Raw genomic sequence first — 113,569 nt, 5'->3', positions numbered from 1 at the left:
TGACTCATGGCTGCTGAATAACCCCCCTGCCGTCTCTCTGCCGTGGGGAAGGTCTCCTATTGCTGGGAGAACTCCTCCAGCAGCTGTATATCACCTGCCAGGCAACAAAAATGTCCTGAAATTGGCTCCAAGGTAGCTGGTAGCCAAGTGCAGTGTTAATTAAACAGCCTCACTAGCTGCTCCAGACAGCTGCTCCAGAACTGCTCTACTTCCCCCCCAACCCCTGATCATTTTCAGTTCAAATGAATTCTTTTCCCTGAAGCATTTCTGAAGGGCTGTGGAGAAAGGATAACATATCAGGCATTCCCTCCCATCCCTCCTGCTTCCCTGTCCCATTCTTCTCTCGGCCAAATTTATTTGGCCTGAAAAACCAAGTTGAAATAGGTACTGACAGAGAACACATCTACTGAAATGTGGAAGGGCTCCCTCCACTCCTCCCACACTTCCCCAGAGGGTCTGGCAGCAATGAACCCCTCAGGGAGAGGGGAAGGCGGCCGGGGATGTGGAAAGGAGGAGAAGGACAAACCACAGCCAGGCTGGGCAGCCTCCATGGCACTGACATGGTGTGTGGGCAAATTGCCTGGCACAACCACGGTCCTGATGGGCCAGCACGGTGTCACCAGTCCAGAACTGTCACAGCACCAGGCCAGAACTGTCCCAGCACCAGGCCAGCCGGAGAAGGAGCTTGTTTACCTTCCCCTCTTACCCCTGCTTTTATTCCTTATGTCCCTGTCAAATCCAGCTGTCCCTCTGGGCACCATCTCCCCGGGTCTGCCTCACCCTCTCCCCTCCCTGCCTCTCTGTCAATTTATTCTGACTGGCTCATTAATTCATTTTGGTCGTTAACCAAAAGAAACCTCACAAATGATAACGAGTTTTAATACAAATTAATTCTTCAGGGCCAGCACCATGTCACCAGGCCAGCCCCATCCTGTCACCCTCACACCGTGGCCACCATCAAAACAAAGTCACCCTCAGCAGATCTCAGCGGGTGCAGCTCTTAGAAAGCCCCAGCACGTCCATCCTTATTTACACACCAAACTCCCCCTTTCCTTTTTTAATTAGAGCGGGATAATTAACGCAGCACCGCGCTGTTCCCTCCTTTTCCCGCCCCCATCCACACCAGCGGTGTGAGGGCGTTTCTCCCGCTCGCCATAATCAACACCCGCCCTGCTGAGGGCACCGCGGGCCCCTCTCCTCAGCGCTGGGGCTGAGCATCCAGAGAGCACAAAATCCACCATTTCCCTCCTTCTCCCTGCCAACACCAACTGCTCTGGCCCTTGCCCGGCAGCATCATCTAGTGGCCATGGCCTCCACACATGGAATTGTAGGATCGGGAATATCCCGAGCTGGATCATCCCAGCCCGTCCTGGGATCCCGCCCGGCTCCAACCACCCCAAACCTCCGCCCTGTGCATCCCTGAAAGCGCTGTCCCTATAGTCCGGCAGCTTTGGGGTCGTGCCCATCCCCTGGGCAGGACGAATCCTCGGTTGGGGTTGCTTCAGGCTGATATTAAATTATTATAATGATAAAAAAAGTTCTGGACACGTGGCGGTGCGGGCATAACGGGGCAGCGCCGGGCGGGCTCAGCGGCTGAGGGGAGCGGGTAGGATCCGCACGGAGACAGCTGTGCCGGGGGTGCTGGGGGTTCCAGAGGTGGGGTGGCCACGTTTTGGGGCGATTTTAGGGCGATTTTGGGGCGTTTTGCGGACCGGGAGCCCCGCGAAGAGAAGCGAAGCGCGGCGCCGGGGAAGTTTGGCCACTGCGCCGCCCCGTCCGTCGCCACGACAACCAGCGCGCCCGCCATGGCGGCGCCCAGCGTGTTCCTGCTGGCCGTGAGCGGCGAGATCGAGAGCGGGGAGGTGCGGGAGAGCCGGGGACACCGCGGGACACACGCCGGGACAGCGCGGAGGGAGGGGGGGATCGCCCTGGCCCGGTCTCGGTGCTGCGGCCGCCCGCGCAGGATGGGAATCTGCTCACCCTGAACCTGGCTGGCCTCAGCCCCAAACCCAACCCATCCTCATCCTGCCCAACCCTGCACAACCTCAGCCCCCAAATTCAACCCATCCTCATCCCACTCAACCCTGCACATCATCAGCGCCCTCATAACCCTGCCTGGATTCATCTCCCTTAACCCATCCGTGTCTTAGACCCTCCCAAACCCATCCCAGCCTCATTCCCCAAACCCATCCCAGCCTCATCCCCCAAACCCATCCCAGCCTCATCCCCCAAACCCATCCCAGCCTCATCCCCCAAACCCAGCCCAGCCTCATTCCCCAAACCCATCCCAGCCTCATTCCCCAAACCCATCCCAGCCTCAGCCCCCAAACCCATCCCAGCCTCATTCCCCAATCCCATCCCAGCCTCATTCCCCAATCCCATCCCGTCTGTCCCAATCTCGCTGGCACATCTGCCCTCAGCACCCTGACTCGGGCAGATCTCACCCCCAGAAATTCCCAGTGAATTCCCAGTAATCCCTCCCTCTCTCTCCCTCCCGCAGTTCCCGGGATTCGATGACCTCTACTGCAAGTTCTCCTTTGTCTACGGCCAGGACTGGGTCCCCACGGCGGTACCGCCCCTGTCCCCACCCCGTGTCCCGCTGTCCCCACCCCGGGCTCGGCCCCAGGCTCACCCCCTGCTCCCCGCAGGGCCTGGAGGAGGGAATCTCGCAGATCACCTCCAAGAGCAGCGTCTCGCCCACCACGCTGGTCTGGAACTTCCCCATCGACATCACCTTCAAGAGCACCAACCCCTTCGGCTGTGAGTGCTGGGGGGGGTCTGGCCCTGGTGCCAAAGCCCCCCCTCACCCCCATTTCCTTGCAGGGCCCCAGATTGTGCTCAGTGTCTACGGGCCTGACTTCTTTGGCCACGATGTGGTCCGGGGTTATGGAGCTGTGCATGTGCCCTTCGTGCCAGGCAGGTGAGTGCCAGCCTGACCTGCAGGGCTCAGACACTTTCCTGAAACAAAAAAATTCCCAAAAATCTCCTCACCGTGCCCTGTCGGTTCACAGAGATTTTCTAGCAGAATTCTTCCATCATTAAATAAGTTTTGGTCATCCTGTAAAGCTCAAACTGGCCTGGAAAAAGGCCAGATATGAAGGTCAGTTCCTCACACAATAAATTCTCATTTATTGGAGGATGGAACAGAGGAAGATCTGTGGTTCCTGTGCAAACAAAGCCTTTCTGTGTGAAGGGAAAATTCCTGGTTTGTCAGGAATTCTGTGCCTTCATAAATATAAAAATCCTGGGTTTTATTAATTCCTAAGGTTCTGGGCTCTCCTCTTTGTTTCAGGCACAAAAGAACCATTGCCATGTTTGTCCCTGAGTCCACCTCGAGGCTGCAGCAGCTCACCAGGTAACAATTAATGACTTTCATTCATTAAGGAATTAATTTCTCTCCTGTTCTCAGCCACAGAGGCATTTGCAGCCACTCAGTGGTGCAGAGGTGTCACTGCTCTGTGCCATAACCAGCTTTGTGTTCTGTGGGTAAAAATCACATTTTCAGGTGATTTGAAAAGCTTTCATAAAGCTATTAACAACAATTAATATAATATAATATAATATAATATAATATAATATAATATAATATAATATAATATAATATAATATAATATAATATAATATAATATAATATATTTCTGTTATACACTATATTATAAATAATATAAATATTATATATTCTATTATCTATATTATATAATATTATACAATGATATATAATATAATATAACAGACATATTAATTACCTGCTAACTGCACTAAATTACTGCCTGAATCTTCTTGGGCCTCTTTTGGAAGGACAGCCACAGGAAGAGCAAACCCATGAAAAAACAATTCCCAATCCAATTTTTTTTTAAGAAATTCAAGAAGAATTTTTCAACAATATCTTTGCCACAGAAAGATTCTTCTAACCCAGAAAAAAAATTATTTAACAAAATCTATATGAGACCAGTTGCATTTTTTTTCCTTAAGGCAAAACTGACCTTTGATTGAATTAAATCAATAAAGAGAATCAGGTTTCAAAACCCTCCTGGCAGTCTCACTAACATCCATCTCATAGCCTGGTTCAATCTCAGCCACCCAATTCATTATTTTGTAGTTTGCATTCATTATTTTGCAGTTTGTATTCAATGATTTTATTTTGCATTCATAATTTTGTATTTTGCATTCAATTCATATTTCAAATTAATTACTTTGTACTCAATAATTTGTATTTTGAATTCAATAATTTTGTATTCAATTATTAGTATTTTGAATTCAATAATTGTATTTTGTATTCATAATTTTGGTTTTTTGTATTCATTATTTTGTATTTTGAATTCATTCATTTGTATTTTGAATTCAATAATTTTGTATTTTGTATTCAACGATTTGTTTTCTGTATTCATTATTTTGTTTTTGTATTCTTTGTTTCGTATCCATTAATTTGAATTCATTAATTTGAATTTTGTATTCAATATTTTGTGTTTTGTATTCATTAATTTCTATTTTGCATTCATTAATTTGTATTTTTCTCCAAGCTGGTTCACAGGGAGGCGCCCGGAATTCACCGACCCCAAGGTGGTGGCGCAGGGAGAGGGAAGGGAAGGTGAGTCCTGGCAGCTCCTGCCTGCTGCCAGAGAGCTCCACGTGAATCCCTTTCATTAATCTCTAATTAATCTTTAATTAATCCCATCCCCTCCCCTGTGTGCAGTGACCAGGGTGCGCTCCCAGGGCTTTGTCACCATTTCCTTCAACGTGATCACCAAGGACCTGCACAAGCTGGGCTACGACGTGGGCCAGGGCCAGAGCAGCGGGCCCCAGGGGCTGCAGGGCCTGTGAGCCCCCCAGAGCCCCCCAAACCCCAGGGCCTGCACAGCTTCTGAGCCCCCCAAACCCCAGGGGCTGCAGGGCCTGTGAGCCCCCAAACCCCAGGGGCTGCAGGGCCTGTGAGCCCCCCAAACCCCAGGGGCTGCAGGGCCTCTGAGCCCCCAAACCCCAGGGGCTGCAGGGCCTGTGAGCCCCCAAACCCCAGGGGCTGCAGGGCCTGTGAGCCCCCAAACCCCAGGGGCTGCAGGGCCTGTGAGCCCCCAAACCCCAGGGGCTGCAGGGCCTCTGAGCCCCCCAAAACCCCAGGGGCTGCAGGGCCTCTGAGACCCCCAAAACCCAGGGGCTGCAGGGCCTCTGAGCCCCCCAAAACCCCAGGGGCTGCAGGGCCTGTGAGCCCCCCAAACCCCAGGGGCTGCAGGGCCTGTGAGCCCCCAAACCCCAGGGGCTGCAGGGCCTCTGAGCCCCCCAAACCCCAGGGGCTGCAGGGCCTGTGAGCCCCCCAAAACCCCAGGGGCTGCAGGGCCTGTGAGCCCCCAAAACCCCAGGGGCTGCAGGGCCTGTGAGCCCCCCGAGATCCCCCCAAATCTCCAGGGCCTGCACAGCTTCTGAGCCCCCCAAACCCCAGGGGCTGCAGGGCCTGTGAGCCCCCAAACCCCAGGGGCTGCAGGGCCTGTGAGACCCCAAATCCCAGGGGCTGCAGGGCCTGTGAGCCCCCCAAACCCCCAGGGGCTGCAGGGCCTCTGAGCCCCCCAAAACCCCAGGGGCTGCAGGGCCTCTGAGCCCCCCAGAGCCCCCCAAACCCCAGGGGCTGCAGGGCCTGTGAGCCCCCCAAACCCCAGGGGCTGCAGGGCCTGTGAGCCCCCCAAATCCCCAGGGCCTGCACAGCTTCTGAGCCCCCCAAACCCCAGGAGCTGCAGGGCCTCTGAGACCTCCAAAGCCCTGGGGCAGCACAGGGTCTGCAGGGCTTCTGAACCCCCCCAAATCCCCTGGACCCCAGGGGCTGCACGGCCTCTGAGCCCCCCAGAGGGGCTACAGGACTCCTGAGACCCCAAAACCCCAGGGGCTGCACAGTCCCTGAGCCCCCCAAATCAAATCCCCTGTACAGCCCCTGAGCCCCCCAAATCCCTTCTGAGGAAAAGGAGGAGCTGCTCCAACTCAGTCACTCCAAAAAACACCAGCCTGGGAGGATCTTGGGTAACAACCAAGCCTGATCCTCCCAGCAAGGCTGAAGTGTTGTGGGAATTGATGTTATTGGTAACATTCAGTGTTTTATTGATGATTATTGTATTTTATTCAGTGTTTTTAGGGGTCAGGCTGTCTCAGAGGAAGGCCTGTAACAAAATATTTTTATAGCAGCCTTTTGTACACCTTTTTATAGAATTAATGACACAGAAAGTTTCCAGCTGTAGCAGTTTCCCTGCAGTTAAAACTTTGCAAACCCAGTTTCTCTTTAGTGATTTTTTTTTTGCAAAGGAGGAATTGAAATTATTGCACCTTGCAAAAATGATCCTGTGAAATGCATCCCCCTCTAAGCTTATTTAGGCTGAATAAATAAACTCTGTTGTATCAATGGATTCATTTGTTTTTCTGCTGATAAAGGAGTTTCTTTGTTTGTGCCAGGATGTTTTTAAGCCCTAAATCATCCGAGCTCTGCTAAACTTAAAGGTAGAAGAGAAAAAGGAGTGTTTCAATGCAGTGACTAATTGCTGAGTCATTTTCCTGTTTAATTTTGGGCATGTAACCTCTTGTGTTTGACTGCAAATCCCAGGAGAACGACACCATCTCCCTAAAAGGGAACTACCAAGACCTCCAAGTGTAGAAATCCCAGGAAAAACACCCAGGCATGAACCACAAATCCTCCAGGCCACAGCTCAACAAAACACCCGGGCAGAGATTGTTCTGATCCACAGTGGGATGGAATAAATTTAATTTCTGAGATCATAAGGTAGCCACTAGAACATTGCTAGGAGCAGCAGCACCTTTAATAGGACATAAAAATACTTTTCCAAACGTTTTTAAGGATAATTTTTTATTATCCTTGAAACGTTGACTTGTTTTTGTTGACTCCACACTTCAGTGGAGTTGTTTTGGTCATTTGTAATCTCTGAACTGAGTCACGTTGGAATCCAAATCCAGAAGCATTTCCTGTTGGCTCAGAGGAGATCTGAGGAATTTTGTTTCCTTTTCAGCAGTTTGGGAAGCAGGATAAATACCAGAGTTTGAAAGGCTTGGGAGGCAAACACTGAACCTCCTGCTGCTGCTGAGGGGAGGTTAAAAACAATGAAAAGCAAAAATCCTGAACTCCGTGACAGGATTAAAGAACCTTGAGGTGTTTAAGCTGCTCTCTAAGCAGATCCCACACTCCTACCTGCATTATTAGGATTTTTGCCTTATTTTCTCTGGGTTTAGCTGGATTTTGGGGTGGTTTGGTGCTCCTCGGTGGCTTGAGCACATCTGAGAGCTTCACTTACCTTCCTCAAGGGCTGGGCAAGTTTCCTGTGAGTGTTTCCCTCAGGGCATCACCCAGGGGCTGATGTTTGCAGTTTGCCAAGCTCAGTGCCATTGATATCCCTCAGAAACTTCTCCCAGAAATGGCCCTGCTGCTGCTTTCATCATTTCCTAGTTGAAATCTTTGCACCTGGGGACAACCTGTGAATAAAGATGGACACGACACCGTGAGCAGGGAGCAGTGACAAGGAAGGGATTTAGGATCCCTCACGGTTCATGGCAGTTAAACCCTGGAAGCAGCAGTGCTTTAAGGACAGCCAAATCCCAGTAAAACCCAGCAGCAGAGGCTCACCCAGCTGGAACACCCTGCTCCTTTCCTGGTTAATCATTCTCCCTTCTCTTCAAACCTGCTCTGAAATTCCCAACCCCACAAGAGCAGCACGAGGCTCTCAGTTGGAACTCTGCTTCCTGCCCCTGAAATCTCTCCCAGATGCTGAAATTGGTCATTATCCTCTGAATTCCAGATGGGCAGGGGGGAAAAAAAGATAAAAATCTTCCTGGAGAGCGAGTCCTGGCACAGGAGGGGCTCAAGGCCATCACAAACCAGGGCCTGGGAGATGTTTGGGGTCTCTGCAGCTCTCCTGGCCTGGAGAGGCTTTGGGTTCACTCCGTGGGAGTTTTCCTGCTGTTCCCCAGGGAGGGAGGCAGCCAAGGACAGGGACTGAGCAACAGCTGGGGATCAAACCCTCCAGGAAAAGGAGAATCACTCGGGCAATCCTCAGGAATTGGTATTTACCGCGTTCCTCCCGAACAGCAGCAGCAGCTCCTGCCCTCTCGTGGCTGCTCCCAGCCCTCAGGAAAGCGCTGGAAGTGATTAATAACGATTAACTCCGAGGCTGATGAAGAATTCCGAGTTTTTGCCGTTCCTCCGTGGAAGTGGCTCCGTGCTGGCTGCCCTGGCAGTCAGGGGGCAAACACATCCGGGGCTGAGCCGGGATCTGAGCATCCACAGAGGCTGCCAGGCTGCCTCACACCAGCAGCTCTGGGGCAGCTGGGAGTGATCTCCATCTGAAAATGAGATGGATTCAAGCTGACAGCAGCTTCTCCCCAGCACCAGTGTCGGGCTGGGAGCAGGAGATCTGTGAAATGCTCCAAAGGAAAAAAAAAATAGGGAAAAAAATCAAACAAGCACAGAGCAGAAAAGAAGAAAATTGGGGATTTAGCTCCAATTTTTGACAGGTTTGTAGTGTTGTGTCCCATTTGTGCCACTGGAGATCTGGGGGGGTGAAGGCCCTGGAGCCGTGCTGGGCACAGATCTGGGGGTCACAGGACAGGACAGCTGTGGGGGAGCAGTGGCACAGCCAGGCTGGCACCACAGCTGGCACATTCCCCATCCCGGGGAACAGCAGGAACCCACCCTGGGCCTGGAGAACCCACCCAGGACACCTCCAGGGTGTCCCTCACACCTGAGCCCCCCAGCTCCAGTTTGGGCTGTTTTCCAGGCCATTTTTGGGATGTTTTCCATCTGAGCAGCCACCAGCTCCACTCTGGGATGTTTTCCAGGCCACACAAGCAGAGCTGGGCAAAGGCCACCCCAATCCCACCCTGTCCCCTCCCAACATCACCCTCAGGATGCACAGGGGATCCCTGAGGGCTTTTTCCATCAGCTGAGTCCTCTGGGACCCAAACATGGGGGAGCAAAACCCCCAAGTTCTGAGACACTCGTGGATATTTGCAAACTCAGGAGGCACCTCCACTTTTGGAAGCAAAAACTCCCAAACCTGCAGCTCCCACCCAACTCCAGTGCAGCCCCAGTGGGTTTGGGAGCACAGGACAGCACAAATCCCTCAGAACCCATCCTTGGGGCATGGAAAGCAGGGCTGGGCCCGGGAGGGAACAACAGGAGCTGCATTCCCAGCAGGATCTGAGGGATCCAGCCTCGTCCTTCAGAGGGAAGAGCAGCAGACACATGGAACTGCTGAAGGTGCCTATTTTTGGCTCCCTATTCAGGCCAGGATATTTAAGTACCCAAATTCACCTCAGAGAATATCATCACTCCATTTAGTGCCAGACTTGCTGATGAAGATATTAAAAAAGCAGAAAAAAAAACCTCCTCCACCATCACCCAACACAACCCCAGGCAGCCCACGGACTCCAGGGCTGCTCCAGCACAGCAGAGCTGGCTCCTGGAGCTTGGAAAATCCATGGATTTCATTCCATGGCCACAAAAACCCTTTAGGAAGAAGGCAGAGCTGATTTTCACATCTTCTAGGGGAAGAAGGACATGAAGATGTCTGATGATTTTATATGGCAGGAATTACTCAAGGTGGTTCAGCTGCGGTGCTGTGGAGAATTCCAGGAGGGCTGGGGATGGATGGGTGGGGTTGGGAGGAAAGTTTGGGAGTTTTGAACATGAGGGTTCATAAATCCCACTGGTTCCCTGAAATGCAGCCTGCAGGGTGTTGCAGTGCCAAAGCCAGAGCACGAGATGGGCCCAGCCCTTCCCCACAGCTCCATGAAAAGCAGCAGAAAGGGCAGAGCTGCACCCTCAGCCCAGCACAAAGAGGCAACACAAACCTCAGCAAAATCTTAAAGCAGTGTGGGCGAGGGGAAGCCAAAAGATAAATCCTTATCTTCCTCTGCAGAGCAGGCAAATCCTCCTCGCTCCTCTGGAGAGGAAGAGGAAGAGGAAATGTGGGATGGGGGAGCAGCTCTGCAAGGTCAGCAGAAAGCTCAACCACGGGCACAGCTCTGCTCACCACGGGCTGGGGCAGCTCAGGCTCCCCTCGCTCACTCTGCCAGCAGAATTGACCAGAACCCACCAGAATTGACCAGAACCCACCAGAATCCAGTTCCTCTGGACAAGATCAGAGTCCCCACAGCTTCCAGCCTGAGCCATTCCATCTTCCACACAGTGAGCAGATTCAGCTGAAACTGTGCAATTCCAAGAGGCAGGAGCAGAATCAGAGTCCCAGAATGGTTTGAACCTTAAAGCCCATCCACTTCCAACCCCTTCCCCTGTCCCAGGGTGCTCCAGGCCCTGCCCAGCCTGGCCCTGGACACTCCAGGGCAGCCCCAGCTCCTGCAGGGACACTGGAACCTTCCTGGGGCAGCAGAAACCAAAGCAGAGATTTTCTCCCCAAAGCTGCCTTTGCCACAGTCACATCCCCAGCATTAATTAGTGACCATTGATTAGTGATCAGCCTGATTGGCTGCAAACGAACCTGGAGGGGCTCTGGAGAGGCAGCTCCTGCTGCTGCCTGCTAATGAAGTGCCCTTCAATTAACACAGCCGGGATTAGAGCCTGGATCTCCTCCAGGCTGGAAGCAGCCCCGTGATCCACGCACAGCCCAGGCTGAGCTACCAAAGTGGGGAGTGAGGAGTCCCCAGGTGCTGTCCCAGCTCCCCAGCCCTCCTTCCACAGCACCTTCCCCACATTCCTGCCTGCACACAAAGCCAGAGCCCCCAGCGAGGCACTGCTGCCTCCACGGGGCTGTTCCAGGGCTGAAAGGAGGAATTCAGTCACCTGCAACACAACAAATCTCCATTTTTATTGAGTGGGTGAGGTCTCAGCTGAGCCTGAGTTCAGTGAGCCATAGAAACCCCTCCTCTCTCCTGTCCTGGGAAAAGTCCTGGATGCATCCAAGGAATCCACAGCACCCTCACTCCTCCTGCCACAAACCTTCCACCAGCTCACCCCAAACCCATCCCCTTCCTGCCAACCTCCACCGAGCAGGGCCTGGGCGGCAATGGGAGAACAAACACCATGGAGAAGCTTGGAAAAAGCAACACAGCTGGAATAGAAGCAATACAATTTTAATTCTGACCAGTCACCTCCAAACCCCTCGTCTTTCCACTGTTCTGATGGCATCGTTTAAATATCACATCTGTGACATTGCTGGGGGGGGGGAGAAAAAAAAAATGACACAAAGATACAGACATTATGATACAATAGTACAAATGATAAATTATTTATACAGTAAATAATGGCAATAGTCAGCACAAATCCAGAAAAAGCAGCTGGCTCCCGGGGTTATGAGCAGTTTGGGAAATATTGGAACACTTGGAGAGGAAGAGTTGGGTGAGATTCTGGTGGGAAAAGGAAATCTCCTGTTTCTCCCCACCTGTGCAATGTTCAGGCACAGAGCACACCTCCCAAGGGGCACAAGGGGAACAAGAGCTGTCCTGGCTATGGGACTTCCCAAAAACTGAAAACACCACAACCCACCAGGGCTTCCCTTCCCTGCCCCCTCCACAGAGCTGAGTTTCTCTAGAGCATAAAACTGAATAAATAACTGAGCTTATTTAGGGGGAAATGATGCCAAGGAGTGTGTGTTAATTTATTTTTTTTAACAAGATATTTAACACTTTTCTCTTTGGTCAATTTGACCAGTAAGGCTATTTTTGGGCTACTAACATTTTAAAAATCAAAAAAGAAAAAAAAAAAAGCACTTTGAATATTTGCAAAGTGAGAAAAAAAAGGAGAAGAGGGGAAAAATGAAGAAATGGGGCAGAGGGGACACACAAACACCCTCCAGAAATGTGGGAGGATTATCCTGGAGAGCAGGAAAATCATCACAAAGTGAGCTGGACCATTGAGAGCATCCCCAGGCAGGACAGTGACCCCCCTGTGTCACATTTCCCAAAGCAGCTCCTTCTCCTGCTAAACTCAGCTCCTGCCACAGCCCTGTGCCAGGCTGGCATCTGGCCTTGCTCAGTCTCAGCCTAAAATTTCCAGCACCAGAATTTGGGCTGTGGCTGCTCAGGGAGCCTCCTTGGGGTTGGTTGTGCCATAAATGTCTTTATTTCATATAAAAGGGATAAAGTTCTGGGGGCAGTGACAACGATTTGCCATTCAACAGCTTCATTAAGCCAGGGCTCCCTCCCAGAGCAAATTTACAGCGACAGCTCCAACTGCAGAATATTTCAGCACTTTAAATATTTCTTATCAACCTCATCTTGCCTCTAAAAAGTTCCCCAGGACGTGGCCAGGACTCTTGGCTGGACAGACAATGCCCCATCCCACTGCAGTTCAGGGGACAAAGGGACAAACCCCGAGTGCCCTCGATTCCAGAGCTGGTCAAATCCAACTGGGAAAACAACCCAGGAGGAACCTTGGATCAGCTGGGAAAAAGCACTGCAGATCCCCCCATCTGCAGGAATCACACCCTTCCTGCTCTGCACTTCTCAATAGCTTCAACAACAGCAGAAAAAAATCTTTTGCTGTGCTCTGAAAGGCAACATGGATGGGGGTTTGTTTTGTTTTGTTTTGTTTTGAAAGACAGGCTGGGTGTGGACAGCAATCCTCTTCCCTCCTCTATACAAACAAGGATTGGGAATGCTCCTTGGCAATTCCAGAGGATCCCACACCTGCACAGGAACATCCGAGCATTCCACCCCCTGCCAGAGCTCCCCTGACTGCACAGCTCCAGGCTGGGGCTGTGTCCCTAAATCTGAGCATCCCTCAGCCTCCCCTTCCCACCAGGAGGTGAATCCCAGCCCTCCCATGGGATCCTCTCCTTCCATGGAATCCCTTCCTTCCATGGGATCCTCTCCTTCCATGGAATCCTCTCCTTAATGGGATCCTCTCCTTCCATGGAATCCACTCCTTCCATGGGATCCTCTCCTTCCATGGAATCCTCTCCTTAATGGGATCCTCTCCTTCCATGGAATCCTCTCCTTCCTTGGGAACCTCTCCTTCCATGGAATCCTCTCCTTAATGGAATCCTCTCCTTCCATGGGAACCTCTCCTTAATGGAATCCTCTCCTTAATGGAATCCACTCCTTCCATGGAATCCTCTCCTTCATGGAATCCTCTCCTTCCATGGGATCCTCTCCTTCCATGGAATCCTCTCCTTCCTTGGGATCCTCTCCTTCCATGGGAATCCTCTCCTTCCATGGAATCCTCTCTTTCCATGGAATCCTCTCCTTCCATGGAATCCCTTCCTTCCATGGGATCCTCTCCTTCCATGGAAACCCCTCCTTAATGGGATCCTCTCCTTAATGGGATCCTCTCCTTCCATGGAATCCTCTCCTTCCTTGGGAACCTCTCCTTCCATGGAATCCTCTCCTTCCATGGAATCCCCTCCTTAATGGGATTCTCTCCTTCCTTGGGATCCTCCCCTTAATGGGATCCTCTCCTTAATGGGATCCTCTCCTTAATGGAATCCTCTCCTTCCATGGAATCCTCTCCTTCCATGGAATCCTCTCCTTAATGGAATCCTCTCCTTCCATGGAATCCCCTCCTTCCATGGAATCCTCTCCTTAATGGAATCCTCTCCTTCCATGGAATCCTCTCCTTAATGGGATCCTCTCCTTAATGGAATCCTCTCCTTCCATGGGATCCTCTCCTTCCATGGAATCCTCTCCTTCCATGGAATCCTCTCCTTAATGGGATCCTCTCCTTAATGGGATCCTCTCCTTCCATGGAATCCTCTCCTTCCATGGAATCCTCTCCTTCCATGGGATCCTCTCCTTCCATGGAATCCCCTCCTTCCATGGAATCCTCTCCTTCCATGGGATCCAGCCCCTCTCCAGCCCCACAGGGAATTGTTCCACCTCAACACAACTCCAGGAAATTCTCTTTTCCCCCTCTTAAATTAAGGAAAGGCCACCAAGTCTGTTCAGAGGTGCCCTGCAGGCAGGAAAATTCCCTTTCCATGGATTTTTGGGAGAGGCTGGAGCTCCAGCAGAACCCCTGAGCGTGGTGAGGAGTCCAGACATGAGAATTCATCTAAAAGGGATAACTCCCTTGGAAGCAGCCATCCAACAGAGTGCACCTTCCAACAGGAAAAATCAGGGCATAAAACCAAACAAGTTCTGTTTGTACATCAGGATTTTAAACAGCTCCACAAGTTTTACAAGGAAAATAAAACCAAACAGCCTCTCCTGGGATCTTCATCAAGGCTAAAAGTCTGTCCAGTCTGGGGATTGGGAAATGGGAACAAATCAAGGGAAAGGCGACTTTAGTGTTTTTTCTTTTTAATGTAGTCTTAAATCATGTTATGCTCAAATTCAATTCATCTAAAAATAATTAGTCACGAGGATTTGTTTTTTGATTTGCATTATGAATACTTCATTTAAAAGTAAATATTTTAGTGTTAATCTTCCCTTTTAAACTCTCTTTACAGAAACAAAGAGCGAAAACCATAAATAAGAGGGCATTAAAACCATAAAAATGACATTTGCCAATATCTTAATTTTTCAGCCAGACTTGATAAATCTATCAAAACCAGACAGTTAAATAAGAACCACATTATAAAAATTAGCAAAAAAAGGACTATTAGGTAACTCTGCAAACTCAAAATATGAAACTGTACTAAACAAAATATGTGCAAAAGTATACAAGAGTAACTGCATATAGCAAGGTTAAGCCTGAATTAGTTTTAAAGCTTGCCCCGGTGAAACTGAATTCAAAGTTGTCCCACTGTATCTCCTTTTTTTTTTTGCTTTTCTTTGTTTTTTCCATTTTTTTTTCTTTCAACTCACATTGTAAGTCAAATAAAAACAAAATACACATGAAAAAACTTCCAAACGAAGCTGGTACTGGACAAGCACAGAGCAGGACACTCACTCAGCACGAGTGCAGCCACTCACAGAGAGTTCCAGGAGTCCTTAGAGTAGTGTAGGAATTCAACACTGCACACGACAGCACAACTCGAGCATGGTCTTGGGTGTTTTGTCTGGGGTTTTGTGTTATTTTTCCTTTCGAGACAAGCTTGCTGTTGTCAGTCACACCTCAGAGATACCAAAGCAGTGCGAGTTTGCAATGTTTAATGCATAAAAACCAAGCCCCCCTGGGCCCTCCGGGTCGGTCTCTTCTAAGAGTAAGGACTATGGGTGAACCAACAGTCTAGAACTGTGTGTAGTTATGTGCAAAACATTCACTAGCACTCGGAATCTCAGGTCTACCTGACGGGCAGAGGAAGTGACAGATGCAGGGCAAGAGTAACTTCAGGAATCCAGCACATGATCTGACATCTACAAAACAGCCAAGGGAGTTTTCCGGTGGCAGGTTCTCTCTCTCCCTAGAAAGTGTGTTTGAAATGATTAACAAAGTAACAAAAATGGGCAGAATCTAACTTTGGTGAAAAGTCTGAACATTTCACATGATGCTCAACAAGCCAAAGTAAGGTACCATCTGTAGCAAAGACTAGATTTAGATTAACTGGTAAGTAGAGACAACTCTTCAAAGATCATAACTGTAAACTGCAAATCTACTTCCAAGTCTCTCACACACCGTTCAGTCCACACAGGCCACGTTCGTTTCGCTGGAAAGACTTCAGCCTGGAAACACTAAGAAAAGAAAAGTTCCTTTAATTGGGTCTTTATAGGAGGAAAGGGTTAGTTGTATTTGCAGCCTGGGAGGCTGCTGGCGGCATTCCTGTACTGTGCAGAGCTTGGGGCATTGATCCTGCAATGCTCAGCCCCTGGCCCATGCGCATGGTGCCCATGGCCGGCAGCGGGGCCATGCCCACGGGCACGGGGGCCATGGAAGACAGAGGTATTGGCTCCATGCTCAGAGGGGGCACGGTGCTGAACGAGGGGCTGCTGCCCATCACGGGGCTCGCTCGCATCTGGTTCAGGGTCAGAGGCTGAGGCTGGTTCACCTGGAAGGGGTTGATTGGAGTCGCTGCCGTGGCGGCGCCTGCGGGGAGAGAGGGGACAGTGAGGCACTGCCATCCATCAGCACCAGGGGCTGCACTCGTCTGTCCTGGCAAAGAACGCTCCCTGTGTGCATCCCCATGCCCAGAACACCCTGGGGAGCATCTGATCCCCAGTGTGCTCCCTGGAAGCAGCCAGTGCCTCCAGCACCCCTCAGCTCCCACCTCGGACAGCCCTGACTGCAGTCCCAGGCCCCAAATCTGGTTCTCTGCAAAAGCCCTAACCACGACATCCACATCACTCATTTAATGCTTTATATGCTCCTTTACTGCAGAGAGTGAGTTCACATCAGACATTGGGAAGGAATCCTTCCCTGTGAGGGTGGGCAGGCCCTGGCACAGATCCCCAGAGCAGCTGTGGCTGCCCTGGATCCAAAGCCAGCTCGGACAGGGCTTGGAGCAGCCTGGGACAGTGGAAGGTGTCCCTGCCATGGCAGGGTTGCTTTTAAGGTCCCTTTCCTCCCAACCATCCTGGGGTTCTGTGATTTGTGTGCTTGCTCCAAGCTCCCAGCAGCCACCTCCATTTTCGTGTTTCTGGCACCGAGCTGGGACAAGAATTCCCAAAGTAAACAACTTGTTTCCGAATTGCAGCGGTGCTCAAAAAAGCAGAGCACAACTTTCCCAGCCTCTGAGGTTCCCTGGACTGCTGCCAGCCTTGCAAATTCCTTTTAGTGTACAAACCCAGGATTATTTGGATGGCCCAGTGACCCCTCACAAACTTTTTGTAGTACCCGGGAAGGGCAGATACACAGATTTCCTCTCTCTCCCTGCTCGCTGCCAAGGCTGCTCAGAATCACTGCTTTTTTTCCTACTCAGGGATTTTAATAAATTGACTTTTTCTTCCATTGGAAGAGTGATGAAAATAAATACTGAAAGAGCATTTCCTAAGTTTCACCCTAAGAACAACACAGGAAAACATCAGTGCAAATTCAGCTTTTAAAAAACACATGTGCCACATGTTTGGTGTCATCATTTCAGTCTGCTCCAAGCAAGGGCTCACTTCTAACAGGCCCAGCTCACAGGAGAAGTGCAACAGGCAATTTTTCTTCCAAAATACACTGAGAATGTGTTTTCAGATCAGAACTGGCTCACTGTGGCAGCCTAACACAGACTAACCAGCAGCTCACTGAATTACTCAGTGAGTAATTCAGTCAGAGATCTCCTGTGGCTGCTGCAGCTCCAGGGAAAGGGCAACTCCAACCTTCTTCCACAGCAAACTCCCACCTGTTACCTTCCCAAGGCAACCTTACCTGTTTTGACAAAATCCAGCTGAAGTTCAGCCATTTTTAACAACCCCAAACTTTCTAACACGGACAATTCTGAGTGAGGGGAACTGCTGGAAAGAAGTTCAGACCAAGAGCAGAGACTTTGTGTTTTCAGGGACTGTCACTGTGCTGGGTGAGCCCAGGATGCCTCTCTGAGACATTCCTGTATCCAAGTATCCAACAAAACCAAGCCCAGAGCACCCATCTTTAACCCCAGCAGCACCCAGCTGGGCAGAATTCCCCTGCAGGAAGGGAAAGCTCAAACACAAACATGAAGGAGTGTGCAGAAACCAACCTGGTGCCAAGAACGGGTTCAGAGAAGTAACAGGTTGTGGTGGCTTGGACACCAGGGAGTCCAGGTTGACCAGGGCAGCGTTGGGGCCCAGGAAGGACTCCGGGGTTTTGCGGGCCGTGCTCTGCTTGCCTGATGTCCCACTCGAGTGCTGGGACTCAAAGAGATCAGGACTCGTGGTGCCACTGTGCTGAGAGGGCAGAGTGGAACCTGATTCAGCTGCAACAACACAAAGGGACAAACACAACTGCAGGTTAGTGCCCAGAGGCAGGCAGAGAGCAGGCTGCAGGGGGAGAGAGCAGAGATGCTCCATGCTAAGGCAGTGTTAGTCAGGCTGCTACACCCTCTCAGCATGCAAGCAGGTCAATGTCCTCTAGCAGAGCATGAAGAAGCTACAGTCAGAGTTGCAGTGCTCTCCTGCTGGAATTCCCACAGCTCTGCTGCTCCAGGTGGGACTCAGGCTCCAAGGAACACACACTGCAAAGCCTTGGCCCTACACCACTGCTGTGCCCTTCCTAGCTGGATTCCCCCAGGGTTTTCTCCTCAAAAAGCCCAGCTGTGCTTCAGGCAGAACCATCCTGAGAGCAATGGCACCACAGCACTGACAGGGTCTGGCAGTTTTGATTCACTGATCATTGACCACAATAAAAAATAGAATATTCATAGAAGGTATTTTGTTATCTTCCTAGTGGAATTTACACATTTGAGAGATTCAGTCAGTATGGTTCTGGTTGAGTCTCTGAGCATAAGCCCAGCTCCAAACATGCTGGACACTGGAAATTAGGAAGTCCAACAAATTTCTGGGTCAATGCAGCAGAAGGTCACACAGTGCAATTCCATGGATTACAAAAGGCCCATTCCCCACGAGTTCATGCACAGGCCAAAATGGGAACAAGGAGCTTTTACTGCTGCATCATCACTTCCTTTGTAAAACTGATTTTTTGTTCAATAAAATTTAAGAACAGAGACATTTGTTGCCATGACTGTCACCCAACCTGTCCACATGCTAAGAACTTGATTCGTACCTGGCTTTTTGGAAGTTCGAAGTGTGTCAAATTCAGAAAAATCATCTTTAACTGTACCATTCAAATTACTGAAGAGGTCAAAAGATGTACTTCCTGTTCAAAACAACAAGACAGCCCTGTCATTAACACATCTTCGGTTTCATCACACAGCTGATTCCTCCTGGAAGCAATTCCTGACCCATTCCTGTTATTACCAAGAAGCCACCAGAGGCTCCAGGGCAGCAGCTGGGAGTGCTCCTACTCTGAGCTGGGAGGAGCAGAATGTCACAGATCTGTCCTTTCTGCCAGCATGGAACAACTACACCAGAGCAGTTTGCTTTGGGATCAGTGCAGGGCACACCTGAGCATGCTGGGGGTTGGTTGGTTGAGTGTCTGCATTAGAGACAAGCAGATCTTGCTGTGGAAGGAGAGAACAGAAATGGATTTACAGCCTCTACTATCGAGTGTTAATCAGCCCTCAAGGAAAACACCACCAGTGATGATTTCAATTCTGTTTCCCAAGTGGAAAGGAGGAGGAATGCAGAGCAGAGGGTGTGGAGATGGCAAAGCCCCGTTAGCTGAAGCACCAGCACTCACCCAGAGCTTGCAATCAATGAAACATCACCACTTCCAAACGTGGACACAACTCTTACCTCAGATTGGAGGCACAAAAACAACACCTAAGGGATCAGCAATCACACTCCTGAACAGCTTTAAGGTTTGTGGGGGTATTTTTAATTAGCTGAAATGTTTTCTTAGTTTATTTTTAACCTTCAGGACATTTCAAGCAAGAAGAGCACAAGATGACAAAGCCCAAGAGAAGATGAAAATTGAACATAAAAACAATATTTATCAAGAACAAAGAGCCACCACAGCTAAAGGCTCATTTCAGTTTTTGCCCTTTGCCCAGGAAAAGCTGCTTAGAGAAGTTTTTGCAGCACTCAGATTCCTCTGTCTGTTGTATTGTGGGATGAATGATGAGCAGAAAATGCATTTTGGATGCTTTTAGCCACGGTGCCAATATGAAAATGCCAGGTATTAACACTCATCAAGGCTGCATTAGTTACAGAGCATGGAAAAACAATTACAGCAGCACCTTGTGCATCTCTGCCAGGGCTCAGGGAGGGTTTCACACCCTCAGTCTGAAGGAACAAACCTTCATTTGCACCTCTAAAAGTCTCCTCGAGCTGCTCAACCTGTCAATCTACATCTGCAGAGCTATTTATCATGAGGAAAGGTGAAATTACAGTATCATTCATTGCCAAAAATGAAGTCCTTGTCTAATTAAAGATAAAACCCAAGAGCAGCAGCAGTCCCAAGTGCTCAGCAGGCAGCCACAAATACCATGAGGAGACACAGAAGGGACAGAGCAGGAAGCAGCACCTCAAATTCAGAGCTGCAAGTCTGAATAATCACACTGAAATTTCTTTTTCCTGCTGGTTATTACAAGTCCCTTTTATTTTGAAGATAAATTCTGCCATTGTCCAGCTTCTTTGAACCACACAATGCAAGAAAACCACTTGGACTTCTCCTCATGACTCAAATGAGATGGACATGGGATTGCTCACCAGAAGTAGAGAGAGGTTTGTTTGCAGGTGCTGATCCCCAGGGATCCACAGAAGATTTTGCTGCAGTAGAAGATGGCTGAGCAGGAGCCCAAGGGTCCACATTCTTGGCCAGAGGCTGAGCTGTGGATCCTGCTGGTGCTGCCCAAGGGTCAACAGAAGCAGCTGGTTTGGCACCTGCAAGAAGGATCAGCAGGAGAGAAGTGAGGGCAGCTTCCCTTGGAAAGCTTTTCTTGGTGACTGATCCCTCCAGGAGCCTTTCCTTGGGACTGACCCCTCCAGGAGCCTTTCCTTGGACACTGACCCCTCCCAGGAGCCTTTCCTTGGACACTGACCCCTCCCAGGAGCCTTTCCTTGGACACTGACCCCTCCCAAAGCCTTTCCTTGGACACTGACCCCTCCAGGAGCCCTTCCTTGGACACTGACCCCTCCCAAAGCCTTTCCTTGGGATTGATCCCTCCCAGGAGCCTTTCCTTGGACACTGACCCCTCCCAGGAGCCTTTCCTTGGGATTGACCCCTCCAGGAGCCTTTCCTTGAAGTCTGACCCTTCCCAAAGCCTTTCCTTGGGATTGATCCCTCTCAGGAGCCTTTCCTTGGACACTGACCCCTCCAGGAACCTTTCCTTAGTGTCTGACCCCTCCCAAAGCCTTTCCTTGGACACTGACCCCTCCAGGAGCCTTTCCTTGGGATTGGTCCATCCCAGGAGCCTTTCCTTGGACACTGACCCCTCCAGGAGCCTTTCCTTGGACACTGACCCCTCCAGGAGCCTTTCCTTGGGATTGACCCCTCCAGGAGCCTTTCCTTGGGATTGACCCCTCCCAGGAGCCTTTCCTTGGGACTGACCCCTCCCAAAGCCTTTCCTTGGGATTGATCCCTCCCAAAGCCTTTCCTTGGGATTGATCCCTCTCAGGAGCCTTTCCTGGATGATTGACCCATCCCAGGAGCCCTTCCTTGGACACTGACCCCTTCAGGAACCTTTCCTGGATGACTGACCCCTCCATGAGCCTTTCCTTGGACACTGACCCCTCTCAAGAGCCTTTCCTTAGTGACTGACCCCTCCCAAAGCCTTTCCTTGGACACTGACCCCTCCAGGAGCCTTTCCTTGAAGTCTGACCCTTCCCAAAGCCTTTCCTTGGACACTGACCCCTTCAGGAACCTTTCCTTGGGACTGACCCCTCCAGGAGCCTTTCCTTAGAGTCTGATCCTTCCCAAAGCCCTTCCTTAGTGACTGATCCCTCCCAAAGCCTTTCTTTGGGACTGACCCCTCTCAAGAGCCTTTCCTTGGAGTCTGACCCCTCCCAAAGCCTTTCCTTGGAGTCTGACCCCTCCCAAAGCCTTTCCTCTTCCCAATTACCACTGAGCATTAATGGCAGCAGCTCAGCACCAGCCACTCCCAGCATTTGTCACACTGTGACCAACAACAGCACCAGGAAATTCTGGGCAAGGCAGAGGAATAAACAATTCCCCTCTCTGAAGCTGGATCCAATACCTGCAGTTCCAACCAGGAAATAAACGTGCCATTGTTGCTGACATTGCCACCACCAGTGACAGTCCCTGGCTGGAGGTGACCTAAATCACAGGGTCTATTTATGAGCTCAGGGGAAAGTGAGTTTATAAAAAGCCCAAAGGTAAAAGGTGTGACACACACAACATTAACCCTTGGACAAAGGAAGCTGTAAGATTCAGAGGGAATGTTTTCCAAGCCTTTTAACCCCACTGCTATTTTATAAAGATATAATCAGCTCCCCTGAGCCTGCTGTGCTTTTTTATTCCCATTTCTAAGCACTCCTGACACACATCTAAGCTTCCCACCGATGCCCCTTTATTATTTTTAACCCAATGTCTGTATGCTCAGGGTTCTCATTTCCACTGGAAGATGCTGAGAACTCTTCACTCCTACAAATTCAATCACCAAAGGTTTGATTCCCACATGAGGATTTTATAACCCAAGAGAGCAGGACAGAACCAGCCACGTGCAACAACTCTGACCTTCAATGTCCTGCAGCTTTCAAATTACAACTGAAAATTATTTTAGCTTTTAAAACTCCATTCAACACCCCCTGGCATCCCAATATTCCTGTAAATCAGGAATGCTGCACAAATTCCAGCTGGAATTTTGGGTTTTGTTTCATCGGCAGCCACGTGGTCACTACAGCTCCAGAGCAGGAAATGCCAAAAGTCTCCAAGGAAGCCCCATAATTCCCACCCCAGTACTCCCATTTCCTTGATCTGTCCCCAGTGCTGAGTTAGGAGCAGTGCCACACTAATGACAGCATTTCCCATCACCAGCAGCTTCCCAAAACCTCCTTTCTTCCCTAAAAGGAGCACTCAGAATGAGAGCACTCAGGAAAATCCCTTCCTGGAGCTTCCATCAGCTCCAGTGGAACACCACAGCACTGGCAGGACTGGGAAATGCAGATTCATGAGTCATTTTTTACCAGCAAATTCACAAACTGGCATCCTTGAGACTATTGCTGGGAGAATCCAGCAGGCTGCAAGCAGGGATTGTGCTGTGGTGAAAGAAAGCTGGGAAGCACTGAGGAGATGCTACAGCTGGAACTGGTGCAAGGAAAATCCTGTCCCAGGGTGACACATCAGGCTGCACATTTGAGGAAAGTGGATTTGGGTTTATTTAAGCCGTGGAAAAAGAAACTGAATGGCCTCAGGGCCCAAAATCTGGGATTTTTCTCAGTTCCTATCATCAAAATAAACCAGGTGACACTTGGAATGATGACCTGGCAGTTGGCCCAGGAGATTTGCAGGTGCCTTTAATGCCATCATGAGCAGGAGAAAAATCCCCAAACAAGGCATTTCATCATTAAACTTCCAATTTCTCATCAGCAATATGATGATGGTGTGTAGACTGCAAATCCCTTTGAAGCATTTTAGAGTAGAGGTTGTAGAACCACCAGCCCAAAGCAGAACTGACAGAACAAAGCTCTCAATCTTCATGGAAAAGCTTCATCAAGATTTGCACAGAAAATCCCTGCCCTTTAAAAAAGTCAAAAATCCCAACAAAAAAATAGATCCAGCTCCAGTTCCAAGTGTTACACTGTGAGAAACCATCTGCTTTCTTATCAAAGGAGTAATTCCTTGGACAGGCTGTGGCTGACCCAGACACCAGCCCACCACACACACAAAAAACAAAATACCACACAAAAATTTGGTTTAATTGCTCTTTAAAATGTGAAACACTGCACCTTTCCCTTCAGGAATATTCCATGGATTTAGCATTGAAATCCTATGGAACACCAACTATTTTAAGTGGCAACCTGAATTTTTTTGTCTGCTATAAAAATCTTCATTTAAGTAATTTAATCCTTTTGGTTCTGACCATACACAAACACATTACAATTCTCTAGGAGCAGCTAAGGACATGACAATTCAGACTGATGGCTTTCCTAAGCTTGTCTAAATATCAGATTAAATTCTGGGAACAGTTTAAACCCAAGGCACTGACACAACCAGCAGTGAGACACGAGCTGGACAAGTTGGTTTTGTAAAGACAACACAAGTGCCACTCTTTTCTTCCTTAGGATTCAAACTGCACACACAAAAACCCAACTGCTTTTAAAAAAAACCAACTGCCATTGGTGTCTGCTTGGAAATGAGGAATTGGGTGAAATGAATAAAAATGGACTCATACACGAGTACAACACTGAGGAACTCTGAACTGCAAGGTTAAAAAGCAAAACCTTTGAGATCCCTAGGATTCAAACTGCACACACAAAAACCCAACTGCTTTAAAAAAAAAGCAACTGCCATTGGTGTCTGCTTGGAAATGAGGAATTGAGTGAAATGAATAAAAATGGACTCCTACACGAGTACAACACTGAGGAACTCTGAACTGCAAGGTTAAAAAGCAAAACCTTTGAGATCGCAGCGCTGCTGGCAGCTGGCTCTTACCAAATGATTGCCAGGGGTCGGAGGCAGGGGCTGCAGCTGAGGATCCTCCCCAGGGGTCTGTCTGGTTGGCAGCAGCAGCAGCAGCAGCAGCAGCAGCAGGAGGGCCCCAGGGCTCGCTCTTGGCCGGGGCCGGGCCCGAGGAGGGCAGGGCATCCATCAGGTCCAGCAGGGTGGTGTGCTGAGGGCAGCAAGAAGCTGAGCTTTACTCAAGAGCCTTGCCAGGCTGGAGTACAAACCCACGAGAGTGAAGAAGCAATTATTATTATTATTATTATTAGCATTATTATTATTTTTCCTTTCACACGCCTGCATTGACTAGCTCCAAATTTAACCCACACGGAAGAAGCTTTAAGCTACACAACAAAGCAAACCCAGAAGCACAAAAGAGCTCAGTATTAAGCTAAGTTTGTGTTACTGTCATTCAGCTTTTTGGCAGCGTAACAGGGAATTTCTTAGGCCGAGGCACTACCTCCTTCTTTTTGGGAATTTTAATTGTGTCTCTGCGACTCTCCTCCAGAGCCATCTGTAATCTCAGATCGTCCCCGCGTCTGAGGCGCTCCTCCTGCAAAGGAAACCAACACTGGTGACACCGAGCACGAGCTGCTCTGAGCTGCTGCTGCTGCTCCCTGCAGGCTCCAGCCCTGCCCCTCTGCTCCACAGGCTCCATTTCCCCTCAGCACACACAGGCACACCAGTTCTCCTGGGGTTCGTGCCTCAGGAGCACCCCGACCCTGCTGTGCCCATGGCTGGTTGGGATTTACCCCAGTGGTGTTCCATTCTTTCCAAAATTCTGTTAGAAACACCACAGAACTTCAAGTGAACAAGCCATTTTTAAATTTACTCTGGTGTTGTTCCATTCTTTCCAAAATTCTGTTAGCAACACCACAGAACTTCAGGTGAACAAGCCATTTTTAAATTTACCCTGGTGTTGTTCCATTCTTTCCAACATTCTCTTAGAAACACCACAGAACTTCAGGTGAACAAGCCATTTTTAAATTTACCCTGGTGTTGTTCCATTCTTTCCAAAATTCTCTTAGAAACACCACAGAACTTCAAGTGAACAAGCCATTTTTAAATTTACCCTGGTGTTGTTCCATTCTTTCCAAAATTCTGTTAGAAACACCACAGAACTTCAGGTGAACAAGCCATTTTTAAATTTACCCTGGTGTTGTTCCATTCTTTCCAAAATTCTCTTAGAAACACCACAGAACTTCAAGTGAAAAAGTCATTTTTAAATTTATCCTGGTGTTGTTCCATTCTTTCCAACATTCTGTTAGCAACACCACAGAACTTTAGGTGAACAAGCCATTTTTAAATTTACCCTGCTGTTGTTCCATTCTTTCCAAAATTCTGTTAGAAACACCACAGAACAAGGGAACAAGTAATTTTTGAATTTACCCTGGTGTTGTTCCATTCTTTCCAAAATTCTCTTAGAAACACCACAGAACTTCAAGTGAAAAAGTAATTTTTAAATTTACCCTGGTGTTGTTCCATTCTTTCCAAAATTCTGTTAGAAACACCACAGAACTTCAAGGGAACAAGCCATTTTTAAATTTACCCTGGTGTTGTTCCATTCTTTCCAAAATTCTCTTAGAAACACCACAGAACTTCAGGTGAACAAGTAATTTTTGAATTTACCCTGGTGTTCCATTCTTTCCAACATTCTCTTAGAAACACCACAGAACTTCAGGTGAACAAGCCATTTTTAAATTTACCCTGGTGTTGTTCCATTCTTTCCAAAATTCTCTTAGAAACACCACAGAACTTCAAGTGAACAAGTAATTTTTAAATTTACCCTGGTGTTGTTCCATTCTTTCCAAAATTCTCTTAGAAACACCACAGAACTTGAAGTGAACAAGTAATTTTTGAATTTACCCCAGTGGTGTTCCATTCTTTCCAAAATTCTCTTAGAAACACCACAGAACTTGAAGTGAACAAGCCATTTTTAAATTTACCCTGGTGTTGTTCCATTCTTTCCAAAATTCTGTTAGAAACACCACAGAACTTCAAGTGAACAAGCCATTTTTAAATTTATCCTGCTGTTGTTCTATTCTTTCCAAAATTCTGTTAGAAACACCACAGAACTTCAGGTGAACAAGCCATTTTTAAATTTACCCTGGTGTTGTTCCATTCTTTCCAAAATTCTCTTAGAAACACCACAGAACTTTAGGTGAACAAGTAATTTTTAAATTTACCCTGGTGTTGTTCCATTCTTTCCAAAATTCTCTTAGAAACACCACAGAACTTCAGGTGAACAAGCCATTTTTAAATTGGCATGAGGGTTTTTCAGCATTCAGGTCACCACTGAGGGTTCCAGAGAACTAAATTGGAATTTCCCTTGCTTTTGTTCACTTCCTTCCATGCTGGTGCAAGAAGCACCAAGGGAATCGAGTCTTGCCAAGTCCAGGTGTAATTTGAAGGTTTAAACATCTGTAACTACAATGTTTATGCCACATTTGACTCCTTTAAATAACTCTGCTTGCATCATGTCTCTCAGAAGTTGACTAATCCCCAGCTTGTCATTTCTGAAGCTACTTCAAGTGCTTAATTCTGATTTATATTTTAGTTCCCTTTATTGCTCAATAATGACAAAGTTTACTGGGTGACAGTTTCCCCTTCCAAGCTTAACATAGAGCTGTAAACTAAATTGTTACAGGGATCCTCTAAAATATTACAGGCATTCAGCATGGCTGACTTGAATTTTCACTCAGAGCTGAGATTTGACTTTGTTATGTATTAAAATGCAGGAATTTTATCCAAATTTACTCCAAATGCAGAATGAAGCTAAGAATTAGCACAGTAACATAACTCAGGTGATAGATCAGGAGTTAATTTCTTTAAAACAATTTTTTAAGATATTCTGGTACTTTGTGTCAGGTCACCCTCCTGTTCCAGGAACTCCCACCAAACGAACAGACTGTTCCAAATTCCACTGGAATCACAATTCACTGACATTAATGAAGATTTCAGGACCAGTCATGCTTTCAGCTCGTCCTAACTGAAAACATCTTCAGTAAGTGATGATTAACATCCTCCCACACAAAGTCTTCTCTCAAAGTGACTGTCATCTTCCACTAGTCTCAACAGCTCGGAGGCTGCAGTTACTTTAAAAAGAGATTTTAAGAATAATAATAATAAAAAAGAAACCAACCCACACACAGGATTCTACCTGGAGCAAAGCCAAGCTGCCATAAATAAGATAAAATAAATGAAATTAAATGGGATGGGATGAAGGGGAAGGAAAGGAAAAAAGGGAAAAGGGAAAAGGAGAAGGGAAGGGAAGGGAAGGGAAGGGAAGGGAAGGGAAGGAGGAAGGGAAGGGAAGGGAAGGGAAGGGAAGGGAAGGGAAGGGAAGGGAAGGAAGGGAAGGGAAGGGAAGGGAAGGGAAGGGAAGGGAAGGGAAGGGAAGGGAAGGGAAAGGAAAAGGAAGGGAAAAGAAAAGGAAGGGAAAGGAAAAGGAAGGGAAAGGAAAAGGAAAGGGAAAAGGAAAAGGAAAAAGAAAGGAAAAAGGAAAGGAAAAAGGAAAGGAAATAAAAATAAAAAATAAAATAAGATAAAAATAAGAGAAAGTAAAATAAAATTAAATAAAAATTAAAATAAAAAAATAAAACAAGATTAAACAAAAATAAATAAAATAAAATAAAATTAAATTAAAAGAAAAGAAAATAAAACAAAATAAAATTTACAAAATAAAATATTTTTTAAAAATAAAATAGAATAAAAATAAGATCAAATCCAAATCCAACCAAGCAAACCAGGTTGCACAGTGAGCTCTCCAAGCACGGACACTTTGGAAAACCTGCAGGGGCACCGACCTGCTCGGCCACCTCGCGGCTCATGGCCAGCGCCAGCTGCAGCTGCAGCTCCTCCTCCCCGCTCGTCTGCGGCCGCGCCTGCTCCAGCTCCGAGGAGACCCGCGGGGACGTGGCTGTGGGGACACAAAGGCAACACCGGCACCGTCAGCACAGGGCAGGGATGGGCACAGCACAGGGATGGGCACAGCACAGGGATGGGCACAGCACAGTGCAGGGATGGGCACAGCACAGGGCAGAGATGGGCACAGCACAGGGCAGAGATGGGCACAGCACAGGGCAGAGATGGGCACAGCACAGGGCAGGGATGGGCACAGCACAGTGATGGGCACAGCACAGCACAGAGATGGGCACAGCACACTCAGAGATGGGCACAGCACAGCACAGAGATGGGCACAGCACAGGGCAGGGATGGGCACAGCACAGTGCAGTGATGGGCACCAGCACAGGCAGAGATGGGCACAGCACAGTGAGGATGGGCCACAGCACAGAGATGGGCACAGCACAGAGATGGGCACAGCACAGAGAGAGATGGGCACCACGCACAGAGATGGGCACAGCACAGTGAGAGATGGGCACAGCACAGCACAGGGCAGAGATGGGCACAGCACAGTTCAGGGATGGGCACAGGATCCTGCAGAGATGGGCACAGCACAGTGCAGGGATGGGCCACAGCAACAGGCAGAGATGGGTACAGCACAGTGATGGGCACAGCACAGTGATGGGCACAGCACAGCACAGAGATGGGCACAGCACAGGGCAGAGATGGGCACAGCACACTGCAGAGATGGGCACAGCACAGTGCAGAGATGGGCACAGCACAGTGATGGGCACAGCACAGCACAGAGATGGGCACAGCACACTGCAGAGATGGGCACAGCACAGAGATGGGCACAGCACATGGTGATGGGCACAGCACCTGCAGAGATGGGCACAGCACAGAGATGGGCACAGCACAGGCAGAGATGGGCACAGCACACAGTGATGGGCACAGCACAGTGAGAGATGGGCACAGCACAGAGATGGGCACAGCACAGTGATGGGCACAGCACAGCGCAGAGATGGGCACAGCACAGCACAGAGATGGGCACAGCACAGTGATGGGCACAGCACAGCACAGAGATGGGCACAGCACAGAGATGGGCACAGCACAGGGCAGGGATGGGCACAGCACAGCACAGTGCAGAGATGGGCACAGCACAGAGCAGAGATGGGCACAGCACAGCACAGTGCAGAGATGGGCACAGCACAGCACAGTGATGGGCACAGCACAGCACAGAGATGGGCACAGCACACTGCAGAGATGGGCACAGCACAGAGATGGGCACAGCACAGAGATGGGCACAGCACAATGATGGGCACAGCACAGAGATGGGCACAGCACAGTGCAGGGATGGGCACAGCACAGGGCAGGGATGGGCACAGCACAGGGCAGAGATGGGCACAGCACAGTGATGGGCACAGCACAGGGCAGAGATGGGCACAGCACAGTGATGGGCACAGCACAGCACAGGGATGGGCACAGCACAGCACAGAGATGGGCACAGCACAGGGCAGGGATGGGCACAGCACAGGGCAGAGATGGGCACAGCACAGTGCAGGGATGGGCACAGCACAGGGCAGGGATGGGCACAGCACAGGGCAGGGATGGGCACAGCACAGTGATGGGCACAGCACAGTGCAGAGATGGGCACAGCACAGTGCAGGGATGGGCACAGCACAGGGCAGAGATGGGCACAGCACAGTGCAGGGATGGGCACAGCACAGGGCAGAGATGGGGGTACAGCACAGCACAGTGATGGGCACAGCACAGGGCAGGGATGGGCACAGCACAGGGCAGGGATGGGCACAGCACAGTGAGAGATGGGCACAGCACAGGGCAGAGATGGGCACAGATTCAGCCCAGCACACTGCAGGAGTTGCTGGCAGCCTCAGCTCCTGCCCCCCATATTTGCTGTCAAAGCCCCCCCCAGTTTGCACAGCTGAATCTTCTGCCAAGAGTGAGGATGATAATTTAGCTGCTTTAAGGGAAAAATATTCCTTAAATATTCCTTGGAAAATCAAAGTTTTTTTATAAGAAGTACCCCCCAGCTCATGCTGGAGTGTATCAGAGCTCCTGATTTAAAAACTCATTGGTGAAGGAAACATTTCTGAGTGTTTCTTCCATCTTGCAGTGTCAGTAAGGATCTGCTGGGAGTGGGCCAATATCAGGGTAAAACTGGATACCACCCACTTTTCTGTAAAATAATACAGTCTTAATGGGAAGATAAAGAACTATTCTGAACTGCTGGGGATAAACAACCCGGCTATTCAGACTGCAGATTGACACAAATACAGGATCATTCTCTGCTAAAGAAGAGTTTGGGGAGTGGGTTGGGGGTGTTGGTTGGTTTCTGGGGTTGGTTGGGGTTTTTTGGGGTATCCCCTCCCCTCCTCTTCAATGACAGCTAAAAGATGCAATTTCTCAACACACAACCCATCCTTGGTGCTGTGAAATTCCCATCCTACACCACCAGCAGGTTTAGCACTACACAGCCATTGAACAATTTTGTGCTCACTCTCTCTCTCAGACAATTCTTTAGCATCCAAACCATTCACACAGAAATTCTACCTCGCTTTGGCAAGGCAGTTTGTATTTAGTGGCTGGACTGATGATTAGTTTGGCAAAACATATATTGACATTTAATACATTTAATTGAATGTCGTCAAGCTCCAAGAAATCAAGTTTCTTCCTACCAAGCCAGCTGGGCATGTGGAAATGAGATTGCCAAATTTGCTTTGAAAACCACTTTTCCATCCTTTAATCCTCCCAATATTTCCCAGTCTTGTCTCTCTCTGCTGAAATTCCAGGCCAAAATGACACCACAAAACAAGTGGAACTTTCTCATCCAGCAGGCCAGAAGGAAGAGAACTCTCCAGAAACAAGGAATGACCTTTCCTCCTTCCCACCCACCCCGAGGTGCCCTCCCACCCCATCTGCCTCCAAAGACATAAACTAATTTATCACCACAGTGATTCTTCCACCCTGCGCTGATCCTGAGGCTCTCAAGCCAACCTTGCTTCAATTAAGATGCTACTCATAGCTCAATTCTATTACTCTTTCACACTTTCTCATATAAAATAATTAAATTTAGCCTGGTTGATGAGTACTTACTGCTCCAACAGTCACTGCCAGGCTCTCCAATATATTACATTAAAAATATGATGATTAAAGCATGTGATAATTCCCAGCCACTCACCTAATACAGGTGATAAATTAGCACTAATTCTAATCATTCTAATCCAAAATGGATGATTTTAAACCAGGATGGAGGTGGAAACACTTCCCTTTGGAGCCCAGAGAATGTTTTCCATTTATCTTTGCCAGAAGAAGATGGAGCAGTTGACGGTTGTTAAAAACCTCAGAGAGAGAAAATCTATTTCAGATAAAAATGGAAGAATTCCTGGTATAAAGTGGCCATGAATGGATGTGAGATGCAGATGGAGAGGAGCAGTTTTGCAGCAGGGATTAGAGGAGGGAAGAGTCCAAAGTGATTTAAAAGAAGAGCCTGGGACACTGCAGAGTCACCTGAGAACAGATGGAGCAGCAGCAGGGAGGAACCTTCTGCTCTGCTGGGCTCTGAACTGGGGGGGAAATGGCATTTCCTGCATTTCCTGCATTTCCTGCATCCCAGCTTTGCCATCCCTCAATTCCACAACTGTCGGTTTTCGGCTGTTTGAAGGGCCTGGAAAGGCCCGGGGTGGCCTTGGGGCAGCCGCGTATCAAAGGACGAGAAGAGGCTTCAGTTCTTCTTTCGGTTTTTATGTTTATTAATTGTTTATCTAAAAGATTTTCTTTCAGCCCGACAGAGCTCTGCTCAGCAGCCAGCCATGAGCACACTGTGCTGCCCTCCGGACAGCCACCTATCTTTATACCCATTGTTACGTGTACAATATTTATCATTTTTCCCCAATACCATTTATTCTTATTGCCCGGTGCACTTTCAGTAATGACCAATCCCAAAGTGCCACCATCACCACAGAAGATGGAGGAGAAGAAGAAGAAGAAGAAGGACAGGACACGCCCCAATTCCTCCATCTTACTTCTCTAAACCCCCCTGTACAGAAATCCTAAACCCTGTGTTTCACTCTCTAATTAACCAATCCCTTCACCATTCACCCCGGTGAAACCCTCCTGTCCTCATACAGGTGTCGTCTCCTGTGTGGGATCAAAGTCCAGCCACCAGACACTTCTGGAACATTCCAGGACTCCCGAGCCCCCCAAGGGTGCTCTCGGTGGCACCTCAGGACTCAGATCCTGAGATCCCACACACAACAACCAAGAGCCTGATGGCACTGACACTGGAATTAAAATGATGCAAAATGGGATTCCATTGCTCTTCCTCCCATTTCCACACAAAGCATGGCTGACCTCAGTGCCCAGTGCATTCCTGCCTGGAAAAGCTGTAAAATCAGGGATTGGAGCTCACTCCAAGCCTTTCCCTGGCGCTGCACTCCCAGGCAGGGCTGGCTTGGCTCTGCCAGGGAGCTCCATCAGCTCCCAGGAGCTGCAGCTCTGCAGCCCCACATGCACACCAGGGGCTCACACACACACACAGCTCATTCCTTCCCACTTCTAGGCTTTCCAGCAATCCATTCTCCTGTCTTTCATTAATTCTGAAAGGTATTTCCAGCTCCTTTTCACGAAAATGTCCATTTGAAGTTCTTCCTTAGGCCTCAATAAAAAAACAAACTACAGGAATGTTGCTGGTTTCTATGTAAGCGTTATAAAACCATCCACATTAAAGAGCTGCCAGCACTTTTCTTTTTGAAAAGGATTAAGGGGAATTCAAAACACCATTCTTGGGAGTAACCTGACAAGTTTTAGCTAAGATTCCTAAATTCCTAAATTCCACATGGGCCTCATCCTGCTGCAAGGTGAGAATGCCCAGTGCAGAGGAGAACATTTGTGGCCCGAAGTTTAGAATCTGACTAGCTGAGGGCGAAAGGCCGACGCCCCTCTGCAATTCCTGGCCAGCGCCCTTCGGCGTCTGAGGGCCTCGGGCTGTGCTGGCTGCGGACTGGCTCACACCGCTGGGATAGGGGAGGAACGGAGCTGACCATTTCCCGGGGGTTAAACATCGGTTTATTGCAGTTGATGCCAGATCCAAAAACACCGGGGAAACCAGCCGGGAAAAAGTTTTTTCATAGGGGGTGAAAACAGGATTATAAAGGAGGGAGGTGGGTACAGGCGGAACCAATCGGGAAAGGTGAGGGGATGAACTTCACAGAACTGACACTCCATGGAGACCAATAATCAAAAGGTAAAGGAGGTGTCCTGGGACCCCAGCCAGCCACCATCTCCAGAGAGGAGAAGGTTCTCGAAACCTGGGAGGAGGAAGGGAGTGATTGACTGGACAGGGAGGAAACAACTTTCACTTATAAGGGAAACCAGGGGAGGAGCAATTACACATCGGCAACTATGAATAGCGGTTACTATAGCAACTTAGCTGACAGGCTAGCAGTGGCGGGAAAAACTGGGGGAACGAAACCATTTTACACATAATAGGGGAGAACAATACATAAATTGGGGGAATAACACAAGAAACTTAACAACACACTACCACAGCCCAGGATGCAGCAGAAAGGTGCCAGGAGCAGGATGGTGGCACACAAAGCACCCCCATCCCATGACAGCTAACTCACACGTTTATGTAAGATGGGACTCAACAGATCAATTCTGACCTGCTAAACCCTAAAGCCCCAAAGTGTGGGGATGCCAGTCCCTCCAGGAGCACATCTGTGGGATGTTCCTGCGGGAGCACAGGGCTGGCTGCTCAAGGAAATCACCTGGAGGATGAGTTCAGCACTAAAGCAGGATTCTGCTGCACCATCTGTGCCTGGGCCAGCTCCCAGACACAGCTATTGATAATTCCCTATATTCTGGCTCTATTAAAAGGCCTCTGTAGCTGCTTATAGATCTGGCTGAGTTAAAGTGAAATACAGGACACAGAGAGCAGAGCCTGCATTAATAATAAAAATCAGACTGTATTTTCATTCAGGATCCTGTGCTTGGGCTTTGGGGCTGGTTTTGTAATTTCTGGGGTTTTTCTTTAGTGTCAGGCTTTCTAATTTGCAGGTGGAATTCAGAATTTATCTCTCAGAATGAAAAGCTGCTTCCTCAAAGGTGGGCAAAACCAAAAGTGACTTCAAAAATTGAAATAATATCAAGGTAAGAACTCAGAAACCAACAGCAATTCACTTGGGAAGCAGGCAGAGATCCCATCTGTCAGTCTGCCAGTGAACAAGCCCTCCAATCAAATGGGATAATTTAAAAAAGGCAAATGATGGAAAGGCAAGTACAAGCTGTTTAATCTGGAAGGAATTGTGTAATCCACCTTTCCCCTGGGACTGAAGGAATCTTTCAGGTACAAGAAGAAGCTGATAACACTGATAACAAGGTGGAGCTGCTCAGCTCTCCTGCAGGATTCTGATTGCACTGAGAGCTGCTGAAATTCACTGAACACCCAACAAATCCTTCAGGTTTGTTTTGTTGGGAGTATTTTCCTCTCAGGTGATGCCAGCCCGTGTGAATGGACACACTTGGATAATTCAGTGTCACTACAAAGTCTGCATTGCTCCAGTGGCACCTCCCACCTTCACTCTCAGCACCAGAAAAATAAATGTATGATGAGAGGATTTAATCAAGCTGTCAAATGACATCTGACAGGAGTCTGCCACATTCCTTCAACACCTCAAACTGCAGCAATTCTCCACACTGCTCAGCCAGATTCATTGCTGGCTGATATTCCCTATATTCCCTAAGATGGAAGGGCAGGGATGTGTTCCAACCTGCAGAGATGCAGAACAGATTATATTAAAGAAATAATTATTAAATAAAAAGCAAAACCCTTTAAAAACAGGAGTGTTCTGAATGGAACAGGCTGCCCAGAGAAGCTGTGGCTGCCACATCCCTGCAATGCTCAAGGCTGGAGCAACCTGGGATAGTGGAAATTGTCCCAAGCAGGGGTTGGGACAAGATGAGCTTCAAGGTCCCTTCCAACCCAAACCATTCTGCATTTCATAAACTTCCTATGGTGTCAAAGCCAAACCAGCAATTCCTCTGAATTATCTTCTACTCCAAGCAAAAGGGGAGACAAAACAGAAACAGATGAGTGAACACAAACTTGCTGAGGCTTCACAAAACTGGTTTTAAACGACGAGTCAACTTAACATGAATAATGACTGCAAATATTAAACTCATTCATTCAGCTACAGAAAATTGCTCCCAGAATTTTGCCAGGTTCAGGTTAAGGGCTTGGCATTTCCCAAGATCCATAAAAGCCCTTCCCAGTGCTGCTGAAATCAGGTGACACTGAGCTGTGTGTGTCACTGAAATTGGGGTTTGTGTCACTGAAATTGGGGTTTGTATCACTGAAATTGGGGTTTGTGACACTGAAATTGGGGTTTGTGTCACTGAAATTGGGGTTTGTGTCACTGAAATTGGGGTTTGTGTCACTGAAATTGGGGTTTGTGACACTGAAATTGGGGTTTGTCATTGAAATTGGGGTTTGTGACACTGAAATTGGGGTTTGTGACACTGAAATCGGGGTTTGTCACTGAAATGAGAATTTGTGACAATGAAATCAGGCTTTGTGTCACTGAAATCGGGGTTTGTCACTGAAATTGGGGTTTGTCACTGAAATTGGGGTTTGTGTCACTGAAATTGGGGTTTGTCTTTGAAATTGGGGTTTGTGTCACTGAAATTGGGGTTTGTGTCACTGAAATCGGGGTTTGTCACTGAAATTGGGGTTTGTCACTGAAATTGGGATTTGTGACACTGAAATTGGGGTTTGTGACACTGAAATTGGGGTTTGTCACACTGAAATTGGGGTTTGTCACTGAAATTGGGATTTGTGTCACTGAAATTGGGATTTGTGTCACTGAAATCGGGGTTTGTCACTGAAATTGGGGTTTGTCTTTGAAATTGGGGTTTGTGTCACTGAAATTGGGGTTTGTCACTGAAATTGGGATTTGTGACACTGAAATCAGGGTTTGTGACACTGAAATCGGGGTTTGTGACACTGAAATCGGGGTTTGTGACATTGAAATCAGGGTTTGACACTGAAATTGGGGTTTGTCACTGAAATCGGGGTCTGTGTCACTGAAATTGGGGTTTGTGTCACTGAAATTGGGGTTTGACACTGAAATGAGAATTTGTGACACTGAAATCAGGGTTTGTGACACTGAAATTGGGGTTTGTGACACTGAAATTGGGGTTTGTCATTGAAATTGGGGTTTGTCACTGAAATTGGGGTTTGTCACTGAAATTGGGGTTTGTGTCACTGAAATTGGGGTTTGTGACACTGAAATTGGGGTTTGTGTCACTGAAATTGGGGTTTGTGACACTGAAATTGGGGTTTGTCACTGAAATTGGGGTTTGTCACTGAAACTGGGGTTTGTCACTGAAATCGGGGTTTGTCACTGAAATTGGGGTTTGTCACTGAAATTGGGGTCTGTGTCACTGAAATCAGAGCATCCATCCCTCCCACCCCACAGACCCCATCCCATCTTCCCATTCCCATCCCCTCCTGGAGCACAGGAGAAGGGAAGGACGTGAGCACAACCCAAACCAACACCTGCACATCCCAGCTTGGGCACAACAGCACTGATCTCTTCAAAAGCATGCCCTCAGTAAACTTGGTTTTAGGACACCACCAGCAGCACCCCAGCTCAGCCTTAAGCAGTCTAAATTAAGAACATCCTACTTTTCCCTGTGCAGCCATAAATCCAGAATCCTATTTAAGTGGTCACTGGCAGCTGGAGATGAAACAAGGCCAGGAACAAGAGGCTGAAGTTTCTGAAACTGGGTGACAAATGTCAGGCAAAAACCCAATTATTGAGACCCAGAGGCAGGTTAGGAGTGAGGGACTATTGCTCCAAAAGATTTTTAATATCTATCTTTTAATATCTATCTATCCTTTATATCCCCTCCTCTCCCCAGTAAGTTTGGGTTCAGCTCTACACAAGAATATTTCCTTAAGGTGAAATAAAACCTGATTTAATGCAACTCTACAGAATTGGTACGTTTTCCAAAATAAATAAAAATTATACATTTTGTCATGGAATATTTAGCAGCTCCTAATCTGAGCATTGATTGTGCCTGGTTTAAAGCTGGAAGATAAAACCAATTGCTCCCAGTATGTCAGAAATTGCTGATAAATGGAGGTTGGGAGGAGCTTTATTTCTGCTTTTTGCTTTTGAGTATCTCTCATAACCCCACAAAACCTTTTCCAATTCACACATCATAATGTGCTCCTGGAATTATCCAAGCACAGAGAACTTCAGGGCCAACAAAGGCATTAAGGCAAAGCTTTGGGGGGAAGGATTTTATTAAAAACCATCAAGTTGCACCATTTCATTCTGCACAGTTTCTAAAGGATTTTTAGAGATGAAATGAAAATATTCACAAGAAAACAGGGAAAAATCCCCTTTTTTGCCTGCAGCAGGGAGGGATGATTGGATATCACTCCAGAGATCCTTTTCCATCTGGAATTCTCTCTCACTACACAGGGTATCAACACTGCTTTTATTTTGTCACAAAGGGTGAATCTGGGACACAAAACCCAGCAATTCTTTAAGAAAACCCCTTGTGGGCAGCATCCAGCAAAAATCCAATTGTCCCCATGCAAACCTGCCCAGGTTGGGAAGCTGGAGGAGAGGAGGAGTTTGAGCAGAGTTCAGAGCAGCTGATTCAACATTCCCAACAAACTGACCCAAAAAGGCTTCGGGGATTTCACCAAAACTGCATTTTAGTCCCTGAAAGAGGGGACAGAGCTCCCTCACATCCACTGGGAGTTACTGAAGCTCTCCTGCAGCAACCACCAAACTCTCAGCACTTGATTCTGCCAGAAAGCACTAAAAATGACATTTTATAACCCAAAAATATTCTTCAAGCAAGGGGGATGAATTCTGCAACCCTCACCCACAATTTCTAGAAGGAGCAAGAGTAAAATGTGCTAAAACCTCTCCGGGCTGGTGCTGCCAAAAGGGCTCTGCCACTCTCCCAAACTTTATTTCCCTTTTCCTGCTAAGCAGGGCTGGGCATTCAGCACAGAGGGTGGCTGGACATTCTGAAGAGGCAAATCTCTGCTGTAGATGGCAAATCTAAAAGTCTCTGATCTCTTCTTCAAAGGCTCAGAGGAATGCAAGAGAATTCTGCCAGAATATACAGAGCAGCAACAGCATCTCAGGGATGTTCTGAGGGGAGAATTTCCCAGGAGTGAAGCAGAACTTTGTTCCTTTTACAGATTTTTTTTTTTCTGAATCCAGATTTTCAGCACAAAAGAAGAATATAATTAATATAAAATATATAATTTAAATATAGATGTAATTATAAAATTTATTTTAATTATTATTTATATTTAGATAGATAGATAGATCGATAGACAGATAGATAGATAGATAGATAGATTTCCCAGGAGTGAAGCAGAACTTCATTCCTTTTACAGATTATTTTTTTCTGAATCCAGATTTTCAGCACAAAAGAAGAATATAATTAACATAAAATATATAATTTAAATATAGATGTAATTATAAAATTTATTTTAATTATTATTTATATTTAGATAGATTGATAGATCGATAGATTGATAGACAGATAGATAGATAGATAGATTTTTTTTTTGAAAGAACACAGGATGGATACAATCTCTTTCACTTTAAATAATGAAAAGCATCTTTTCCATCAAATTCAGCAGGCTCAGGAATAACCCTACATTTATGTAAGAGATTAAATGTCTGGATTTTAATGAAACTCCTTCCTGGTTTCCTGGCACAAAGCTCTTCCCAGTTCCCCAGTATCAGCTGCTCTGGAAGGTGCTGGTTTGCTTTGCTCCACTCAATTAAACCAGGCAAAAAACACATTTCAAACTCTGACCAGACAACCTGAGAGCCACCTGCATTTCTGCTGAGCCACAGTGAATAAAAAAGTCCAGGAGAGCTGGAACTGAACGGGGGGAGGGAGAAAAATCCCTGAGATTTCTAAAGCTTCTTAGGGGGTGAGGAAGGAAAAAAAAGCTTAAGGAATCTTTCCCTCCAAAGCAATCCTGCCACAGGACACACACAGGGAGCAGGAAATCCACCCTTGGAGGGGTGAGAACAACCAAACTCCTGCTCCCATCCAAATTCCTGCAGCAGCCCAGGAACAAGTGAGGAAAATGCCCTGCACTGCTCAGCCCTGCTGAGAATCCTCTGGGAGCGTTCAGGATTCCCAACAAGAGTTCCAGGCTTTAATTAAAACTCATGGAGCAATAATTCTGTGAAAGCCAAGGTGTGCTCAGCAAAACTCAGGCACTTATTTCAGCCCAATATCAATATTTCAAGCTATTTCTAAATTAAGAATTTTTGTTGCAGTCAAAAACAAGCTAAAGGTTTGAAAAAGAAAAATGTCGTTATTGTTGAGGTAACAATATACGAGTTTTTCTTTAAAAACTCACAGTGCTCAAGTATGGTTATTATAGAAAAACTATATAGATATAAAAAATTATTATTACAGAAAAATTAAGATGTTTGTTATCCTTCTGCTAATTAAAAGCCAAGATGAATGATTCTCATGGGTGGAAATCTTCACTCACATTTTTTGTACTTTCACTCACATTTTTTGTACCTTCACTCACATTTTTTGTACCTTCACTCACATTTTTTGTACTTTCACTCACATTTTTGATCTCACTCACATTTTTTGTACCTTCACTCACATTTTTTGTACCTTCACTCACATTTTTTGTACCTTCACTCACATTTTTTGTACCTTCACTCACATTTTTTGTACCTTCACTCACATTTTTTGTACCTTCACTCACATTTTTTGTACTTTCACTCACATTTTTTGTACCTCCACTCACATTTTTTGTACCTTCACTCACAGTTTTTGTACCCACTATGGTAAAAAAAATTTCCTTTTGGAAGTATTTTTTTCTGCTTGTCTCCAGAGCTTTAAACAGAGATTTTCTCCATCCTGGTTTGATTTTCTGCTATCTCCTCCTGCAAACGGCAGCAGGGCTGACCCCACTCACGGATTTATGATTAAAGAAGCACTTTGGGACACAGGACATGACAAACTTCAGGTTCCTAAAGCTGGTGCTCAGTGGTTGCTGCCCCCTGGCTCAGTCACAGCCCTCCACACACTCTAAACATTCATTTAAAGAAAAGATTTCCCTTCAGAATTAGACCACAACCACTGACACTGCAGCCAAAGCAGCTTTCATCAGATCATTACTTACATTAAGGAGGATTTAGTGCCAGATCAGGCCTCAGCCTGACATGCCAGGGAGTCCCACCAAGCCCTGCTGGAAAGCATTTGCTCTTCCCACATCACTGGATTCATTTTTTAAGAATGAAGTATAGTATTTAATATTTAGGACAAACACTCACACACCCCAAATACTGGATATTTAAATATTTAAATACAGATTTAAAGCACTCCTCCTCCAAGAACTGCTGAGTAAGGAATAAAGGAAATTTAAAATTTGCAGTAAGTGCAGCATAAAGTAGCAAAATTATTCAGGAAATACTTTGTATTTCTTATTTATTCTTAATCCAAGACCAGGTTGGACAGGGTTTGGAGCAACCTGGGATAGTGGGAAGTGTCCCTGAGCATGGCACGGGGTGGAATGAGATCAGCTTGAAATTCCCTCCCAACCAAACCATGCTATGATTCCATCCTGACCAAAAAGAACCCATCTCCAGCCCTCCTGTTAAAACCAGAAGCAAACAGAAAATGCCCTTCACGCCCTCCCCATCACAGCCACCACTGGAGCAGGCTCACATGAGCAGCCTGGCACTGCCACCTTTGGAACTGACAGCAAACAAGGGCTTTGCAGATCGATCCCCATCACTGCACACGTCCTGCCCAAAGCAAACATTCACCCAGGCACAGCCCAGAGCGGATCCAGAGGGATCCCAGACCCCTCCCTCAGGCACCACTCACCCCTCCCAGCCCCAGGGGCAGCCCCCCAAAGAAAGGGATCCGGATGGGTTTGTGTACTTACAGCCATGGTAGGATGCTGGGGACCCTCCAGACTTGCCATACTCCTGCTCTGAGTAGCTGGTGGACAGGTTGGGCTGGCTGGAGCCTCGGCCAAAGGTGATCTGGTTGCTGCCCACCCCAGTGGCCACCTGAGCCATCCTTTCTTTGGTCTTCAGGGCTTGGGCCCTCTCTGTCTTGAGGCGCTCGTCGTCCTTCAGAAGGGACACCAGCTGCTTGGACTTCTCCCTCACGTTGATGCCCTGGTCCTTCCCATCCCGATCGATGTACTGGAAATCTTTCAACGTCTGGATAGCAAAAATATTCTCTTTACACTGCTGGGCCACCCTCTCAGAGCCAGTTTTAATCAGGTAATCTAAGAGAGTCAGGGCCTTGTAGACGTGTCGCCAGTTCTTGCCGTGGTCATTGAGTCGTTTCCAGATCATGCTCATAATTTCAGAGAAGGCCACAACATTGTAGGTCAGATCTGCTATTTCAGTCATCAAGGAGCTGGAAGGACCCCAGGGGTCATTTGAGGTCGCTTCCCGAACTTTTATTTCGGCCTCTGAGTAATTGTTCACAATGTTCTTCATCTGCCGTCGGATAGACGAAGTCGTCATTTTTATTTCCCTTTTTCCCAAGACAGATCCCACAACACAAACAGCACAGGGCTAAATTTGCTCTTCCAGGAACGTTTCTGAACAGCAAAGGCTCCGGAGCAGTGGCGTGCTTGTGACACGTTCCACTACAATCATTTCCTCTCCTCAAGAGAATGACACAGGAAAATGAAAATCATGACCTGAGCGAGGAAAGAAAACAGAGCAGGTTAGTTGGCTCTGATTGTTCTGCACAGCCAGCAAGCCACACACACTCGGGAGAAATTTTCCTAGATTAATTTTTTCCTCCTCATATTTTTTCTGATTTTGAAAACAACTTGTTCTTCTCACGAGTCACATTAAACACTGAAGATTAAAAACCTGAAGTGCTGAGCAAAACAAAAGCATGAAGATAATCATGCTGATACAAAGGCAAAATCTGAAAAGCAAACCAGAAACAAAGTCCCAACCTGGAGATTTATTTTCCAATGTAAAGCCCACCTAGAACTTTAAATTACAGAGCTGAGGTGAAACCACATGAGGAATTCCATGTTCAGCAGGAATCTGCACCCAGACAGAACAAGCAAATTTCCAAAAACTCAACCAAGCCATTTCTGCAACCCTGGATATTTTAAAGCCCTTTCAGTCTCAGGACAGAGATCCTGTGGCCCAACACACTCCAGCTCAAGGTGACCTTTCATGATAAGTAGATCAGAAGGAATTTTTTTGTTCCCAAATGCATTTACTTTGTTCATTTGACAACACTCAGCAGATTCACACTTTCTGCTCTGTGTCTTTCACACAGCACTGAAGAATTTTTAATTCTAAGAGAATGGAACTGTAAAGGCAAAATGACTGGCAAGAAAAGGCAAGGACAAGGTGTGGAGCTGGAAAGCTGGGTCAGTTCTGGAGTTAAGGTCACTGTTGCAAGTAAACAGAGGCCCTTTAAGCTGTGGAATAAATGAGTGGAGCAAAGTGGCAGATTGGCCATTCCATGGACACAGAGCAGCCCTGAGAGCACAAACACTGGGCAGGGACTGAACTGAGCTGGCCACGTTCACAGAGATGCCCATCCAGATGTCCTTTAATGTTCCTCCAAACACCCCAAGAACCAACCAGAGACACTGGGGACAAGGAGAGCACAGATTTCAAACCTGACATTGCCGTAATTCTCCAAATTGCTACAGTGCCATTTCCATGCTCAGATTAAACTCCCATTTCTTGGGATACACACAGTTCTTCTCCCTGTGCATTCATTTCACCTGCCACTTTATCCCTCAGCAGCTCTCCATCTGTCATCATTCCTTTCAATTCAAGATTACATTCAAATTTGACTGATTTGCTTCAATTTAGCCATCTTATTATTCCAGGCCAATCTGCTGAAGGGAATATTTGCAAGAGCACTGATCTCTGGCAGGACACTTGGCTGGGAGAGCCAATCCTGTGAGAACCAACATTTACTCCTAACCCCATTTCCTGTCCTTTAACCCACTGCAAATCTATGAAAAACATTCCTGCCTTATGACAGTTTTATTTCTTTCAAGGCCAGGGATGAGAGGCCTCCCCAAAATCTTTTTACAAGTACACTGCAGGAGCAAGTGTCTCCTCACCTGGGTGTATCTCCTCAATCACAGACAAGTTTCTTACTTTACAACTTCACAGGCTTTTGGAAAAATCATTTTAATACCTCACATGTAAAAATCCCTGAAGAATTAACCACCCTCACAACACAACTGCTTCCCTTTTCTCTCTCTTCCACCAAATCCAGCCATTTTTACACAACAGCACAGGAAAATACTCCAAGTTTCTTAAGCTTTGCAAGTAAGAACAACCCAACCCTGGATCACTTCTGGAGTTGATTAAATGCAACACAAAGCAGTCAAGGCCTAAAAAAACACAGCAAAGAGCCTTCATTCCCTCCCATGACAGCCCACTAGGAAAGCAGGCACTTGGTTTTGGAGAAGAAACCAAAGGAAGAACTCCTTTGGAAGCTTTTCTGAGTCTGGAGCAGCACTTTGGAAAAACAATCCCAGAGCAAACACAGGAGGGAACACACTGGGCAAAGAGAAACCAGCAATTCACACACTTGCAGGAAATTCAATATTTCACTTGTTGTTCTGTAACAGACTCAAACCCATCAATCCATCAACGCTGAGGGATTCTTCACTTTCATATCTTCAGTCCTGGAAACCAAGGCCTTCCATGAGAGAAACATTAAGGGTTGTTTTTTCCTTTTCTTGATGGACATGTTTTCATCTTGCTCTGCTCACAGCACATAAAAACCAACTTATTCTAAACCTCATGGGTTTAGAATAAGGGGATGGGTGACACATGGGAAGGTGCTGGAGCTGCTGCACCAACGCTCAGGGCCCTGAACTGGGACTGACCCCAGAGCTCTGCTTTGCTCCCTGCTTTACCCACTCTGCTCCCTCACCACACAATGGAAGCTTTCTCCTGCATTATTCCAAATCTTGCAGCACCACAACAACTTCTTTTATCATTAAACAGATCAAAAAGCCCAAACTTTATCATTAAACAGATCAAATACCCCAACTGCATAAAAGAGGAAGAGTTTCTATCGCATTCTAACAAATTCTTACACACAAAGTTTAGATTTTTTTTTTTTTTCAGTGAATTAACTTCTCACAACAAACCACAAGGAAGCACAATGCACGTGCAACTTCAGCAAAAATGTGAGTTTGCATTTTTAACAGCAGAGTTGCAAAGAAAGCAGAAAGTGAGAGCAGTTGATTAAAGCTGTTCCTGGTTAGCAGGAAAAAGGCTTGAGCAGATTTCTGTGAAAATGAAACAGTTCTGTCTTGGGGAGCCTTCCTCATTTTTGCTCTTGGTCCTTACAAGCCATTTTCTCTGATTTTGAGGTATCTGACATTTCCAAATGGCAAAGCAAAGAGATGTGCAGACGAGAGGGTGAAGCTCACCTGTGTCAGCAGGAGGGAACACTAAACTGGAGGGAAACACCTCGTGCCCTTCTCCCTATTCCAGCAGCTCCATCACACAAATCATGAATTCTCCTGGTGCTCTCCTACACACAATGTGCAGACAGAAGGAATTCTTGCCTCTCATCCTCATCTCTCTCACAAGAGATGAAGCTCAGTGCATGAAATCTGCATGAGGAAACATCTTTAACTTGCTGAGACTAACACAGAACCAAGGCCAAGCCACAAAGTCCTTCATGAACTCAGCTCAAAGCAAACAGCCCCACAAATCCACCTATAGACAGGCTTTCAGCAGAATCCATTCACACCTCTGGAATGCAAAACTCCAACCGGGATTTGTCTGCACTGATAAAATGCCCTTTGCATCAGCCTGAAGGTAAATATCTGCACAGCCCAGCTAAGCATGCACAGGAAATGCATGAAAAGCTTTTAATATCGAGCGTGGAAATTAACACTGAACATCAGGAGTTCAGCAGACATTTGCATAAAATTTTAATTAACAGTATTACAGACAACATATATCCTTAGATTAGACATTTACTGTAAGTCACATGCATCAGAAGGGAGGTTTGGAAAATAGTTATTAATTCAGTCAGTCTGTGCTCTGTATCTGCAGAACATCAATCTGCATAAAAATATCCCAGCCCTGCTGCCTCCCCTCCCAGGGGAGCACACACAGATCTGCTCTCCCTGCTCCCACGCTGCCATGGCACAGCAGGAGATGTTCAGGACCTGAATCCAGGAGAAATCAGGGAATTCCTGCCCATCTGCAGAGAATCAGGCTCAGAGAAGCTGCTGAGTGAGGAATCTGACAGACACTGACACCACACCTGCACACACAACCCCAGCCCCAACAAGAAGTCAGCTCCTATTTATGCCAAAGAAAAAGGATTCCCATTGCCTGACACTACATTCACATGTTGCTTTTCCTGGGATAGCTCGTTGTGTGTCTAAATCCAAACCCACTCATTTTCCACAACCAGCTCAGAAATCAGAAAAAAACCCAAGCACAAACCTTCATATAAAAATCAGGAATATAATGCATTAAAAAAAGCCATTTTTCTCCTACTAAATCCACACTGCTAGACGGATTTTCCAACTTTACTAATTCTCTGATTTTTTTCTTTCTTCATAAATTATTCTCAGAGAACAACTGGCTGACCAGAGGGTACCATTGCCGTGCCTGGGATAGAATATTCAACTGCAATCCCAAAACCAAACAGGAAAAGGGGCAACTGTGCATCGTGGCCACTGAGAGGAGAGAAGACACTTGGCACTAGCCAGAAAAGCCAACAAGCAGAACACTTATTAGCTCTCTCTTGCTATTCTACAGCAGAGAAAACAGCAATTCATGGGAATAAAACAGCAAAATGAAGAGCCTGAAATTCCCATCAATGCCCTTCCTCAAGCTTCAAAATTATTTAGGAAACGAGTTACAAATACAGATTGGCAAAGGGTTTGGAGAACAGGGTTAACTCCAGATGAAAGGTTTCAGCTCCATTTTTCACAGCTTAAATGCTTGTCTTCAGTGTAATTTCTGAGGAGAGGAAATGGTTCAAAATTCAAAGTTTTGGAAGCCTTCCACTCCCTTTTACAAATGAGAGAACAAGGTCAGCTTTCACAGACAGCAGGTGGCCAAATTATTTCTTTATTTAAAGAGTTAATGCTGAAAGATAATTCTCCTTCAAATTTATGCATATTCATGAGTGCCAAGGTTTGATTCTGCACTGGTTTTCCAGTCCTGTCTCAGCCTCACTGAGGGAAAGCAGCTCCAGCTTGAGCAGACTTTTAGCTCTAAAAGAGATTTACAGACACAAATCTGGTTCTGTTTTCCCCACAGCACCTTTTGTTACTCCTGGTCTCCTTAAATTCCCAGGATTTGAGCTCCATGGGGAGCTCATTTCTCCGAGTGGATGGGAAGGGGGGGTGAGGAGCAAATCCCTGACCTGCCTCACACAGCAGCACCACCTGGGCATGTCCTTTTGGGACCTGCCAGCCACAGCTGCTGGGCCTTTGTCACCCCAGATCCCATGGCCTTGTGGGGCTTTGTCACCCCAGATGCCCTGGTCCTTGTTGGGTTTCATCACCCTCAGCTCCCCTGGCCCTTGTGGGGCTTTGTCACCCTCAGCTCCGCCAGTCTTTGAGGAGTTTTGTCACCCCAGATCCCCTGGTCCTTGTGGGGTTTTGTCCCCCCAACTCCCCTGGCCTTTGAGGGGCTTTGTCCCCCAGCTCCCCTGCCCTTTGTGGAGCTTAGTCACCCCTGAGCTCCCCTGGCCTTTTTGGGGCTTTGTCACCCCAGATCCCCTGGTTTTTGTGGGGCTCTGTCCCCCCAGTTCCCCTGGCCCTTGTTGGGTTTCATCACCCTCAGCTCCCCAGGCCCTTGTGGGGCTTTGTTACCCTCAGCTCCACCAGCCCTTTTGGGGCTTTGTCACCCCAGCTCCCCTGGCCTTTGGGGCTTTGTCCCCCCAGCTCCCCTGGCCTTTTTGGGGCTTTGTCACCCTCAGCTCCCCTGGCCTTTGTGGGGCTTTGTCCCCCCAGCTCCCCAGGCCCTTGTGGGGTTTTTGTCACCCCCAGCTCCCCAGGCCCTTGCAGTGGAATGATGGCCAGCAGGGCAGTAAATGTGCCCTGAAGGGCTGGGACAGGGACAGCTCTGCCAGACCTGCAGATCACCACCACGACCCAAATCCGACCTGCACCAGGAGCTAATTTTAGGATTACAGGCTTTGACAACAGCTCTTTAAAAATAACACATTCCTCCTTCTCCAGCCAGGTCAGGTGTCACCCACAGTGCCACCTGCACTCTGGGCATGTTTGCAGGCCTGATGTCCCTTTTTTGTAGTTGTTCACTTACTAATTTTTTAAGAATATTTAATTTTTTTTTTTATTAAGAGGTTACTGATCAATCTAAATTGGCTGATTGGTTTTCTATGATAAGACTATAAGACTTTGCAGAGTATTAAGACTAAATTTAAAGACTGGTATTTAAGATAAATACTTTGGAGAAATAGAACAATGAAAGATGCATTGCAGTAGGAGCCACAAGGGTTAGTTTTAGATTATTGGCTTTAAAGCATCTACAGCATGGCGTGGCTAAAGCTGATAGACCAAGAAACTCTTATATTGTCATTAAAATACAATATAATGTATTGTAATTAGGAAATAGTTAACTTCTGATTGTGATGGTGTGAATTATAACATCTGTATTGTCTCACCCTTTTCGTAAGACTGAAAATGGAATAAAAGTTTTTAAAACACCTCTCAGTGACCCCATCTCTGGGTCAGGAAAAGGGCACTGTCTGACATGGGCACATCTCAGTCCATGCTCCATGCTGCAGGTGTGCAGTGAATATCAGAATATTGCAGAATTACACACCTGTGTGAGGTCAGGCCATTACACACTGAAGCAGAAATGCCAATTAATCCAACAGAGCAGTGAAAATCTTCCCCAAACTCCCCAAAGGAATTTGTTCTCTGGGGATTACCTGCTTCAAGGAAAGTATTTCATCTGTTTTCTCACTAATTGAGTTGAAAAAAATAGAGACCACCCAATGTGTGCCTTGACAACCTGAAATAAATTCAGCTTACCCAATATACCTGAATTGTATTTTCAACTCAATTAAGGGCAGCAGGAGCTTCTCTCCTTTCACATTTTCCTTTTGGAAGGAAAGAGGATACCCAGCACTCTTGCCAGAGGATGTGCCTCAGAATCTATTACTAATTAGAAAAGTCCAGCCTTGTCACTTAGGCTGTTATGGGCTGACAGGCACCTGCTGAAATCAGCCTGGACTCAGGAAGAACTGCAAAAAATACAAATGTCAGCTCCCTTCTTTAAGCCCCAGTGTTTTCCTACACAACTGCAATATTTAAAATTCATATTCACCTAAATGTGTGCTCACGTATCAGACTCTGTATTTTGGGGATGTATTTTGGGAAGATACCTGCTACTTAAAATTACCTGATGATTTCATTAACTAAATTGATTTTGCACGTTTATTAACATGAAGCAAACGTCACCAAGTGCAGTTTCTCCCATCCTCCTACACACCAGACATGAAACCACATTAATACACTCACTAGGCCAGAGGCAAATGCTCACCATGACAAAGATTAGGGGGAAAAACACTTTAACTCTCCATGTTACTACTGGGAGAAGCTGAAGGATTAATACTTTCATTTTATGATATGGATTTCTAAGGAAAAGGATTGTTCAAGAAGAAGCCAAGAAATACCTGTCCATACATCCAAACACTATTTTTTCCATTTTAATTAAGTGTGCTTCCTGCCAGCACAAACTACAGGCCTGCAAAGAAAACAGAGATTGATTTAATATCCTACTTACATTCATCAATGTCCATTCACGGCATAAAATTTCAAGTGCCTTCCCTCACAGCCACCGGATTTTGCACAATCATCTTGAAAAGCCACCACAATGTCTTAATTCAGCTATCAGAGCAAACATCAGATTGCTGTAAAGCTCAGAAATTCAGTTCCATGAGCTGTCTGCTCATGAGTTAAGGTGAAAATCTGTGGGGGCCTGAATATATGTTGTATTGTGGGATCTGTGTGGGTCCGAGTTGCTCCAAACGAGCTGCAGCTCGTTTGGAGCAACTCGGACCCACACAGATCCCACAATACAACATATATTCAGGCCCCCACAAAAATCCTTCCCTGGGAGGGTGGGCAGGCTCTGGCACAGACTCCCAGAGCAGCTGGGGCTGCCCTGGATCCCTGGCAGTGCCCAGGCCAGGCTGGATGGGGCTGGAGCAGCCTGGCACAGTGAAGGTGTCCCTGCCATGGCAGGGGTGGCACTGGATGGGCTTTAAGGTCCCTTCCATCCCAAATCATTGTGGGATTCTGGGAATAAATTGCTGTAAAATTGCAAAGTGGGAAACACATCCCAAAATCCTCCCTGCAGGAAGGTGTCACAGAGAAATGAGGCCTTTGTCGGGATGAGCCATTTGTCGGTGAGGGGAGACTCAGACACTCAATATGAGTGATCAGCAAATTCCGTTTATTGAAGAGAGCATCAGACACTTATACAGCGAGTAATAAGCTTATGAATATTCTGTAAGCCAAGCAATCTATTGGTTAAACTATACCATCAACTCTTCCTCATTCCTTAGGGGTTACATCTCTCTTTTCTCATGCCTCTTTCACTGTTCGTTATTATACCACAGCTAGGCCCAAGGACACTGCTATCTGTGCAGGTGCAGGACTTGGAATTAGCCATGGTTTTGTACTTTTCCATTTTCTAGCAGCTAAATTCCCATCAGGAAGGTTCTGGCCCAAGCCAGGGTTCCAGAGCAGGATCTGCTGCTCAGAGGAGCAGTGAGGATGGGATTCCCCAGCTGCTGCCCACAGCAGGGACAGCCCCAGAGCCTGAGCCCTCACACAGGGCAGGCAGGGGCACAGCCAGGGCTGGGGCTGTCACACACCACAACACCCAACCCATCCATGCCAAGGGCACCCCAATTACTGCACAGAACCCCCAAACACGGGGAGCACCAGGCATTTCACCAGCAGCCTCCAGTTACAGCTCCCAGGGCCAGGCTGCTCCTGGGGAGCTCAAACCGGAGCTGCAGTTGATGGTTCAGCTCTGGGACTTGGTGACTGTGCAAGGACTGCACATTGGGGTTCTGGGAAATCTCCTTTTCCTGCCTGAGGACAAAGCAATTCCACATTCCAGGAGGAAATTTGGTCCTTCACTCTCCAAATTACCAAATTTCATAAAATCTTAGCCCAGCCCTTTTCCCACCCTGATTTTAGCTCTGTCCTGCAACACCAAATGTTCAGCTTTCCCTCTGACTCCTCCATATCTCTCTCTCTTATCTTTCCATACTGCACACACCACAGGTTCCAAAATCCCTCCCAAACCAACCCCAGCTGTCTCCCTGTTCCTCTCAGACCTGTCTGACGTGTCCTGCAATTCCAGAGCAGAGGTGCCAGCTGTGCCACCAGCAGCCTGGATCCACACTGCATTCCGGCTCCCAGGAAACAGAACTCAAGAATAATGAATCATATAAAAATAATTCTCTTTGGTCAACTTCTGTGGTGCCCCAGTTCCTGATTCTGAGCTGTATTTTTAAGTTCAGCTTTGATGGAAGTGAATCACTTAAAGATTTTTTTTTAATATGAGCACATTTGACATAAGGATTTTGCCTCATTCTTCTGCTTCAAACTTTCCAATTCCTTCATTCATGCCCAAAACAGAGTCATCCTCGTTGTAATAAATAAAATATTTGTTATTATTGTATTATGATTTTGTTGATTTTTGTGGAATTAAGAAAAAATAAACTGGTTTGAAAATGCCAGTGAATCCCACATTCTCCTATGCAGATATACAGAAATTTTCAGCTGTCAGCATAACAATTCCTCAAGTTTTCTGAATCCATCCTCCAGCAGCAAAACTCTACCTACTCTTTTATCTATTCTGGATATTTAGACGGAAAATGATTTGAGTGGGAGGCAGCTTGTTCGTTTCAAAGAGGATGACAAAGACTTGTTACTCAAAAGCATCTGTGCCTGTTCCTTCATTAAAGGTCATTTTCTTGCAGAGAACATCTCCTACCCCTCAGCTCTGATACCCTGCAAGCAGCAGCTGGATCGTGGCCTTGGGACTGCAGATATCTCCTAAGGAACCCACATGGAAAAGGCAATACCCACCTCTGTTTGCAAAGCAGTGATTGTGGTTTGGGATATGTTGAATAAAATGCAAGAAATCCCTGGTGCAGCTCTGCTCCTCCCTGTCCCTCCCAGAGCTGCCTGGTGATTCTTGTTTTCACCATTGTTTTCATGCAAGTCATTAAAAACATTCCCATTTAAAGCAGAACACAAAAGTGGCTTAAAAACTCAGCCACTCCATTTTCTCATTATGATTATTTTTTTTTTTCAAGAGCTTTCCACCTAGTCCAAATGCACAGAAGAAATTCTGGCCCATTAACATCCATCAGGGAGCAGTAATGAATTCATCAATATTGCTCCAATCCGTGGGCACTGTGCTGAATCATTTGGTAACTACATCTGCAGCAGGAAGGGCTCACCCAACCCTCCCCTCCCTGAAGGAGGAAAAATGAATTTATTGAGATCTCCCTCAGCTCTGGTGGTGCCTCTCCACACCAGGATTCCCAAAGCCATCAAATCCTCCATGTCCTCCCTTGCCAAGCCACCTTGCAAGGAGCTTTCAGAGCTCTTTCTTTCTAGAAATGATACAAAAATTTGGTTTTTTCCCTGCTTTTTAATGTGCAAATATGTTAAGCCTTAAATTGAGTATTTAATTTGCAAAGAGAAAAAAAAAACCAAAAAACAAAAACCCCTCCTCCACACCAGGTTACTGCAATCATGCTGAACTGCAATTTTATTTTTGTGTCTATTTACAGACAAACTTCTTCCTCCAACAAGTTTTCCTAACAGTGAAAGTTTGAAGCAGAAGAAAAGCTAAAAAGCTCCCAAAATCAGCTAGTCTTAAAAGAAAATAATTCTCAAGTAACATGGAAGTTCAGCTGCCAAAAGAAAGCCCATACCTGTGGCTGGAGCACGACAGTATTAAGTTACTGCTCTCACAACAAAGGAAAAGGAATTTATTCTTGCAAAAAAAAAAAAAATCAGCCTTAATGATATAAACAAAATTATGCTTAAATGTAGATTGGGAAGGACCCTGCCTAGGGATGCCAAGGCTGGTGGGCTCTGCACTTTTCCTTCTCTCCAAGTCCCCTCCTTGTGTTTACACTCTCAGCCCTAATGGTGTCTCTAATTAACCCCAGAATAATTAGGGTTTGTTAAGGTAGCCCTTCCAGAGCAAGCACAGCACTCTGCTGCCTTAACGCAGAACATGCACTCACACATGTGCCTGCACATCCTCAACTCCCACGGCTTCATTCAATTAATACTATTAAATCTTTAATGCTTGCCTTCAAAGGCTCTTCTTTAATTTTTAATAGCTCTCATAGGTGAGCACCAATGTTTTTAAGTCTTTCTGCAATATTTTAAATAAACTCCTCTTTTCTCGCCACTTTGATGTTTGCCTTTGTGCCAAACCTCTGCTCTGTGCAGCTGCTGGGACTGTTTTGTGTGCAGGGATGACATTACAAGCTCCAAACGCTCTGTTCATGGAATCTGGGATTTTTTTCATTCCTCTCACCTGCCCTCTGGGCTGGGAGTTGGCACCAGAACAGCTTTCATGCAAACAATGGAACGCAGAGGAGAGGACAGGCAGCTGGAGGGAGGGGGCTCATTTGCATCTGTTTAGCATGGGAGAGGCAGGCGGGGCTAAATCCTCTCGTACCCGGCTTTCCCAGGCAGGCAGAGAATGCCAAAGTCACCGGATTTTACTGAAATAGTTAAAACAGGAGTTTTGACAAAAGGCTGGTCAAGCTGGATGGAAGAAGAAGCCTTGTGGCATCTAAAGGCACATCCATTTCACACATTAATGGGAACAGAATGTGTTTTTAATTCTCCCTTTCTCTCACTCCAAATTACCTTGAGACCCCTCTTCACCTTGCCCTGCCCCATTTCTAAATTTTGAATTTGTGAGACAAGAGATAAAGCTCTGACAGAACATTTGAGGTCTTTCTGTAAAGCATAAACTACAACAAAAACAAAAAAGAAAAAAAACCAAACCAGCACAGACTTTCCTCCTCCTTTCAAGTTTATTTTTCTTCTAAAATAAAACTAAAAATCAGCATTTCCAGGGACAGGAAAAGGCACTATAGTATTATATACACTATCGAAGCTGACACAAAAAAGAAGAGATAAGAAGAAGCCTTGTGGCATCTAAAGGCACATCCATTTCATACATTAATGGAACCGAATGTGTTTTTAATTTTCCCCTTTCTCTCACTCCAAATTACCTTACCTTCCCCACTTGCCTGCCCATTTCTAAATTTTGAATTTGTGAGACAAGAGATAAAGCTCTGACAGAACATTTGAGGTCTTTCTGTAAAGCATAAACTACAACAACAAATGAAAAAGAAAAAACCCAGCACAGACTTTCCTCCTCCTATAAAGTTTATTTTTCTTCTAAAATAAAACTAAAACTCAGCATTTCCAGGGCCAGGAAAAGGCACTATAGTATTATATACACTATCCAAGCTGACACAAAAAGGAAGAGATAAGAAGAAGCCTTGTGGCATCTAAAGGCACATCCATTTCACACATTAATGGGCACTGAATGTGCTTTTAATTTTCCCCTTCTCTCACTCCAAATTACCTTGAGACCCCTTCCCCACATTGCTCTGCCCGGTTTCTAAATTTTGAATTTGTGAGACAAGAGATAAAGCTTTGACAGAACATTTGAGGTCCTTCTGTAAAGCACAAAACTACAACAACAAATGAAAAACAAAGAAAAAAAAACCCAGCACAGAAAGTTTATTTTTCTTCTAAAATAAAACTAAAAATCAGCATTTCCAGGGACAGGAAAAGGCACTATAGTATCATATACGCTATCCAAGCTGACACAAAAAAGAAGAGATAAGAAGAAGCCTTGTGGCATCTAAAGGCACATCCATTTCACACATTAATGGGCACTGAATGTGTTTTTAATTTTCCCCCTTCTCTCACTCCAAATTACCTTGAGACCCCTCCCCACCTTGCCCTGCCCCATTTCTAAATTTTGAATTTGTGAGACAAGAGATAAAGCTTTGACAGAACATTTCAGGCCTTTCTGTAAAGCATAAACTACAACAAAAACAAAAAAGAAAAAAAACCAAACCAGCACAGACTTTCCTCCTCCTTTCAAGTTTATTTTTCTTCTAAAATAAAACAAAAATCCATTTCCAGGACAGAAAAGGCACTAATATATATACACTATCCAAGCTGACACAAAAAAGAAGAGAGAAGAAGAAGCCTTGTGGCATCCTAAGGCACATCCATTTCACACATTAATGGGCACTGAATGTGTTTTTAATTCTCCCTTTCTCTCACTCCAAATTACCTTCCTTGAGACCCCTTTGCTCTGCCCCGTTTCTAAATTTTGAATTTGTGAGACAAGGGATAAAGCTTTGACAGAACATTTCAGGTCTTTCTGTAAAGCATAAACTACAAAAAAAAAAAAAAAAAGCACAGGCTTTCCTCCTCCTTTCAAGTTTATTTTTCTTCTAATAAGAAAAAGAAAACCCTTCTCAAAATAAAACTAAAAATCAGCATTTCCAGGGCCAGCAAAAGGCACTATAGCATTCTATACACTATCCAAGCTGACACAAAAAAGCAGAGATTAAAAGCCTGGCTGGAAGCCAAAGCATCCAGACACAATTTCAATTTTGCACAGAGCGTAGAGAACAAAAGTGTTCCTGCACGCAGGATGCTGGAGCGTTTCCTGCACTCACACCTGAAAGCAAACAGCCCCAAAACCCAGGGATCCCCCCAGAGGGAAGATGTGCTCACACTCTGCTTGATCCACAACAACCCCCCCATAAAGCAAATTAAAACCACAATCATAAAGACAAGCTACAAAACTCTCCTGCTGCTCCTCACTCCTCACCATTTCAGCAGAGCACTCCCCAAAATTCCCAATCTCCTGCATAAAACACGTCCTGACTTTTAAAGCCATGTAAATACTCCTGGAGGCATCCTATGGTTGTGTTATGATGAAATGAAATATCCACAGCCACTACTGTGACACCCAAATGGCAATTGCAGCTCTCAGTGTGTTTAAAGCAGCAGGCCAGGCAAAAGCAGATTATTCACTAGGTAGTCAAACGTAAAAGAGAGCCAGACATTTCAGTCTGCCTCACAAAGGGGGCAGCGATTTGTAAATTTTAAACACAACACTTAAGCAGTTTTGCAGACTAAAAAGTCCTTTGATGATTTACCTCAGTGCTTCTCTGCAATAAACCAGTTTAAAAGTGATTTTGCTGTACTGGAGCTTTTAGACTTCAGCTTCTCTACAAGAATTCTGAAAGCCAAGTCAAAGCAATTATAAACATTCCTGTATTTTACTTCCTTATTAAAGCTTCCCAAGAGAACCAGTAAACATATAAACATAAATATCTTTCAGAGGAGTCACCCAAGTACCAATAAAATCTTCAGAAAGCAGCAGCTTTGCTGAAAAAGTATGAAATACCACAATCATAGCCTGGTGCAAGGACAGTCATGCTGCTCTTCTGAGCAGCAGATAGAAATTTCTGCCTTAAAAATATGCACAAATTGAAAATATTCTCCAAAATTACAGTATTAAATATTGATTTCTGATCTGCATTTGCATACTCCTAAGAAAAGCAGTCTGTCACCTATGCTGTTTATCTGAAAACATTCCAACAGAGCATTATCTTGACTTTCTGAGAAACTCTTCTAAATTGGTAGACAAAGTTTAACTTCATGAACTCTGCTCAACAACAGCAGCAAAATATAGTAACACTTCTCATAGGTAATAAGCATTCCATCCTTCAAAAAAAAAAATCACTGCAAGCAGCAGAACACTGCAAGAAGCAATCAAACCCCTGCAATAAGGCAGGATGGGCTCAGAAGGCAAATATTTCATTAGATAATACAACAGAGGGGAGTTTGTGCTTTCCAGTGGTCATTAGAGAAAGAGTTTTCATCAAATAATTAAATACCTGGCCAGGGGCATTTTAAAGATGCATCAGATCTTCCCTGGATGTGAACACTGAGGGGAATGCCTGATCAGGAGCCTCTAACCAGACATTGCCAGTCACAACCCAGCAATGGCACAAAATGGGAGGGTGCTCCTCTGATTAATGAAATGAATAATTAAAAATATTCAAGTTGTGTTTTCCAGCTAGCAATTGCAGTGCTTTCCTTTCCGTGCAGCACGTGGCAGAGCACGCTGTGCTTGACCATCCCCACCAGGGAACAGGCATGTTAGAACAGCTCTGCAGATAAGGATTAATTAATGATCTTCAATTCTGCCTGATTTCATAGGTTAGAGCAAACATCTCTGCCTTACTGCTGTTGTCACAAGCCTCATCCCTGTCCAAACAGAGCTGAAAGGCAGTAGGAAAGCAGCTTCAGCAGCAATTGGGTCAACAGATTTGGCTGAAGAAATCCTCATCACTAAAAAGAAAGAAATAAATAAAAATCAGAATGACAAAACTGAGGTGATGCTTGGGGTGTGCTCATCCCCATGAGGAACCTCCTGGAACAGAATTCCCACCTAGAGCTGAGGGATTCCTTGTGCTGCCATCCCTTTAAAAAGATTTTGTTTGGTCTCTCCCTGAGGAATATCAGAACTGTCTGGTTCAGTTCTTTCAGAGTTCTTTCAGAGGGGTTTGTCCCACAAAGGTTTTACTCGTGAACTGCACAGCTCTTACACCACTGAGCAATTTACTCATGCAATTACTCCCAGTGGACTCAGAGGAACTGGGTGAGAAAGAAGGAGCTTTGCCAACCTAAAGGTTGCACAATCAGGGGGGAAAAAAACTTCAACCAAACCAGGGAGGGGGATAAATTGCAACTGACAAAAACTACAATCAAGAAATAGCTGGTGACAGATTGTTATTTAAGTACAAGGAAGTGATTTAAACACGAGCAGTTGTAATAAGATTACACGATTCTCTATTAAGATTCTTAAAATGTCTTTGTTCTAGCAAAGCTCTGAAAAGACCATTGCCCTTGCAAAGGTTCAGAAACTACTAAATTGATGTTAAGTCTAGAAATTAATATGATTTGGGAGAATAAAGATAAAAATGTAAAAGAACATCCCAGCCATCATTGGTATTTTTCCCTAGCAGGGGTACCAGGTCTGTTGTAGCATTTCTTGGTGGCAAAACTCAAACCCATCCAACAGAAGTAGGGAGAAGTAGCTGGCTTTGCCTGGGTTTCTGCTTTTAAATAATGAAAACTCCCAGGTGGATTGTAGAAGCCATCACATTATGTAAGTGACATCTCCAGAAGGGCAGGGGAGTCTCTATGAGGTTACACAGGAGAGAAATTAAATCAGTGTTTGGCTGCTGAATTTTAGCCATGACCCCCAGACTCCACCATGAATTTTAGTGATTTGTTCTAAAACTCCAGTCCCCAAAATTGGCCATAACTCCTGCAATACTGAAAAGCAAACAAGGCAAGGGAGTCTTCAGATTTCTGTCTGGTAGGGTGAACATAAAACATCTCTAACTAAGGTGTCTGGCGTGGCTTTAAACTCATAAGCAGCTTTGAACTTTCAAAACAATAATTTATTACTTAATTTGTATGAGTATTGTTCACTGAGTGCTGCATTCTGAGAAACAAAAAAGCCTCAAAGAGCCAGGAGAAACAGCACAGAGGCCTTCTCCTGCCTGGGCCACCCTCCAAACTCTCCTGGTCCTCATGAGCATTTAGGATTTATTGGATGGTGACATGAGAGGCTCAGGCACTGCAAACAACATGGGAAAACTGCTCTGGGAGGAGAGGCAGGAGCAGGGGGGGAGGAAAAGAAGGAGAAGGAGCAGGGTGGAAGGAAAGGAAGGAACAGGACAAGGTGGAAAGAAAAACAGGAGAAAGAGCAGGGTGGAAGGAATGGAAGGAGAAAGAGCGGGGTGGAAGGAATGGAAGGAAAAGGGTGGAAGAAAAGACAAGAGAAGGAGCAGAGTGGAAGGAAAAGAAGGAACAGGAGCAGGGTGGAAGGAAAAGCAGAAGGGGCAGGGTGGAAGGAAAGGAAGGAACAAGAAAGGATGGAAGGAAAAGAAGGAGCAGGAGCAGCATAGGAGGAAAGGCAGGGGCAGGAACAGGGTGGAAGGAAAGGAAGGAACAGGACAAGGTAGAAAGAAAAACAGGAGAAAGAGCAGGGTGGAAGGAAAGGAAGGAACATGGTGGAAGGAAAGGAAGGAGAAAGAACAGGGTGGAAGGAATGGAAGGAAAAGGGTGGAAGAAAAGGTAGGAACAGGGTGAAAGAAAAGACAAGAGAAGGAGCAGAGTGGAAGGAAAAGCAGAAGGAGCAGGGTGGAAGGAAAGGAAGGAACAAGAACAGGGTGGAAGGAAAGGAAGGAGCAGGGTTAGAAGGAAAGGAAGGAGAAAGATTAGGGTGGAAGGAAAAGAAGGAGCAGGAACAAGGTGGAAGGAAAGGCAGGGGCAGGGTGGAAGGAAAGGAAATAACAGGAACAAGGTGGAAGGAAAGGCAGGAGCAGGGTGGAAGGAAAGGAAGGAACAGGACAAGGTAGAAAGAAAAACAGGAGAAGGAGAAGGATGGAAGGAAAGGAAGGAACATGGTGGAAGGAAAGGAAGGAGAAAGAACAGGGTGGAAGGAATGGAAGGAAAAGGGTGGAAGGAATGGAAGGAAAAGGGTGGAAGAAAAGGAAGGAACAGGACAAGGTAGAAATAAAAACAGGAGAAGGAGCAGGATGGAAGGAAAGGAAGGAGAAAGAGCAGGGTGGAAGGAATGGAAGGAAAAGGGTGGAAGAAAAGGTAGGAACAGGGTGAAAGAAAAGACAAGAGAAGGAGCAGAGTGGAAGGAAAAGAAGGAGCAGGAGCAGGGTGGAAGGAAAAGCAGAAGGGGCAGGGTGGAAGGAAAGGAAGGAACAAGAACAGGGTGGAAGGAAAGGAAGGAGAAAGATTAGGGTGGAAGGAAAAGAAGGAGCAGGAGCAGCATAGGAGGAAAGGCAGGGGCAGGAGCAGAGTGGAAGGAAAGGAAATAACAGGAACAAGGTGGAAGGAAAGGCAGGAGCAGGGTGGAAGGAAAGGAAGGAACAGGACAAGGTGGAAAGAAAAACAGGAGAAAGAGCAGGGTGGAAGGAATGGAAGGAAAAGGGTGGAAGAAAAGGTAGGAACAGGGTGAAAGAAAAGACAAGAGAAGGAGCAGAGTGGAAGGAAAAGAAGGAACAGGAGCAGGGTGGAAGGAAAGGTAGGAGCAGGGTAGAAGGAAAGGAAGGAGAAAGATTAGGGTGGAAGGAAAAGAAGGAGCAGGAGCAGCATAGGAGGAAAGGCAGGGGCAGGAGCAGGGTGGAAGGAAAGGAAGGAACAGGACAAGGTGGAAAGAAAAACAGGAGAAAGAGCAGGGTGGAAGGAAAGGAAGGAGAAAGAACAGGGTGGAAGGAATGGAAGGAAAAGGGTGGAAGAAAAGGTAGGAACAGGGTGAAAGAAAAGACAAGAGAAGGAGCAGAGTGGAAGGAAAAGAAGGAACAGGAGCAGGGTGGAAGGAAAAGCAGAAGGGGCAGGGTGGAAGAAAAGGAAGGAACAAGAACAGGGTGGAAGGAAAGGAAGGAGAAAGATTAGGGTGGAAGGAAAAGAAGGAGCAGGAGCAGGGTGGAAGGAAAGGAAATAACAGGAACAAGGTGGAAGGAAAGGCAGGAACAGGAGCAGGGTGGAAGGAAAGGCAGGAGCAGAGTGGAAGGAAAAGAAGGAACAGGAGCAGGAGCAGCATAGGAGGAAAGGCAGGGGCAGGAGCAGGGTGGAAGGAAAGGAAATAACAGGAACAAGGTGAAAGGAAAGGCAGGAGCAGGGTAGAAGGAAAGGAAGGAACAAGAAGAGGGTGGAAGGAAACTGCAGAGGTCTCACACACAAATTTCAGCTGATCACTCCAGACAGCTCAGGGAGCTCCACTCCTGACGGTGGAAGGAAAACTGTGCCTTGAACACAATTTGTATGGATCACAACAACAAAACAAGAGTGTGTTTGAGACTCCTTCCAAGCTCCCCAGCCACCTCCAGCACAGAACCCAGATCAGGGAGCCTGCGAGGCGGAGCTGCAGCCAGGCAGGGCTGGCCCCGGTCTCACCCAGAGGCAGCTGCACCCCCACTGCCGGCGGGGACCTGTCCCAGCCTGAGCTCCCACCCCGCCTGCACAGGGCTGCGTTTGGCAAACCCAGGCACAGGGGGCGTGAACAGCCCAGCCTGGCCTTGAACACAAGCTCGAGGCACCGCTTAAAGGCATTTATGTTAACAGCGCAAACACAGAGACTCACTATTAACAATTAATGTAACACAGGGTATTGGCTCTGAGATCAATTCAAGTTCCATTTTTGTAACCATACCAGAAAAATGAGCTGGAAATTATCTATACAGAGGAAAAGCATCTTGCTAGCATAACTCAAAGTTATATTTCCATATAGAAAGGAACAATAGTGAATTACAAATGGAATTCTGCAGACATCCTCAGTGCCAGTGCAATGAACAAACACAAAGTACTTCTATACTGATTTTCTAATTAGTATCATCATTCATACAAGCTTCACTATTAGATATTTACACAGAACCCAATCTTGGTAACTTAAGCTACTCTCCTTAAACTCTGCCTACAACCACTGGTTACCTACAGAAAACACCACAGAACCTTCTGACCCAACAACTTCACCTTTATCAATGGAGCAGCATCATAACATGAAGCAAACCCCAAATTTGGAAACCAGAGACAAAACTGTTATTTGTAAAATGATAAATAAAGAAGATCAGTTTTCCTGTTTCTACCTGCTGCACCGCTCACTGAGAGGCTCAGCCCAACAGCCACTGAGTTCTAGATCCATCCTGAGGCCCAGAGTCTCTGAACTCACTCACATTCAACCACTCTGAATTCAACCACTCTGAATTCTCTCCCCACGCAGAACAGGAAAGCAGTCCTGTACCAACAGCTGAAGTGATTAACTCAGGCTTTCCAGGGTCTGCCATTGAGCACAGCCCAGCCTGTACCAAACCTGCAGCACACCAACGCCAGCACAACCACAATCAGCCCCGGCAGGTTTGATTCCAGAGCACAGCAATCCGTGTTGTTCTCCTCCATGGAGTCTCCTGCCTCCTTAATGAGCAGCCAGGCTACTGAAACACACAAAAACCTGCTGTTCTTTGAAGCACTTAAGCCAGCAGGATGCTGGTACGTTTCGATATTTTCCCCGCACAGATCAGAGCGAGGCAAAGTGGGAAAAGAACATTACAGGCGTTCCTACAAAGCAGGCACATTTCATTTTCTATTAGCAACATCCCAAGGGACACTTTAGCACTCTGCAAATATGGCCCTGCAAGACTGGGAAGTTGCTTCCTGAGTGCCAGTCATTAAAGAAAGGTATTAGAGTAACTTATATTCCCCTACACCAAGCAAAAGCCAGAGTCATTTCCCCATCCCACGTAGGAGACCTAAGAAAAGCAAGATCAGGAACATCATAACTACTCTTTAATGTATTTCCCCTAAACTGATTATCATTTAATGATTGTTCTCTCTCTCTGTCTAAAGGAAAAAAAAAAAAAAAACAACCACAGAAACAAAACCCCGATTTCTGTATCAAGAGAGACTATCAGCATTTTTATGAAGTAACAAATTAGGCCTTTGGCATTTCCCAGCAGTGATCCAAGATTTGAGGCTTCTTAAAAGCTCCAAGTTTTAAAGCAATCAAATGGCTGACAGCTGGAACAAAACTAGCATGATTAACCAGTTATGTAAATAATGATGTGGTCAGTGCAAGATGAATTCATTTCTGCTGCCTGCATTACACTGGACATCAGATGTTTGTGAACCCTTCATTAAATGTGACTGTAGAATAAATGCAAGTGAAAGCCAACATGAACATCACCAGCCAGGCTATCTGACAGGCAGGGCTCTCTCCTCTGCTCCTTCCACACCCATCAGGTAACTCATAAACAGCATTTTTATAACGCAAATATTACCCACCACTGCTTAGCTTCTACCTAGGGAACAAGTCTGCTTTTTCTCAGAAGTCCATGGAGAGAGAATATTTATTTACAAGGGCTTGGAGTCCCAGGCCAAGAAGGAACAGCTTCCCACTGCCAGAGAGCAGCACTGGATGGGACACTGGGCAGGAATTCCTCCCTGGGAAGGTGGGGAGGTTCCCAGAGAAGCTGTGGCCACCCCTGGATCCCTGGAGGTGCCCAAGGCCAGGCTGGACCATTTTTGGAAAAACCTGGGATAGTGGAAGTGTCCCTGCCACAGCAGGGTGGGACTGGATGAGCTCTGAGGTCCCTTCCAACCCAACCCATCCCATTCTGGGATTCAAAGATCCTGGGAGCGCTGCCCTGCATTTCTCAAAGGCTGATAACAATTTCCATTCCTCAGCAGATGTACAAGTCAAGCTGCTGTGTCAGAGAGCTGTTGTGACACAGGTGAAATGTTGCAGAGTAACTCCATGGAATAGAGGAAGTTACCATCAGCACCCCCAAGCCAAACTTCCTCAAATGGAGCCCACAGTCAATTTGGCCTTATCAGAATCCGCCTTCAGGAATGCACACTCATGGGTCATTTCTGCTTGATAATTCTTGATAACATGGTTAAATATTTAATATGGGGAAGTTTATCTCTGAAATTCTGTCGAGCTAGTTTACCATTACTTGGAGTCCATAAAGGAAAATTTATCAAAAGTTTTGATTCCTCCCAATAAAACTCTACACTTGAGTTTGTTCAAAAATAACACATCTGAGAATCAGCCAAGACAAACATATTTAGAAGTAACTCCTAAACAGGCTGCATTTTGCTAAAGATACCATTACAATATATTTCTGATTTTAAAAAAATCATTCATCCCACATTTCACACCCCAACAATACAATTTCCTATGACCTTGTGTCTCACAAAACACAGCAACACACTGGAATTATGCAAGAGTTCTGTGTTACCATAAAACAAGCATTTCAGTGGAGAGAATAATAAAACTTAATCCCGTGGCCTGATTTGCATTTTGAACTCCTCAAGTCAGACTCTACAGCCCGTAACATCTGCAACAGCTTCACAATCCTAACAAGTCTTTTAGGCCTCCTGTTGAAAATGGATGAGCATGTAGATAATTCAGGTTATTTTCTTAATAGATGAGAACAAGAAATATGTCCAATTTAAAATCTCACTTGGCTTTTCAGATCAGTATACCGTACTTGAGAAGGGGGAGGGGGAAGCATTACACACCCATAAAACTGAGACCAAACGCTACCAGTCTTAAAGCCTTAGAGCTTTAAATCTTAACATGAATATTTTAACATTTACATTAAAGCCTTACGGCTTTAAAATAGGGGACTTCCATTGCGGGCAGCCTGTGATAATTACTGTTTCAATACATTTCACAGCAATAATGTAATACAGCTCGCTGACTACCCAACCCTAATCTCTAGCATCACAGGTACTGCAGGTAAAAAATTTAAAATATATATATATATAAGTATGTATCGGTGTAAATATATATAGGGAGAGAGAGAGAATATTACAGAATCACAGAATTATCAGGGTTGAAAGGAACCTCTGGAGATCATCTAGTCCAAGCCCCCTATATAAAACAGACCCTTAAAAATCATTAAAAGCATTAACACACATCTCCCAAACAACGATAGCACTGAAAATACAACAAAATATCCCCGGCCCCGCCACGATGGAGGTGAACAACGCCGGGGCGGGGGTCGGACCGGGCGGAGCGGAGCCCCCCCGCCCCAGCGCCGCCGCCGCCGCCGGGAGCCCCCCGAGCCCGCAGGCCCCGCCATCCCCCGCAGCCCCGGGAGGCCCATCGGGAGCCAGGCCCGAAGCCGGGCCCGCGGGGGCCCGGCCCGTCCCCGCCGCCGCCCGCCCAGCCACCCACCGGCGACAACAAAGGCGACCGCGGCCCCGCGCCCTCCCCGCGGGGACCCCCGGGGGCCCTTCCCGCGCCCACCCCGCGCCCCGCCGAGGGGAAAGGCGGCGCTGCGGGGGCCGCCCGCCCGTTCCCCCCGTCCCGTCCCGCGGCCCGCGGGAGCCGCGCTGACCTGCGGGCGCGGGGCGGGCGCGGTGTCCCGGTGTCCCGGTGCCCGGCGGCCGCGGGCTGCGCTTGACACCCACACGCACCATCCAACATGGCGGCGGCGGCCGCGGGGAGGCGGCGGAGGAGGCGGAACCGGCGGCCGCGCGCGGCCCCGAGGCGCGGCCGCGCTGAGGGCGGGGGGGACGCGGCGCTGCCCGTCCCCTCCTTCCCTCCCTTTTCCCCTCCTTCCCTCCCTCTTCCCTTCCTTCCTCCCTCCCTCCTGGCGCGGCTCCTCGCAGCCGGACCCGGCGCCAGTGCGGAGCGAGGCAGGATCGGCCCCCGGGCACGGGCGACGTTGTACGGGAGAGCGCCTGGGGAAACTCCTCAGGGGTCCCCCAAAAAACCTGTGTGAAATAATAAAAAACAACTCTATCATTACAAAATAACTACATTTATGGGTCAGGGAACGCTTTAGGGAGGGTGCGGGGCTGGGTTTGATGGAAGGAGGGCGCTTGGGGATCCCCTTCACTGCTTACAGAGCCGAGGAAGAAGTGGGTTCAGGGCTAGAGATCCCCCAAAATCCAGGGACAAAAATTAGAAATTAATTAATATCAGTACAAAATAACCACATTTATGGATCATGGTACACTTTAAAGCAGGTCTGGGGCTGGTTTTGATGGAAGGAGAAGGCTTGGGGAACATAACTCCAACCCAACATTGACAGCGCCCAAGAGAAACATATTTCAGGACAGGGCTGCCCCCCAAAAATCGAGGTCCAGTGTGGGCTGTCAGCCCCCAAAGCAGAATCATAGAATGAATTAGTTTGGAAAAGACCTGAGATGATCAAGTCCCAACTTGTGGCCAAACACCCCCTTGTCAACTAGACCGTGGCACTGAGTGCCACATCCAGCCTTTCCTTAAACACCGCCAGGGCCAGCGACTCCTCCACATCCTTGGCCAGCCCATTCCAATATTTATTCACTCTTTCTACGAGAAAATCCCTCCCGGTGTCCCACCTGAACCTCCCTGGCACAGCTCCCACTGCCTCACACAGCGCAGATACTCCCACTGCAGATGCCAATATAAAATAACCACATTTATGTCTAAGGGGACACTTTATGGACACATTTGTGGATTGGGTCACCACTCTGGGTGATGAAGGCGAGCCCAGCAGGGACACAGAGGCACAAACGTGGCAGGAGGGTCTGGGTGGGTCAGAGCACACGTCCTTCCCCTCGGGATAATGACTAAACCTGTGTCCGGCACACGGCTGGAGGAGGGCTCTGCTCCCATTGTAGTCCTCCCTGAATATATTTGTTCCCATCTTAAAACCAGGAGACAATTCAAGGAAACGGGACACGGCTGCTCGGGAGACAGTCGGGATTGGTGTGGGCCAGGGGAGAAGCTGGAGAGCAGAGCTCTGCTTGGATCTGCTGCTGGTTATTTAAAACCCCAATTCCTGAGGAATCGTGCCTTACAAAAGCATAGGAAAACAGAAATGTGGAGCGAAATCCAGTTTATGAGTCACTGCTTTTAAGTGAAAGGAAGGTCAGGCTGAGTGCTGCAAACTTCATCAAATCCCACAAGGGATTTGGGAAGGGACCTTAAAAATCATCTCATTCCAAACCTGACAGGGACAGGGACACCTCCCACTGTCCCAGGCTGCTCCAAAACCCATCCAACCTGGCCTTGGAAACCTCCATGGATGGAGCATCCACCACTTACAGCCCAGCCCTTCCTCCCATGGAGCCACTATGAAATCTGCCACAGATTTGAGGTTTAAATACAGAAGAACGGGGACTGCAGTGAAACGCCGGGTGAGCTGCATTAAAAGCAACTTGTTTAGAAATGCTGCACATTCCAATGCCTTGAACACCATCTGGGAGCTGGGAAGCTCCGAATCTTCTGCAGCAAGCTGTGATTCTGGCTTAGCTGTTAACCTTGAGCTAGGCAGGATTAAATTCTGGGTGAAAAAAATAAGGGATCAGCACACATCTGATGGTATCAGCAGGAGCTGAAAGAATACTTCCCCCTTTTCTTCTTTGCAAGAAAACAGCAATGATGGAAACCCAATGTTTCTGTGCATGTTCATTAATCCTAATGATCAGGTGCTGACAGCTCTAAAGGAGGAGAAGAAAGCTCTTGGTTAAAATAAAATGAGAAGAACAGGATTGTTCCTGTTGCCTTCTTTCCTGCCTGTGTTCCTTCCAGATCTGGGCAGACAGCTCTCCAGAGCAGGAGCAGCTTCCTCTCCATTCCCAGCTCCATCCCAGGTGTCTGTCTACATCATTAAGTGTGCAAATCAGCAAACCCAGCAAAAACCTCCTGCAGCTGGCACACTTCCACCAAAAAAACGCTTCTCTATCAACCAGATCAAGCCCCTTAGTGCGAGTAAAACAAACCAACCATGAAAAATCACTTATTTTTTGATATTATATCAGTGCTAATGCCTTAAAGTGCGGTGTTCCTGCTGCCCTAGGCAGTACACGAGTGGTAGAGCTGCACCAGCAGAGCTCTGCCCAAGCTGCACAGGGATGTTCCCTCCTGGTGGCCCCTGAGCAGACTCATGGCAGTGGATTTATGGCTCTTGTTTCCTATTAGCAACAGGAGGTCACTGCATTTGTCCTGTGATTTCAAAGGCAGGAGCTGGTGCAGAACACTCCCCGCTGCAGCCCTGCCCCATCCCTCCCTGGAGCAGGCTGGACCTGGATCTTGACCCGAGCCATCTCTGATCCTTCCCAGCCCACAACATTTCAGCTGCGTTGGCAGAACAGAGTCCAAGGCCACAATCTGCAGTCTGAGATGGGCACCAGGAGCTGGGGCACCACCCTGATAACCACAGAGCAATCCACATGGAGAAGGCAGCTCACAGACTCCCAGGATATCCTTGGGATATGGAAGGGGCTCACAGGGAGCATCAAATCCAACTCACGGTCCTGCACAGGACAACACCAAGGATAGGGACACCTTTCACTAGACCAGGCTGCCCAGAGAAGCTGTGGCTGCCACATCCCTGGAAGTGTCCAAGGCCAGGTTAGACAGGGCTTGGAGCAACCTGGGACAGTGGAAGGTGTCCCTGCCATGGCAGGGGTGGAACTGGAGGGTTTTTGAGATCCCTTCCAACCCAAACTGTTCTGTAATTCTGTAAATCCCACCGTGTCCCTGAGAGCATTGTCCAAACACTCCTGGAGCTCTGGCAGCCTTGATGCCATGAGCATTCCCTGGGGAACCTGTCCAGTGCCCCAGCACCCTCTCAGCCACAGGCCCCTTTTCCTGATAACCTAAACTCCCCTGGCACAGCTTCACACCATGCCCTCTTGTGAGAAATGAAACCCTATTTATCTCACTGTCACTGGTCACCAGAGACGAGCTGGTGGCAGTGGTCCCAGCGAGTGGGAGTAGCAAGGAGCAGGAGGATAAGGAGCAGGAGGATGAGGAATGGGATGCCAGGAATGCAGGAGGCTCTCCCAGAGACGATGAGGAAGGCACATCCTCCCCCAGCTGCCCTCCCAGCTAACCTAGGGAAGAGCAGCTGCCAGGGAGCCTCAGGAGGGCCTGTTCCACGGCCATAATGGGAATATCGCCCACGTGGGGCTGAGCACAGCACTAATTAGCTAATGAGTTTGCTCCAAATGTCTGGCCACGGTGTGAGGGACAACAGGAGCAGCACTTGAAAAGCCCCAAACAGTGACAAGTGCATTTGTCCCTTGTCGCTGACCCCAGCCCCGCATTAACAAATAGGTCAGAACCAACGGTGCTTTGCAGTGATCTAATCCTCCTGCCATATGTCAGCTGCCCGAAAAAAACACTGCCCAGAGAACGCCCCAAAGCTCTGCAGAAATCCCAAGGAAAACTCGATAAATATATCCCTGCCGTTTGAAATTCGATTTCCTCACTCTATTGTTCCTCATTTCCTGAGAGCTGGCTTGGTGGATCACATTTTCTGCTTCTGTCTCCAGTGCTTGTAAGCAAACAAGACTGAATCTCATTATCCTGATGCATGGCCCTGGCTGCCTGCAATCCGATCTCTAAATCACAGTCATTTTGCTCCATTACTGATTTTCCTTCCCACTCCTAACCTGCAGGTCTTCAGAGGAATCAATGCAGAAATAGAGACGAGCATCATCTAATGAAGGTGTGTTTAATGTTCAGCTCTTCAGCCTGGATTAAACAGCCGAGTGAGGAACTGCCTTGCTTGGGCACCTCCACTCCAGTGGCAGCTGGAGCTCCCCAGCCTTCCCGGGAAGCCACATGCTTCCACATGGGGTAAATGGGGACTTCAGTCCCTGAGAGCCCAATTTGGGAAATCTGCTAATTAAATAGTCTGGGCAAACACAATCATCATTGTCCTCAGAGCCAAAGCAGCGAGATGTTTCTCAACAAGCACAGACCCTCCCCGGAATTTTCTGAGCTGTCTGCGTGTTGCTGACAGTTATAGAGAATATATTCAGATTATACAACTTGATGTTCACCCCGGGTTATTCTCTCCTGGATTCATGAATATTTCATTGAAATATGCAAAGTCTGAGTTACAGTCTTGTCTGCTTCAATTAGACACAGGGATCCACGGGGTCTGCAGCCCTTCCACACTTGCAGGGTTTGTCTACAAAGCGAGGAGAACCAAAATAAGAGTTTAGCTCCCATCATATTTAGCCTGGCTTCTTAAAACATCTTTAAATAAGGGAGAGAAGCAGAAGGATGGGAGAGTAGAGCCCAGTGAGCCTGTGCCTGAGTTCAGCTGGAAGCAACCCAAGCTAATCAGAACAGAGCCAGCAGGAGGGGGCTCGTTCCCTTCGTGATGCAGACAAACTCGTAGAACTGTTTCCAATGCAAATAGTCCTTTTGACAAGTTCAAAATTAATACACCTCTAATATGGGTATTCAAACCAGACCTTTTCTGAACACGTTGGCAGATTCATGAAAAGAGAAGGGAGAATGCAAGCCCAGCACATTCTGATTTTCTCAAAATGAATGTGCTCTGACAGTGCAAGAGGCAGTGACGTTTGAATGTGCTTAGTTCTAGTAATTACCAAGTGTTGTGTTTCTTTAGAAGCTGGAGCTGTTCTCATCTGTGGGCACCTTCCCTCATTCCTTTCTCCTTACTGCTCAGGAGGTGCAGTTTCTCCCATGCCTCAGCAAGAAGCCAAGGCTACTGTGCTGCTTACATTAAATCCCACTGGAGCCTCGGGGTGAAATTCCACAAGTTTTAATTGACCTAAGTCAGGGTGTTGTGGTTCCTGCCCTTCCTCCACCACCCCTTCCCATTGCCTCCCTGCCACCAGCACCAGCTTATACCACCTGTGGTGAAGATTAATCACTTTTTTGGGGGGAGTGCTGCTTCTCAGCCAGTTCAGCTCCCTGAACCAGCTCGCCAGAGGCTCAGATCAGCACCCACATCAGCAGAAAAGAGAGGACAGGGCCATGCAAGGCCACAACAACTGCTGAGGAGGTATTTTTCTGGGTTTATAGGACACAAGGAACACATTTGACCTGAAGAGCCTGGATCTGCTGCTTGTTTCCAGGCTGGGAGCACTCACCCATTAGGACCATCTGCACAGTTTGGAGTGGCAGACTCGGGCCCAGCAAAGTCAGGCTCATTTATTGTTACCATCTGGCTCCCCAAAGCAAATCACCAAGGCAGAGCCTGTAAGCATTCCCTTTTGCTTGGTACAGTTTGTTCTACCCCTCTTGACTTCTTCCTTGTCACAACAAGAGCACTTCCTGCCAGGATGGAGCTGATGGACAACATCTCCCATCAGGATTCCTGCTCCTCATTCCTGCAGCCACCCAAAGAATGTCACCCGGAGAGGCAGCCCCTCCCTTTTGCCCCAGGCCCATCCTCACACCGATAGAGAGAGGCTCCATAATCACTTCCAAACTGCAGGATGACCTGTGCTGTTGTGCAAGGATCTCACCTCACGTGGCCAGGATTGTCCTCACTCCTCCCAGCTGTTTCTAACCTTGAGGGAAAACGCCCTGTGGGCTTGGCTCTGAGGAACTGTCAGGAGTTATGCTCCTGGCTCTGCAGAATCCTCTGGGATTTGGGTCTCCTCTCTCCTGCTGGGACAGGGATTTTGGCTGGAAAGGGTGGCAAAAGACTTAGTACACTGGTAGAGGCGGGGGGGAAATGATGTGTACCAACCAAGCACCCAGCCTGTGGCCACTGCTGAGAACGAGGTCCAGCACAAAGAGTTTCATTTTTAAGCACAAAACCCCAGAAAGCACCACAGGAATCAGATGCAGCAAATCATCCACCCCTTACCTGGGGTGAGTCGGTGTGCCAACACTGAAATCAGCATTATCACACCACAGTGGGGTGCTCACAGAGATTTGGGGCATCACAGGGACAGCTGGAGCTTCCTTCATGTGTGCTCTGCTCCCAGAGCATCCAATGCCTGCAAAGCCACCTCAGCTCCAACCCTGCACAGCTACAGCCAGTTTGGGCTCAAATTTCAGAGCTTTGCTCTCAGACACAAAGATGTGGCCCCCAAAGCAGAGCCAGTACTGGAAGCTGCAGGTATTTTGTGTCCTTTAAACAGAGAGGCTGGAACAGTGCTGCCACATCCCTGGATTACAGCTGGATGCCCATCACTGACAAGCTGGTAGCTTTCCCCCTTGACAGAGGAAAGCTGAGAGCTCTTTGGTTTGTGTTTGCACAGCATCCAGCCAGCCCCTTAATTGGTCGGCCCAATTTCTGGGTTTCTGATTCCCACTTCTGCAAGTAACTTCCTCCATTCCCAGGCTCACAGAGCCAGTTGAAACTTTCATATCTGCATGCACGGTTGTGACTCCAAACTTGTCCCTGCTGCCCCATCTCATCTTCAACAGGGCTTCCCAGGAATTTTCACTCTGTAAAAAACCCTAAACAATGCTGCAGAGCTGTAAATACATGGTCCCTGTGTGATAAACAAGCAGATTAAAAAAATTCACCAGCTGGGCTGGAAAGGATTCATGACAAGTTATCAGGACTCCACAAAGCAAACAAACTGCACAGCACTGCAGGCAAGAATTCCTCCAGAAATCCAGTGTTCAATCCTAACACAACCCAGCCAGGCCGCCCCATGGATCAGCCCTGCTCTGAGCTCCTCAAAAACCTGGTGGAAGGAAAAATGTTCCTCTTCAACAGCAGCAAGTCTCAGGAGCCATTTGAGCACCTCAGCCAGTCAAGCAGGTTATAATTGGCTGTAATTAATACTCCTACGAGCTTCCACATTCTTCTGGACTGAGATGGAGAAATTCAGGATTGCTCCCTGACCCTGTGAACACCAGAGGAAGTCAGAGGGGTCTGTTGCCTTCTGATTTTCAGAAATCAGCCATCTCTGAGAGGAAAAGGTGAGAGGCAAGCACCAGCGCTGCTGGGAACTGGCTGTGCACGGCCCCATCTTTTCTGGGACACAAACCACAATAACCTCAACCAAAAATAACTGCAGAGCAAGTTGCTACAGACAGCAAGTTTCCTCTGTCCCTCAAGATGCTTCCACGTCACTCAGAGCATTTTGGGAGGGGCATGGGGTGCAAACCACGCACAACCACGACATTTTAGCAGTACCGAAAGTGGCCTTTAGTGAAATATCAGCTGAATAATCCAATGCAGGAGGGTGAAAACTAAAGAAGCCCAAAATGCCTGATGTCATGAAACCCCCTCGTGTGTCACCAGCGGGCTGGAAGAAGGGTTTGTGGCACCTGCACAGCTCAGCTGAGAAGTTCTCTGCACTCAGCAGGATCTCCAGCACTCGGGGAGGAAGGGCTGGGCTCTGCAGGCCGTTTCCTCCAAGAAGCCACCAGCTGACCCTTGAATGAAAACTGACAGGCACTTCCACACGAGCACGCTGTGCTCTGCTCTCCATTACAGATCCAGAGCGTGTCTGCATCAGCTTTTCCAGCCTGCACTTGAGGGAGGAACGTGAGACTCCCGTGTTTTCCCTGCAGGCAGGGCAGGACCTCTTGTTTTGCTCTGAGATCAGAGCCTGGGGGAAGGCAGGGAGCTGGAGATGCTGTCACTCAAGGGAGCCTCTTTCAAGATGCATCTTGCAGCCACAGCTCCAGTTTGGGAGGTGCCCAGAATCGCTGAATCCAAGGAGAAGAACACAGCGTGTGGAATTCTGTCTGCTCACTCACTTATTCCTCTTACCAGAGGATCACAGACTGGTTTGGGTAGGAAGGGACCTCAAAGATCATCCAGTTCCAAACCCTCACCCATGGCCAGGGACACCTTCCACTGTCCCAGGCTGCTCCAAGCCCCATCCAGCCTGGCCTTGGACACCTCCAGGGATGGAGCAGCCACAGCTGCTCTGGGCAACCTCTGCCAGGGCTTCACCACCCTCACAGGGAAGAATTTCTTCCTAATACCTAATCTAACCCTGCCCTCCTTCAGTTTAAGGCCATTCCCCCAGATCTTCTCACTACACACCCTTGTGAAAAGTCCCTCTCCAGTTATATCCTCAAACATTTGCTACAAACACTGCCAGCGCTCAGATTTTGGACTGGACACCTGGTTTTGAGCAGGATGGATGTTCTTATCTTCCCACACATTGGCTCCCAGCTCCAGCCCTTCATGTTTACCATCCTTCAGAGCAGAGGCCAAGAGCAGCACCCACGTGCTGTTTGCCTCACTCTCCTGGGTTTCTCCCAAAATCTCCATCCCTGGGGAGCTCCTTTCCTTTCCCCAGCCTCTCCATGGACTGGCATCCCAAGCCTAAAGCCTCCCCTGAGCCTTGCAGACACTTGGCACATTCCCTAAGCCTTCTGCACCCAGAGGTGCTCAGGGAGATTTAAACATATGCTAAACTGATTTCCTGAGCTGTCTCTGCCCTGGGGAGCCAAGAACAGCACAGCTGCAAACCACTGGAGGCTGCATTCCTGATCCCAGCTGAGGGAGCAGCAAGCAGGCATCAGGCTGGGGTAGAGAATTTGTGCTAATCTGGTTTCCAGAGGGAGAAGACGCAGGAGAGCTGATTTTGAGGGTCTCCCACAGGTGATTCCAGTCCTTGGGCACAGTCCAGACTGTTCCTGTTGCTCCAGAGGTTCCCTGAGCTCCTCCAGACACCTCAGCCTCCTCACTGTCCCCTCCACTTGGAGCTGCAGCTTGCCCGGGATCAAACTCTTGCCCCTGATGCTCATCTGAGCCCTCCCAGGGCATCCTGTGCCCCGTGGCAATGCCAGAGGCTGAATTATGCTGAGCTGGGTCACACAGGGATCATTGATCCAGCTCCTGGCCCTGCACAGACACCCCAACAATCCCAGCCTGTGCCTGGGGCAGTTCAAACCCTCCTGGAGCTCTGGCAGCCTTGGGGCTGGGACCATTCCCTGGGGAGGAACCTTTTCCTAATATCCAACCTAACCCTCCCTGACATAAAATGGCACTGAAATCCCACTTTGTGCAGCACAGCAGGACATCACCATGTGCCATTAATGTGACAAAAGGGCACAACACACCACTGGGTCCTGCTGCCACCTCATCAGCAGCTCCAGGAGCTGCCCAGCCTGTGGTGACCACCAGCCCCTCCCAAGCAAAGCCCAAAAACCAGCAGCAAAACCCAGAGTTCCTCTTTCAGCCTGGGAGAGGAAGAGAGGGGAGGAAGGAAGATGACAAATCTGCATTTCAGATGCTGAGAGGAACACGGTGCAGAAACAGATATTTTACAGCATTTTGCCAAATGCTTTGCTTGCTACTGCAAGTGCATCTTGTGCCAAGCACACCTACATGGGGAGGGTTTTTATTACCTGTGCTAATGTTGGTGCCTTACATCATGAGCCTGTCACAGCAATGCTGTTCCTTTGCCATCAGCTTCACAGGGAGGGGGCTCAGGCCCCCATTTTCCTGGGGATCTCAAACTCTTCCATTGAAGCAAATGCTGTTTCCAGCTCTACAGGAATGCTTCAAGAGAAAGCAGAGCCTTGGCTTTCTATTTAAGATGCAGAATTGCCTCCTAGGAGTGCTGCATTTGCTAAGAGAGCAGAAAGCAAGAGCACACATCTTGGAGCAGCCCCCTGGGCAGTGTTCCTTCAACACGGGCCACATCCTGCTCTCATTTACACACAGGCTTCAGTGAAATTACCCTGGATTGCCACAGCTGATGTGTCAGAAATCACAGCCCAACACAGCCCTTGGGAGGAATCCATCAGTTTTATTGTGGCTTCCTAAAAAACCTGCACTCAGTTTTTCCTCTTGCCTTGCACAGGTGAAAGTCACCACTGAGGAAACCCTGAGAGGGCTCTGCCAGCAGAGCAGCAGCTTTATTCAACTCGGTTTTCCAAAGGGAGCAGCAGGGTGTGGGCTGGGACGGGCATGGCCACGTGTGTGGATTCTCCCGTGGATCCTTTGGGGCTGATTTCAGCCCCAGCTGATGACAGGCTGGGCAGAGTTTTCACAGCTACCTAATTACTAAAACATTTCCTGCAGATCCTCAGCTGAGGAGAGGAGACAGGTCAGAGCAATGAGGGACAGCCCAACCCTGGGTGACATTTCAGAGAATCCACACAGACCTACAGGAAAAAAAAAAAAAAGCAGCGCTGGAGAGCGTGGCAAGAGGAATAAATCAGAGTGACAGCAGGGCTGGGGACTCTGGGGGACTCCGAGTGCATCCCCAGCAGAAAGGGCAGCGTGGAGCATCCGGGGAATGCACAGCTGCACCTGCATCCGTCCGGCCGCACACAGAGGCCCTCAGTGCTCCCTGTTCCCTCCGCTTCCTCCCTCTTGTGCTGCCATCCATGCCCTGAATAGGCGGCTTCAGGAGCAGCACAGTGCCCGGATTCTCTGCGCATCCGGGATGTGGCACCGCGCTCATCACCGGCCAGCAGGGACCTTCCTCCTCCTCCTCCTCCCTCCGTGTCCCCACGGCTGGCACCACCTGCGCTGGCACTGCCCAAATTCCTGCCAAATTCCTCTCCCACACCATGCCCCAGCCTCAGGTCACCCACAGCCCCTGGAGGTGTCACCATGGCCCTGGAGGTGCCACCTGGGCCTGTCCCCGTCCCCAGCAGCCCTGCAGGGAGGGGACACCTGCCCGAATGTCCCCCCAGAGCAGCAGGGTGGGTACGGAGCCGAAGGAGGAACCAGGCCCGCTCTTGCCACACTCCCAGAGGAAGGCATGACGTGAGCTGTGCCTTAATTGGTTATTAATAACTCCTTTGTTAACCAGCCAGCCCTGAGGAGGAACCGAAATGTGACTGCCCCGGTGGCGAGCTCAGTCACCGGCAGCCAGCGATCATTCACAATTCCTCCCCACATTGATTTTGTGTTGTTTTTCCCGGGAGCCGCAGCCCCCCGGGTGAGTCACGGCGGTGACAGCAGGGTGACAGCACGGTCCCCTCACCTACGCACACCGCACAGCCTTCTGCGGTGGGATTTTCTTTTTGATTCCTAGAAAAATAACAGATGCTCCCGTTGAGGGGGAGATTCTTGGAACCCGTTCAGGCTGAGCCTGGATGTGCCCAAACTCCCGGTTCCCCTCACACAAAGCCCTGAGGGAGAGCGGAGATCCCCTGGCCATGGGTGGTTCCTCCTCCAGCCCATGCCGAGGGCCAGGAGCCTCCCCCCGGGGCAAACACCGACAGCAAACAGCCTCCACACCCCAATCCCAGCCTCCTGCCCGCTGGAGCTTCCCTTTAACTGGAAGCTTTGGAGCTCCCACTTCAAGGGACCCTTTTCATTGTGTCCTGTGCCAATCAAAGCGGTGCTGGGAGCCTCTGCACCTCCCTGCTGCACAGGGGAGTTTCATGCTTCAGCTGCCTCAGAATGGATTCTGAGGACTCACAAGGGCATTCCCAGCTCCCATCCATGCTGCAGCACCAGCCCATCTGGGAAATTTTAGTATGGCGACCTGGGTGTCTCCATAGTCCAGCACCGAGGATGGAGACTGGAGGTGACAACACACTGCTCATCCTGGGAGTCACCATCAGACATTTCCACAGCAGGATTCAGCAGGAAACATTCCTCCCACAGCTGAGAGCAGAGCCTGGCCTGCATGAGGGCACCCAGCAGGTGCCAGAGTTACCCCAGGTGTGCCAGTGACCACAGCAAGGCCCCAGGGCACAGCCAGGGACCAGGACAGCACAGCCATGGGGCACACGAGAGCTGCTGCCAGCTGGACACCCAGGACCTGCCCCAGGTGGATCTGGACAGCTCCAGCCTCTCCTGGTCACACCAGGGAAGACACAGCCATCACACAGAGGCACAGCTCACCTTTTGCGCTTGGTGCATCCCAGGGAACAGCAGGATCTCAGGAGCAGCTTCCAGACACAGCCACAAAAGAGAACACTCCCTTCTCCTCAGTCCAAACCCAAGCAGTGGCCTCCAGGGCCTTTTATAGAGCCCAGGGAGGCAAATAACCTCCAGCTGATGATTAAACCCCTGATGGTTCACACCTCTGTAAACGATCCTGGCCTGAGCCCCCAGCCCAGCCCAGGCACTGACAGTGACCTCATCCAGCAGCCCAAACCCGGGTCCTGGGAACCCCCAGCAAGCCCCCACTGTTTGTTCCCCTTGGCTGCTCTGTCTGGGCTCTCCCTCCTCACCAAAACCGGGTTTGGCCAATCCCAGCCACCATCCAGGGCTGTGTCCCTCCTGGAGAGGCTCTTTGGGATGACCCCGTCAGTGATCCTTAAAGGTTTGGGGTTGAATTCCGCACTCGAGGTTTCATGACTTCCACTTCTTTTCCAGATCCATTTTTGGGGCTAAAAGCAGAAAGTGAGGTCCCACCACCAGCCCCTTGCCCTCAGGCTTCTCCCATGAGAGCACAATCCCACTTCCCAACCTACCTCCATCACAGGCAAGCGGGTCCTGCTCTGATTTACCAGCTCAAAAACCTCAATTCCAGCCCCAGCCACCCCTGCTGACCCTGAGGAGATGCAGCTCCATGTCTGGAGACCACCAGCACCCCAAGGAGCCTTTCCTGGCCACGCTGGACACAGTGTGGCCAATTGTCCCTGTGTCTGCTCCTCCTGGAGATGTTTTCCTACAGATCCTGTGGGATAATGTGAAGTCCAGAGGGATCTGATCCCCTCTGGGTGTAAATGGTGCCACAAGTTCCTCTGTGTGGGCTGAGAAGTTGGGTTACACACAAAATCCAGTGCTCAGGAGTCACCAATGTGGCCTCTGCTCTGGGAGGAAAGTGCTGACACTGAGATCCTGCCTGGGGGCCCTGCTGTGGCATTTTCCAGCCCAGGATGTCACTTCCTCTCTGTGCAAGGCCTCAGTGGGGCTCAAAGACATCCAGGTCCCCCCTGGAAGGGCTGATTCCATGCCTGGGCACACAGGCAGCCGCAGCTTTGTCCTACAGGATTTATCCACATTCCCCATCCCAGGCACCAGCCTGAACCCCAGCTGTGCTGCACTCCCAACCCACAGAGAGTGCTGTGTCCTGGGGCAGCATCCATCCCCCTCCCTGCCCTGGATCTGCAGTGAGCAGCTCCCCTGGCCCAGCCCTGAACCCTCCAGGCCCAGCCCAAAGCCCCCCAGGCTTGGGACACCCCCTCCCCTCCATGGGCAGAGCAGGGGTCACTGAGGCAGCGGCCGGAGAGGAGCTGGGGAGCCCGGAGTGGTGTCCATGACAGAGCTCCCCAGGCCGCAGAGGAAGGGGAAGAGGCTCCCCTCCCTCCTCTTCCTCCCTCCCGCGAGGGGATTTTGCAGCCAGGTAAACACAGGATGTTGATGAAACAGGGCTGGGCAGATTGGGCAAGCTGGGAGTCAGCAGGAGCTCCAGGCAGCTCCCAGCGCCTGGAATGGCCCTGCAGCTGGGAAACGGCAATGCCAGAGCCCCTGGCACCTTCCTGTGCCCATGCCTGAGCCCCTGGCACCTTCCTGTGCCTGTGAGCAGGGTCACAGAGCTCCCCTGCTCACAGGGAGAGGCAGCGTGGGCTGGTGGCCCAACCTGGGGCAGGATGGGATCCATCAGGTGATCCGTGGATCCCTTGGGTGATCCTTGGGATCCCTCAGGTGACCCTTGGGATCCTTTGGGTGTTCCATGGATCCCTTGGGTGATCCTTGGGATCCCTCAGGATCTCCTCACAGGCTGAGCTGAGCTCAGTACCGAACCCCAAAATTTCAGGTTTTGACATCCAACCAACAGCAACCTCCTGTGTCCCTCTGGACACTGGGGACGTGCAGGGCACAGGGATGAGGGGACACATCCCCCTGGATGCCACCCTGCCGGGCATCACAGCTGGCACAGCTTCATGGGATGGGCACCCTGGGACCAGCCGAACTCGGCAGCGTTTGGCTCCCAACACAGAAAAGGGGCCACAGCCCAGCCCAGCCTGTCCTGGGGTGCAGGTGCTGCTGTCACCGCCACCGTGAGCACGGTGCTCAGGCAGGGACAGGAGCCACCAGCGAGGGGAAGGGACCTGGGCCGTGCCCGGGAGGGGCTGTGATGTGACAGAGGTGTCAGAGGGGCTGCCCGCTCTCTAGAGCCGGAGTGGAGGGGCAGGTGGCGCTGTCCCCGTGTCCCCTGTGTCCCTCGGGGCGCTGCTGCCATCTGCCGGCAGGATCCCCGTCCTGAGCCCGGCCTGGGGACGCTCTGTGGCCCCGCTGTCCTGTGTCCCCTCCCAGGCACTGCGGGACCACGTGTGGCTCCAGGCCGGACACCCCAAGGTGCCCCCAAAGCCTCCCTGCTGCCCCAAACCCCAAAACTGCTCCTGGAACAGCTGATTGTCACCCCATAACCCATTCCTGGGCTGCAGGTTTCCCCCACACCAACCCCACCCAGGCCACCCTCCCTGCCCTCTTGCTCTCCATGTGGGATGGGATGGAGTGGCCTCTGCATCACCCAGTTTGGGCTGATGGAGCAGGGACAGGATCAGGCACAGGACTGGGGGGACAGCAGCTCTGCTGGGCTGCTTTCCCCGGGGAACATCCAGCTCCATCCTCACAGGGCTGCTGGATAAAGCTCACCCCAAGATGATTTCCTGCTGCATTCCCATCCCCTGGGTCTCTCTGGGATTTGGGATTTGCTGAGTCCCCTCCTCCCTGGGACAGCCCAGCACATTGGGAGCCTCTTCCCACGGCCTCGCTGACCCTCCTGGCCTTTGCAGCACCCCTGGGAGCAGCACATCCCGGGATATCCATGGGGACTGTGGGGACACCCGGTGACACCCTGCACATCCCTCTCTGCATCCCAGGGCACTGGGAGCGGCCTCAGTGAGGTGCTAGAGGGCGTTTGCTTTTCGGATCCATCAGGAGCTTGGAATGAGGTTTGGGAGAGGCAAATCCCCGAGCCCGTGTCCCCACAGTGGCCCTACAAGCTCATCCCACCCCGGGCAGATGGAGCAGAGCTGGAAAATGCCCAAACCCACGGGCAGGACTGCGCTGCAGCTGTCCCTGGTTTGATTCTCGCAGCAAAGCCAGGCAGTGTCTGGCGGGTTTTCCATGCTCTCCCTGCCCCTGCCCACACACAGGAAGGCTGAACAGCTCCGATCATTCCCGCTGGGAATGCTCCCCGGCGTGTGAGCCCTGCAGGCTCCGTGCCTGACGCCCACGGGAGCAGCAGGAAGTTTTAGTGCTCAGTTTTAGCCTAAAAGGGAGTTTTATTCCCTGAGCCCTGAAGAGGAAAACTGGGGAAAATCAACTCGCTCAAGGGGTCCAATATCAGCCCAAAGAGCCAATATCAGTTGTGATGAAAGCTCGCTGCTCAGAGGGTTTGCTCTGAATTCCAGAGAAACCAGGTGTGTGCATCCACCCACCTCCAACGCTCTTTTCCTTCTGGAAAACCATTCCCACCAAGCCCCTCAAGCAGAGATTCCCCCACCACCGCTGCCCGTGCTCTCCAAACACCCTCCCCAAAATCCTCACCCCGTGCCCAGCCCATCACCACCCCCTTTCCATCCCCTTTCCACCCAAACCCTCTGCCCGCCACTCACCGCGGGGGAAACGCCAAATCCTCCTGCCATCCCCACGGCTCCCCTGGCACTCGGCTGGGCTGGCACGGCTCCCCCGCCTCCGCCGCACATCTGGGCAGCTGTGGGGCGGCGGGGCCCGCCCGGTGCCCCGGCGGCAGCGCTGACATCAGCGCGGTTTCCTGCCCGTGCTGCCGTGCCGTGCGCGCAGCCCCGAGCCCCGGGACCCTCCTGCAGACCCCCCTGCCATGGAGTCCGTGGCCCTGTACAGCTTCCAGGCCACGGAGCAGGACGAGCTGCCCTTCCAGAAAGGGGACACGCTGAAGGTACCAGCCGGGGGGGTTGGGTGATGTTGTTTTGTGGGACGGATGTCACCGGGCCCATGGTGTCACCGGGCCCATGGTGACACCGGTGCTTTCTTTGTCGCTGACTTTAACGCTTCTGGGGCTTTCTGTGGGATATAAGGAGCCAGCCTCGAGGATTTGGGGATGTGGAGTAGCATTTCCTGCTTGCCTGTGCCACCAGGCACAACTTCAGAGAAGGACACCCCAGCTGGGACGTGGCATGTGGCCTCTGTGGCTGTCAGTGCCACCAGCTGTGCTCAGTGACAGCCCCTGGGGCACGGACACATTTTCCCTGTCCGGGGGGCACTGGAGGTCACAGGGATCCAGCATCGCGCCCAAACACCCACCCAGGCACTGGCATTGGGGGTGGGCCCTTAGATGCCAACTGGGAATCCCAAAAAGCTCCAGGCGGCAGAAGAAAAGCTCAGAACATCCCCGGGGGCAGCAGCTCTGCCATGGGAGTGAGGAACCCCCTCCCTGCCCATGTGCTCACCCCTCTCGGGCTCCTGCCGGACCCCTGGCACCCTGTAGCCCCCCGGGGGGACAGGGGCACATCCCAGCTGGAACCAGAGCCCCAAACCCTCCGTGCCATCCCTGCCTCCCGCCGTGTTTCCCCGTGCCCTGACCGGGGTTTCGGATCCTGTTTTCACAGCTGTGCCGGCCCCGGGCCCTGCGGGGGAGGCTGGAAAATGTTGTTGTCACACGGAAGCGGTGTCAGCACCCACTGCCACCGTCCCGGGGGACACCGGGGCCTGGCTCCCATCCTGGGACAGATCCCACCCTCTTCTCTGGGCAGGGGTTTGGGAACACACCAGGCACCTTTCAGCTCCGTGACCCCAAAGCCCCCAGAGTGTGCCAGCACTGCCAGAGCCCCCTTTGCCCCAGGGATGGTTGGGGGTGCTGTGGGGTCTGGGGCAGCAATGGGGTCCCACCCAGCCCCTCTGCCAGGGGAATGACACCTCCCTGCTCCTCTCCCCCCTCAGATCCTCAACATGGAGGATGACCAGAACTGGTACAAGGCTGAGCTGTTCGGCCGTGAGGGCTTTGTCCCCAAAAACTACATCAAGGTCAAGCCACACCCGTGAGTACCGTCCCACCAGGCAGGCAACAATCCCAATTCCCAATTTACAACAAGCCAGGGTAGTCCCACACTTGGGGAAATCCCACATTTGGGGAAACTGAGTCACAGAGATGGGGGGGTCAGTGCCAGTGCCACCACAGCCCGAGGGGACAGGAGGCAGCAGCACACCCACGTACCCCCAAAAATCCAGCCCTCACACCGAGCTGCCACTGAATAAATGATAATTGGGGAACAACAAAGCGTTATGGGATTATCACTGCATTAAACACAATCCTATTAGCACGTTATTAAAGCCCAGCCTAATCCATCGCTGATTGAAGCTGTGTTTGATACATCCTTAGCCCCTGGTAAATCACATTTCAGTGGCAGAGCGAGCGCGTGGGCTCGGGGCAGCCCGGGGCTCATCCCACTGCTTCTGCAGCTGGGGATAACAACGGGCATGGATGGATGAGACACAGCCTCTCCTGCAGCACCTGGAGCGCTGGCTCTGTGCTGAGCTCCCTGGCTGATCATTCACGGGGCAGCTCTTACAGCAGCAGGGAATCTTCCTAGCCCAGGGACATGAAATACCCTGAAATAAATACCCTGAAATACATACCCTGAAATACCCTGACTAAATAACCTGAAATATCCTGAAATACCCTGATATACCCTGAAATAAATACCCTGAAATAGCCTGAAAGAAATGCCCTGAAATACTCTGAAATAAATACCCTGAGATAAATACCCTGAAATAAATACCCCGAAATACCACAAAATACCCTGAAAGAAATACTCTGAAATACCCTGAGATAAATACCCTGAAATGCCCTGAGATAAATACCCTGAAATGCCCTGAAATAAATACCCTGAAATGCCCTGAAATACCCTGAGATAAATATCCTGCAATAAATACCCTGAGATAAATACCTGAAATAAATACCCTGAAATGCCCTGAAATAAATACCCTGAAATAAATACCCTGAAATAACCACCCTGAAATACTCTGAAATAAATACCCTGAAATACCCTGAGATAAATACCTGAAATACAGGGTGGGACACGGGGACTCTGCTCCTGCACTCCCTTGGCGGTGCAGCAGGAGGGGTTGGTTTATCCTGGCACCGAGCGGGATTTCTGGTGGGATTTCTGCTCCCACCAGGAGGGGCCGAGGGGCGCGGAGGAGGGAGGGGACAGGCAGCACAGCGGGCCCGGGTGACAGCGCAGGTGACAGGATGCGGTGGCGGCTGTCGGTGACGCGGAGGGGGCAGCGCGCCCACAGCGCCCTGCGGTGCCCCCCAAAATTCCGGGATGGAAGGGAGGAACTGCCAGGGGAGGGTCGCAGCCCCCCGAGGAGCCCGGAGCAGACCCCTCTCCCGAAATCCCGGTGCCAAGCGGGGCTGGGGGTCCCGGGGGTGCCCGTGTGGCTCAGCCCGGTGCCCCTCGCAGGTGGTACGCGGGCAGGATCTCCCGGCACCTGGCAGAGGAGCGGCTGCTCCAGCGCAACCACCTGGGAGCCTTCCTGATCCGCGACAGCGAGAGCGCCCCGGGCGAGTTCTCCCTCTCCGTCAGGTAAAAAATGTCCTTGGGACAAGCGGCAGGAGGGGAGGGGTCCCTGCAGCTTTGGGGACACCCTGGTGTGTGCTGGGGAAGGGCTGAGCACCCTGCCTTGTGCTGGCCACCTCGGAGGGGCTGCGGAGCCCTCAACACATCCAGCACAGCCTCGCATGGGACCTTCCCCTCCTTCCTCTCCTCCACAGCTCCGCCTCCATCCCCGCTGCTTCCTGCTCCCTGCACCGCTGCCCTCGCAGGGACACCCCTAAACACGGCATCCCCAGGGATGAAGGGTTCAGCATCCCCAGGGATGGAAGGCTCAGCATCCCCAGGGATGGAAGGCTCAGCATCCAAGGGTGAAGGGTTCAGCATCCCAGGGATGGAAGGCTCAGCATCCCATGGATGGAAGGCTCAGCATCCCCAGGGATGGAAGGCTCAGCATCCCAGGGATGGAAGGCTCAGCATCCCCAGGGATGGAAGGCTCAGCATCCCCAGGGATGGAAGGCTCAGCATCCCAAGGGATGGAAGGCTCAGCATCCCCAGGGATGAAGGGTTCAGCATCCCAGGGATGGAAGGCTCAGCATCCCCAGGGATGGAAGGCTCAGCATCCCAAGGGATGGAAGGCTCAGCATCCCCAGGGATGGAAGGCTCAGCATCCCAAGGGATGGAAGGCTCAGCATCCCCAGGGATGGAAGGCTCAGCATCCCCAGGGATGGAAGGCTCAGCATCCCCAAGGGATGAAGGGCTCAGCACCGGCTGTACAACGGGAAGAGCCTGTCCCCGGGGATGTCACCCCTGCCCTGCCCCGGCCTGGGGAGCAGGGCCGGCCCCAGGCCCAGCCAGGCACTTTCTCACCCTTTTAATCCCTAATTGAACGTTTTGGGCTGTTTTTGTCCCTAATGAAAGGGAGCCGGGCTCTCTGTGCCGCGTCACCGCAGCGCAGCCGGGTCCCGCCCCTGCCCGGGGCCACCCAACCTGTCACCCCAGGCACGCCCTGCGAGGTGACAGCCGGGGACATCCTGCCTGCCTGTCCTCCTGCAGCACAGCAGCACAATCCCAGCCTCTGCAGCCTCCTGGCTTGTGCCCAGACCTGCAGCTCTCACCAAGCCTGCCCCAGATGTGGCCCTGGACAGAGCCACCTGCCCTCTCACCACCTGCCCTACACGTGGCTGGCACCCCTGAGTCCCCACTGTGCCAGGGCTGGGCACGGAGCTTTGGCTGCCTGTGGGGTGATTTGCAGTGGGACTCAGCTGTGGGTCCTCATTGCAGGGCTAGGAGTGACCCCAGTGCCACCATCACCTCCATCATGGCAGGAGGGCTGCAGTGAGACCCGTGGGCTCACCCCGACCTTGCCAGCACCCCCAGGCTTTACCCAGCTCAGGGGATGCTGCCAGGATGTCCCCAGGGTGCCATCCATCCATCCATCCATCCATCCATCCATCCATCCATCCTCCTTCTGCAGCTACGGGAAGCACGTCCAGCACTTCAAGGTGCTCAGGGAGAGGAACGGCAAATATTTCCTCTGGGAAGAAAAGTTCAACTCCCTCAACGAGCTGGTGGATTTCTACAGGATGACCACGATCGCCAAGGAGCAGCAGATTTTCCTGTGGGACGAGGACCAGACCCAGGAGGTACCACCATGGGTGGGGCTGAGGGTCCCAAACCCCCGTGTGAGGCCCCTCGAGGCTCGGTGTCCCTGCAGAGGGACAGGGACATCCCTGGCTGGCACCTTTGGCTCAGGGGGGTGAGGAGCAGGGGAGGGGGCAGCAGCCTGGGACAGGCAGTGCTGCAGGGAGGAAGAGCCCCTGGAGCAGCTCAGAGGGGCAGGGCAGGGCACACATCCCTGTCCCTTGTGCCAGGGGTGATGCCCAGGGCAGGTGGCAGAGCCAGGACAGGGCACAGCCAAACCCCAGCCAAGCCAAACCCTGGGGCAGTGGTTGGGGAGGTGGCAAAACTGGACTTTGGAGCTGGGATAGGGAAGGCTCCAGCACCTGGAAGGAGCTGGGAAGGAGAGGGTGCCAGCTGCCTCCCTGGGCACCCATCTTGAGAGATGGGGAGAGTCCACTCCACTCTCCCCTTTCCTTGCTTCTGTCTCTCCAAAGCAGGGATCCCAAGGCTCCTCCTCATCCCGTGGTGGCACAGCCTCCCCACCAGGACCCAGGCAGTGCCACCCAGTGCCAGGGGCTGGCAGATGGGGACCCCTCTCCTCCCACCAACCCCGGCCCTCGGCTCCCCTGCAGGTGAGGAGACCCCGATTTGTGCAAGCCCAGTTTGACTTCTCAGCCCAGGAGGGCTCCCAGCTGCCCTTCCTGCGTGGGGACATCATCGAGGTCCTGGGCTGCCCCGACCCCAACTGGTGGCAGGGGAAGGTCTACGGCCGTGTCGGGCTCTTCCCACGGAGCCACGTCCACCCCATCCACAAGTGACCTTCAGGTTACCATTGAGTGACCATCCACAAGTGACCTTCAGGTTACCATCCACAAGTGACCATCCACGAGTGACCATCCACGAGTGACCTTCAGGTGACCATCCATAAGTGATCATCACAAGTGACCTTTGAGTGACCATCCACAGGTGACTTTCAGGTGACCATCCACAGGTGACCTTCAGGTGACCATCCACAAGTGACCTTTAAGTGACCATCTACAAGTAACCATCCATGAGTGACCTTCAGGTGACCATCCATAAGTGATCATCACAAGTGACCTTTGAGTGACCATCCACGAGTGACCCTCACCACACCGCCGCTGACCGGGCAGGAGCCGGCCCCGTTGTGCCCCCTCACCAGAGCTGCCCTCACAGCCTGAGTGTCCCTTTGTCCCCAGGATGGTGCCTGGTCCTTGGCCCCCAGCCCAGGGATGGGGCTGGCAGTGCTGCTCCCCAGGCAGGGAGTGTGGAATGTTCAACCATGGCCATAAAATCTTTTCCAGAGGCAGAATCCAGTGGGATGGCAGCAACAGAGGGAGTGAGCCCAAAACCCCAAACCCTGAAACCTCTCCAAACCCTGTAGGCAAAGCCCCAGCTGCAGGGAAGGCTGCAGGCAGCCAGGACACAGCCAGGATCCACAGCTCCACAGAGGAATTCCAGGACTCAGGGTACCAGGGAAGGGTGGTCCAGGGAGATGCCATCCTGTGGGGTGCTGTTCATAGCTGCAAATTTATATTTTTTATATAATTTTTTTATTTAGGGCCAGTAAAATGTGTTTATTATCCCTGAGAGTGGCTGATCCTTTTCCAGCACTGCCAAGGTGGTCCCATCCCTCCATTCACACAGGTTCTGCTTCACTGCAGTTTTATTTCCCCTATTTCCCCACCCCAATGCCTGTCCCAAACCCCTCCAGGGATTTTGTGCCCTCACAAATGCCCCTCACACCCCTGGGATGCACTCAGGGAATGCAGTGCTCAGAACACCCAAATTATTGCACCAGTGGATTTAAACATCACATCCCAAACAAATTAAAAATAGCCCCCAAATCCTCATTTTTCCCCTCTCCAAGCACCTCTTCCCCACCCCAGGGGCTGCCAGGGTGCTGGGCAGAACAGACATAAGAGGAAATACTGACACACATCAGGACAATGGCATTAATGCCACAGACACAGACCCAGAATGGGGCTCCTGTGGTGTCCCCAAGGGCCACAGCCTGGGTCCCTTGGGTGGCTGTGGGTGTCCAGGCTGGACCTGGCACAGAAACACGGTGAGTGCAGGGGACAGGTGACCCTGGGGACAGTCACCTCCTGCAGCTCAAACCCCCAGCTCTGGGAACTTGGAGCTCTTTCCCCCCCTACAGCCAAAGCCTTTCCTCAGGGCTGGAACGAGATGATCCTGAAGGAACCTTCCAGCCCAAACCCTGATCCCAGGTTGGGCACAGGGGCTGTTGGGACCCTCTGACAACTCCTCGGAACCCGACCCACGCTGAGGAAAACCTCAAGCGTGCAGCTCACAGAGCTTTTTTTCCCTGCCAAGCACATTTCCTTGGCTCTGTCCCTGCAATCCGCAGCGTCCCGCTCGCACTCATCGCCCGCCCCTGCCCGGGATCCACCGCAGCAGCGACTCCCGCCCCGGGCGGGCAAAGCCCTTCGCAAACATTCATTATCCATCCTGGGGAAAGCTCTCCTGCCTTGTCACACCCTTGTCACCGCCAGCCACTGCCAGGGAGGGGCTCAGCCGGCTCTGAGACAAGCGCCCCTCTTCGCAAACGGGACAACGCGGGACCCCCATTGCCCGGGATGGCCGCCCATCCCCTTCCCACCCTCTGGGCATGGAAATGCCGAGATCCAGCAGCTCCTGCAGCCGCTCCTGGTCCGGCCAGGGCTCCGCAGAGCGCAGCCAAAGCCCTGACCCAGATTCGCTCCCTGTTATTGTCTCCCGGGCCGGTGGCACCGTGCCGGGCATTCCGCAGCGCTGAGTGCGGCTCCGCGGGCACCCCCGGGGCCAACGGGGCTGTGCTGCCCTCTGTCACTGTCCCCTGTCCTCTGTCACTGTCCGAGCTCCCCGTGTGACCGCGACCCGGCCCCACCGAGCGCCCCGTCTGCATTGCCAGCGCTTTCATCCATAAAATAATCCAAGGGTTTTGTGTTCCTTGCATAAGCCAGGCTGGTGGAGGCGCTCTGCAGGCTCGACCGGCCCCACGGGTCTCCCGAAGGCCCGGTCAGCGCCTGCCCACGGGGAGCAGCTCCTGCAGGTGCCCGTGGAGGAGAGGAGGATGATGCTGGTAGTGAAGGGGGAGGTCAGGGAGCGCTGCCTTCATCACCGCCATCATCAGAGCCCTGCAGCCCTGCAGGGGAGAGGGAGCGGCTGAACGGGAGGGATGGGACGGGATAACCCCCGGATGGTGCCCACCCCTCTGCAGCCACACGGTGGGATCTGCACCAGGGTGAGGATGGAGTTTGGGAACATTCAGCTGCACCTCGGGACCTCACATCCCCTGACCTCACTGGTGGAGCGACCCTCGGAGGGGCTGCACGGGCTGTGCCATGCACAGAGCATCCCACATCATCCCTGGTGTTCCATGAACACAGACCCTCCCACACCATCTCTGGGGTTCCCCAAACATCCAAACCCTTGCAGCAGCCCCAGGGTGCAGCAATCCCAGTGGGAATGGGGTCACCCCCTGGCACCCACCTACCCCTGGGCATCAGCTTCACCACCAGCCTGGGGTTGGTGATGCTGGAGCAGCCCCATACTCACAAGTGCACTCCTCAGGGTCCACACAGGCCATGCAGTCTGGGGACAGAGCAAAATGACATGCTGACACCCCTGGCAGGGTGGGGGCCAGCCCTGCACCCCTTCACCCCCTCCTGCCCCCTTTCCCTTTGCCATGGCACCGTGCCCAGACCTTGGCAGGAGACTGAGTGGAGGAGCAGGGAGCAGATCCCACCTCAGAGATAAAAATCCACCTCTGCCTCTCCCCACTCCCACCCTCAGCTCCAGCACTGCAGCGCCCATCCCACCCCTCACCCTCTGCTGCCCACCCCCATTGCAGGCTGGATCATTCCCAGTTAAACCCAGTTAAACCCAGTGACAGCTGCCCCGGGGGGATCCCCTGAGCCCCACCAGGACCCGGGGCTGTGGCCAGAGGCAGCAGAGCCCCGGGGCAGGCACTGCCCATCCCCACCCACGGGGCTCCTGCACCGTTGTGCCAATTTCCTGGGCATGGGCAGCACCAGCAGCTCCTGGGATTTGCGTGGCAGAGCTCCAGGACCATCAACACCCAATTATTTCTATGTCTCAACGAGCACTGAACCCTTTCCTTTTTTTTTTTTTTTAATTGTAACGCTCATAAAATATTGAAATGAATGGAAATTAATGTCAGGCATAAATATGGATGGGCTGGCTGGCTGCACCCGCCCAGGCAGGAGCACGGGGACCAGCACGGGTGATCCTGCACAGAGCTGGCAGCTCTGCCCTGCTCCTCCTGCCTGGTGACCTGCACAGCCCTGAGCCTCCCAGCTTGTCCCAAACACCACTGGTGACACCTCGGGACTGTCCACAAAGCACCAGCACAGCCTCAGCCTCCCAGCTTGTCCCAAACACCACTGGTGACACCTCAGAACTGTCCACAAAGCAGCGTGGGGCGTGCTGGGAGCACGACTCGGTTGTGGGCAGACCACAGGCCGTGCTCAGCACATCCCAAGGATGCCAAAAAGCCCAGGCTGGACTCAGCCCTGAGGCTCCGGTGACTCCTTCCTGCAGCAGCCCTGAGCAAAACTGCCCTCAGCGCTCCGTGCCTCAGTTTCCCCTCTCTAAAACACCACCTTGTGCACGGCTCCATGCAAATCCTTGGTGGCTGCAGGGTGGAAAACGTTCCAAAGGGCAAGGCAGTGTCTGGATGCTGTATTCCAGCTGAAATGCCTGCCCCAGGCCTCAACTCTGACAGGGAACACTTGGTGGCACCTCGGAGTGAGTGGGAAGCAGGAGCCCCCGAGCCAGGAGCACAGCTCATACCCCCTCTGCCTCACTTTTGGGCCCTCTGCTAAAAATGGAAGATGAGTTAGGACCCTGTAATTAATGTTCCATCTGCAGGAAGGGGCCTGTCTGCAGTGGGCGCTGCCTGTCCAGCTAGATCCACCGGAGAACACTCAGAATGATGAGGACCAACCTGCTCAGCCACAGCAGCCCAAGCCTGCAAACAGGGGCTGCACCCAATTCAGGGCTAAATTCACCATGTGGGGTGAGGAAACCTCCAGGATGGGGAGATGGGGGAGCCAGGTGAGGATCAGGTGGTGATGCTGCAGGTGTGGGGCTCTGCCACCCCAATCCGCCCCCAGCAGCAGAGCCAGCACGGCGGGGATGCAGCATTTACCCCACATGCAATAAATCATTAATGCACACACCCCATGAAGGAGTCTATAAATCTCCTGGCACAATCAAAACACCCGGAGTGAGCGGCTGAGGCGGCCAAAACCACAGCACGCTCCTGCCACGCCACACACCCACAGCCCAGCACCATCTGGGCCATCTCCCATCACACCCAGAGAGCTCCTGGCTGCTGCCTCAGTGCTCAGCTATTGAAGTTGGAGGGAGACGACCCACCTTGCATTGGTCAGCCATCGACTCCGATTTATTAATCAATCAGGCACCTTTTATAACAGTGTTAATCAAGTTCATGCATATTGCAAAATCTGAGCTCACAATAGGTCAGAGATAACACACCAACTCCACCTTATGTTTCCAATACCAAGATTTGGGTTCTCAAAATTATTCTTGCTTTCCCAAAACAGCCAAAGATAGAACATCCACTTGTTATGAGAAAGCTGCCTGAGAACTCTGATGTGCAAGGCTCTCAAGGCCTTCATGTTTGCCACTTTTACCTGTAGTTAAAAATAACCTGAGAACCTCTGCTGTTCACAGAAGCAGGCTGTGAGAATCTGCTCCTCACAGCTGCCTTCTGAGCCATCCCTGAAAAAATCTCCAACACTCACCTCTGTCCCATTTGCTGTCCCCTCACAGGCAGCAGCGCTGGGATTTCTCCTGAAACACCCAGGTTTGGTTCCAGTCTCTGCTGTACCGGTCACTGGGCAGGGCACGGCCTGGGGGTGCCATCCCACCCCTGGGAAATCCCTGCAGGGCCAGCCATGAAGCCACCAGCTCTGGAACACCCCCTGAGCTGGCGTTCTTTGGGAGCCAGACACCTGGATCTTCCCCAGGCTGATGTGACACTTGGGGACATGGTGTGCTGCTGGAGCTGGCAGCGCTCGGTTGCACTCTGTGATTTCCAACCTCAGTGATTCCATGATCCCAGCAAACTGCTGCCACATTTCCACGTCCCCCAGCCCTGCTGCCACCTCCTGCACGCTCAGGCCAGGGCTGGGCACAAGCCCACCAGGATTTGTCACCGTGGCACCAGCAGGGCCTCTGTGCCTGCGGAGAGGAGCACTTTGATGGCCCAGCACCGGCCAGACAGGCGGCTCTGCCCCGGGAGCCTGACTCAGGCAGGGCCCTCATTTACCCAGCTCTGGATGCAGATGAGCCACACCAACGCCAGGGACAGACACACAGCCCATGGCACTTCCCTTGTTTGCATTGGCGCAAGAATCTGACCCCGATTCCTGAAATTCGTCTTCAGCTCAGCTCCCAAGAGAAAAGCTCAAGAGAGCTTCCACATTTCTGGGCTTGTGAGCACCAACCGGTGAATCCAGGGTGGGGTTTTTGTCCATCTCACAGTTATTAATGAAATCTGTCAGATCTGGTGACGTTACTGTGACCACGCTGCAAACCCTGTAGAAGAAGGGACAGGACAGGACATGATAGGACAGGACAGAACAGAATAGAATAAATTCTTTCATTTAGAAGAGCCCTACAACAATCATCTGGTCCCACAGCCTGACCAATTGAGGGCTGACCAAAAAAATGAAGGGCATTGTCCAAATGCCTCCTAAACACTGCCAGGTCTGAGGCCTTGACTACCTCTCTAAGAAACCTGTTCCAGGATTGGAACACCCTCTCCACAAAGAAATGCTTCCTAACATCCAGTCTGCACCTGCCTCAGTGCAGCTTTGAAGCGTTCTGGCAGCTCCCATTCGGTGCTAACCAGCCGGGCTCCGAGCTCCTGCTCCAGCACGGGAGGGGTTAACCACGGGACAGAGCTCTTTTCCTGGAAAATATTGACTTACCAGCCGGCACATCGGGAGAGGGGGGAATCTCAGAGGAGAGAAATAAAATAAAATAAAATAAAATAAAATAAAATAAAATAAAATAAAATAAAATAAAATAAAATAAAATAAAATAAAAATATAAAAATAAAAATAAAATATAAAATAAAATACTAAAATAGAAAATAAAGTAAAATAAAATAAAATATAAAATAATAAAATATAATATAATATAAAAATAAAATAAATAAATAACCTCTGAGCGCCAGACCTCCGCACCTCACAAGTGATCGACGCTACGGCTCCGAAGGTAGGCGCTGCGCCGGAAGAGTTAATCGGGCGCAGGGAATGTGGAGGCAGCATGGTGACGCAGGTGGCACGGGCGGGGGATGAATCACTCTTTTCCTTTTCCTCTTTTCACTTCTTGCTGTTACCTGTCCGGGCCCGGCAGTGCCGCTCCTGCCGGGATGCGCGGGAGGCTGGGGCACAGCGCTGCCTTCCCCCGCTGGAACCGCAGCCCGGCACCGCTCCTCGGCCCGCACTCCCTGCTCCTCGCTGCCCTGCTTTAAGCCGCTTTTCTCTCTTTGTTTCTTTCCCAGATTTTTGGTTTTTTATTTCACCCGGTGTTAGCGTTGTCTCGGGCGAGCGGAGGATGAGGAGGGAGCGGCCGCGGGGCTGAAGGCGCTTGCTGGTGCTGTAGGAACACCTGGGGCTGTCTGCCCCGCCACGCAGCCCCTGCTGGGGGCAGCTCCGCGTTTTCCTCGCCCGGAGCCCGGGGCAAGGCGGAATCCAAAGCCTCCTCCCCGGCAGGAAGAGCTCCGGCGTGGCAGAGCCGCTGGAAAAGGGAGCCGTGCCTTCCCCGAGCCGGGCAGGGTGAAGCAAACTGTGTATTTAAAGACTGGAGAATAATTAATTCCTATTTATTGCCGGCGTCCGGCGCTCCTGGGCAGAGGGGACCGGTGAGGGGTCACCATGGCTTTCTCCCAGGTGCAGTGCTTGGACGACAGCCACGTCAACTGGAGGTCCAGCGAGTCCAAGCCCGAGTTCTTCTACAGCGAGGAGCAGCGCCTGGCCCTGGAGGCGCTGGCCTCCCGCGGCCCCGACGCCTTCTATGAGGTCCTGAAGAGGGAGAACATCAGGGATTTCCTGTCCGAGCTGGAGCTGAAGAAGATCCTGGACACGCTGGAGACCTACGACCCCGGCTCCGAGTACATCCCGCGGCACGGCAGCGGCGGCGGGGACAGCGAGGGCGACAGGAACAGCCAAGGGGACGAGCAGGACGTGGCGCCGTCCCTGGAGTACTGGCCGCAGCGCTCGGACCGCTCCATCCCGCAGCTGGACCTGGGCTGGCCCGACACCATCGCCTACCGCGGCGTCACCAGGGCCACCGTGTACATGCAGCCGCCCATCGAGGGCCAGGCGCACATCAAGGAGGTGGTGAGGAAGATGATCCACCAGGCTCAGAAGGTGGGTGAGGTGCGCCGGGGACGGGGCAGGGCTGGCCCCAGGGTGCTCCGGTCCCTGTCCTGCGGGAGCTCTGTCTGAGCCGAGGCAGCGGGGCCGAGCGTGCAGGGTTTTCTTTGTAACCAATATAATCATGATCTATCCTACAATTTGCAGCATGATCTATAGCCTCAGACCCCTATATCACAAAATTTTTCACCTACCTACTATTCTTCCTAATCGCAACACTCATCCCGATCATCACCAACATCTTATTTGTCCTGTTCATTGGTGAGAAGGAGTCAGAATCATATCCTTGCTACAATATTTGGGGATGGGGTTTTGCTGTGGATGCTGCTAGCCGGGTTCAGCACAGCCCTTCCCAATATCCACACAGCAGCTCTGCTCATCCCAGGGTCCCTGCAGGGTTGTTGGGGAGAAAAATGGGTTGAGCCCGTGGTCCCAGGCACTCCACAATCATTATTCCCAGTGTGACAGCAGTGACAGCATGCAGGAACCTGGGATTGTGTCCTGGTTTTAGCTCCTGGGTCCACCAGCTGTCCAGAACTGACCCTGGGGTCATGGCTGGCCTCAGTCCCTGTGTCCACCACCCGTCCAGTCCATGGCTCTGGGGTAAAGTAACCAAAGCTCCTGATGTAGCTCTGCCCCACACAAGGGCCACGTTTGACCTGAGGTGGTTGTGGGGCTCCAGGCCGGCTCATCCTGGCGCCCAGAGGATGAGGATGAGCTGGTGAGGACCGGGACAAGGCTGGGCAGATGCTGAAGGGATTTGGGTTCAGACTTGTCCTCCCTGTGGCGCCAAGGCGAGGAGCAGGGAGTGGGGATGCATGAGCCATCCATCAGCCAGGGCAGGAGGAGATGCTGGCCTGGGCTGAAGGTCAAGGGTGGGAAGGTGCTGCTGGTGTTTCCCAGTGACCCAGTCCAGGAGGGGTTGGTACCTGCTGGCTCCTTGGTGCTTTGAAGCTCCTCGAGTTCTGTGCATCCAGTACCATGGAGGAAGGAGCTTCCCAACATCCGCAGCAGGGAAACAGGGAGAGCCTGGCAGGGTCTCTGTGGAGCAGAGGGGACAGCCTGGGATGCACCAGGTCCTCCAGAGATAGTGCTGGGGTTTGCAGGTCCTGCTGGGAGAGAGGGAAACCTGTGACATGCAGCCAGCAGAGCCTCTTCAGACCAGCTCAGGCAGGAAAATGAATCTCTCAAAGCATCCAAGGATCTCAGGAATGGCTGTTGGGGGTGTCAGGGCTGCCCTGCTGCGGGCAGGAGCCATCTCTGACCACTGTCACCCCACACAAGTCGAGGTGATTTCTCCTCACCTGTGACATTTTCCCTGCCAAAGCACTTTGCAGCGAGGGCAAAGGGAAGGGACAGCTCCCATGCCGTGGGATGGAGGCTGGGAGCACAATCCCACAACAAACAATGTCTCATCCTCGGGTCTTTCCGACTGGGGCTGGCAGCTCCCGCCTGCCTTTGCCTGCTCACCGCTTCCCAGCTGCCCTCCTGAGTCATCCCACACCCTGCTCCTGCTCCCAGAGCTGAGTCAGGCCCATCCCCACTCCCCTGGAGCCTCTCCAGGACCCGGGGACGTGGCCAGGGCTGATGCTGCTGTGCTCATCACGGCACTGATGGCCCTGAGCAGGGCTGGGCTCTGCCTCCCGCTCCAGACGGGCTCTGATTGTGGGATGAGACATGGTGACACCACTGGTGACATGCAGGAGCCTGCCTGGAGCTTAGGGTGCCTCAGGAATCAGAGATGGGTGAGTGCTGCAGGGTCTGGGGGTGCAGGAGTGGGGTTCTTCCATGGTCTCCCATCCCGTATTTGAGCACAGTGCTCCTTGCAGCTGAACCTGCTGTCACACAGCACAGCCCAGGTGACAACCTGTGGGTGCTCCTGAGGGTGGGGGACACTGGCCCAGACCACCCTGCAGGTTTCTGCCAGGGCTCAAGGCCTTCACAGCAGCTCAGAGGTGAAAGGGTTTGGCTGAGGGACAAAGGGACTGTCCTGCTGCCACCATCAGGTGTCACACTCACTGTCCCTGCGCTCTGTCCTCCCTGGGAGATCCCTGCCCAATGCTCTCCACCACGTGCACAGGAGCACAGGCTTGGCAGAGGTTCAGGCTCCCTGCCAGAGGATGACCCTTGTTCCAGACGCTCTCTCTGCCCCGGTGCCGTCCCAAACCCCGTTGTGTCACTTCTGTCCCATGGCCAGGAGAGCAAAGTCCTCTGGGGCCGGCCCAGCAGAGTTCAGAGCCCCTGGGAGCAGTGCTGGTGCTGGGAGCTCACACAGGCTCTCAGGGTGAGGAATCCCAGGGATGTGAAGCTGCTCTGAGGGGCAGAGGAGCCCTGGTGCCTCCCCCAAACTCTGCCTCTAACCCAGACAGGGAGATGCAAGTGATCCCCTCCTCTTGCTGGGAGTGAATGGGAGAAGGAGAGGCAGGATCCTGTGGCCAGGCCCCTGAAAATGCCATCTTTGTGGGCAGCAAGCAGAGCTGGGGAGGGATTCACCCCAGAGACCAGGCTGAGCTGTGGCACAGCTGTCTCCTCCTTGCCGTGGATCCCTCGGGCTGCAGAGCTCTCAGGTTGGACATCAGGAACAATTCCTTCATGGAAAGGGTGGCCAGGCACGGGAAGGGGCTGCCCAGAGAGGTTTGGAGTCCCCATCCTGGAGGTGTCCACGGAGTTTGTGGATGTGGCACTCAGTGCTCAGGGCTGGTGACAAGCAGTGATGGGTCCAAGGCTGGAGTTGGCAATCCTGAATGTCTCTTCCAACCTTAATGATTCTATGGTGGAAAGAAGGAAGATCCTCCTCCTCCTCTCCTCTTGGCTGTCTCAGACCAGAAACCAGAGCATGCAAACATTGACCTTGGCCCAGAGCCAGGGGAGACAGCAGTGACTCTGACCTCCTGTCTTCACTTGAGGTTCCAGGTTGGGATTGTGGTGATGTAATTACCCTGAGCAACTTCCAGAGAAGGTTGGGAGGCCCTATTAATTACTGTTTACAAAACCTTCTGCTGTTCCTGGATGAAAGGGTCGACAGGGGAGAGCAATTATTAATGTTACTTGTCCCACCTCTCCTGCATCCCAACACTCTTCCTCTAATTGTGCCTTGGTGCCTGCCTAATTTATTGAATGCCCACGTGGTGCACCCCAAAAGTCATTATCTGATGATTCATAGTGAGACAATAAAGAGCTGCAACTTCCTCTATAAAACATGATCCTGCAGTTTGGGTGCTCATCAAAGCTGTTCCAAAAAATCCCAACAGCATTTGCCCAGTGTCCAGGGGGACACAATGCTCACTGCTCCTCGGGGATTTGGGAGCCAGCTCCTCAGGGATGTGGGGCCCAGCTCCTCGGGGACTTGGGAGCCAGCTCCTTCACACCTGCTGTACCCCATGGATTCTGGCAGCTCCTGGGACCCTGGAAGGAAAAGCTTCACCTTCATGGCACTGGGAGTCTCCTGCTGCAGATTTAGGGCTGATTCCCTCTGCGCCCTCCAGGAGAATGGCAAAGGGATGGCAGAGCTTCCTGGGACGACACAGCAGCAGAAGGGCTTCAGGAAAGGGAATGTCCAGCACCAAGCAGTCCCTGGCAGAGGTGACAGGGACAGGGGACAGGCTGGCTCCTCGCAGGCACATGGCACAGCTTGCTGCAGGCAGTGCCATTCCCCAGGCTGGGGAGCAAAGAGCAGGCAGGATTGCCCTGCTGCAGAGCAGACAGGCTCCACTCTGCAGGTTACCCCTGAACCAGGCTTTGGCATCCCAGGGCTCAAACCCAGCAGCAGGTTTCACCCAGGCAGGGACAGATCCCAGCAGAATTCACCCAGCCAGGGACAGATCTCAGCAGCAGAATAGACCCAGGCAGGGACAGATCCCAGCTGCAGATTTCACCTAGACAAGGACAGATCCCAGCAGCAGAATTCACACAGACAGGTGCAGATCCCCCCATGAGGAGCTGCCCGTGCCATCCTCACTCTCCTGCCCATCCCGTGCCAGGCAGTGTTGGCACACTGGAGTGACATCCCGGTGACAAACCAGGGCCAAACCTGTCCTGCAGGCAGGACACAGCAGGGAGGGCAGCAGGAGCTGAGCAGTGGCAGGAGGCACCAGCTGGGCAGGAGGAATTGGGGTAAAATGTGGGTTAAAATGTGGGCAGGTGGCTGGGAGCTGGGCACCCTTGAGCAGCGAGCCAAGGCCTCAGCACTGCTGGGACCACAGTGGGAAATGTTCTTTACCCTCAAAACGAAGCTCAGCACTGCTCTCATGCCCATTTCACAAGTGCTCAGCTTTTCCTGGGGAAAACACAGCACACAGGAGAAGTGGCATGGGCATGGAGAATCAGGGGCAGAGGCAAACCCTCTGCCACCAAACCCAACCCACACTGTCCCACCATGGTGTCCCTTGCCCAGGGCTCACGGAACACAACTCAGCTCCTCCCCAGTTTCTTGCTGAACACGGCAAATGCAAGCCCAGAGCTCCCAGAGTAGCTTTGGACCAATCCCACTTTGCATCCATGCAAATCCAGCAGTTGGTTCCTGCTTCAGTTTCCCCACCAGGACAACAAGGATGAGCAAAACTCACGAGTGGGTGCACAGGGCAGTGAGGGTTCAGCCTTTCACAAAGCCTCGGGGAGGCTTTGGGCTGAGGAAAAATGGGGAAAATGAGTTAAAATTGAGTGGCAAAGCCATAAAATGCCCCCTCACCTGGCTCCATGGCACCTCCCAAAGCGCTGCTGTGTGTCAGGGCTGGGGACAGCAGGGTGGCAGCAGGGGCAGCAGGGCTGGGGCTCCCCACACAGCCCTGCTCTTCCCCCCATGGCCTGCAGAAAAGGAAGGGAAGAGCCAGCAGTGTCACAACAATCCTCTGCTTAATTAAAGCTCTCCACGTCCTGTGGCACAGAGCTAATTAAAAGGCAGCTCAGGGTGCTTTGAGAGCTCTGGGCTGGAGGTGTCTGAGTGTGCAAGCACCCAGCACCATCCCAGCCCCTTCCTGGGGAAGGGAGGAGCACCCTGGGGTGTCCCTGGTGTCCCCCTGGCTCAGCCATGGCCAGCAGGGAAGGACAAACGGCCAAGAGCACCCACCTGCCCCAGCCCAGGCACCTTCCAGGAACAGCCACGGGCATGGGAGGGATTCCAGCCATGGGACAATGACAAACCAGCTCCCTGATGCCTTTCCCTGGGATGGGGGGAGGCAGAAATCCCTGTGGAGCTGCCCTGGGATTGCCTCCAGCCCCTCTGCCTGCCCCATGAGCTGCTGCTCACTGCCACAGGGGATGGCATTGCCAGGAAATCAACAGGCATGGACACAGGCAGACATCCCAGTGACATTCCCAGCACAGGCAGACACCCCAGTGACATTCCCAGTGACATCCCCAGCACAGGCAGACACCCCAGTGACATTCCCAGTGACATCCCCAGCACAGGCAGACATCCCAGTGACATCCCAGTGACATCCCCAGCATGGGCAGACATCCCAGTGACATTCCCAGTGACATTCCCAGCACAGGCAGACATCCCAGTGACATCCCCAGCATGGGCAGACATCCCAGTGACATCCCAGACCCATTTTCCTGCCAGCCCCAGCTGTGGCTGGCCCAGCAGCAAACACCCTGGCTCCAAAGGCAGCTCCAGCCTGTGGGTGTCAGTGTCACTGCCATGTGACAAACACAGCTGGCACTGCTCAGGGTGCTGGCACTGCTGGCCTGGCTCTGCTCCTTGCACACAGCCTGGCAGGAAGGAGGGATGCTGTGCAGCACCCCAGGCTGGGCAGTGGCACCAGGACAGATGGACACACCGCTCTGTGGTGGGCATGATGGTCCTGCAGGTCTTTGTCAAGTTTAACATTTCTGTGCATCAAAGGTTTCCCCTTCTGATGCTCCCTGCAATGCTGACAGCAAAGGGACACCAAACTTCTCCGGCACAAACTGGACTCTGCATTTTGTGAAGCCTTTAAAGGCAGGAAAGTTAGATTCACCCTCAGGAACTGGTTTTTCATCAGTAGATTATGCTCTGGATCACCAGTGAATGGTCAGGGCTGGAAAAAAAAACACCCAAAGAGCATCAAATTCAACAATTAACTCAGCACTGCCAGGGCCACCACTAAACCATGTCCCCAGGTGCCACATTGACCTCTCTTGGAGATCAGACTTTGAACAGTGACACAGAGGAATGGGAGGGCTTCCATCCTCAGACTGGGGGCAATGCTGGGCTCCCCCAGCCCAAATTCCAGCCCAAATTCCAAATTCCAGCCTCCTACAGGGAGCACTTGGCTTTGCCTCTCACCAAACAAGCTCTAAGTGTACCTTGGGTTGTCCCTCTGCAGGTCATTGCTGTGGTCATGGACATGTTCACTGACGTGGACATCTTCAAGGACCTCCTGGACGCTGGCTTCAAGAGGAAGGTGGGAGTGTACATCATCCTGGATGAGACCAACGTGAAGCACTTCCTCCAGATGTGTGAGAGAGCCCACATGCACGCTGGACACCTGAAGGTAGGGATGACCTGGAGCTGGGGAACTGCCTCCAAACACAGGAAATAATCAGAATTTCCAGCACTGCTCCCTCCTGTCTTGGTGAATCACAACCCACAGCTGTGGAGAGTTTAGTCCATTTTTGCTGTAGCCAAAGCTGGAGGTGATGCCCAAATTGAGGAGCAGCATGGAGGGCTGGGTGAGAGGATGGGATGTGGATTCACACCCAGCAAAGCTGGAGCAGAAAGCCCAGGGGGCTGCTGGTACCAACCAGGGTACCAACGGAGGAGAGGGTACAGCCCTGCAGGGTGGGCACAGCAAAGCCCAGGGCAAACCTGTGAGCTCAGCCCCTCCTGAGGGACAGGGAGCAGCAGGTGCTGTGCCAGGGCTGGGTCTGTGCTGTCCCCAGCTCCTGCCCAAGGGCAGGACCAGCAGCAGCCACCACAAGTCAGAGGCTGGAATTAAAAACCCGATTTTCCCCTTTTAACTCCCAGCAGGGGCTGGGAGCAGAGCAGGGAGGCTCCCACACTGCCCCAGGCCCTGGCAGCTGCCAAGGGTGCCCTCAGTGCCCTCACTGTGCTGGGCAGTGCCACAGGTGATGCCAGCACCAGGAAATCAACAGCCATGGCACAGGCAGACAAACCAGTGACATCCCCAGTGACATTCCCAGCACAGGCAGACATCCCAGTGACATTCCCAGTGACATTCCCAGCACAGGCAGACAAACCAGTGACATTCCCAGCATGGGCAGACATCCCAGTGACATTCCCAGCACGGGCAGGCATCCCAGTGACATTCCCAGTACAGGCAGGCATCCCAGTGACATTCCCAGCACAGGCAGACAAACCAGTGACATTCCCAGCATGGGCAGACATCCCAGTGACATTCCCAGCACGGGCAGGCATCCCAGTGACATCCCAGACCCATTTTCCTGCCAGCCCCAGCTGTGGCTGGCCCAGCAGCAAACACCCTTGGTTAAAAGGCAGGATCCATGGATGCACATGGAATCACTCCTGTGCAGAATCCCATGGAAAAGCAGAGAATGCAAAGCACCAGGGGGATGGCTGCCAGTGCAGGGGTTGGTTGGATGGGGCTTGGAGCAACCTGCTCTAGTTTAAGGTGTCGGAGGGTTGAAATGAGATTTAAGGTCCCTTAAGTCTCATTCCAGGTGAAATTCTGGGAATCCCAAGTGATTCTGGGATTCCCCTTCCACATCCCTGTGTGAGCAGGGGGTGCAGAGAAAATCCTCTGTTCCAGAGCAGAGGCAGAGGAAGGGGCAGAGGAGAGGACAGGGGTTATTCCAGCCTCAGCAGCAGCAGCCAGAGCAGGGACCCTCACTCCAGCCACAGGACAGTCCCAGGCTGTGCCCCCATCACCAGCAAGGGATGCAAACACAACAGAGCAGCCCCACAGCCCCACTGGGGGCTCGCAGACCCCACTCCTGGCCCAGCCTGGCCTGTTCCTTGGCACAGCAGCGATGTTGCTGCTCCTGACGTCAGCCTGCCCGCTGCCAAATGCCCTCCAGGAGAGCCCGTGCCCGGGCAAGCTCCCCACATTTGCTTAGGGTGGGTGAGGACCAGCCCTGGCTGAGCAGGAACACGCAGGAGCCACGACAGCCTCACACCTGGCTGGCACCAGGAGGGGAAAATGGGGCTCAGGGACCCCCAGAACCTCACACCCTCCCCAGTGCCTGCTGCCAACAATTACAGCCCAGCTTTTCCGGAGTCCAAACTCCCTCTGGAGCCTGGGATCCCACAGCGGCTGCTGCTCCAGGACCAGAAAAGCCAGCGCTGACGCACTCTGGTGTTTTCCTGCTTTAGCAGCCCCGGTGTGGCAGGACTGGAAAAGCAGGAGAGCGCCTGCAGAGCTCGGCAAATGTCTGGAAGTTGGGATTTGCCACATATTGCAGGCAGCTGGCTGGCACGGGGCGCAGGAGGAGGGGAGGGAAAGTAGGGCAGAGTCCGGGAGCTGCTTCTCAAGGCTGGAGATGTTAACGAACGTCCCCTCGTTATCTCGGTGGCAATTAGCAACCGGCTTGAGCAAGGGCTGGGTGATTCAGCCCTGCCTCGGCAGGGATTAGAGGAGCAGATTTCACTCAACAGCATTGATAGGGGGAGGAAAAGGGATCAGCGCTGGGAGCGTTGGTGCCTGGAAAACACCCAGAGCTGCTCTTTGGTTTGGGCACAGGGTGAAGCCTTGGGTGTCACTGCTCTCTCAGCAGCCCCAAGTGTAGGGAAAATAAGGGACAGAGGTGACAATTGCCATCCCAGCCCTCTCAGTGCAGCACCATGGCAGAAATTAGGATACTCAGCGCCACCCCAGCCACAGCAGGCAGAAAGCATTTTCTTAGCATTTTTGTTAAGAAAAACACAAAATTCACAAAATATTCCCCCCCAAACCTTCTCTGTTCAGTGAGTGGAACTTCCCTGGAAACACAGTCAGGAAAGTTGTGTCTTGCACATCATCTGCACTGAGTTTTCCTGCCAGGAATAGGGGAGCAGGACTAGGGGTGCACCTGGGCTTGGGACTGTGCCTGGTCACGGTCCCAGGGACAGAGGAGAGCGCAGGGAAGCAGATGAGAAAGGCTGGAGGAGGGGAAGACAAATATTTTCGATGCTTTCCTTTAAAAAACAAAACAAAACACACAATGAAACAGCCATGGAGGGCATGACCCAGTGATGACACAGAGCCTTTTGCAACAGCCTTACCACCATCCCAGGAGGAACAGGAGGAATGCAGGCGCTTTCTCAAGAAAATATTTTCTCCCCACCCAAAGGGAGCCCCTTTGCCGTGGGAGATGCTATCTGCTCTGCTGAGGAATGTGCCAGGGCCCTCCATGGAGGGGCCAGAGACAGGAGCCAGCCTGGGGATAAAAACAGAGTAAAAACCTTTTCACAGAGCCAGGGCTGCCCCTGCATCACTGCATTCCCTGGGGAGGACACCCAGCTCCACTCCAGGTTTCATTTCCCCAGGGTGAAAAGATGTTTCCCCACTGCCTGATCTCCCACCAGCCCCTAAAACCAGGAGTAGATGCCCAAATTTAGGAGCACAGCAAAGGGGGAGCATGGGGAAGGACAAAACACCACATGGGCAGTTGTGGGGTCCCCACCTCCCCCTAAAACCCCTGCAGATCTGCTGCTGGCAGCAGGTGAGCAGCCTCCTCTCCCAGGGTGGCATTTGCATAGATTGCAGCAGCAGCAGCACACAGCCCTCGCCCACGGACACCGAGTTCAAGAGATGGCAAACACAGCCTGGCAGCACATGGGCAAGGCAGGAAACTCCCCAAGCCCAGCCCATGGTGGCCTTGGGCGAGTTATTTCATCTCCCCATCGCTGTGGCCTCCTCTGAGCTGGGAATGAGGAACATTCCCCTTCCTCAGAGGGGCTGTGGAGGGTGGGTGGTGGTGCCCTTGCAGGGGTGGGTTGTGATGGTGTTCCTGGGGTTCCTGGATGAGGGAAGAGATGAGGATCTGACTCTATATTTCAGAAGGCTTGATATATTATTTTGTGATATATATTACAGTAAAACGATACTAAAAGAATAGAAGAAAGGATTTCATCAGAAGGCTGGCTAAGAATAGAATAGGAAGGAATGAAAACAAAGGTTTGTGGCTCAGCTCTCTGTCCGAGCCAGCTGGCTGTGATTGGCCATTAATTACAAATATCCAACATGGGCCAATCCCAGATGCACCTGTTGCATTCCGCAGCAGCAGATAATCAATGTTTACAAATTGTTCCTGAGGCCTCTCAGCTTCTCAGGAGGAAAAATCCTAAGGAAAGGATTTTCCATAAAAGATGTCTGCGACAGTGGGTGGTGATGTCCTTCAAGGGGTGGGTGGTGGTGTCCCTGAAGGGTGGGTGAGGGTCTCACAGCAGCTCTTCCCTCTGCCCTGCAGAACCTGCGCGTCCGCAGCACCGGCGGCACCGAGTTCTTCACCCGCTCGGCCACCAAGTTCAAGGGGGCTTTGGCCCAGAAGTTCATGTTTGTGGACGGGGATCGAGCCATGTGTGGCTCCTACAGGTACAGCAGAGACATCTCCTCCTGCCCACCCTGCTGTGGTGTTGGTCAAAGATCAGTGTGAATCCTCCTGGTCCAAGGCTGCAGGAGCCCATGCCAGATTTGCTCTCCTCATCCAAAACTGGGAGGAGATTTTCCATTTGGAATGGGCCCAAAGGGGTTCCCACTACTCCCTACACCACCAGGTCTAGGACATCCACCCTTCTTGGAGGTGGTGGGACACACCAAGTGCTTCTGTGCTGATGAGCACAAGGAAGGACCAGAGCACCAAACCACAGCAGGTCCCAGCTCTCACACCAAGCTCAGCTTTCCAGTCAATTTCCTACACAAAGTATTTTTCACTTTGTTCAAAGGAAAACTTACTTAGGTAGAAACCGACCAGCCCTGGTCAGGTTTCAGGTCTAAAAGACAAGTTTTGTAAACATGGAGCTGGAACATTTCCTCTTTTCTGGCCATAACAAATAACACATCCACTTAGGAGTCCCTTCTCTAACCCAAACTGAGACAGGAAAAGCAGCCAATGCTAAGGCACAAAACTGACCCTCCACAAATTCCTTTTGTTTTTACTTCAAGTCCACTGTGCTCAGGGTCTCCAACCCTTCACTCTAATTTGGGGTGGGATCTATTTTGTCAATCCCATTATTATGTTCACAGTGAGATCATGTCCCTACTGGCACCATCAGTCCCATCACCTTATTTACCAGCTGATTGTCCCCAATGTGTTTCTGTTCCAGCTTCACCTGGTCTGCAGCAAGGACAGACCGGAATGTCATCACAGTTCTCTCAGGCCAGGTGGTGGAGGCCTTTGACAAGCAGTTCCAGGAGCTCTACCTCATGTCCAAGGGGGTGAGCCTCAAGTCCATCTCCATGGGCGAAGAGCCGGAGCCCGAGCCGGTGACGCTGCCCTCCGTGGTGCCCGTGACCCCCGCCAACGCCGTGGTGAAGAAGCTGATCAACCCCAAATACGCCCTGGTGAAGGCCAAGAGCGCCGACCAGATCAGCAAAACCTCCTCTGAGAACCAGGACAAGAACCAGAAGAGTGACAACAACAAAGGCAAAGCCCCTCCCGAGGGCCAGGCGGGCGAGCGGCACGGGGACGTGGCTGAGCTCGCCCCGCTCATCCACCCCGGCCTCCTGAACCTGGAGAAAGCCAACATGTTCGATTACCTGCCCACCTGGGTGGAGCCCGACCCCGAGCCTGGCAGCGAGGTCTTGGGCTACATCAACATCATCGACCCCAAGGTGAAGAACGTGAAGCTGTCGCAGATGAACCGCATCAAGGTCTGCGACGTGTCCCAGGCCAGCGCCCAGCACCGGCAGATGCTGAAGAACAGGGAGATGGAGGCCAGGAAGAACTCGGAGCAGGAGCTGCCTCTGCTGTCCCCCAGCCACAGACAGATCGCACAGCCCCCCATGGAAGCTCCTGCAGCCCCCACGACCACCCCCATCGAGGGTGTCAGCTGGACAACGAGGCAAGTGGGGACATTTGCTGCTTCACCTCTGGGCCACCATTTGAAGCCACAGGAGGAGGCACTGGAGGATGTGAAGCCTCCAGTTCCAAAGCCAAGGACCGTCCCTGTCGGTGTCATCATGACCAGAGTCCCCACAGGCTGTGACAGCAGCAGTGCCCTGCAGGGTGACACGCAGCCAGCCCTGGCTGAGCACACGGCTGTGAAGCAGGAGAGGGAGGACAAACCCAGCCGGGCTGCCAGGGAGAGCGGCCGTGCCCAGCCAGAGCGGCCAGCAGCAGCTCCACAGGAGGGCAAAGGGCCTCCCTGCGCCCACAACGGGCTGGGAGAGGAGGAGGAGGAGGAGGAAGAGGAGTTCATCACCCTCAGTGACCAGGAGAGCTACTCCAGCAGCTCTGCTGACCACAGCTACCGGCGCTCCAACGCCTCCTCCATCTCGGACGAGTACTTCGAGGTCAGGGACCGCTACGGGCCCCTGCGCAGAACCAACTCGGACGTCACCCACAACGGGGACATCCTGCCCATGCAGAGGAAGCTCAGCGACCCCCACATCAGCCGGGGCACCTTCATCAGCCCCCTGGGCAGCCTCCCCTCCCTGAAGCACCTGGACATGACCAAGAGGAGGAGCACGGCCGTGGAGATCAGGCCCATGCTGCCCCGCGCCCTCCTGGATGGAAACAGCTCCTACCCCAGCAGTGCTGCCCAGGTAGGACTTCTTGCCATAACCCTTTGTTTCTCCACCCTACAAAGGTTTGCAGACCTGGAGGTGACCCAGTCAGCTCAAGCCAGGTGTGATGTCATCCTGAGTTTTGGTGTCATCCCAGCCTTTGGTGCTGTCCTAGATGCTGAGATCAGATTCCCATAAAGGAGAATAACACCCTGCACGTGGCCATGGTCACCAAGAGGTGACAAAGACGTGGTGGCCATTCCACAGCTGTCGGTGTCCAGCAGTGGGGATGGCTGTTAAAGGGAAGGGTTTTGGTAATTAAAGATTATCCCACAGCACAGGGCTGGGGCTGGAGCTCCAGGCACAGCTGGACAGATGTGCTGGGGCTCTGAGCTCCACCACAGCCCATCAGGCCCAGCTGGGGACAGACTGTGCATGCAGGCGTGTCCTTCTCAGCCTTGTTTTCCAGGCCTTGCCAGGGTGATTAGCATCAAAGGGAAAGCGCTCGGACACGTAATTAGCAGCAGAGAAACAGGGACAGCAACCTCTGAGGGCGAGTGCCACCGTCAGCAGCTTTGTGGCTGAGCCACGAGTGACGCCAGGCCCTGTCACCACACAGGGCCAGCTCCCTGCTGCAATTCCCTGGGGAGCAGGCCAGAGCTGCCAGGAGGTCACAGCAGCATCCCCACCACATCACTGTCCCACCCAGGGGTGGTGACACTGCCATCCCCTGATTTCCACCCCAGCTCTGCAATCTCCTGCACCTCTGCCAAGCATTCCGGCTTCTCACGGCTCCCCGCCCGCTGTTTTTGGGGCATTCAAACCCCCAGGGCCAAACCAGCAGCTGAAATCACTGAAACTGCCTGAGGTTACCCCAGCTGAGCATCTAATCTGTATTTACAGGGAATTAAATGTACCATCCCAGAGTCCACTGGCTTCTCCCTTCCCAGGCAGCGACAGGGAGCTCAGAGCTTTAATCGTCGCACATCAAATACCCCTGAGCCCTGCAGGGCAAGGAGCTCCGAGCCCTTTGATGCTCTGTGACCCAGGTCCCAGGTGCCACCTCGCTGGGGACGGCTGGGCACGCTGCTGTTCCTGCAGCAACTTGTTCTGGCCCTTTGATGAGAGGCAGATAATTAGCACAGCAGCAGGGTTAGGAAAGCCAGCACGCAGTGGAGAGGTGCAGGGAAGAGTTTCTCCCATGTGTAAAAAGAATAAATTGAAGTAACCCTTGATTAACTCTTGAAAACTCAAATCTGACAGAAATCACTACCAATTCTCCCAATTTTTTTTTTTCTGGGTCCACATTTCTTAGGTGCTGGCCTATTGCCAAAACACAGGTGGAGGCTCACTCAGGGCAAACATCATGTTTTCCATGTCATGGAAACCAAATTCTCTCTGGAAATCACCTTCCCTAAATACACAACCCCCTTCACAGCTGGATGCACAGCAGCCTCAAGGAGGAGGAGGAGGAGGAGGAGGGGGGACACCTGGGTCCTGTCCTGTCCCTCTCCCACCTGCAGAGCCCCCAGGTCTGTGCAGAGCAGAATTTCCACACAAGCCCCCCTCAGTGACAGGGAAAATCCCCCCCCCAGCAGCTCCACAGCCACAGGGGCCCTTACCTGGGCACAGACCCTGCTGGCCATCCCTGGCAGATAATGAGGAACAGGGGCAGCATCTTCAGCTCCGGCCAGGATGGAGCCTTGGCGTGGCTCAGGCTTTTAGCAGAGTGAACACTGGATGATGACCTGTGGAGAGCTCAGCAGCACCAACATCTACTCCACATCAGCCTCCTCCTTGCCAAACTGCATCCTAAATGCTGGAGCCACCGGGCATGGGGCCCAAATGCAGTGTGGAAGTTCACCCAGCCCACAGTGGGGTTTCTCTCCAGACCAGTAACGGGTTGGGGTTACACCATAGCACCAAAAAAGCCCAGTGCAACCACAGCAGCACATCCTGCAGCCAGGAACCACCATGCCCCACCACCATCCCACCCTCCTGCCCCTTTGAGCCATTCTGCTCCCCAGAGAGTGCCCACAATGACATGGAAACCAAGTCCAGCCTTCTCCTCCTCCTCCCACAGCTCCACTCAAACCATCACACCTCAAAGCTCTGGCCAAGCCATGTCCATCCACAACACAGCCAGCCCTCCTGAACAGGCAGCACCTGCAGGAATTGTTGATTTCACAGAGCTCAGAGTCTCTCCAAAGGCTTCCAGAGGCGTGCTCAGCACCCAGCAGGATTCAGGCTCTCCTGGGCAAGCACTGCCTCATTCTGCTGCTGGGCAGGGTGCAGGTTCCTGGGCTGGGATATTTGGTTTAAGCCATGGTTTAAGCCATGCTTTAACTCCTTCCCAAGAGCCAGAGCGCTTCAGGAGCCACCACCCAGCTCAGGCACATGATGAGCTCAGAGGGAGAAAAGCTAAATCACCCTTAATCCTTCTCACCTGAAGCCATCTCAGACCCTAGCACTGATTTTAAGCACCTCATTAAATCACTCTCGGGCTACCTAAGCTAAACTGCTTTAACTCAGCCCTCCTGGTCAAAGCAGGAGGTGTCACCTCAGGGCCAGAGAGGCCTTTGGGACACTGCAGCAGCACAGTGAGGGTCACTGCAGAGGCAGGGCAGCTTGGCACAGCCAGCTCCTCCTGCCATCTGCACCTTGGCCCACCAGACCTCACCAGCTCTCACCTCCCCTGGTACCTGTGCACAGGTGCAATCACACCTCCAGATCATGGCACAGGCACACCCAAAGGGGAGATAAACATCTCTGGTGGCCACAGCCATGTGTGACAGCCTTACCCAGTCCAGAATTGGGGTTAATGGTGCCAAACGTGTGTCTCAACCCAGCTGAGAGAGCCACCCCCACAGAGCTGTTGCAGCTCACTGCTGTCTCCTCTCCCAGCCCTCCATCCATCCTTTCATCTGCTCCTGGCAGTCACCTGATGCCACAGCCCGGCTCTGGGTGACTGAGTGCTCTCAGGGCTGGCATCATTCACGTGGGTGCTCAGTGTTGAGATGCCTTGTCCTGCATTTCCAGGCAGGAGGGACTTGGCTTGGAGCAGCCTCCAGACTGCCAGGGCTGCTTGGGGAGTGCCAGTGTTTGGTACCAGAGCCAGGAGGACTCAGTGTTTGGTACAAGAGCAGGGCTGCTGGGCAGTGTCAGTGTTTGGCACCAGATGAGCAGCCTGGGTTCATATTTGAGGCCGTTCCTGTAGGAGCATTGGGGGTAGGATGGTGGGGATGGATGGAGAGCAGAGATCTCTGCAGCCAGGTCAGGAACTTGGGGTTTATTGCAAAGGGCCAAGTGCAGGGCCCTGCTGGGAGCTGCAGCCACAGCTCAGAGCAGGACTGAAAGAAGAGAGGGGGGGAGATGATGAGAGAGAGAGAGTAAAAGGGTAAGAGTGCGAAGTTCCCATTCCAATACAATAAATCTTCTGTGCTGAATATTCTCATTCTCACTAACCAATCCAGTACAATATACAAATCCTATAGCATTTACATACAGCCTATAAGAATCACTGCATTACCATACTGTGTTACATTTTAAACCCTAAAAACTCCTCTTTGGACCCCTTCTGCTGAGCTAGCAGGGTCTGCTCTGACCCTTGGAGCTGTCTGCAAGCAGACGGTGTTGAGATTACCTTCAGCTGGCCACACCATTGTTTTCCAGTTGTTCAGTAACTGAGAGATCTCAAAGCTTGCTTTCATTTCAATCTCACTTAGAGTTTCCACATTCTCAAAATCTTCTGCCCAACAATCATATTTATAAGGCTTTCCTGTTTCATCATCCCCAACAGTTCCGAGCTGCCACTGAATTTGGGAAGGGACAGAGGGATTTTCAGCTGGCACAGGTGAAGAGGTGTCCTTGCAGGGAGCAGCACCCTTCCAGCAGCCAGAGCTCACTGTGTTTTTGCTCTCTCCCCCGCAGGGCACCCACTTCTACCACTACCGGCCCCGGAGGGCAGCGGGCAGGGAGCTGGGCAAGGAGCTCTCCTGCTCCCCAACGACACAGGAGAAACCCCTCAGGGCCTCCAAGCACGCAGGGGAGGGGGCAGAACCCAAAAAGACCATTGCAGGCAGCCAGCCCTACTGGCAGAGCAAAGCCCTGAGCCCCAGCAAGGCCACGGCAGCCACGGGCAGAGCTCAGCGCCTCAGCTCCCTGCCCCAAGAGAGCCCCAGGGCACCCGAGGAGATGAGGACACCCCTGGGCATCCCGCTCTCCAAGCTCTCCCAGTCCAAGCACCTCAAGAACAGGGTTGCAGGGGCCCAGGGGGCTTGTGTGGACTCCAAGAAGGCGCCCCCCGAGCCCACGGGGCAGAAGGAGCAGTAGGGGCTGGTGAGGGTGGCCCTGCAGAGCTGCTGGAGGCCAGGCAGCGCCGCCTTCCTTGGGGCAGGGGTTTGGTTTGTTTGCCTTGTTTACATTTACCAGCACCACGTGGCCACCACGGACAGCCCAAAGTCATCCCTGGCCAGGGCAGAGCTCCAGAGATGGGGCTGCAAGGGGTGCATGGCATCCACCCTGGCAGGTGGCAGCAGTGTTGGGGACAATCTTGGACTGCACAGCCTTTAAAGAGGTCTCTTCCAGGCTGGGGTGATCTCCAGCCTCACTGAAAACTGGAAAGCATCACTGGTACCTGTTCAAAGCAGGAAAGCATCACTGGTACCTGTTCAAAACAGGAAAGCATCACTGGCAAAAGCCAGCCAGCTCCTCATCCCAGAATGCTGCTGGAAAAGGAGGGATTGTCCATGTTCGTGTTTTCTTCTGGTTATTTAAGAGACTCTTCTGTTACCATTTTGCACAGCAGGTCCCACTGCAGTCTGCTCTCCCTGTGGAGGGTGACCCGTGCCCTGGGACAAAGACTCCTCAAGGGAATCACCTCTTTTCAACTTGTACTGTAAAAAAGCAACCTGTTCATTAAAGCTCCCTGGTCCCAGGGCAGGAGAGCCTTGCCTAAGACTATTAAAATGCAAGATTAGGTGGCCTTGGACTCAATAAACTGCAGCTCAAGGTGCCTTGGCACTAATGTCCAGCCAAATATTTTCTACCCCCACCCCGAGCATTTCCCCAGCACCCCCACGTGCTCCCATCCCCAAACCTCCAGCACCCAGTAAAAGAAAAATAAGAATATATTAAAAAAAAAGAAAAATAAGAATAGAAGCCCCTTTCCACTGCATTTTTCCCGGGAAATGGGAGCCAGGCTCTGAGCCTGAGCCTGACAAGGAATATGTGCCATGAACAAGCCCTCACAAGCGAGCCCCCGAGCCCTTGGCAGCTGCCCCGTGCTCCTCCCCAGTGCTGCCAACCAGCCTTGGGCTGTGCCCTGGCTCCCCACTGCCTGCCTGCTCCTGGGGGGCACGGGCTGAGCCCTCCCTGCAGCTCCCCCACACCTCCAGCAGGAGCATTTTGGAGCCAGAGGCATCACGTTCTATGGGGAGGGATGGGAGGCACCCACCCAGCTCCCACCCATGCAGCAGCCTGGGGAGATGGGCAGGGAGGGGCACTGGCACCCCCAAAGTGCAGCTGCTGGGGCTTGGCAGAGCAGAGGAGGCTCCAGAGGCCTCACAGAGGGAAGAGACAAAAGCCAGGAGCATCCCTGGGTGCATTCCCCACAGCTGGTGCTGCTGTCTCACCCTGGATCCCACCCATCCCTGCAGGGCAGCCCCTCTGCTCTGTGCCCTCAGAGCAGCAGGATGAGCTGTGTGGGAGCATTGGGGGTAGGATGGTGGGGATGGATGGAGAGCAGAGATCGCTGAAGCCAGGTCGTGGAATTTGGGGTTTATTGCAAAGGGCCTGGGTGCAGGGCCCTGCTGGGAGCTGCCAAACACAGCTCAGAGCAGGCCTGAGAGAAGAGAGGGGAAGAGAGCATGAGAGGGTAAGAGAGTAAAAGCATTAAAAGAGTGAAGTTCCAGTTCCAATACAATAAATCTTCTTCTGTGTTCAATATTCTAATTCTCACTAACCAGTCTAGTACAGTATACAAATCCTATAGCATTTCCATACAGCCTATAAGAATTACATTTTAAACCCTAAAAACTCCTCTTTGGGCCCCTTCTGCCAAGCTGTAGGGTCTGCTCTGACCCTTGGGCCTGTCTGCAAGCAGAGGGTGTTGTTCCATCAAAAGGGGATCACCTTCAGCTGGCCACACCATTGTTTTCCAGTTGTTCAGTAACTGAGGGATCTCAAAGCTTGCTTTCATTTCAATCTCACTTATAGTTTCTATATCCTCAAAATCTTTTGCCAGACAATCATATTTATAAGGCTTTCTTCTTTCATCTTCCCCAACAAGGTGGGAATGTATTCCTGGACAATCTCCCTCCCACAGGACCCTCCCCATGAGTGCTGCTGTCCTTAGACCAAAAATCCCTCACACATCATACACTGGCATCACCAGCCAGTCCAGCTTGAGCAAATCCCAATTTCCAAGCCTTCCTCCTCTTCCTCCACTGTCCCCTTGTGCCTGGGAGCAGCTCTCCCCTCTCCATGGCCACCCCAGTCCTGTCCTCATCCCCCTGACCTGAGGCTTTTGGGGAGCTCACAGAGGGCCATCACCCCCTTATTCCCCTCAATCCATCCCCTGTGTCTCACAGGCAGCCAGTGCTGGCAGCTCCTCCTGCTCTTGCACAAGCAGCCAGGCCTGGCTCCCCTCCAGGGCTTGGTTTATCCAGGCCGGCTCCTCCCGGGCCCTGCCTGGGCGTTGGGCACCCACAAAGGCTCTGCAGAGGCTCAGAGCCAGTGCTGAGAGCAGAGATCTGTGCCTGGGGCTGCAGACCTGCTCCCATCCCAAAGGTGTTCCCCAGCAAGGCATAGCAGCCAAGGAGTGAGGGCAGGGAAAGCCCTGGGGGCAGCAGGAGGGGGATGGCAGAGGCTGGGATGCAGCACAGGGGATTGCAGGGGTTAAATTCCTGTTAAATCCCTGTGGGGAATGGCAGAGGCTGGGATGCAGCACAGGGGATTGCTGGGGTTAAATTCCTGTTAAATCCCTGTGGGGAATGGCAGAGGCTGGGATGCAGCACAGGGGATTGCTGGGGTTAAATCCCTGTGGGGAATGGCAGAGGGGATGGGCCCAGTCTGTGCCATCTGTGATGCCAGAGCAAGGCAGAGCCACCACCAAGGTCTGTGCTCAGCAAACTGACAGAGGGCAGGGTTGGATGGGATACAGGGCAGGAATTGTTCCCTCTGAGGCCCTGGCAGAGATTTCCAAAGAAGCTGTGGCTGCCCCTGGATCCCTGGAAGCATCCAAAGCCAGGCTGTATATGCTTGGAGCAGCCTGGGACAGTGGAAGGTGTCCCTGCCATGGCAAGGGTGGAACAAGATGAGATTTAAGGTGCCAATTCATTCTGAATGTCCTTTATTAGCTGAGCCTGACAGGAGCTGGAGCAAACCAAGCACCCTTGGGGCACCTCCATGTCCTGAGGCCTCTGAGGCCTGGACGCTGTGCAACCAGCAGCGTTCTCCTGGCTGCCCCGGATCCTCCCCTCTGCCAGGCACCCTCACTCCCTGCAAACACCGAGCAGGCCGCAAAGCCAAAACAAACCCGGCTCTGCAGCTCCCCCAGGGCATTTTCCAGGCTTTGCCTGCCTGCCCTCCTCCTCTGGCTCCCCTGCACGGCTGCAGCTGGCAGGGACCATCCTCAGAGAGCCCCAAAGGACAGCTCCAGACAATTCCCAACATCCCAGCACTGCGGCCACTGCTTGGGTCTGCCCAACAGGCCAAGCCCTGCTGTGCTGGAGCAGCTCTGTGCTGGTTAAATGCCACTGTCCCTTCTCCAGAAAGCCTCTGTCCTTCCATCTGACTGGTGTAAATGTGCCTTGCTGCATGCAGGGCTCTGCTTTGGCACAGGGCTGGGGCTGCTGCCCCTCCACAGCTCTGGGCCAGAGCCTTCCCCACCTGCCTGCCTGCCCCAGGAGATGCTGGAAATCAGCTCTAGAAATCCCCTGTGTAGTTAAACAGCTGCCTTTGAAGCTGGGAGCTGCCTTTGTGCTTCCTGCTCCTCCTCAGGGCCCAGAGCCCCATGGCAGAGCCGGGCTGATGAGAGCTCCCGGCCTCCCAAGGATGCTCTGAGGCAGAAAAAGGGGAGACACAGCAGTGCTGGGGGCTCAGGAAGGGCTGAAGCCTCACTCCAGCCTGGAGCAGGGCAGCAGGATCCTCATCCAGCCCTGCAGCAGTGCCTTGTTTCTCCAGCACCTCCTGCCAGGCACATCCTGGGCTCTGGGATCCTCTCTG

General features: G+C 51.0%; 4 protein-coding genes and 1 long non-coding RNA gene across 18 annotated transcripts; 3 read left to right on the top strand and 2 right to left on the bottom strand.

Moving 5' to 3' along the window:
- The first annotated feature begins 1,729 nt into the window (after positions 1 to 1,729).
- B9D1 (B9 domain containing 1) lies at positions 1,730 to 5,195 on the top strand. Of its 2 annotated transcripts, XM_064725798.1 has the most exons (7): positions 1,730 to 1,862; positions 2,501 to 2,569; positions 2,649 to 2,760; positions 2,824 to 2,920; positions 3,293 to 3,355; positions 4,521 to 4,588; positions 4,694 to 5,194. In XM_064725798.1, the coding sequence occupies exons 1-7, from the start codon at positions 1,806 to 1,808 to the stop codon at positions 4,819 to 4,821; spliced, it is 594 nt and encodes a 197-aa protein (XP_064581868.1). In that variant the 5' UTR covers positions 1,730 to 1,805; the 3' UTR covers positions 4,822 to 5,194. The 2 variants fall into 2 exon arrangements, with proteins under 2 accessions (XP_064581868.1, XP_064581866.1); XM_064725796.1 differs by having other exon boundaries at positions 2,649 to 2,920; positions 4,694 to 5,195.
- Positions 5,196 to 7,085: 1,890 nt separating this feature from the next.
- Positions 7,086 to 10,404, bottom strand: LOC135454065 (uncharacterized). The gene is made up of 3 exons (XR_010442023.1): positions 10,100 to 10,404; positions 8,054 to 8,325; positions 7,086 to 7,458 (listed from the first exon to the last, which is right to left on the bottom strand). It is a non-coding gene; the product is annotated as an uncharacterized LOC135454065 (long non-coding RNA).
- A 653-nt stretch (positions 10,405 to 11,057) lies between these two features.
- On the bottom strand, positions 11,058 to 64,061 carry EPN2 (epsin 2). Of its 5 annotated transcripts, none has more exons than XR_010442001.1 (10): positions 63,911 to 64,061; positions 40,797 to 41,570; positions 27,769 to 27,881; positions 24,423 to 24,515; positions 23,954 to 24,131; positions 20,050 to 20,223; positions 18,503 to 18,595; positions 17,481 to 17,696; positions 13,235 to 15,904; positions 11,058 to 12,825 (listed from the first exon to the last, which is right to left on the bottom strand). XR_010442001.1 is itself a non-coding variant. In XM_064725539.1 (9 exons), exons 2-9 carry the CDS (start codon positions 41,389 to 41,391, stop codon positions 15,585 to 15,587), a joined length of 1,782 nt encoding a protein of 593 aa, XP_064581609.1. In that variant the 5' UTR covers positions 41,392 to 41,570; positions 63,911 to 64,061; the 3' UTR covers positions 11,058 to 15,584. The 5 variants fall into 5 exon arrangements, 3 of the variants coding, with proteins under 3 accessions (XP_064581609.1, XP_064581610.1, XP_064581611.1); XR_010442000.1 differs by having other exon boundaries at positions 11,058 to 13,180; positions 13,305 to 15,904; XM_064725539.1 differs by having other exon boundaries at positions 11,058 to 15,904.
- Positions 64,062 to 79,927: 15,866 nt separating this feature from the next.
- Positions 79,928 to 85,848, top strand: GRAP (GRB2 related adaptor protein). 9 transcript variants are annotated; one of them, XM_064725942.1, is made up of 7 exons: positions 79,928 to 80,042; positions 81,044 to 81,141; positions 82,570 to 82,692; positions 84,137 to 84,164; positions 84,245 to 84,305; positions 84,780 to 84,914; positions 85,605 to 85,848. In XM_064725942.1, exons 1-7 carry the CDS (start codon positions 79,965 to 79,967, stop codon positions 85,682 to 85,684), a joined length of 603 nt encoding a protein of 200 aa, XP_064582012.1. In that variant the 5' UTR covers positions 79,928 to 79,964; the 3' UTR covers positions 85,685 to 85,848. The 9 variants fall into 9 exon arrangements, 8 of the variants coding, with proteins under 8 accessions (XP_064582012.1, XP_064582011.1, XP_064582010.1 ...); XM_064725941.1 differs by having other exon boundaries at positions 84,777 to 84,914; XR_010442033.1 differs by having other exon boundaries at positions 84,137 to 84,305; positions 84,777 to 85,196; positions 85,274 to 85,848.
- Positions 85,849 to 92,236: 6,388 nt separating this feature from the next.
- On the top strand, positions 92,237 to 109,675 carry FAM83G (family with sequence similarity 83 member G). Its single transcript, XM_064726047.1, has 5 exons — positions 92,237 to 92,732; positions 99,044 to 99,211; positions 103,086 to 103,210; positions 103,942 to 105,382; positions 109,274 to 109,675. The coding sequence occupies exons 1-5, from the start codon at positions 92,238 to 92,240 to the stop codon at positions 109,673 to 109,675; spliced, it is 2,631 nt and encodes an 876-aa protein (XP_064582117.1). The 5' UTR covers position 92,237.
- The last annotated feature ends 3,894 nt before the right edge of the window (positions 109,676 to 113,569 follow it).

The sequence above is a fragment of the Zonotrichia leucophrys genome, chromosome 14, assembly GCF_028769735.1.
Source record: "Zonotrichia leucophrys gambelii isolate GWCS_2022_RI chromosome 14, RI_Zleu_2.0, whole genome shotgun sequence".
Lineage (NCBI taxonomy): Eukaryota > Metazoa > Chordata > Aves > Passeriformes > Passerellidae > Zonotrichia > Zonotrichia leucophrys.
The sequence above is the reverse complement of the archived record's forward strand: the minus strand, read 5'-3'. Positions and strand labels throughout refer to the sequence as shown.

What these genes read in the sequence shown, in the direction of transcription:
- GRAP (XM_064725936.1), top strand. Translation starts at nt 79,965, where the DNA reads ATGGAGTCCGTGGCCCTGTACAGCTTCCAGGCCACGGAGCAGGACGAG. An exon ending in AGAAAGGGGACACGCTGAAG is followed by an intron (nt 80,043 to 81,043) that starts GTACCAGCCGGG and finishes CTCCCCCCTCAG; the next exon opens with ATCCTCAACATGGAGGATGA. An exon ending in ACGAGGACCAGACCCAGGAG is followed by an intron (nt 84,306 to 84,776) that starts GTACCACCATGG and finishes GTCTCTCCAAAG; the next exon opens with CAGGGATCCCAAGGCTCCTC.
- FAM83G (XM_064726047.1), top strand. Translation starts at nt 92,238, where the DNA reads ATGGCTTTCTCCCAGGTGCAGTGCTTGGACGACAGCCACGTCAACTGG. An exon ending in GCCATGTGTGGCTCCTACAG is followed by an intron (nt 103,211 to 103,941) that starts GTACAGCAGAGA and finishes TTTCTGTTCCAG; the next exon opens with CTTCACCTGGTCTGCAGCAA. An exon ending in ACCCCAGCAGTGCTGCCCAG is followed by an intron (nt 105,383 to 109,273) that starts GTAGGACTTCTT and finishes TCTCCCCCGCAG; the next exon opens with GGCACCCACTTCTACCACTA.
- B9D1 (XM_064725796.1), top strand. Translation starts at nt 1,806, where the DNA reads ATGGCGGCGCCCAGCGTGTTCCTGCTGGCCGTGAGCGGCGAGATCGAG. An exon ending in AGGACTGGGTCCCCACGGCG is followed by an intron (nt 2,570 to 2,648) that starts GTACCGCCCCTG and finishes TGCTCCCCGCAG; the next exon opens with GGCCTGGAGGAGGGAATCTC. An exon ending in AGGCTGCAGCAGCTCACCAG is followed by an intron (nt 3,356 to 4,520) that starts GTAACAATTAAT and finishes TTTTTCTCCAAG; the next exon opens with CTGGTTCACAGGGAGGCGCC.
- EPN2 (XM_064725539.1), bottom strand. Translation starts at nt 41,391, where the DNA reads ATGACGACTTCGTCTATCCGACGGCAGATGAAGAACATTGTGAACAAT. An exon ending in CGACCCCTGGCAATCATTTG is followed by an intron (nt 20,224 to 23,953) that starts GTAAGAGCCAGC and finishes TCCTTCTTGCAG; the next exon opens with GTGCCAAACCAGCTGCTTCT. An exon ending in CAAACCTCTCTCTACTTCTG is followed by an intron (nt 18,596 to 20,049) that starts GTGAGCAATCCC and finishes TGTTTTGAACAG; the next exon opens with GAAGTACATCTTTTGACCTC.